Source organism: Chionomys nivalis, chromosome 11, assembly GCF_950005125.1.
Source record: "Chionomys nivalis chromosome 11, mChiNiv1.1, whole genome shotgun sequence".
Taxonomy (NCBI): domain Eukaryota; kingdom Metazoa; phylum Chordata; class Mammalia; order Rodentia; family Cricetidae; genus Chionomys; species Chionomys nivalis.
In genome coordinates this window covers 8366310-8485258 of record NC_080096.1, presented here as the reverse complement: position 1 = coordinate 8485258, position 118949 = coordinate 8366310, and the positions used below count along the sequence as shown (strand labels likewise).

General features: G+C 50.3%; 4 protein-coding genes across 8 annotated transcripts; 1 reads left to right on the top strand and 3 right to left on the bottom strand.

Moving 5' to 3' along the window:
- Positions 1–20196: 20196 nt before the first annotated feature.
- Positions 20197–29043, bottom strand: Miip (migration and invasion inhibitory protein). 4 transcript variants are annotated; one of them, XM_057785373.1, is made up of 11 exons: positions 28923–29043; positions 28188–28344; positions 26992–27191; positions 26386–26733; positions 25905–25989; positions 23667–23775; positions 23528–23580; positions 23061–23190; positions 22854–22950; positions 21980–22114; positions 20197–21760 (listed from the first exon to the last, which is right to left on the bottom strand). In XM_057785373.1, the coding sequence occupies exons 3-11, from the start codon at positions 27112–27114 to the stop codon at positions 21689–21691; spliced, it is 1152 nt and encodes a 383-aa protein (XP_057641356.1). In that variant the 5' UTR covers positions 27115–27191; positions 28188–28344; positions 28923–29043; the 3' UTR covers positions 20197–21688. The 4 variants fall into 4 exon arrangements, with proteins under 4 accessions (XP_057641356.1, XP_057641357.1, XP_057641355.1 ...); XM_057785374.1 differs by lacking the exon at positions 28188–28344 and having other exon boundaries at positions 28923–29022; XM_057785372.1 differs by lacking the exon at positions 28923–29043 and having other exon boundaries at positions 26992–27925; positions 28188–28792.
- Positions 29044–36094: 7051 nt separating this feature from the next.
- Positions 36095–63660, bottom strand: Mfn2 (mitofusin 2). 2 transcript variants are annotated; one of them, XM_057784332.1, is made up of 20 exons: positions 63435–63660; positions 62154–62293; positions 61725–61802; positions 57833–58011; positions 53598–53733; positions 49987–50149; positions 48869–48993; positions 47553–47661; positions 47342–47449; positions 46394–46547; positions 45636–45703; positions 45253–45374; positions 44334–44460; positions 43909–44013; positions 43657–43759; positions 42856–43076; positions 41582–41737; positions 40362–40558; positions 39279–39413; positions 36095–37929 (listed from the first exon to the last, which is right to left on the bottom strand). In XM_057784332.1, the coding sequence occupies exons 4-20, from the start codon at positions 58005–58007 to the stop codon at positions 37860–37862; spliced, it is 2274 nt and encodes a 757-aa protein (XP_057640315.1). In that variant the 5' UTR covers positions 58008–58011; positions 61725–61802; positions 62154–62293; positions 63435–63660; the 3' UTR covers positions 36095–37859. The 2 variants fall into 2 exon arrangements, with proteins under 2 accessions (XP_057640315.1, XP_057640316.1); XM_057784333.1 differs by lacking the exon at positions 61725–61802.
- A 3212-nt stretch (positions 63661–66872) lies between these two features.
- Plod1 (procollagen-lysine,2-oxoglutarate 5-dioxygenase 1) lies at positions 66873–95827 on the bottom strand. Its single transcript, XM_057784036.1, has 19 exons — positions 95692–95827; positions 89684–89775; positions 88996–89129; positions 88422–88585; positions 86798–86910; positions 85679–85742; positions 84110–84207; positions 83079–83180; positions 82426–82557; positions 79286–79407; positions 77050–77154; positions 76666–76791; positions 75753–75894; positions 74332–74445; positions 73659–73724; positions 72959–73063; positions 71304–71450; positions 70748–70873; positions 66873–67686 (listed from the first exon to the last, which is right to left on the bottom strand). Exons 1-19 carry the CDS (start codon positions 95765–95767, stop codon positions 67531–67533), a joined length of 2184 nt encoding a protein of 727 aa, XP_057640019.1. The 5' UTR covers positions 95768–95827; the 3' UTR covers positions 66873–67530.
- Positions 95828–100627: 4800 nt separating this feature from the next.
- Positions 100628–107190, top strand: Kiaa2013 (KIAA2013 ortholog). Its single transcript, XM_057783470.1, has 3 exons — positions 100628–101802; positions 104495–105348; positions 106473–107190. Exons 1-3 carry the CDS (start codon positions 100770–100772, stop codon positions 106488–106490), a joined length of 1905 nt encoding a protein of 634 aa, XP_057639453.1. The 5' UTR covers positions 100628–100769; the 3' UTR covers positions 106491–107190.
- Positions 107191–118949: the final 11759 nt, after the last annotated feature.

Genomic DNA, 118949 nt, shown 5'->3' with positions numbered 1-118949 from the left:
TGCTGAGCAAGATGCCAGTCCTGACTTGGCTCAGGAAATTCAGGGACTTCCCCAGCGGCTGGGAACCCCAGCCTCAAATGGCCCCAAAATACCCTCATGCAGACAGAGATTGCTTCTGCCTCAAGCAGCCGTAGGCAGGTAGGCGGCTGAAAGTTAGAGAAAAAGGCACGGACTTTTCTCCTCGCTTCGACACAGGGCTTCTCTTTTTTTCTTTCTTCCTTCCTTTTGAGATAGGGTCTCATGTGCCCCAAGATGGCCTTAAACTCATACGTAGGCAAGGATGACCTTGAACCTCTGCTCCTCCAACGTGCTGGGACTACAGCCCATGCACCGCGGTACCCAGGTTGTGCTCCGCGTGCGCTAGGCAAGCAGCCTTCAATGAGTTACAACACCCCACACGGGGCTTTCCTTGATAAAGCCTCCATGGGGTGGCTTCACGGAGTAAGCTCTAGTCTGACTCATGGCTGAATCCCAGGCAGCTGTAGAGTCTGTCAGGCTACATCCGACACAAGACCTGACACCAAAGGTCTATGTGTCAGGAGCTTGGTCTCCAGTGTGGCAGCATGGAAGTGGCTGGTAGACTCTTGAAGGAACAGGACCAAGCCAGAGGTCCCTAGTCTTTGGGGATTTACACTCAGAAGGGATTTAGGGTCCTTAGTCTGCAGATTCTTGTTCTGAAATTTTTTTTTTCTTTTTAGAGACAGGGTCTCATGTAGTACAGGCTGGTCTTGAACTTGCTCTATAACCAAGAATGATCTGCCATTCCCCTTTATAGGCTCAGGGTTGGCTGTGTGACTTCCCCGAGGTCACAGGGTGAGACAGCTTGTCTAGCTCTCAGGCCTTCTGCTTTGTCTTCCTTCCCTTAGCCCCTCTAGCCCTGGCTGTCGCTCAGAAGAAAGAACACTTGGGGAGGAGTCTTGCTCAGGCCCCATGGCTGTGGGCGCGTCACTTCTCTCTGAATGTATCACATGTGTGTTATCCTTGCCTCCATTCTTCATGCCGAAACCTAAGGAAAGCATTGCCTGGCACTTTCTACCAGGCAGCAGCGTGGGAGGGCTAAGTAAGGGTGTGGGGGGTGGCGAAGGGAAGAGGTGGCAGCATGAACTCTGGCTTGGGATTCCCCATGAGACTGCAGTGAAGGGGTGAACAAGAGGCTGGAGAATGGAGTCCCTGAGCCACACCCATCACTGTGGGCAGGTCACAGGAGCCCCGATTGTCTCCCTAGGAAATAACTGCAAGTAAACAAGACAGAGACCACCATGTCCTTGATGACCTAGCTTCAGAAGTTTCCAAGTGCAGGTTCCAGAACATTCTGTTGTTACACAGGCCACTCTCCTTGGTGTAAAGGGGGCTGTACACCCGAGTCAGCACCAGAGCCAGGGAATCTGGGCTCAGATTCCAGTTTCTTCTCTGCCTGGCATGGACTGTAATTCACTGGGCAGCCCACTCACAGCTGTTATAAGATATGGGATCAACAGACCTTTAGTGGGGCTGTGTGTGGTTCCTTTTAAGACAGTCTTGAAGCCAGGCGTGGTGACACATGCCTTTAGTCTGAGGCAGGTGGATCTCTGAGTCAGAGGCCAGCCCGGTCTACAGAGTAGCTTCCAGGACAGCCAGGTTTACAAACAGAAACCTTGTCTTGGGGGGTGGGAGGGGTGAGACAGTCTTGAGTCTGGTGTGGTGGCGCACACCTTTAATCTCAGCACTCGGGAGGCAGAGGCAGGCGGATTCCTGTGAGTTCCAAGTCATTTAGGGCTACACAGTGAGACCCTATCTTTAAACAATTATGAATAAAAAGTAAAATAAGAAGGAGCTGGAGAGACGGTTCAGCGGTTAAGAGCACTGACTGCTCTCCTAGAGGACCTGGGTTCAATTCCCAGCTCCCACATGAGAGTTCACAATTATTTGTAACTCCAATTCCATGGAATCTGACACCCTCATACAGGCATACACTCCGGCAAAAGCACCAATGTACATAAAAAAATATAATAATAGAATAAGAGTCTCAAATAGCCCAGGCTGGTCTTTTTTTATTTTAAATATTTATTCATTTATTATGTATACAATATTCTGTCCGTGTGTATGTCTGCAGGCCAGAAGAGGGCACCAGACCTCATTACAGATGGTTTTGAGCCACCATGTGGTTGCTGGGAATTGAACTCAGGACCTTTGGAAGAGCAGGCAATGCTCTTAACCACTGAGCCATCTCTCCAGCCCAGCCCAGGCTGGTCTTAACACACTGTGCAGCCAAGGATAACTTTAGACTCCTAGTCCCCTGACATCTACTTCCCGAGGGCTGAGATTACAGCGATATGCCACCACACTTACCTGGTCCGTGACACTTTTGGAAACTCCAGGGAAGAAATGGAAAGGACTCTGGTTTCTTTTGTCCCCCAACCCTGGGTCCTCAGGCCCCTGCACAAACAAGCCACAGGCTCAGGTTTCACTGACTCGGGAGCAGAGCTCTATGCTCAAACCTGGGCTTCCCCTTCTTGCAGGATGTGTGATCCAAGACCCTCGCTTGCCCATCAGGGCGTGACTCACCCAGGGTTTTGGGCACTGTGGTGGATCCGTGGAAGAAAACCAGGTCTCATGTTCTTTCCTGAACCCTCAGGCAGAGTCAGGTGGGTCACCACTTCCTACTCCTCTGGACAGGTGAGCCTGCTGGTCACATGTTTGCTAAGGGGGAATGTTTCCTTTGGCCTCCAACCCCAAGTTAGGGCTTGATCTAAGCTTCAGTCTGAGAGGTGTAGGAGATCCCAGAGAGGATCTGGAGACTTGGCGGAGCCCAGGTTAGCATCAGTCTCATGACTTCCCACCTCAGGTCTTGGCACCCTAGTCTCTCAGTGGTCCTAAAGTCCCTTTGAGAGTCCTGGGAAGGACAGGCAAGATTGCTCTGGTTAACAGTGCTTATGACCAAGCTTAAAAACTTGAATTGGGGTCAAGTGGTGGCACGCCTTTAATCCCAGCGCTTGGGAGGCAGAGGTAGATGGATCTCTGTGAGTTCAAGGCCAGCCTGGTCCACAGAGCAAGTTCCAGAACAGGCTCTAAACCTACAGAGAAACCCTGTGTCTAGCAACCCCCAAAACAAACAAACAAACAAACAAACTTGAATTGGATGCCCAGAACGTGCATGCTAGGAAGAGAGAACCCTGCCACATGTGCACGGTGACATATGCATACATATACACATATGCACATAGTAAATGTGTTAAAATTGTTAACATTAAGTAAAAAGAGATGTCTTGGGAGAATGAAGAGACGAGACTAAACTCTCCCTCAAGGCATCTCCGTTGCACTGAAGCCACTGTGAATGGAAGTGAGTCATTTAGGCTCGCAGGAAACCCAGCCTGGTCCGGTTTTAATCACGGGCTCAGATACACTGAGCACAAGAAGGAAACAACCAACGGTCAGTAGCGGCCGCTTAATTGCAAGGTACCCACAGAAGTGTTTCCATGGGTGTGGCCCTGGGGGCAATGAGGACCCTGTGTGTCTGCTCCAAAGGGTTCATGGCATGACTTCAGCTTCAAAGGGAGGATCACCTTGCACAGGACCTTTCTTCTCCCTTCTAGGAAGTCCTGTCGCTCCTTATACATGGGGCATATAAGGTCTGAGTCCGCTGGTTCCTCGAGAGAGAAGGAAACTACCAGGACACAGATTTTACCCGTCTTGTTCCGTGCCTGGGAAAGGTGGGTGTTTAGGACAGTGTACGGACCGTGCGCCTGAGAGTCACTCAGTGGCACAGCATGGGTTTCACATGCTTGACATCCTGGATTCAACACACGGACAACACAGACATAGAGATACACACACACACACATGCATATACATGGAGACACATACACACGCATACACACACATGCATAAACATGTAAGCATACAAAACAAGCAAATACCGCATGCTTACAACATAGGTACAGTAGGCTTACAAAGAGATCATTGTTTCCATCTCTGGGAAAATGGATGCTCTACAAAGTGACTTGGCCAGCCTGTCCACTGTCCGGGGTCACAGTGCACACCCAATACTGTGACTCCAGGGTGAGATTTACCCTATCTAGGATGGTTGCTGTAACACACACACACACACACACACTGTCAAACACACAGTTCCTGGTTGCCATGGAATCAGCTCTGGACTCCCCAGGACACTCTGTTGTTAAGAAATTTCTCTAAGGAAATTCACCTCACCTAATGAATAGCTCAGCAGCTAAGAGCACTTGTTTCTATTGTAGAGGACACAATGGCTCACACTCATTTTTAACTCTAGTCCCAGGGGATCTGACACCTCTTCTGACTGCTGTGGGCACCAGGCACACCCATGGTACACATTCTTGCAAGTAGGCAAAACACTCATACTCACAAAACAAAACAAATCTTTAAAAAAAAAGTTGGCTTTTGTTTGTTTTTTGTTTTGTTTTGTTTTAATTTTGAGGCCATCCCAGACTGTAAAAGACTCTGTCTTGAGTTAGGCAGTTGTGGTGCACGCCTTTAATCCCAATACTCGGGAGGCAGAGGCAGGTAGATCTCTGTGAGTTCAAGGCCAGCCTTGTCTACAAGACATGCTACTGGACAGCTAGGGCTACACAGGAAGAAACCTTGCCTCAACAAAACAACAGCAAACAAACAAACAAAAAGACCCTGTCTCAAAAGAACAAAATTAATAAATAAATATAAAATAAATAGGCTAGGTTTACTACACCCTATTGTATCCCAGTAAAGCTGGATAATTTTTCTTGTTTACATCTATTTATTTATTCATCTGGATGTGGGGACAGCAAGCATGGAAGGTCAAGGGAAAAAGTCATTCATCCTTCTTCTCTAGGTGAGTGCCTGAGAGTCTCCCAAGAAGCAGGCTGGAGGATCTAAAAGGTCCCAGGCATGCTTTTATCAGATCACAGCTCACAACTCTGAGTTTTCCAGAATCCAATACCCTAGACTCTCCTGAAGGCCAACATTCCAGAAGCTGAACAAAGAACTGGTGAATCAAGGCTCCCCAGCCTGCTCCTCAACCCTGAAAGGCACTGTTAGTCACAGTTTCTAGTCAGGGTTCTGAATCCTGCTATATGTAAATTATTTCTGGAGAAACCACTTGCTAAGTCATTGGCAAGTGTCATACCTCACATGGGCTGTTTTCTCAGAAGAACTCTGGAGAATGGGGCTTGAAGGTTCTGAGTCAAGCAGAGGGAGGCTGCTGCTACTGGCTCAGGGCAATGATAACAAAGACCTGATTGCCCAGCTCAGCCAAACAAGGCCCCCAGGCGGGACACTGGAAATGAGCCTCTGTCACATTCTCCTACTGGCCTCCTTTCTGTTCCTGTTGCCGTCAAACTTGTCGCTGACACAGGGCCTTTACACCTGCTGGTCCTTCTGCCAGGAACCCTAATTCCTCAGATCTTCAAAAGGCCACTACAAGCCGGGCAGTGGTGGCGCACGCCTTTAATCCCAGCACTTGGGAGGCAGAGGCAGGTGGATCTCTGTGAGTTCGAGACCAGCCTGGTCTACAAGAGCTAGTGCCAGGAAAGGCTCCAAAACCACAGAGAAACCCTGTCTCGAAAAACCAAAAAAAAAAAAAAAAAAAAAAAAGGCCACTACACCAGGTGATAGACATACCCATCACCTTCTTCGTGGGGACAGATGTAGACATGTCATGACTTATCAACTTTTGTACTCTTGTTATGCTATTTATTTATTTATTTATTTATTTATTTATTTAGTGTGTGTGTGTGTGTGTGTGAGAGAGAGAGAGAGAGAGAGAGAGAGAGAGAGAGAGAGAGAACATCAGACGACAACCTGTGGGGAGAGGTTCTGTTGGCGGAGGCCACTCAGACTCTAAATAATCACACACAAACTATATTATTTAAATCACTGCTTGGCTAATCACTTAAGCATGTTGCTAGCTATCTCTTATATCTTTGGTTAACCCATTTCTACTAATCTGTGCATAGCCACATGACTGTGATTTACTGGCAAGCTTCCGGCATGTCTGTCTCCGGCAGCTACATGGCATCTCACCTTCTCTGCCTACTCTCTATATATATCTCTTTCATCCTGGCTATATTAAACCATTGGCCAAAAGCAGTTTCTTTATTAATGAAAAAAAGCAACACATATACAGAAGGACTTCCCATACCATTTTCCTTTGCTGTTTAAATAAAAAAGAAGGTTTTAACTTTAATATAGTAAGATTACATATAACAAAACAGGTATCAAACAAGGATGACAGTTACAATATTTATATCTACTTTATCTTTTATCATAACTAAGGAAAACTATAACTATCTATTCTTCAGTTCCATCAAAGGCTCCAGAACAATATAATATTACCTAAGTAAACAGGAAGTGCATTGTAAGCAACTTCCAAAACTCAAGAATTGACAGAGAGTCACCCAAAGTTCTGTAACGATGTGGGCACCCATCTTCAGTCTACAGGCCATAGTATCTGGCAGACTTTTCCACAGGTTCTCATCCTCTGTGGAAACAAAAGAAGAATCTCTTTTCCAAAGCAACAAATCCTTAGACCCAAATTTTGAAGTCAAGATACCTTTAAAATATATATGTAGGTTTAGCAGCCCATACAATTAAATGCCTCTCTGTATTTAGCTCATTCACAGTCAAAAAATTCAAAGAAAACACAATAATATACACAATCCAGACTCTCTGTGTATATTCCATCTTTACATGGCTTATTTTTCTTTACTCCTTTTATCTATGACTGCACTCTGTCTCTTTAAAGACTTTGTTTTATTTTTTTAAAACCATTTATTTCTTTTTATAACTCTCTGTATTCTTCTTCTTCTCTCTCCAAAGCCTATGTACATTTTTTAAACACACTGTGACCCATTTAGAGGTCTTTCTTTCTTTAAATCTAAATCTGTCTTTATTGCTTATCTGTCATCCTTTTCTGATCAGGACTGCTTCTTAAAATGCAAAGTGGGGCATGCCTAGGACTAAGGCTGCTTTGCCTTTTGACTCTGCCCAGACCAACATGGCAGAGGCATGTTCACCACTTCTGCGAGCTGTGCACATCACCCCAGTTCCAGGTATACAGTGGGTCTATGTTGTGCCATTAAGTAGTTTGTAACACGCTGCTCACAAACCCTATTTAAATGTTCCATATTCAGACCTCCTGAAAGAGTCAGAGCTGGCTCCTAAAGAAGCTGCAGCAGCCTTCCTTGCCAAGGCTGAGTCAGGAAGACCTGTCTTAAAGGAGCTGTGGCAAGGCAGCAAACAGAGAAAGAAGCTGAATTAAACTCTGTCTTTTTGTATGTGTGTCTAGAATTCCTTTTCAAGCTCTCTCAGGTTTTTAAGTGGATTTTGTCAACCACGCTGGTGCCAATTTGTTGGCAGAGGCCACTCAGACTCGAAATAATCATACAGAAACTGTATTATTTAAATCACTGTTTGGCCAATCACTTAAGTGTATTGCTAGCTATCTCTTATATCTTTGGTTAACCTATTTCTATTAAACTGTGCATTGCCACGTGGCTGTGATTTACTGGCGAGGTTCTGGCATTTCTGTCTCTGGCAGAGGATACATGGCTTCTCACTGACTCTACCTACTCTCTCTCTCTCTCCATATATATAATCTCCAGCCTGGCTACATTCTATTAAACCACTGGCCGAAAGCAGCTTATTTATTAACCAATAAAAGCAACACATATACAGAAGGACTTCCCACACCAAGGTTCTCTTGGGGGTCTCAGGAATTGACTCAAGTTCCTTCACCTGGTGAGCCATCTGTGTGTCCCTCAAACTTGTTTACTCTAAGTAGGTCAATGATGGATGTGATGCAGCAAGTCTTTAATCCTTGTATTTAGAAGGCTCAGACATGAGGATTGCTCTGAGTTTAAAGCCAACTTGAGCTACATAATATATTCTAGTCTAACCTGGCCACAGTGTGAGACCCTCTCTTAAAAATACAAACAAACAAAACCAGGTATAGTAGCATATTACCTTTAACCATAGCACTGGGAGGCAGAGGCAGACAGATCTCTGGGTTCGAGCCCAGCCTGGTCTACAGAGTGAGTTCCAGGATAGCAGGGACTATACAGAGAAATTCTGTCTCTAAAAATCGCAAGAAAAAAAATGGAAACACGAGGATCAAAAAAAACTGAAGCTGGGGCTGGAGAGAAGGCTCAGAGGTTAAGAGCACTGGTTGTTCTTCCAAAGATCCTGAGTTCAATTCCCAGCACCCACATAGTGGCTCACAACCATCTGTAATGAGATCTGGAGCCCTCTTCTGGGTGTGCAGGCATACATACTGGTAGAATACTGAATACATAATAAAGAAACCTTTAAAAACAAACAAAAAAACTGAGGCTGGGGGTTGGAGAAATGGCTCAGCAGTTAAGAACATTTGTTTCTATTGTAGAAGACCTAGGTTGGTTCCAAGCACTTGCACAGTGTCTCACAACCATCCATAACTCCAGTCCCAGGGGATCTGACACCTTTTCTGACCTCTGTGGGCACCAGGCACACCCATGGCCCACGTACTTGTGAGTAGGCGAAAACATTCTATTTTGGGGGGAAGAGGGGGACAGGCTTTCTCTGTATAGCTTTGGAGCCTGTCCTGGAACTAGCTCTTGTAGACCAGGCTGACCTCGAACCCACAGAGATCCGCCTGCCTCTGCCTCCTGAGTGCTAGGATTAAAGGCATGTGCTACCACAACCTGATTTATTATTTTTAATTATCCCTGCTACACGACTTAAATTCACTCATTCAAAATTGTAAGTGCGGCCAGTGTAAATCATGCTTGTGACAGTAAACGTAAACAGGTGGCTCTAAGTGTGACCAAGGACAGGTGCCCTAGGACGCTTGACAGAAGGATGTGAGATACGCTACTGCGGATCCTGAAGGGGGGCTGCTGAGCAGACCAGGGAGGACCAAAACTGCTCAAAGAGTAAAACCCTGAGAGAGCCAAGACACGTCTAGCCCTCGGAGCCATCACCCTTGCTGTTACTGCCCCAGGCGGGAGGTACTCAGAGAGGAAAGACCCTGTCCTCCCATGAGTGACTCTCTCAGAAAATTCCTTGGAGATTTCCCCAGTCAGTGCCAATAAGCAGCCACGTAGGACCAGTGCCAGCTAAGTCTGCCTCCTTTACAAACAGAAGGACCACTTTAGCCTGAGGTTCCCAGCCACAAAACCCTGGAGATCTGGGGAAACCAGGGTGTTAACCCACTCAGACGTCCACTGATCTGAAGCTCATGACGTCACCTCTAGGGACAAGAACAACTGAGAAAAACCCATCTGTCGGTCATAACTCCCAACAACTCGTTGTGTTTTGGGTTGGCATCAGAAGGCATCTCAGCCCCCCCAGGCAGCAGGGATGGGAGGCTCCACTCTATAAACCTTCCCCCACCGGACTGATCCAGATCCTAAGGGACAGCAGCAGTCCCTTGGACACCAGCAGCCTCTCCCTCAGTCCACCATCAGGGAGCAAGAACTTGAGACCAGGGATTCAGACTCCCCTAAGGAAAGAGACGCCAGCAGCCCCAGGGCCCACCTGGCAGTGGTTGCAGCCTACTGGGTTCCTGCATCTCTCAGCACTCACCATCCAGATGCCAGAGGCAGAGACTAGGGATGTGGCCCAGTTGATAAAGGTGTGACAGGAGCCATGGTAAAAAGAAAAAAAAATGGTGGTCTGTGCCGGAGCAAAGGGGCACACGGGTATACGGTGGTCAAAACACTAGGGGAGCAAATGAGGTGGGGCATGACCTGGTGTGGGTGAAATCCAGGGCTTGAAGGCTTTGTTACATCACGTGATCAGAAAGACCTCCCTGAGAAAGTGGCTTCTTGAAGTAGGAGAGAGAAGGAGCCAGGCAGACAGAGAAGGCCAGTTGCAGCCAGTGCAAAGGCCCTGAGGTAGGAGGCGGCTACCCCTGAGGCTGGCATGGGAGAAGAGGAGGTAAGGGGCAGAGGGCGGATGGGATTCTATGCTGAGAGGCCACTATAGTGTGTCTCTCCCCAGGCAGGCGCTTGAGGTCTGCTATGTTGAAAACAGATGTGGGGGAAGGGCACATAGGAGCTCTCTGCTTCGTCAGGATAAAGGAAACGGAGGCTCCCACCAGGCAGGGGCAGTGAGGAGAGAAGGAACCAAATTCTAGACCAAGTTTGGGGTAAAACTGAGACAGTTTGCTGATGACTGGATATGAACAAGGAGCAAGAAGGAAGGCAGTGAGCACAGGCTGGACCAGGCTTCCTTATTGCTGGGGGAGGTGGTAGTCCTGACAGAATGGCCAATTCTGACTGTGGGGTCTGTGACCAGGGACAGCTTCTCCTAAGAGAGAACTCTTCCTGAGATCTAGATAAAGGAAGAGGAAGAAAGGGATGCTGGGCAGACCTTAAGAAGGCTTTAGGGGGACTTCCAACAGCCCCAGGAGACCCCAGTGTTGAAGACAAAGGGAGTGAGCCCCAGAGGAGGTCAGAAGTGGGCAAAGCCAGTCCAGGCTGCTGACTCAGCTCTGAGAAGGGAAGGGGCTCGGACTGCTCGGACTGCGAGCGACCCAATCAGATCGAGAACTGCTGGGTGAGAAATAGCGCTGGCTGAGTCATCTCAAGCCTGCTGCTTCAAGCCTGCCTCGCAGATCACTGGGCCTTCGTGCTACTACCTAGGAGAGGGCCCCTCATCTCCAAATGACCAGGTCAGCCCCTTGGGGCCCCTGTGTGGGGAGTGCCCCACTGCACGGGTTCAGGTTGTGGGACAGCTTTTCTTTGCCTCAGCTGGTCCCCATGGCCTTCCCCAGGACTCAGATGAAAACAAACAGCACACAGAGACTCAATTTGTGTCATAAAAGTCGATATGTGATTGGAAGTATCCAGGCGTGTGAAAGAAAAAAGGGGAAACAGCTCTCGTGGTCCAGGCTGCTGAAGGAGCTCTTTGTGATGCTTCTCTAGCATGCTGGAAGACCTGCGTTCAAACTCCTGCATTGCATAAAACCCAGGGTGGCAGCATAAACCTATAATCTTAACATTTACGGAAGTAGAGGCAGGAAGATGAGAAGTTCAAGGTTATCCTCAGACAGCAAGTGTGAAGTCAGCCTGGGCTACTTGAGAAGTCATAGCAAAAGTGGGAGTAGGAAGGCATGGTTGGTAGACATCTTTAATCACAGCTCTGGAAGGTAGAGGCAGGTAGACCTCTGTGAGTTCAAGGTCAGCCTGGTATATAGAAAGGGTTCCAGGACAGCCAGGGTGACACACTGAGACCCTGGTTTATATAGGGAGTTCCAGGACAGCCAAGACTATACAATGAGACCCTGTTTCAAAATAAATAAAAATGAATGAATGAATGAATGAATGAATGAATGAATGAATAAATAAATAAAAGCCATGCCTGCAACCTCAGGTCTGGGGTGGAAGAGGGACATTATCCCAGAACTTCCTTTGTAGACCAGGCTGGCCTTGCATGTACAGAAATCCCCTCTCCTCTGCCTCTGCTGGATTAGAGGCATGCATCACTGTGCCATTTGCTCTCCCCAGTGATTTTCTGTGAGAGCTCTTTGAGCCTGTAGGATGCTCTATGCATGGAACTTAACCCTGGGGATGCTGAAGGGACACCCAAGGCAGGAGTCCCCTGTCACACGGGGGTCTGCTGGCAAGCCTACCCAGCCACTGCTCGTCGCTCCCTGACTGGCCTCCAGCATGCTACATGGGTCGAGTTCATGCTACACGAACTTCTGGCCGCTCCAAAAAGCTGAGATCACGGTTTAGATTACGCAGTGCCAAGGCCAGAACGTGCTAGGCAAGCCCTCTACCAACTGAGCCACATCTCCAGCCCTGAAAACATCACCTCACTGCCTTGGGACAGCAACCCTCAGAGGCAGGGAAGGTCTTCCTGTGCTGGGCAGTGTATAGATGAAGATGGATCTCTGGGTCCCAGGGTCGTTTCCCGGACAGACAATAATAATTAATTTACTTGTTAATTTACTGAGCAGTTGTTCTGCACGTGTCAGCCACCATGGTGAAAGCTGACCGACCACTCCCAATCTGAAAGTTCAAACTCCGAAACATCCCCAAATTCAAAATTCTTCAAGTGCCGATATTATGCCATACGTGGAAAATTCTGTCCCTGGCCTTATGTGATGCTTGGTCCTCACTGTCCTCTTGACTGGGTTCAGAGTCACCTGGGAAATACGCCACTGGACATGTCTATGAGGACATTTCCTCAGAACCTTCGCTGAGGAAGGAAGACACACCCTGAATGTGGGCGGCACCATCCCCATGGGCTGGGATCCTTGGCTCTGTCAAAAGAAGTGAGTGGAGCACCAGTGTTCAGCTCTCTCTGCTTCTGCACTGCACACACAATGCGACCAGCCACTTCATGTTCCTGTCACCAGGCCTTCCTCGTCGTGTGGAGTTATGCCCCTCTGAAGCCAGGAGCCCAAAGCCTTCCTTCCTTAAGCTGCTTTGATCAGGTTTGTTCTAATTTATACGGGTGTGTGGAGGTGACTTCAGTACTTCTTCCGCGGTGCGGGACTATGGGCCAGAACTCAAGTCATTGGGCTCATGCGGCAAGCTCATTTACCCGAAGAGCCATCTCGCTGGCCCTTGTGTCAGGCTTTTTTTTTTTTCCATAGCTGCATGCATGAATTGTGCTTTTGGATTTGTACCTCACACCCAAGATGTTTCAATATGTATGCAAATATTTAAAAATCCTGAAATCTAAACTAGTTCTAGCTTCAAGCATTCCAGACCGGGGACAGTGTACTTGAAATAGCTTCCATTGGTTTGCCAGGGCTAGGACAAAACACCAGAGACCAGAACACTGATCAGAAAGCTAACCGCTCCTAGTCCTGGAGGCTGAAGGCCAAGGTCAGGCATTGGTGGTCTGGCTTTCCTGAGGGTTTCTGTCCTTGACTTGTGGAACTGCTACCCTCTCACAGGTTCCTCCACAGCCTCTTTGTGCATGCCCCTTGCTGAAGTCCCTGTTTAAAAGGCAGCCATCCTGGAATGGGGCCCCACCTTACCTTGCTCACCTTCCTAAAGTCTTTCCCTCTAGAGAAAGTCATGTGATAAGTCATGTGATGAGGTGTCTAGAGTTTGAACACACAAGTTGGGGTTTCGGGACACACTTTTAGTCCATGCTCACTTCTCTGCTCTACACCACACAAAGTGGGCATTATAGAAGGTGGGTTTTTAAAATTTATTTAACTTTATTTTATGTGGATTGGTATGAAGGTATCAGATAGACAGAAACTGGAGTTACAGACAGTTGTTAGCTGTCATGTGGGTGCTGAGAATTGAACCCAGGTCCTCTGGAAGAACAGGCAGTACTCTTAACCGCTGAGCCATCTCTCCAGTCCCTAGAAGATTTTTTGTAGATCAGTACTGAGTTAAGGAGGCTGGAGAGATGGCTTCATGGTAAAGAGCACTTGCTGCTCTCCAAAGGACCCGAATTTGATTCTCAGCGCTCACACTGGGCAGCTCACAACTGCCAGTAGTAGCCACAGAGGGGACCTATACACACATCACACACACTACATATACCTACATAGACATATACACATACACAAAATTAAAAAATGTTTCAAGAAAGATACTGAGTTGAGGCAGGCATGACGATGTACATTTTTAATCCCAGCCCTCAGGAGATGGAGGCATGAAGATCTCTGTGAGTTTGAGGCCAGCCAGAACTACACAGTTAGAACCTATCTCAAAAGAAAAAAAAAAAGATACCAAGTTTAGAGGTGACTTGCTCAAAGTCATATCAGAAAAAAAAAGAAAACCTAGGGGTGCAATTCAGGGGTAGAGTGCTTGCCTAGAACGTATGAGGCCCTGAGTTCGATTCCCAGAATGGAAGGAGGAGAGATAGGGAAACAGAAGGACAAAGAGGAGGAAGAGAGGGGTGGGGAAGGAAATAGAGCAGCTGATTCCAAGCATCCCACACAGCTGCAGGAAGAGTGTGTAAGCACCAACAAGAAGATCCCCGAATCTGATGATGGGGGGGTGAAGTGTGCAGGTGGCAATAGCCCTGGGGAAAGTCTGCCAGAGGCCGGTGACCCCCAAACACCCCACCAGTGTTCCCAGCTAGCTCATACCATAACTCTCTGAACCAGCTCTTCTCGGATGTCCCTCAGCAGGCCAAGATGAGAATATTTGAATGACATACTTAACAGGGTCTGTCCCCACACCCCTCCCCCATGACATCATTTCTGGTCTTCCTGTCTCCTTCCTCTCTACCTTCCAACTCTCAAACTGCTGGGCTGGCCAGCAGGGAAGTCCTGGGCCTCTCCCAGCCCTAATGGACTCAGCGAAGAAGCAGGTGGTGCCCTGATGGCTTGGGGTTTGAGCACCAGCCACGGATCTGTCAAAACCACATCAGAGAGACCGAAACGGCCCCCTGCAGTCAGAATGAAAAGTGAGACCAAGAGAAACTGAGTTCGAGGCCTCAGCTACAGAGAAGCCCAACGATGGCTTCTGTGAAAGACACGCAGCCCCAAGGCTGTTAAATGACTCAGCTCTGGGGCCGTGGTGATGAGCGTGGTACCTCCTGCAGCACGTGTGTGTGCACGCCTGCTTGTGTACGTGTGCTGGGGCATGTGTGGAGACGGGAATAGGAGGGAGGGTGCATGTAATTGCAAAAAAAAAAAAAAAAAAAAAAAAACCCACATTCTTCTTGGGAATTAGAGAAAGAAGTTTATTCTGGAGCCATTTCAAGTGGTCACAGCTTGGGAACACAGACTTAGGTGACCCTAATTCCACGTTCCAAAGTGAAAGCAGTTTCATGAAGCTTTTATAGCTTTACAGAACAAAGAAAGTCATAAATCAAGGCAAGTCTAAAATACACTGGTGAGTATGTACACTGGGGGGGAAGGGGTTCAGTGAGACGGGGAAAGCTTTCCCATAGGCCCAAGATACTAGTTGAGCTTTTGGGTTGGTGGAAGCCAGTTGTCTGCTAAATTAATAGATCCTAAAAGACTTTTAGAACCAGGCACAGGATGCTGCATGGGCAAGGAATAACTGTACCAGAGGGCTAGAACTAGTCCAAGATAAACCAGCCTTTGGACTTGCATTATTCCACAGAACTGCAGTTCTAACCAATGGGTCTCTTCAGACACGGCTTCTTCCCTGTTTTCACCCACATAAGGGTGTTGTGGGAAGCCGAGATTACAGTTATATATATGCCGCCATTTGTAGTGCCTGTCATTCAAAGGGACATGGACTAGCTTGTCTTTTGCTTTGTTTTGTTTTGTTTTTTGATTTTTCGAGACAGGGTTTCTCTATAGCTTTGGTGCCCGTCCTGGAACTAGCTCTTGTAGACCAGGCTGGCCTCGAACTCCCAGAGATCCACCTGCCTCTGCCTCCTGAGTGCTGGGATTAAAGGCGTGCGCCACCACTGCCCGGCTTGTTTTGTTTTTTGAGACAGGGTTTCTCTGTGTCGCTTTGGTGCCTTTCCTGGAACTAGCGCTTGTAGACCAGGCTGACCTCGAACTCACAGAGATCCGCCTGCCTCTGCCTCCCGAGTGCTGGGATTAAAGGCGTGCACCACCACCACCTGACCAGGACTTTCTTATTTTAAGACACCTGCAATAGTCCCAGGAAGACTCATCTTCCACACAGGGTCACATTCTGAGGTCCCAGGTGGACAAACATTTGGGGGGCCACACTGAGCCTTCTTCAGAGACTCAGAATGTGGTGAACTCTCCCTGTGTCAATGACCTTGGAACCTTTGAGAAGTAGAGGCTGGGATCGGTCCTCACCTGAAGACCCCACCCTTAGGAGTCCTAGCCTAGCAGGGCAGGAAGACCCAATGAGCCCACCCAGCCTGGGTCAGGAGACCATGGAGAAAAGACCAATGTGGTGACCCAAAGGCTATCGGGAGTCCATATGGTCAGGCAGGGACCTTAAGCTCCTGTGTCTGCACCACATCCTCCATCCTCCAAACATCCCATGTAGGTATCACTGGAACCCCACTGGGCAGACAAGGAAGCAGGCTTCCTTACTAAGTAAGTCTTGACTTACCCAATGGTAAGGGTGGACACTGAGCCCCAGACAGAGCCCCACCACCACAGCTAGCACTCCGGCTCACGTTTAGAGAGAGTCCTGACTTGCTCAAGGGTAAGGGTGGACACTGAGCCCCAGACAGAGCCACACCACCACAGCTACCCATGAGCCCATGAGAACAGGAGGCTTGGGACCTGCTGCCTCTCCCTCTGTGGTGGACAGAAAACCTCCCAGGAGGTGGAGGAGTTGGAAAGTGTTGCCACGAATACGGATGGCAGAGACACGTGGATAAACACAGGAAAAGAAATGACTCGACTCGTCAAAAGAGAAACAGGAGCTGGGAACTGCCCCAGGGCTAGCCTGCAGTCCTCTTCCAGAGGTTGAGCTGGGATCCTGGGTCTTTTTTATGGGACATTTGCACGGTATGCATTGGCTTATGTGCAGGTCTATTGACCTTAGCCAGCAGCAGGAAGGATCCCAAACCAGCAGGCCAATAGCCTCTTAGATGTCAATCTTCAGACCTTTCCTCAGCTAACCTAGTCCCTGTTCACCTACCTCAACAGTGAGGACCCCACAGACACACCAGATCTTAGACCTGGAAAATCCTTCAGGTTTTCGTTTATCTTCCTCCCCAGGATGAGACTGATAGCTCCCCAACCCGGCCCAGCAGATGCAAGGATTCTCAACATGGGATCAGGTGCCTGTCCCAACAGTAGGGGCTGGCAAAACCAAGCAGTTTCTGCGTGTGGTCTCGGGGGCTATTGGGTCTGGGAAGAGGAGCCTGTCACTGACAGTGCCAGACCAGAAGGGGCCTGAAACACTCTGTGGTCGGGAAGGACTTAGATCTGTGTCACGATGGCATGTTTATATCGGACTGCCGATCAGAAGGTCTCAGGTTCAGTTCTCGGCTGGCTCCCCAACACTTTTACAGGAGTTAACGGGGCCAAAGCCTGGACTGGGCAGCCCTAATAAGTCAGATTTGGCCACCTTTTCTCAGTAGTCAATTTTAAAACATAGTGAAAAGCAGAAAAAGGGAAATTTATTCAGTGTGGTCACACTGGGAAGAACAAAGAAATTCAGTGACACCCCCCGCAACCCCAACTTCATCTTCTGGGTCCTGACATGAGGTTTAGATCGAAGCAGGAGGCGAGAGCTGTGCAGGGCTAAGCAGTCCTGGTCAGGGTGTAGTCCCAGCAGCACTGGCCCCGTTTCTTTTCTTCCTCTTCCTCCTCTCTCTTCTTCTTCCTCCTTCTTCCTATTGTTTGTTTTTGCTTTTGTTTTGCTCTGTTTTGGAAATGGGGGTTTCTCTATATAGTCCTGGCTGTCCTGGACCTAGCTCTGTAGACCAGGCTGGCCTCAAACTCAGTGGTCTGCCTGTCTCTGCTTCCCAGAGCTGGAATGAAAGGTGTGTACCACCACACCCAGCTAAACTGGCCCATCCTTTCGAATCCCGTCTTTCCTGCAGGGTGGTCTGACAAGTCAGAACTGTGTGATTAGGCTTTCTGCTCTCAGGAAGAGCAGCATTTTCCTTCTCCCTGCATGGGATTCCTGGGCAATTCCAGTTTCTTGAGCTTTTTGCTTCAACCGTTTGAAAGTCAAAGAATAGCCTTGTTCCTGCCGGGCTGGCTCCATCTCAACCTAAACCCCCATAGGAACCCTGCTGCTGTGGACCCCACCTCAAGTCACTATGGCCACATCAGTCTGGATTTCACCTTTTGGTTTTCTGCTCACCTCAGCTGTCCTAGACAGTCACCCTCAGGCCTCAGGAGCTAGTCACAGGGAAAGCCCTGGTTACCCACAGCCCTTCTTCCTCTCTATGGACAGAGCTCTGAGTCCAAAAGTGGTAATGAATGAAAAAACTATATATCGATGGGTTGTGATGGGGCATGCCTTAATCCCAGCATTCAGAAAGCAGAGGCAGGAGGATCTCTGTGAGTTCGAGGCCAGTCTGGTCTACAAAGTGAGTTCCAGGACAACTAGGACTCTTACAGAGAAACCCTGTCTAAAAAAAAAAAAAAAAAAAAAAAAAAGAGAGAGAGAGAGAGAGGAAAAAAAAAAGGCCATGACTGCTCCTTGCTCCTAGGTGTGGTGGAGGAGAAAGGTTTCCGTTAGATAAAAGAGAACACAACCAGAGGCAGGAACATCTGGGACAGTCCAGAGTGACGTGACCAGGCTGAGCTGGGCCATGTGAAGAGACAGGGAGTGAGGGGAGGAAAGCAGGTGCAGCAGCCAGGAGGCCTAAGGTACAAAAGGGACGGTCACCAAAATGTCAGGGTACAGGCAGGTGTGCCAGCCATACCCTGTAACAGGTAGGGACTGAGGGATGATGGGAGAACCTGGCAGCCAGACTAACGGTAAGAAGGTGCATCCCTGTGTGTTCCCAGACAGTAAAGGCAAAAGCCTGGGGAAGGCTGACCGAGAGTGGATTCAGATGATACAGGCTAGAGCGGGGAGCAGCAAGAGCTGAGGAGAGTCTTAATGTCTTCCTAGGTGCCAACACCCCCTACTTACCACAGTCCAACTTACAACCTTCCAGTGACCACAGTGCTTTCATGGGAATCCTGCAGAAGCCATCCACACCTCGACCGTGTCTTTTCTCTTCCGTTTGCTGGTGCTACATGGCCAGACCCTCTTTCTTTCTTTTTTTATTTTTTTTTCCTTTTTTTTTCCTTGGTTTTTCTTTTTCTTTTTTTTCTTTCTTTCTTTTTTTTTTTTTTTTTTTTTTTGGTTTTTCGAGACAGGGTTTCTCTGTGGTTTTGGAGCCTGTCCCGGAACTAGCTCTTGTAGACCAGGCTGGCCTCAAACTCCCAGAGATCCGCCTGCCTCTGCCTCCCGAGTGCTGGGATTAAAGGTGGGCGCCACCACCGCCCGGCCAGACCCTCTTTCTTGATGCTGGAGGGAGACCGCAGTTCAGATCCTAGCCGTGAGACCATGAGGGTGAACCATCTAGACATTACATGGGGTAACATCTGCAGCACCCTGGGTGGCTGTATTGTCCCCTTCGCCTCTTATTGGCATTGCCACGCTTTTATAAGCGATGAAAGCCAGCTCAAGAGGTCACACAATATACCTAAGATCACGATGTTGGGAGGCGGTGCTTCTGAAGCCATACTCCACTCTCCCCATTTGGGCTGAAATGCTCAGAGCAAACCAAGAGCAAGGCCGAGGAGGACCTTGGGCTGGACCAAAATGTGAATTTCAAGATCAGAACAGCATAGAATACTTGTTTTAGAAGTAAATAATCTTGTATTTCACACTACATACACACTCAGAATATAAGACTGGAGGAGACAGGTTTTAGACTCAGTCCCATTCTGAGATTCCTGGAGGCAGGATCGCCATTTTGGACTGAGGTAGAGGTAAGAGCCTGTGGCTTAGTTGCATTGCTTTTCTGGTCTTCAGGTTGAACCCCAATTATCTGTCTCTGGGTTTTTATTAATTGTGCTACATTTCAAGCCATTCAGGCCATCTTGATCTCAAAACACACACACACACGCCTCTGAACGGTTCAAGTTCCCATTTGCTCTGTTTTGTTCTATAAATCTGGCATTTAAAAAAAAAAAAAAAAGGTTTCTTACAAGTACGGGCGTCTGGCCTGCATGTACATCTGTGGCCCACGTGCATGCCGGATGCCTGCAAAGGCCAGAAGTCATCGGGTTTCCTAGAACTGACGTTTCAGAAAGTTATAAGACACCATGTGGGTGCTGGGAATTGAACCTGGGACCTCTGAGAGAACAGCCTATATTAACTGCTGAGCCATTTCCCCAGCCTGAAACTGGAACTTAAGAAAAAAAAAATTATGTGTGTGTGCTCACGTGTGCAAAAGTATCGACAGAGGCCAGAGAGAGGTGTGGGATCCCCTGTAGCTAGAGTCACAGGCACCAGTGTGCCCCCCAATGCCAGGCCTCTGATGGAGCAGTGTGTTAGTGACTGTCCCACTGCCACGGTAAAACACCATGACCAAGGCAACTTACAGAGGAGGGGTTTATTTGCGTTTATTTGGGGCTTATGGTTCCAGGTTAGTGTCCACAGTGATGGAGATAGTACAGCAACATGGCAGTTGGAGCTAGAAGCTGAGAGCTGAAGATTCGTATCTAGAACCATGAACAGGACACACGGAGAACACACTCAGAACAGTGAGTCTTTAAACTCCCGAAGCTCACTTCTAGTGAGATACTTCCTCCAACAGAGCCACACCCCCCAAGCCTATGGAAACCCAACCACCCATACAGAGCAAACATTCACATGCCAGAGAATCATCTCACTCAAACACAAATACTATGTGCTTTTAAGTGAGAGCCATCACTCAGTCCCAAAGCTGAAAATTTTTATTTTAAAGATTTTATTTATTCTGTATACAGTGTTCTGCCTGCACATATGCCTGAGTGCCAGAAGAGGACACCATATCTTATTATAGATGGTTGTGTGCCACCACGTGGTTGTTGGGAATTGAACTCAGGACCTATTGACCTCTGAGCCAACTCTCCAGCCCACAAGGCTGAAATGTAATATTACGCAACCCAAAGCACACAAGGGATGGGAGAAACAGGATCCCACTCCCTAACACCTCCCAGCTCTGTTCTGATGTGCAGCTTCTCAACTTATCCTTCCTAGGGTTGTGAGCCGCCCCGTTTCTAGAACTGGGCCCAGAAAAGGGCATGGAGATGCCAGGGACCTCAAGAGAACCCTTCTGTTGAGATCAAGGACAGAGCTCACTTATTCGATATGAGACACATTTTTAGTGAGTCTGTGCATGTGTGTGTGTGTATATGTGTGTGTGTATATGTGTGTGTGTTTGTGCGTGTGAATGCAGGTGCATCCATGCCATGGTGTGCATAAAAAAGTCAGAAGACCACACTGGGTGTTGATCTATACCTTCCATCGTGAGGTAAGGAGTTTCTTTGTTGTTTTTCCAATGTGTAAGCCAGGCTAGGAATTCCTCTATCTTTACCTCTCATCCCCCCCATAGGATTACAGACACTCAGTACATGTCTGGCTTTTACATGGGTCCTGGGGATTTGAACTCAGGTCCTCAAACTTACATAACAAGATTCTTACCCACTGAGCCATCTCCCCAGGCCTGAGGTACTGTAACACTGACCTTGGTTCTAGCCTGCCTTGGGGAACCACCCCATTTGTCTGGTAGACGGCCTCTATCTAGATCTGAGAGCTACAGAAAAAGCTAGAAGCCCAAGTAGGATCCAGTGGCATATGCCTATAATCCTAATACTCAGGAGGTGGAGGCAGGAGAATTGGAGCAGTTCAAGGTCATCCTTGGATTGTGAGTTCCAGGCCAGCCTAGGCCATGTGAGACTCTATGGCAAAAAGTATACAAAAAAGAAGCCACACTCCAAGTAATGGGTGCTCACTGGGTGCTCACCTCCAGGTAGCCAGTGTCTCTCTTAGGCAAAGTGAAGCCAGTTGTGACCAGGACACCTGGACATCAAGGGGACCAGCAGGAAAGGCAAGCTATGTGGGGATGGGAAGTATAGGGCCCTGAGTTTTATTTGCATACTACTGACAGAGTCTCCGCCCCCTCCACCCTTGAGTTCCTACCCCAGGAGGAGGGAGGATGGGCTAGCGCCAGGCCTGGACCCTCCCATCTCAACAGCACAGCACTTCTGTCTTGTCAGGTTACAGCCTCATTGTAGGGGCGTACATCCATCTCTCAGGTGCTGCCTCCTCAGGGGAGGGTGATGGCACCGGTAGAGAACTGTTCCCTTCTGAGTGGTCAGTCCGCAGGGCTTCTAGTGGGCGGGACGGAGCTGGGAAACCTGAGACTCTGACCAGATTGGTGGTGGGACCTGTGCTGGCAAGGCCTGGAAGGTGAACGAGGAGGTGTTAGCAGGGGTCACCTGGGGATAGGTCGGGCCCAGCATTAGCCTCAATTCCTCAGCACCTTGGAGTAGGCTCGGGCAGGTGGGAAGGAGTGCCAAAGTTGAGGGGGCGAAGTTTTCAGGGCCTGAGCCCCCATCGTAATAGGATCTGTCCCACCTGGACCCCTCTCACCCCAGGTCGGGACACACTCTAGACCCTACCAGGCGGGATGGGCTGGTGGCTGACAGATGTCGGCGCTGCGCTCCACAGGAGACAGAGGACCAGAGGTCAAGACTCTTGGGGACACAGCTTTTCTCAGGCTTTGGAGGGAGGATATCCCAGCCCAGCAGACAGTGCTGTGGAGAGAAAAGGTTAGAGGCATCTGCCATCCAGAAACATGAGAAAGACCCCTGAGGAGCCACGAGCCTCTCCCTGGGGACCCAGGTATATCTACCCATTGGTTACCAGTCCCTACTGACCTGGCCACTGGCCACCCCAACCCTCCCGAAGATGGACGAGAGGATGTGGGTACTAATGGAGTCCTTTCCACACTGAACTTGGCCCTGAACATCTAAATTGCATGACTTCACTAAACCATCTTCATGACTCCAACATCAAAGATGTTCCCTTTCTACCAGTTTGTAGGGGAGCCAAAGGGTCTTTCCCCTCTTCTCTTCTACCAATTACAGCTACCCTGTCCTTCACCCAGCGTGAGCAGGACGCCCTTTGACTTCCATCCTGACTGAGAAATGGGATGCATGATAGAAACATAAAGGTCTGGGATCAAACCCATCTCTCCAGCCAGCTCCACTCTGTCTCTGATGCCTGCGTGGGGGGGGGGGGGTAAGACAGTGTCTGCGTGACTCTGGGAAACAGCCCTCCTAAGAGCCATGCATGTAGCACCCAAGAGCTCAGTAAATAGTGCCCACGTAGACACCCATCTTAGACACCATGTGGGGGACAGGTGACACACCAGCCCAGGTGAAGCCAGAGGCCTGCTAGCATGCAAGAGCCTTGGAGCAAGCTCTCTTCCAGGCTAGTTCAGGATCCTGCCCACACAGGCCTCCCTCTAGCATCTTCAGGCAGGTGGCTTACCCGAGGCAGAGCCAGGGTGTCAGAGGCATCAAAGCTTTTCCGTCTATGAATTCGATAGCGGTGTGGGGGGTCCAGAATGGACAAGGGGATGCTCACCCTGTGCAAGAGGCATAGCATCAATATTACCAGAGGCCACGTTCAGTACCCAACTCTAGCTGCAACTGTCCAGTGGGACCTCCAGGGAATTCCAATGCTCTCAACACTCACCTAACCTGCGCGGGCTCCGCCAGAGTCTCAGGTCCCTGTTGGTCCCGGGGTATCCCACATAGGCGGCAAGGGGTACCTGGGTCCACTGGCACAGGAAACAGGCGCCGGTTGACACGGTAACAGTACACACCTGTGAGACCCATGATAAACCACAGTTGCCCCTAAGCCGGGCAATTTGCTGCCAGGGCCTCTGGCTATCCCTTGATACACAAACCATACCATCCATTGAGGAATCACTCTGGGCCACTTTTTCCCCAGCCCCTTTCCTCCCAAAGTGTTGGGTCCACACTCAGGGGCCCTGAGAGCTGTACCCTGCTGTCTCTGAAAGCTGCCAGAGAGAGGTGGTTACAAAGGGCAGGACCTAAGCCAGCCAGGCCCCAGCCAGAATGGGTCCCACACTGCTCAGACACCAGGATGCCCTCCCCGAGTCGCCAGCTCAGAGTGCCCTGGTGGAAGTATTCACTCACACTGGTGGCTCTCTTCCACACCGCTGCTCTCCTGCAGGCCTGGGAACACAGCTCTGGGGGGAGGGGCAGGAGAAGATGAGCAGGAAGAGTGACAGAGCCCCCTAACCACCCTCCTCCCTCTTCGCGCACCCCCGCTTACTCAGGAGAGTCGCAGACACAATCCTCTCTGTTGGCTTCTCGGAACTTCTGAAGCATGGAGAAGAAGGCCTCGGGTTCGCTGGTAACAGGAGAACTAGTGTCCAGGGACCCTGGGGTGGACAAAGCACTCACGGTGAGGGAGGCAGGGCTAATGGGCGGGGGCCCCACCTCGCCCCAGGACTCTCCACTCACTTGAGGGCCAGCTCTGTTTGAGCACCGGTCTGCCCTGATATAGTCAGTCATCCGCAGACAACTCTCTCACAGAGCCCTTAACAGAGGCCATACACCCATTTATTCCAGAGACAGGAACTGTGGAGCCCTAGCTGGCCTGGAACTTCATATGTAGACCAGGTTGGTCTTGAACTCACAGAGACTGGACTGCCTCCGCCTCTTAAGTGTTGGAATTAAAAATATACTGTATACTGTTACTTCAGAGACAAGATCTCATGTAGCCCAGGCTGGCCTCCAACTCAACACTTTTGCCTCCACCACCCAGTAGAGAGATTATAGGCATATACCTGGCTTACATTATTTTTTTCTTTTTTAAGATTTATTTATTATGTATACAGTGTTCTGCCTGCATGTTTGTCTGCACAACAAAGGAAGGCACCAGATCTCGTTATAGAAGGTTGTGAGCCACCATGTGGTTGCTGGGAATTGAACTCAGGACCTCTGGAAGAGCAACCAGTGCTCTTAACCTCTGAGCCATCTCTTCAGCCCCTGCTTACATTCTTACTAGCCGGGAAGAGCAGGAAGCCAGACAAGGTTCCCACTCTGAGGAGGCGATATTCTAAAGGGACGAAAGACTAATTAGTCACCAAGGAACTCGGAGATGTGATACTGAATGGTGCCGGGAATCTGGAGGCCAGGGCCAGGGGGCTGAGTGCCACAGGGCAGGAGGATGCAAGCGAGGTCTGAGAAGGTGACCAGAGCAAAGACCAAGGAAGTCACATTGGCCAATCAAACGGATAGCCCAGTCGGTGAAGAACGCAGGTGCTTGGCATGTGTGAGGAACTCAGGAGGGACAGGACAATGGAGGGTGAGGGTGGAGGGGTGAAGCTGGGAGTCTGAGACATTCAGGGACAAGGACCATCAAAATAAAGTCAGCCATGTTTTTACAGGACACATCCTTGAGGTGAGGGAAAGCAGGGGCAGCTAAAAGGAGGCCGTGGATTCTAGAAATGTACTAAGGAAGAGAATGTATTAATGCTCAAGACATGGAACATGTAACAGGAGGCAGGTCGAGGCGGGGCCTGAGGTCACAGTCTGACTACTTAAGTTCACCAAGCTGCCACTTACAGAGATGGGAGGGAGAGCCGCTGTGCAAAGGAGGAGGTGGAAACCAGGATAAGATACTTTTTAAACTATAGTTTATCTTTATTTGTGTGTCTAAAAAAAATTCTTTTAGTGGGATTTGGTGGCATATACCTTTAATCTTAGTCCTGGGGAGGCATAGACTGAGGGATCTCTGTGAGTTCAAGGACAACCTGTTCTATATAGGTAGCTAGTTCCAGAACTACCAGGGCTATGTAGAGACCCTATCTTCAAAAACGTGTGTGTGTGTGTGTGTGTGCGCGCGCGCTTAAGGTAGGGCTGGAGAGGTGGTTCAACTGTGAAGAGCACTGGTTATGCCAGGCGGTGGTAGCACACTCCTTTAATCCTAGCACTCGGGAGGCAGAGGCAGGTGGACCTCAGAGGTCCAGGCCAGCCTGGTCTACAGAGTTTTAGGATAGCCAAGACTACAAGAGAAACGCTGTCTCGAAAAACAAACGAACAAGCACTGGCTGCTCTTGCAGGGATTCAGTGCCCACCTCCCGCACTGTGGCTCACACCATCTATAACTCCAGTTCCTGGCTCTGATGTCTGCTCCTGGCCTCTACAGGTACCAGACATGCACATGATGTACATACATGCATACATACATACATGCAGGCAAGCATACACACACACACAGTTAAAATTAAAATTAACAGTTAAAATTAGAAACAAAAAGCTAAAATGGCAAAATTTCTGCGGCATGCATTTTAGCGCTCAGTTGACAGCAATGAGGCGGAAGAGGCTGGAGGGAGGAGAGGAGCCCGGAGGTGCCAGAAGAGGAGCAATAGCGTGAAGATGTTCCCACTAGGGTTGGGCAGGGGCCTGGCCTCTATAAACGCTCAAATATCGAGCAGCCCTGATTCACTCCTTCATTCAGCTTCATGGGTATCTGGGCTATGATTAGCCCAACCCCGCCCCTCACCTGCAATCCAATCATAGCCCAGGTATGGCCGGAAGCGCCACCTGCTCTCAGGCATTGCAGACTCTTGGGAGAAGGTCACTTTGGGCTGAAGAAGTAGACAAGGAGGGCATGGGCTGGATCGGCAGGCCTGGCCCAGAGGCGGCCTGTTTCAGGGGAACAATGCACTGGGTATTGACTTAGACTCCAGGTTGGCGCCAACCTCAGCTGGGGAGCTCAGAAATGGGAAGGTAAGTTTGGTCTCATTTTGGGTGTGGCTTTGAACAAGCCCGGGCTCCAAGCTTCAGTCCTCCCACCTGACCAATAGGGTTGCCTCCTTCTTCCAAAAGGGCAAAGATGTACTAGCAATAACTGGACACACCTTACTGGATCTCCTAGAGGCCTCACCCCCTACTGGGGAGGCTTATCCAGGAACAATCTGTCAGACAGGAAGGGAAATGGAGGCCCAAAAGCTCCCCAGGATTTCCAGGCGCTCCTGAGTTACCTTAGATGGCTTGCTTGGTCGTGATAGCATGGACTTTGGAACCTGTGTTTCGTGAGGTCCCAGACCTTTTGGTGGCCTCTTCAGACCTTCAGTGGCTAGCAAGGGTACTGAGGGGGGCTGCCGTTCATCCTGGGGCTCCCGGTGTTGGCAAGGGGCAGATGGTAAAGAGTCCACCCTGAAGCTGTCCTTGCCATAGAAGGACCTTTCAGATGTGGCTCCTCGATGACTGTCCAGTGGATCCCACTCCTGTCTTTTGTCCTGTGAGCTCGGGGCCACTGAGGAGCTGGAGGAACTCTCTTGGGACACTGGCATCTCTAAGTTGCCGCTGCTGCTATAGTCCAGGTTTGACTGCAAGAAACAGGTCAGGTTACTCAAGCAGCAGTCTGGCCAGTGCCCAGCCACTCAGGTTCACTCTGGACTCATAGGTCTTCATTCTGCCGTGGCCTCTGGGTGTCCCAACCCAGTCCCTTCCTCCCATGGCCTCAGTTTTGCAACGTCGGTGAAATGGGTGCATTGGATAAGATAGACCCTGGAAGCTTGGGCATAGCCACAGGGGGTAGGAAGTCTTTTCCTTACCACCTGTGCATTACCAAGGGGGTCACCCACCTCTGATGCTGCTCTGGCCACTGACCGACACATGGCATCGTGCCCAGCCCACAGCTGCTTCAGCAGCTCCAGGCTGAGCAGCCGAAGCTGAATGGGGTCTTTAGTCTCTGCCATCTGGGGCATGGGTCTCAGCTTTTCACAGCTTGTCACTGGCTCTGGGCTGGAAGATACTCACAGGAGATGCTCAGGCTAGGTTCTACCTGAAGTGAAAGGATCAATGACAAAAGATGAGGGACGGAACCTGTCACAGAGGCCTGAATTCAAATCATCACCGGGATTCTCCTGTACTCTGGAGCCTCACCCTGGTTACTTAACCTCTCTGTGCCTCTTGTCCTAACCTGATAAACATGGCGGCATAGAGTTACCCTACCATGCCGTCACTAGGGCGACACAGGACAGTGCATGTTAAATGCTCAGTACAGCACTCAATGAATGGCCATCAGTACTAAGCCAGCCAGGATGTCTGGCAGGTCTCCATCTGAATTCCCATCTGCTTGTGTGACAACTGTGCTATTTCTTCCCCCCAAAGACCACACCCCAGAGTGCTGCGGAAGGCAGTTTTTGAACGATTATGGACGACAGGAAAATGCTCGCCTGCTAAGAGACTAAAACTTCCATCGGGCCTTCCTTAGTTATCCGACCCCTGGGCCTGTGAGATGGCCAAGCTTGACAACCTGGGTTCAATTTTCAGGGTCTACACGGTGGAAGGAGAGAGCTGACTCCATGAATTGGCTTCTTACCTCCATACATGTGCCATGGCATGCGCCTGCCCATATAGACAAAAAAATGTTATGAAAATTAATCTCATTCCTGGTGGCGCACGCCTTTAATCCCAGCACTCCGGAGGCAGAGGCAGGTGGATCTCTGTGAGTTCGAGGCCAGCCTGGTCTACAAGAGCTAGTTCCAGGACAGGCTCCAAAGCTACAGAGGAACCCTGTCTCGAAAAACAAACAAACAAACAAACAAACAAACAAACAAACAAAAAATTAATCTCGTTCCTTTTCATACAGAAAGAGACTGGTACAGAGTGCTAATTCAAAGCCTAAGAACTTATGTTATCTGGGGATGGTACTGAGCCCAGGACCTGCAGCAGTAAGCTTGTTCTCTGACACAAGGCTGCCCTCAGCCACTTTTTCTTTTTTAGCTCATGTACCCCAAGGTCACATAGCTAGTGTCAAAGCAGGGTTTAAACTAACCTGTAGGTTCCTGGTTGTTGCGAAGCAGCTACTCCCCCTGACATCCAAGCATCAACCTCTTGCTGGGAGGTGAGAGTCTCCTCAGAAAGTTGCAAGATTTTAAGGTTGCTTTAAACAATGACTAGGGACAGAAATCTGGAATGGAGCCACCTGCAAGCTGTACGGGATGAATCAGAACCCATACTGGGTGTGTTTGTCAGCGGTGCAGCTGCTTGCCTTTGGGTCACATAAGTTCCCGAAGTGACCCCAATACACTCATTGGTTCACCCATGAGCGAACCAGCTACACCTGGATGGAATCATTTCTTTGCTCTCTTGGCTGTGCTCTGGAGCAAACAGACCTTTGTTGACATATGATTCCCGACTAAGGTTGTCTGCGCTTAGGGAAGCCTGGCCCTGACAGGGCTGGCAGGTTTCTGGGAAACCTCCCCCTCCTCCTGCCAGCTTTGGTCCTTCAGAGGTCCAGATCAGGAACACCTCCTTTGCTTCTGGAAGGGATGTCTGCAGTGTAGGGAAGGGCTTCCCACTTTTAGAACCACAGTCCAGACTCCTCCACCAGCATCAGAGCTCTTACTCCGGGTTGGGTCAGAATCCCTGCTCTGTCCCAGCCCTGCCGCCCCACACGCTCCCGGGGACTCGGGTCTCCATGCAGTCTGCAGTGGGGAGCAGAGCAGACCCCCGCCTGTTACTCCCGCGCACCCTTCGGACCTGGAAAAGGCCCTTGCCCCTTCTCTACCTGGTCTGGCCGGGTGCAGGCACATCTCTCTGATCCCAAGATCAGAGGCCGCTTTGAATAAAAGGACTCGGACGCCCTCCACGGGGAAGCCGAGGTCCCCAGCAGCCCGGGGCTCCGCCTCCTCTGGGTGGGGCCTCCGATGGTTGTCCTAATTGGGTAAAACTGGAGCGGGGCCTCCGCCAGCTGTCCTGATTGGCCAATTGGCGGGGCAGGACGTCAGACAAACGTTAGTTCGCATCCGGAAGCGGCAGTTTCAATTTAGGGGTGGGGCTAATGGCCCCTCATTGCTGATTTGTTGACTGAAAATGTCAAGTCTGCCAATTTGAATTTTACTGAATGGAAATTACCGGAACTACAGGTTCCGATTGGTCAGTGTGGCCCGGCTACGTAATTTCCGGATGATTGTGGAGCTGTAAAGGGCTGCGGATGGGCGGGACAAGAGGCGAGAACAACTCAGACCATCTTTTGAAGCCTGGGCTTGCTTCGGACTAAGGGCTCCTCTCGGTTGGTGGGGAGGGTGGATTTACAGGCGTGCCCTGTTAGGCCTGCTTTCTTCAACACTTCAAGTCTCTGTGAGGTGCCTACTTTGTGTCTGACGCCCTGAAAGGCAAAGATTTAAGAGTGGGGACAGAGGGAGAGAAGTCACTGGCAAAATTACCATATAGATACCAAAAATCTGGTCCTGTAAAATATAAACCAAATTTAACCGGGCATGGTGGTGCACTCCTTTAATCCCAGAACTCGGGAGGCAGAGGCAGGCGAATCTCTGAGTTTGAGGTGAGGTAAGTTCCAGGACAGCCAGGGATACCCAGAGAAACCCTATCTCAAATAAGACAAAATTTAATGTAGCTCAGACTGGCCTCGAACTTGCTATGTTATGAGGATGGCCTTAGATTGACTCCTTTTTCTTCAGCCTCTGCCTCCTCTAATACTGGAATTACAGCCTATTCCAGCATACCGAGTGTGGAACTGAACCCAGAGCTCTATGCACGGAAGTGTGCTACCTTAGTGTTTTTAACGGCACTGTGTCTTCAACGCCCCTGGCTGCTAGCCATTCTCCTTCCTCCCTGTCAGAGTCAGAAGGTCAGCCACCCCAGGAAAAGGTCTAGACTGGAGGACACTTGAAATAAGCATCCGGGAGCCGGGCAGTGGTGGCGCGCATGCCACCCTTAATCCCAGCACTTGGGAGGCAGAGGCAGGTGAACCTCTGTGAGTTTAAGACCACTCTGGTCTACAGAGCGAGTTCCAGGACAGGACGGGCTCCAAAGCTACATAGAGAAACTGTCTCGAAAAACCAATATAAATAAATAAACAGATGAATAAATAGGAAAGAAAAAGAAAGTAACAAAGCATCCTGGAGTTTAGTGTAAGGGGCCTGCTTTGCTCTCACTGTCTTCATTCAACAAGCACAATTTACTGATATTGCAAGTGCCTGACAATTCCGTGCCAGCTCTTGGGGAGAGAGGGTGCGTGTAGCAGAAATGATGTGCCCTGCAAGATCATCACAATCAACACGATGCCACGGCTGTGCTGGTGCACACCTTCAATCCCAGCACTCAGCAGGCAAGGACTCAAAACCAACCCTGTCTACCTAATGAGCTCCGGGGCTGCATAGTGAGATCCTGTCTCAAAACAAGACAGAATTTGTCATGTTAAAGGCCAACCTGGTCTACAGAGTGAGTTCCAGGACAGCCAGGGCTACACAGAGAGACCTTGCCTTGAAAAATCAAAAAATAAAGAAGGCTCTCACTTTCGACCATGTGGGATCTGGGGTTCAGACGCAGTTCATTAGGCTGGGAGCAAATGCCTTCACCTGCCGAGCTATCTCCACCCCCGACAACCCAAATTTTTAAGTGTTCTGACACTTAAAACAGATAAAACAACAGATACTTTATTTAAAAAAAAAAAAGATGAACTCATAAAAATGAAAGAAGGGGAAAGGAGAGAAAAATCAGAAGAGAAAGCTCTGAAGTCCAAAGAAAGCTTTGGACTCCGCTAGGCTGCCTCACTCTCCGGGATCCGTGGACAGAGGATTGGCAGGTGGGGCGGTGGCTGGGCTGAGGGAGAGCCGCCCTCGATGTGGGCGGTACCTTTTCAGCAGGCGGCCAAAAAAGTCAAGTTAGAGGGGAAAACTGCTTTGCCACCAATGCCTGTCTTCTCTGATCTCTTTGACCTTTCAATGTGGACGGCACACCGACAATTCCCTAGGGTGCTTTTAGGACACACACACACACACACACACACCTTCTCTGTGTACAGAACCTAACACTGGGAGCCACGGCTGCTCAGTTGCATGACACAGCAGAAACAGAGTTAGGTGGAAATTTGGAAATTAAGCTGCAGCCAAGCGCTGATGGTTTGACCCCTATGGCCCCCACAGCAGTCGCCTCCACCTGTGAATAGCAAGACACCGGTTAAGGAGTTTAAACTCAAGATTCCCTGCATGCCTGGGGACCTAGAGCACAGAAATGGGTTTTGCTTTCTCTCTCTTTCTCTCTTCCTTTTAACCAAAATTCTAGACCAGGGATGGGTTACCTTCCTGTGAGGTCCCTAAAACCCCTCAAACTATAAAGATTATTGCCCCTGGTCAGTTGGAAGCTGGCACTAGGTTATAAGATCCTATTACTGAAGACATCACATGCTTTGCACTAGGACGTAAAAGAATCAAGCTGAGACTAAGCTGCAAACCCCTCCCTGCTGGCTACTGTGGGAAGGAAAATGGCCCATGCTTCTACTCAGCCATGGACCCTATGTGTTCCTGTCATTGGCACTGCAGGCAACCAGCCATGCCTGCTTGTGTAACTGACCTGAGAGGTGACTGTGCAACCAGCTGTTTTCCAATTGCATTTAAGGCCTGCTCCACGGGAGAGGGACCCATATTTGGCACTAGAAGCCAGCAGTGAAAAACAACACAAACAAACCAAGCAACCCTGTGGCTGGGAAGGTCATAGATCCCAGCAGGGAAGTACTGCTCTTAAGTAGCATGATGTGCCTATCCAACTGCCTTCTTATTTACGTACATAGATTATTGCTGCTGTCAGCCTTTCGCTACTGAGGAAACCAGTAACTGATCAAAATGCTGAGAAGTCAGTGACTGTTGCTGTGTTGTAGTGACCCAATGCTCAACCTTAAATGGGAGAACATCAGACATCTTATCACTCCCTCCAACGCTCAGGGAACAATGCAGAAGAGGGAGCCGAAGGAAAGAAAGAGCTGGAAGAAGGGTAAAGGGTCATGGAATTTGGTATGACATGACTGTTGCCATCTTGAAAGCAGAATGGTTGACGGCTTGTGTGGCACCTTCACAAGAGGTGGAGCCCACTAATACCCCTCACGGAAGGGGAAGGCATGTGAGGCAGCGGAACTGCAGAGGACCAGGAGACTCCAGTGGCACAGCTTCCTGTAAGTTATTCATGTTCCTGTAAGCCCAGTTAAACTCACTGCTTCACCAAGCTGGACTTGAGCGGAATGGTTTTGCTGGTCCATCTGAGACCAGTGCTTTCTCCTGTCTGAAAAGACTTCCCGGAAAATGTCATGCAGTTGTTATTGGCTTTTTCTGGAAAGTACGCATAATGTAAAGATGTTGGTCAAGTTAGTAAGTAGTGGACCCATGACGATTGGAATTGGTTGTCACCTTGACTGAATAAGGGGACATCCAGGACTGGTGAGATGTGCCTGTTTGTCACTGGGGATGTTTTCGGAGAGGAGTGACATGGAAGGCCCCACCCTTGTGGTGGGCAGCACCTTAGAACTGCAACCTAGACGGAAAACATTGTGAGAAAAACAGTACCAGAAAAAACTGTTCCGAGTGCTTCAGTTGTCACTGCTGCTGCCACCTGCTTCCGTGGTCGCTGCTGATATCATCCTCCGGCTTCGTGGGCCTTTCAACATGGATCTGATACCAGCCACTGTACAGGGAGCCTCCAGGCTATCAGGACTGCTGCGCCTCCTTCCTTGGAGCAGCTACCAGATTCTCAGCCTCTCCAGCATACGCATGACCACTTCGGGCCATCCAGCTCCATTGTGTAGCCAGGCTAATCAATCCCCTCTTATAACACATGTGTACATTCAGTTGCTTCTGTTCCTCTAGAGAACCTAATACAAATGCTCAACGTAACACTACCACTGAGGCCTGCCATGCAGACCCCTGTCCACTACAGGCACTTCTAGCACCAGCTCCCATCCTAGTGTGGCTTCTTCTCTTTGCCTGGGATCTGCTCACTAAACACATACAGACTAAAATCACAAGATATCAATACATAGATATTCATCCAGGCAGTGGTGGCGCACGCCTTTAATTCTGGCCCTTGGGAGGCAGAGGCAGGTGGATCTCTGTGAGTCTGGGGCTAGCCTGGTCTACAGAGTAAATTCTAGGACAGCCTCCACAGCTACAGAGAAACCCTGTCTCAAAAAAACAAAACCAAACCAAAAAGGACTTGTTGGACTGCAGCGAGTCAATAATCCTAGCACTAGAGTGGCTGAGGCAGAATTTTAAGGTTGAGAAGAGCTTGTGCTACAGAGAAACCTTGTCTCAAAAATATGGTGGGGCCTGGGAGATGGCTCAGCAGGTAAATCTCTTTGGCTGTGAAACACGAGGACTCTGGGCCCCATCAGTAGAAGCCATATAAAAGCCAGATGTGACACACCTCTGAAACCCTAGCACCCTTATGGTAAGATCGGGGGAGGGGTGGTAGGTGGAGACAGAATGGCCTGTAAGCTGACCAGCCTGCATGTTTGGAGGCAAAGAAGAGACACCCCGTCTCAAGGTGGGAGGGTAAGAACAGACTCAGAACGCTGTCCTGTGACCTCCATATGCACGGTATGGTGCATTGATGTGTGGGCATGCAGTTTCAAGGGAGGCGTGCGTGCTGTGGATGTAGATGGCAGAGAGCTTGTCTAGAGTGCACGGATCCCCGGGCTTGATCCCCAGCATGCACAGACCGAGCCTGGCAAGGCACACCTTTAATCCTAGCACTCAGAAGGCAGGGGCAGGAGGATCTCTGTGGGTTCAGGGTAACTCGTCTTCATAGTGAACTCCAGGCTAATAAGGCTACATAATGAGAAAGAAAAAACAAAACAAAAGGGGTACAGAGATGGCTCAGTGTTGACGGCCTTTGCTGCACAATCATGACAGTTGGTTTTTATATCCCAGAATCTACATAGCAACCCTAACACACACACACACACACACACACACACACACACACACACACACAAGCTTTAAAAGTAAATTTAAATTTAAAAAATATACATGTACTCATTGTGGTGTTTTGAAATCTGACCCTTTTTGCCATTCCCGTTGTAAGCACCCTAGTTGAGGGTACTTTCATGACCCTCCTAGAATGCTGCTGTAATTGCCTGGCTGGTCTCTCTGCCTCCATCCTCAGTCACATCCGACTCCACAGGGTTCATCGAAGTCCCCTGCTGAGATGCAGTCAGCTCTGACTAGCCCTTTCTTGCCTCAGGAAAACAAAGCACCCCATTCTGCCCCAGATCCTGCCTGCTTTCTTTTCTCCCTTATACCCTACCCAGATCTCCCAGGACTCCATTCCCCAGACTGTACTCAGGTGTTACCTCAGTTAAGTCTCCTCCAACCACACCATCATTGTACCCTTGCACACCTTCCTCACACACTTACCTACTGACCTCTTGTCTTTTCCTAAGTGATCTTGGCTCTTGTCCTGACAAGTTCTGTAAAGGTAGGAGTTCTGGGAATCAAACCCAGAGTCTCCTGTATGCTGGGCAAGTCAGTGGCAGTGGTTCCGCCCCTCCCCCCAGGATTTCTCTGTAGCCCTGGTTACAAGCCATCTCGGAACTTGCTCTGTAGACCAAGCTGGCCTAGAACTCGCAGAGATCCACCTGCCCGAGTACTGGGATTAAAGGCGTGCACCATCACTGCCCAGCTTTGTCTTTTAAGACAGAGTCTCTATGCAGGGTGGCTGGCCTGAAACTTTGCTGTCTGGGAGAGGGGTTAGTCTCTCCAGCACCCTGTCACTGGGCAGATGAAGCAGGGATGAGTCTGGCCTTACCTGAGAATAACTGAGTCAGGTCTAGAAAACCTTGTGAGCTACCACCCAACAGGTCAGCAGTAGCAGCAGCTTGCTAATGACAGAACCCTCCCCCCAAACTCACACACGCACACTTGGTCAACGTTTTGCTTCACATACATGTGTACTAGACTGTGGTGTTTCTAGAGGGAGGGGAGTAAAGGGCACACTGGAAAGCTGATAGGCTTGGGGAAAATAAGTCGGTTTCACCCTCCCTTCCCTCTCCTTCCCAATCAGTCTAAGACCTAGGACATCATCAGCTAGTCTTATTTCTCTGACCTTCAGTTTCCACAAAGGGGCTGAACAAGCCGGATTCTCAGCACTCACATTATGTCCTAGAACTGCGGCCGCCCACAGGCTTCCAGGAGCTCTTGAGCTCCCCAGGTCCTGGACGGCAAATGTGCAAACACTAGAGCAGCCCTCGCAGAGCCCAAACACAGCAGCTCTTGAGATGACTATTCTGGAACACACGCATATCCTGTGATACACACCAGGTAAACGGCAGCGCTTGTACACAAGGGGGGAGAAGGGGCTGGATCTGAAGAACCAGGCAAGAACTGGAGGGGTTCTGGATGCCTGGGGTGTGGCACACGCTCAACTCCAAGTGCAAAGGTCATAAGAGGTAAGGGTAAGAGAGGGGCTGGGGGCACTAATCTGTCACTGTGGTGAGGAGGTCAGGGTCTCGGAGATTCAAACAGAAAGTGACGGATTGGTTAGAGTATGGTACCATGGACTCGATGACCCCTTGAGTTTGTGGTCTGAGAATCTGGAAAGATGTAGTTACCATCAGCTGAGCTCAAGAGTTTTTGAGACAGATAAGTGGGTGGGTAGGGGTGGGACCTCAGTCAAGAGGACACACGTAGAAGGGCAAGGAGAAGCCACCAATGGCCTTTTCCACTCCCAAGGGCCCTTCTAACAAGAAAGGTCACAGCCAAGTTCTCAGAAGGCGGAGTGGGGTGGCCCGCTGAGTCACTGATGTTTTACATGAAGCCTGAGTGTGTGGCATTACAGAGAACTGAATACAGGAATCGCTCTGGATCTGCTGGCCCTCAGAGGCTGGCGTGTCCCTTCCTCTCAGACCAGCCCACAGACTTTGCGGGGCCACTGCCAGGCAGAGAGTTCACACAGGGTCACAACTGGGGCTTTATTTTAGTTTCCAATACATCAGCAGAGATACAGGTAACTCAGACAGGTGCATCACCTCGAATATGCCAGAAGCAAACTCACTGTGTCAGGAGCCTGTCACGCCCCAGCAAAGATCACACAACAGTTAGCAGCAAGAAATTAAAGTGCTCCGCTAAATGTCTCAGGTGCAGTCTCTCCCTTGTGCTATAAGTGGAATTTTTACTTATGTAAGTTCAAAATTTCATTCAGTACTCAGGGGCTATACTGAAAAAGAATTTATTCTATTTTTCCCCCCCAAAAAGGATACATTTGTTGGGATCATGTGACACTGATTTGTCCTGACCCACCGTGAGGTGACCCCCATCTGTCCAGCCTAGTAATACACCCACAACTTGATCCATGCTGAGCTGGATCAAGAACATCACTATCCCAGTAAACAGGGTAGGCTGAGGGGCAAGAGAGCACATGGCCATGGGCAGCCAACCAGCAGGACCTTGTCCCCAGGGGAGCTCCTGGCTGTGGGCTTCTGGGAGGAGATGCAGCCCAACGGTTTATCTCTAAGACACTCTCTACCTGGTCTACAAGGCTTCATTAACCCGAAACTGTTTTTTTCAGATAATCCACCTGGGTGACTGGAATCTTCCCCACTTTGACCAGTAACAGTTTCAACCCTCAACAAGGGGAAGCTCAGAGTCAACAGGAGGCTAAGCAAGCAGCAGGAGGTTCAGGAGTAGAATGGGAGGAGGCTTGAGGGTCAGGGCAGTAGGAAAATGGCAGCCTGGCTTCTCATGCTGTTTTGTGGTCAGCTGCAGGCATTGACAACGGGTACAGTCTAGAGAATGGTGGCCACGGGGAGCTCGCAGCAAGGCAGAGATGAGCTGGAGTTAGGGAGGTGGACTCACACACAGGCTGTGCGCCCCTCAGTGCTGGGTCAGGTCGCGAGAGGGATCTCTTCTGTACCCACCTTCTCCAGCCACCCCAGGCAGTCCCATCTTCCACCACTCCTCCTGCCACATCCTTTAACCACCTGGACCACACTAGCTCTCACTAATAAACCAGGACCATCAGGCCAAGAGCTGAAATCAGAGCAAGGGCCTCAATGGCAAGAAGGGAGGCAAGCCCCATCTCATCCTGTCAGACGTCAGCGCCACCACATCTGATACCCTAATCCACACGCCTTCTCCCGAGCTCTCCCTCTGCTCTGCCTCCCATACGAGCTGCCTGAGTCTAAAGCCCAGGGTGTGCTGAGCCTGGCCACGAAGCACAACTCAGAGACTGCAAGTGGGGAAAAGCGCTAAAGCTGAGGCCAAATACAAGATACAAGTGCTTCTGGGACAAACGTGGCCCTTCCAGAACTATCCTGAATTCTTCCGGGGAGTCCAGTCACCCCCACATTGTCTTTCTCTAGGTGTGCCTGCTTGGGCTGGAGAAGGTGGGAGTGTCTGCCTGATGCCTGTGAGGGTTCCCCTCAGTATTCTGCAGGGTGCTACCCTGAGGAAGACCTTCTCAAATGCAGAGAACTTCAACCAGGTGAACATGCTGAGCAGACACGGACACGCGTGACTCCTCATGCTGAGCTGACCCGTCCTTGTCGGTCTCCAATTAGGGTGTGCACCGGGGTCTCCTGCAGGGGTCGGGTAACTGGTGTGGAGGCTCAAACAGTACAGGACAGTGGATGCTTTCCTTCTCTCCGCAGTGGCCAAGGACTGGAGCCCATGGGAGGTGCGGCCCTGCCTCTCTCTGCGTAGGCCGCCCCCACTGCCCACTATCTGCTCGGCTGCAGGTACTGGTGTGTGAACATGTTGAGTTCACTGTCCAACCAGCCAGCTTTATTCCTGCGAAGACAAGACTGCTTTGTACAGGCAGCAGACTGAACAGGTCACACTAGCCTGTCTGAACCGTCACTTAATCCTTCCATAGCACAGTTTCCCACTTGTAGATGAGGAAAAGGACAGAGTCCGGCTTTTAAGAAAGAGGTGAACTGAGAAAGAATCTCACTAAGCCGCCCAAGCTGGCCTGAACTCATTCTCAGCTGTGAACTCCTCCTGCCTCAGCCTCCCATGTGTTCTGATTATACGAGTCAATCACCACGGCTCGTTTGGGTTTTGCTGCAACCCAGATTCCCCAAACTTCTGGAGGTCAGCTTTCTTGATTGACAGTTGAAGGTTTGGGTGCTAGCTCAGCCTATCTTTGTGGCTACCAGCAGCAGCAGACATTGTCCCGAGAGCCAGAGCCAGTCAGTGAGCGGTGTGTCCCTGGTGGTGGGCAGGAGGGGCACCTCTGCATAGGCCAGACACTGACCTGTTGGGGCTAGTGCTGAAACTTCTGAGTACCTCTCTGTCCTCTTTGGGCCTGACATCAGAGGTGGGGGCAGGATATGCAAGTCCCCATGTGCTAATGCTATCACAGCCTGAGTAGGCTGAGGACTACAGTACTTCTACCTTTAGCTGTGGCTGCCATGAAATTATATTCTCATCTCACAGATGAAAGCCACAAGACACAGGAAAGCTGAGGAGGGAGTGCAGGGCCATCACCCAGAACCTGGCTCCTCCAACTGATCCTCCTCCCAGCAAATGTCACAGTTCTACAGAGACCACCAGTCCTGTTCCTGTGCAGAGACCTGGTGCTAGGCACTCCTGCTCCTGGGTTCAGAAAGGAACTAAATATGACAGACATGGTGGCAGATCTCACAGGGAAAGAAGAGTCAAAGTGCAGCCCACCTGCACCCCAACTGTGGAGCTCCAGACAAGGGACTCAGCTTCCATGCACACCAATTTTCCTATTAGAAAGTGAAGCTGAGGTGGACATGGTGGCACACATCTTTAATCCCAGCACTAGGGAGCCAGAGGTAGGTGGATCTCAGTGAATTTGAGACCAGCCTCATTCACTGTCAAGTTCCAGGCCAGACAGGACTGCAAAAACTGGGTGAGACAGCCTGTGCCAAGTGCTAAGACCCTGCAACATCACAGCACTGCCTTGTTTCCTGGGTCACTCTGCCCCATCTGCAAACACCCTGAGGACTGTGACACTGTGTGTTAAGCCTCCAGCACCAGTGCCATCTTCTTTTCAGAGCCTGGCAAACATCTCACTAGAGCTAAATCCCCGAGGAGCACCTGTGGTCCACACTGGAGACAGGAGATGCAGACAAGCCCCAATCCCCCAGCGTGGCCACTAGGCCACTCACCTGAGCAATTTGGCTTTGCTTTGAAGTGACTCCAGAGCCTCGACTTTCTTGTTCATGGCAGCAATTTCCTGCTCCAAATTTTCCCGGGTGATGTCAACTTGCTGGCACAGATGAGCAAATGTCCCAGAGAGTTCCCTGAGGGGACAGAGATGGGATCAACTGGGAAGATGGTGGTTTAGACAGGATTCTACTGGTGGCCAAATCCACCCAGAACAGAGCAGCAGCTGAGTCCATCCACATCTGCTCTGGCCTGAAGTCCTGCTTTTGGGGTCCTTCCCAGCTCTGCTATAACAGCTCCTGATGCCCCATCAAAGACACTGGGCATCACCACAGGAGACACATCAGTCCAGGGGTGACGCTAACTGGACACAAGAGGCCAGGGTTTTGACTCTGATGCTCATCAGCTAGGCAGCGAGGAAAGGTCATATCTCCTTTATCTCCAAGTCTCAGCATCCTCTCGTGCATGCGTGTGTGTGATATGGTAGGGATGAAAGGCAGGTTTTCATGCATGCAAGGCAAACTCTCTACCAACAGAGTTATATCCCTAGCCCTATCAGTGCACACCAATAAAAAAACATCTAGCTCACAGCTACAAAGCCAGTGCAAAAAGAGTCTGCCACGCCACAGTTAGAGGGCAATCAAAGCATGGTGGCTCAAGTCTACAATCTCAGGACTCAGGAGGTTGAAGCCAGAAGACTGCCCTGAGATTGGAATTAGGCAGTACAGGGTAGTAAAACTGCCCTCTCCGTGCTCCTGACCTAACGAGGCACTGTAACCAGGCTTTGATTTAGGATCCCGCAGCTCATGCCCTTCAAAGCAACCTTTAATATTTATTTACTTAAGAGAAAGGGTCTTATGTAGTCCAAGATGGCCCCAAACTCTCCCCATATAGCCAAGGATGACCCTCCTGCCTCCAGCTCCTCAGCCATGGACCCCTCTGTCATCCCTGGACACAAAGCTAAAACTACACAAAGTCCTGGGACCCATGATGCTGAGACCCAGGGGCTCTTGGGTCAAGCTGAAAGAGAGATGGGGAGAGCCCACCAATTAGTGTGTCCTTCCTCAGGTCCCTGGGTTACTCACTGCTGGACTTGGTGGCTGCAGTTAGAGCCAGTATAACTGATAATGAGCTGCAGCTTTTCACTGGCGTATTCCACAAACTGGCGCTTGAAGGCCCTCTCCTTAGCCTTGGTGGTCCAGGTTAGCCGCTCATAGACGTAGAGGAGGCCATACAGTCCAAAGGAGAGGGCAATGAGTCTCCAGCCCACTGCCTTCCACACCTGTAGGGAGGCATGGTTAATCTGGAGCGAGGTCTCTGCGACTCCACTGGGGCTAAGAAAGCAGGCACTGTCTCTAGCTGAAGTCAGGGGACTGGCGTGGCCATGGGCGATAACTAAGGGTTAGAGCCACTGTCCTGATCTAGTGAGGAACTGCTTTAAGTTCTGGGGATGGAATTCAGGGCCTGGCACACGCTGGACTCCACTGCTGCGCTTCAGCCCCAAACCTGAGAAACAGGCTTTGTAAGAGAAACACAGGTGATCCAGAGCAACAGCTTGTTCTGGGGGCAGAATCTGGAGTCACTCCTCACAGCCCACTGAAGAGAGTAGACTTTCATGTCACGCTTCATCATGGCTACATGAGCTTGGGCCAGTTTACTGACAAGCTTCTTCATTGACAAAGGAGGTATGTGATGTAAATTTAACCCACAGATGGTATAACTAGGCAAACAAAATGCTGTAAGATCTATAAAAGGCCTGTCAAGGGTCAGAGCTGTAGGTCACGACCCACTCCTAGGCCCTATCTATGGAAAGAGCCACAGGATGCAACTCTTAGTCCGAGGGGGAGGGGCTCAGCTGATCTGACAGTGTTTGTGACAGTCACCCTTTGCCAACACCACACCCCCAGGGAGATCTCAGGTGTGAGGGACGGTGGCTGCAAAGGGTCTTGAGTCAGAACAAGGTGAGCCCCACAGAAACAGAGGGGCTGCCCTCAGGGCTTGAGTCAGACAGAGTCACATATCCAGAAGCAAGAGATGAAGTTCAAGGGCCAGGTAGGCCTCCTACTTAACCTTTAATTGTTCCCTATTCTCTACTTGTTATGGAAGAAGAAGCCTGTGTCAGAAGGGGAGGCTTCAAACTAGCAGTGAGTCTCTGCAAGCTACATCCAGGAAGTGGGAACATCCTGTTGTTGTGTGCTGTCTCAGAGGAACAACTGTACGTGAAAGGCCCTGGCCACTAAGCCCCCCAGGGTGGAAAACACTCACTGAGCCAGGACCCCCCCCCCCCCAAGCAAGTGTCACTGACCACTCCTCCAACCACGAGAATGCCCATGGAGGTTCTGGATGTCAGAGAGGCCAGGCCGGTAACCATGGAGACCATAAGCTCCTCCTGTGTGAGGGAGCCCTGCGGCAAGGGGGGCATACTGGGGTTGGCAGGTGTTAGAGGGATAGGCCGCTGAACCTGATGAGAGACGACAAAGGATGAGAAGGATGTTACAAATCTGTCGTTCAAGTACACCCTCAATGAACCTCAAGACTAAACGAGATAGGGTAGGGACTGAGCAGCTCTTCAACTCCCAAGAGGCAGAAAGGGAAAATGAGCTTTGTACGCACCACAGTGGGATATCTGCTTCCTGAGGGCCCGCTAGCCCAAGGCGAGCACTGTGGCATGTCACAGGATGCAAGCCCTGGCCACTGGGCTGCTGCCAGCACAGAACTTTTACTAAAAGTCGTAATTGAAGCATTTGTGCGTGTGTGTGTGTGTGTGTGCACGCATGTGTACACACACACATGTGCACCTGAGTGTGTGGGTTTGTGTCAAACGTCCTCCTCCAGCGCTTTCTGCCTTTAGACTGTTCTCTCAATGACTGGACGCTTCGTGTTTCAGCCAAGCTGAGACGCCAGCTTTGGAGGAAGAGTAAGGCTTGAGCCTTCTCCTCAGTCCCTAATGTACTTTTTATTCTAAAATTTAAAGTCGTGATGTGTATTTTTTTATTGTAAACTTTATTTAACTGTATATGTATGAATGTTTTGTTTGCATGTATGTCTGTGCACTACACGTGTCTGGTGTGCATGGAGGTCAAGGGCACTGGATGCCTTGGAACTAGAGTTAAAGGTGGTTGTGAACCATCATTAGGTGCAAGGAAGAGAACCTACGTCCTCTGCAAGAACAGCAAGCACTCTGAACTGCTGAGCCATCTCTCCAGTTCCTAATGTATTTTTATTCTAAAGTATTTCTAATTGCTCGATTATAAATTTTAAAGTGGTGGTTTATAGGTACGAATTTAAAATTCCCTCCCCTCTGTGGTGTCAAGGATCAAATGCAAAGCCTCCTGTATGCGTACAAGGCACACATTTCCCCATTGAGCTATGTCTCCAGCCTCCAAGTGGTCTGTTTTGAAGAGCACACACTGAGACAGGCACTAGAAACCCCCTGCATTTGTAATTAGGACAAGACCAAGCTGACAACAGTAGCAATGCTGACCAGTGACTGAGTGGCACACTGTCATGGCTGTCTGCCTTAGGGACTCCTGGCGGCAAGTGATCTCCCATGATGCCCTGAGGAAAGCAGCTTCTTGCCTGATCACTGTAGCCCATCAAGGCCCGGCGGCTGTTCTTGGGGCCCAGGAACCTGTTCACCAGCATTGTCCATCCAAGGGAGAAGTGGAACTCGATGTCCTCCTGAAAGTCAGCGCACAGCTTGTCACAGTTCAGGTCATAGCTGAGGGAGAAGCACTGGCGAGGGACCAGCATGTCTATTTGATTTCGTGCAGACACAGGCAGAAGGGGCTTCAAGCCATCTGTCAGGGGCGCAAGCAGAGAGAGTGGCATCAGTGTGGGCCTGTGCCATACCAGGGCCCAACCTCAGGCACAGAGTCCATACCAGCTGCTAGGGTTGCTGCAGCTCTGCAGAAACCTCACCCAGGTGGTCAGCTGGTGGGACTGGCTGACAGGTCACCTTCCCGAACCTGCCAGCAGTCATGCCAAAGTCTCAGCTTGTGTATTGTCCCACATGGCAACCCAAGTTCACAGAGAATGAATTCAGGACACCACACCGGAAGGTAGTGGGTTAAATCACCACCAAAGGTAACAGATAAGGAAAGGCCATCCTAGTTGACTGATTATTTTGATTACGTGTATATATTTGCGTGTCTGTGGGACTATGTGCTCATGGGTGCAGGTGTATAGGGAGGTAGGGGCATAGGATCTTCTGAAAAGAGCTCAAGTTCAGGAGGTTGTGGTCCTCCTGACATGGGTTCTGGAAAACAAGCTCAGGTCCTCTGCCAGAGCTGTACACACTTTTAACACACCGAGCTATCTCTCCAGCCTCACCTTGGATACGGCAGCTCCACTGACCCCAAGGTCCCCCGTGACACTAACCTATCATGTCTTGCTGCATAGTCTGCAGGGAGTTGGTGATGGTCGTGGAGCAGCGGTCAGACATGTTCCGGCCCAGGCCTTCCTCTATATGGCGGTGTAGTTCCTGCCTCCAGAAAAGAGAGAGTGAGAAGAAGCACGACCACCAGGAGTCTCTCGGGGTTCAACAAGACCGCCAGTGACCAGAGAGGCCTCATGGCACTCCCTGCCTGGCACTTCCACTCAGGGACCCTCAGACAGTCCAGCTTCACTCACATTCTTATAAACCTTGAGGACAACTGGGGATGGGTGGAAGTCCATCTGGTACTCATCAACCAGCACAGAGAGGCGTCTGATCTCTTCAGCCATGGCTGTGGACACCTGCAGCCAAGGGAGGGTGCTGTTAGCATCAAGAGGACTGTGCTTTGCTTTGGTGGGAGGGGCTGCAGTGGACTGCACGCCTGTCCCCATACCAAGCAGCCTCCTCAGCTCCTCTTGATTTGAAGCTTCAGAGGTGGAAGAAAATGGGCAATCAAAATGGTCCTGGACAGAGGCCCAGAGGAAACTGTTCTTCAGCCAGGGCCACAGAAAGCCGAGGAAGATCCTGGGATGAGATGCCTTGCCCTCGGCATTTGCTGCCATGGAACTTGACTTTGACTCGGAGCCCCAATCTCCCCACAGAACTTTCTCTTCCTTCTCACCTGCCTTTCCACTTCCTCTGTAATCTGCTTAATTCTCAGCTTATAGTCTTGAGCCAGGAGCTCCAGCTGCTTGTCGATGAATCTCAGCCGGTCTTGCCGCTCTTCCCGCATCTCCAGACAGTAAACTCTGAAAGCAAAAGAGCACTGTTCAGAAGCCTATGTCCCCACATGACAAAGCAGGGACACCAAGGGAAGCTGGGAAGCTTACGGTGGCCACATTTCTCCTGCCTGGCCAGGGTGTCTGAGGCAGGCAGAAGACAGCCCCTCATCCCTCAGGCTTCCTTTAGGGGGAGGGATGGTGACAGAGAGGGATGGCTAAAGAGGTGAGGGTGAGAGACAGTTCTGCTAACTAATAAGGGAGGGAGTAATGTGTGGCAAGCCAGCAAGATGGCTTAGCGGATTAAATGTTTGCTATGCAAGCCAGATGACTTAAATTCAGTCCCTAGAATCCAGATAAGGTGCAAGGAGAGATATGATTCCACAAAGTTGTCCTCTGACTTCTACATGTGAACTGTAACATAGATACACACTCTATAACAACAGTGTGAAAAAAAATTTTTGAGACAGTCCTGGCTGTCATGGAACTCACTTTTGGCCTCAAACTCACAGAGATTGGCTTGCCTCTGTCTTTTTGAGTACTGGGATTAAAGGCATGTGTCACCACTGCCCAGTTCTATTTAACTTTTTTTTTTTTTTTTAATTTTTCAAGACAGGGTTTCTCTGTAGCTTTGGGAGTCTGTCCTGGAACTAGCTCTTGTAGACCAGTCTATTTAACTTTTAATGTGGTGTGGGTGTGAGCCCATGGACTCAGCTCAACATTAACAATCTGATCTTAGATGTATCTTTTTATTTGCCCAAAGCAAAATACACAGAACCGTAATTTCCCAGCACTCCCTCTGCCTTGGACTTGGGCTCTCACCGCTGCTCCTGGGCGGCAATGTGCAGGGAATCCATGATGAGACGAACGGCTTCTGCAATCTGCTTAGCCCGGACTGTGTGTTGCTCAAATTTGGTCTTTACTGCAGACTGGGAAATGCATTCCTGGAACAGACAGAGGCACTGAGGGAGGTGGGGCCAACACCTCCAAGGACTAGACTGTGGCTTTCATAGCCAGGGATCCTGGAACAGATAGAAGCGCTAAGTGAGGTGGTCGCCAACATCTCCAAGGGCTAACAGAAAGAAGTACTGAGGGAGGTAGGAGCCAATGTCTCTAAGGGCTAGGCTGTGACTTTCATAGCCAGGGACAGGACTAGAGAGAACCTGGAAGGACAGAATCACTATATACCAGAATCAAAGACGTACCTCAAATCGCCTCTCAAAATTCTGAAATTCAAACATCCTCACTTGAAACCCTTCTGCAAGAGCGCCCCCTAGGAGAATGGCAGTGTTAGTGAGGAACAGCTGTACAGAGGAAAACGGGGGAAATCCCTTCTCTAGGTTACTTTCTTTTTAAAATTTTAACTTTATTTTATGTGCACTGGTATGAAGGTGTCAGATCTCCTGGAACTGGGGTTACAGACAATTGTGAGCTGCCATGTGGGTGCTGAGAATTGAACCCGTCCTCTGGAAGAGCAGCCAATGCTTCTTAACCATTGAGCCATCTCTCCAGCCCCCTAGGTTACTTTTCTAACCCTGTGGCCAAAATCATCTGACAAAAAACAACTTAAGGGAGGAAAGCAAACTTCCCCAGGCTCCCAGTTTGCGGAGAAACAGTAGGCCATGGCAGCATCAACTTGAGGTTGCCTGCCCAGACCTTACAGGGCAAAGAAACAAGGAATGCTGGTGCTCACTGCTTTCTCCTTTACACTCAGCCTGGGACCCAGCCCATGGGATGCTGCAGCTCACATTCAGGGTGAGTCATCCCCCTCAGGGACTCCTCTTTGGAAATGCCCTCAAAGACAGGCCCAGAGGCGTCTCCTCGTTGATTTTAAGGAACAAGGACCTCCCTCCAGGCTCTGAGCACCACCTTGCTGTCAGACCAAGTGCCACCAACAGACCCAATAAGAGACCCAACATTTCAAATATCCATAAAAAAGGAGGCCATCGGCTCTCATGGTTACCTCCTTCTGGCATGCCCTGGGCTTTCTGGACCCTGGCACTGAGCACCTCCTTGGCAGATACGAAGAAGATCCTGTCCCCAGCCTGAGCTCGATCCACCACGCCCAGCTCGTCCACCAGAAAGCTGGTGCAGCGTTCCATGTGCTGCCGCCGCACCTGGGCCACAGATAGCTGTGTGTGAGCAGGGCAGGAGTGGGGAACCACCTCTGCTCTTGAGCCACCAGCCTCCCTAGTTCCTGTCTGGGTGCTTGAGACACAGAACAGGCCCCAGACGACCTCAGGTCAAAGTCTGCCTAACACCATTCTTTTGTGTCCCAGAAAGAAAGGAGACTAAGCCTGGCTCTACACGGACAAGCCAAGTGTCCCAGGACCTTGACTTATCAAACAATAGGCACCCCTAGAGAGTCTCAGTTCCCAGGTAGAACTTAAAAGGGTTAAGAGTCTCCACAATGCGTCAGGCATTGTGAGCAGGTCCCACTCCCTCAGGTGTGGAGACAGGATCACAACGAAAGCTCCATGACGAGTCTCAGCAGCAGTTGGACTCATAAATCCCTTTTCTTTTATTTCACACAAAATCAGAGTTGGGAGTTGTCCTAGAAAACACCTATTCTTCATTCTCTTTAAGCTTCTTTCCCAAATGCCTTCCTAAAGTCTCTTTCTACAGGTACTGAGCTTTCGTGAACCAAAGAGGTACTGGTCCAAATGAAAAGAAAAACAAAGATGAAAATAATCATGGCAGGGATGCTCTTTCAACCCAAGAGAAATCAAGGAAAAGAGAGAAAGTGAATGGGAAGGGGAAGGGAATGACTACCGCCATCAGTGACCACATCCAGTAGTATGTAGTCAAGGCAGTGACTTGATCCACTAAATCTGAGGCTGCCGGGGGGACACAAGCAGATCCGAGTGGTTAGTGCTCATGGCAGTCTCCAAACTGCCAGAGAGACACCCACCTCCTCCATGTACTCAGGCTCCGAGGCAGAGGCATCCCAGCGGTTGTTCAGGATGAAGATGTTGGGCCGGGAGAGACGCTCGCTCACTTTGTGGAAGAACTGCTTCTCCTAAACAAGGGCAGAGGACCTTGGTGGAGGAGGGGTCCTGCCAGTCAAGGCCCCACTAGCTGTCCTGCCCAGCGTGCCCAGGGACAAGGTAGAGGAGAGTTACCGTCTGCATCAGTGTGGACTCTGAGTTGGCCACCAGCACAAACACATCAGCATCCAGGCAAAACTTATCAATCCAGCTGTCCAGCTCCGTAGTGACATCGATCCCGGGGCTGGTGGGGGCAGGTGTGAATCAGCATGGTCAGGTGCAGGGCCTGAGCCCCAGTGTAAACAGCCCTGGGACTTACAAGGCAGTCGGGCGAAGGAGAGAGGCAAGTCTACCCTTTCCGGGGAGCTTTACTCCCCCTTTCCTGACCTTCCAGATCACTGAGGAATTCACAGTTCGTGTTTTAGCACCTATCCACCCCCCCCATTTTTTTTTTGTTTGTTTTTTGAGACAGGGTTTCTTTGTATAGCCCTGGCTGTCCTGGAACTTGCTCTGCAGAGTGCTGGGATTAAAGGCATGTGCTACTACCACCAGACAGCACCTGTTATTTTTATAAAAACATAATAACTTGTAGTTTTCAGTTCTCTAACTGAAACTAAATTCAGCCAAATTCAAGTTTTAAATTTTCCTTTTTTAAATTGAGATAGGCCTCATGTAGCAGAGACTGACCTTGAACTCCTGGTCCTCCTGCCTCATCTCTCTAGAGATGTGATTAAAGGCACGCACTACCATGCCCAACTTCCAAGTTTGTATTTGAGTCCAGTTCAAGGCCACCATATAAAGTATTGTATTTTTCGGTGTAGGAGTATTGTGTCCAAAACGCAGGGCGTTCCTTCAAAAGGAATAAAATGGCCATATATGCTACCCAACACACACACTAACTGTTGTGGAATCACCAGCCTTCCCAGAGCCAATGTCCTGAGGACTGCTAAAGACCTACTCTGCCAATGGCATTTCAGACACTGGCAAGTGAAATGATTAAACAGGTCCTAAGTTGTCCCAGGCTACGGTCTAGAGAATTGTGTTTTGGTGTTCCAGAAAGAAAGGAACTAAGGGAGCAAGGAGCCTAAATCTGTTGTACAAGTCTTCCAAGGACTGTTTTACAGAGCAAGCGCCTCTGATGCCAGAACCAGCTTGGACTGACAGAACCCAAACACAGTGACTGGCATGTAGAGCCTCCCCCGTTTTTCAGTGCCCCTATCTCTCAAGCAGCCCACTCCTGGGACATCTGCAGGGCACTGATGCCAGTGAGCATGATAACCAACCATGCCCTGGAAGAAATCCAAGGGGCAGAAGGATTTGGTTGAGCTCTCCGAAAGACTCCAGTACTTAAACAGAGCAAAGAGAGGACACAGGGACCTTCAACATGAATCACCCAGAAATGGAGAGTTAGTACCCTCAGACTGGGATTCTAGGAGTCTCTCCCCTCTCACCTGTCCATCAGCACGAGGTCATCCTTCAGAAGTGGACACTTGGAGTTGGGCCACATCACACTCACCAGGCTGCCTGCATGCAGCTGCTCGTCCTGATGGAGGGCATGTGCCAGCTGGTTCACAGTCTGACGGTGGAGGAAGGAGATAAACATCAGGCCAAGAAGTATCATCAGCTGGGAGATCTCCTGTGCCACCTACTACAACACAGCAGCCTGGGATGGCTGACCAACTAACTGGCTAGCCCCTTTCCTTTAAAAAAAAAAAAAAAAAGATTCAAACACACTGGCTGCTCTCCCAAAAAACCTGGGTTCATTTCTCAGCACCTACACGGCAGTTTACAACTATACTCAGTTTCAGGGGATCTGAAGCCCTTCTGCATAGACTGTGTGCACCAGACACCTCTGTGCCTCTGTGCTACGGACATATAAGTAGGCAGACACTTATACACAGAAACTAAGAAAATGTTTAAAAGATTCATTAATTTTTATCTACGTGCATGTATATAGGTGTTCACAAAGGTCAGAAAAGGGTGTTGGATCCGCTGGAGCTGGAGTTCAAGGAGAATGTGTGAGGCACCTGACAGTGCTGGGAACTGAACTCGTGTTCTCTGAAAGAGCAGCAAGCACTCTTCACAGAGGGACCATCTCCCCAGCTCCCTTTCTTTCATCGCACTCCCCTTTAAGCCTCTCTCTCTCAAATATCACCCTGAGGCTCAATTTATTCTGCAATGATTAATCCCCTATGAATCAAAATGCACACCTGGCTCCAAGTAGAGCACAGATGCCTCTCAGAAAGTGAGAACGCAGTGGCTGCTGGCTGGGGCATGAGAATTCCAGAGCACACTCAGGAACCACACCCTGCTGGCAAGCCCAGGAGGAACATATGTGCTCTCCTCCCTGCTCAGTGCACAGCCAGCCAGCTCGGCCTCTCACCCTCAACAAGCTGGGCCTTGTTCCTGGTGCCCCACTTTCCCGACCCTCCCAAACACTCTCACAATCCCCCACAAAGCTCATGAGCATGGAGGTGAGTGAGCCCTGTGACACTGCTGTGCTAGCTGCTCCGTGTCCAGACTGCACCCACTAGCGCCCACAGCAGAGAGTTGGCTGGACGGAACCCACCTTGACACTCTTCTTCTCTTCCGAGCCCTCAGTGAGGAGGAAGGCCTCATGGCCGTCTGTGCCCTCCACCCGCAAGAAGCAATTGGTGGTGTGGCCAATCCCAGATGGCAGAACTTTGTCCCAGAGCATGGCATTGATCACGGTGCTCTTCCCATTGCTCGTCCTAGGAGAAACAACAGTGAGGCCATGAACAATACAGTCTGGGCTGTCACACTGTAGTGCCCAGCCTGGGCTCAAGTCTTATTCTCTGCCATGTCAACGGCACCCAGCTAGCACTGAAAGGAGGGCTCTGTGTTTGTTAAAATGGCATCCCTTGGCCTGGACCTGTTATGTGCTCAGCGCTTCAGATCAGCTTGCAGGCAGCTGGTGCAGCAAGGGTTGGTACAGACGTGACTTGTCTTAAGAGTTCAGCACCACTCAGTGAGCACTGGTGGAAACTGTCTTCAAAGTAAACCATGCTCTTCCCTAAACCATGGGCCCTGTCCTCTGGGTTGTCATCCTGTCCACATGATCCCATGTCCTTGCTTCCCAACACTGGGCCTGCTGTGTGGCTATTTTCCCATCATGCTTCTCCTCACACATGAAGCCCCACTTCTCAGGCCCACCAAAGGGAAGCTTCCTTTAATGCTCTATTTAACACACCCCTTTCTACATTCTGCTTCTTGTAAACAGCTCCATTTGCACACTTGCCTACTCCAGGGTTTAATGGGAACACTCTCTCATTCTGCATGGCAATCCCCAGCAGCACACAGCTTCCGAAGCCACCGATCTCCATGTGCCCAGCGACATGGACAGACACTAGCACCCGGGTGAGGGCCAGGCCACACCTTCCAGGAAAGGATGAAGAAACAACAGGCCAGAGAAGCTGAGGGCACACTTGAGATCACAAGTCATGAGGGACAGGACTTGAGACACAGTGTCTAGACTACCACTGTGTGCCAAGCACCAGTTAGTTTATCTAGGACCTTTAACCTAAGTAGAATTGTAGTTTTGTTTTTGACAAACTGGCTTCAAACTCCAAATGGAGGATGACCTTAAACCCTCCAACCCATCCCCTCCATCTCGAGTGCTGGTATTATAGGTGTGAGTGCCATCATGCTGGGCCCCAGGGCTTCACATACACAGCAGGCAAGCACTTACCAAACAAGACACACCTGTCTCAGGTGCTAATTGTTTTTAGTGCCTGATCCTCATTACACTTGAAACTCTTAAAACAAAGGGGGAAGCTTCACAGCACAGCACTGACTAGGTATGACCCCACAGACAGGAAAAAAGTCTACGTAGTTGATTAGACTAAACCAATAAAAGGGTTAGACATCAAAGGATATAACTGTCAGAGTGAAAAGGTAGCTTGCAGAATGGCTAAGATCTACTAATACACAGAATGTATTTAAAGGGCTGGAGAGAGGGCTCTGTGCAGTGGCTCTCAACCTTCCTAACTGCAACCCTTTAATGCAGTTATTTCCTCATGTTATGGCCACCATCAACCATAAAAGTATTTTTGTTGCTACTTCATAACTGTAATTTTCTACTGTTATTAATCATAACATAAATATGGGTTGTCTGACCCTTAAAAGGGTCACAACCCACAGATTGAGAACCACTGGCTCAGTGGTTAAGTGTGTGTACTTCTCTTGCAGAGGACCTGGAGTCAGTTCTCAGCAACTCTCAACCGTCTCCTCCAGCTCCAGTGGGATCTAGAGCCACTGGCTGGCACCGAGACCTGTACCAAGTGAACATACTCACGAGCACAACAGAAAATAAACGAGTCTTTAAAAAAGACCCACCAATGTATTTAAAAGCTCCTACAATGCAACAATAACCAAAAGAACAACATAACTAAGGAATAGATATAGATATATAAAAGGCCAATCAACACACGAAAAGCAGCGCAGCAACCCTAACATTAAGGAAATACAAATCAAACCACACTGGGAGCCCAACATGAAGGGTCCAGCACTAAGGCTGGGGCAGCATCACCTGAGCCCAGGAGTTAAAAACCAATTTGGATATCACAGTAAGGCCCCTATTTCCAAAAACCAAACCAAACAAAAATAAATAAAAACAAAGAACCCCACATCAGACTGTTACTTCCCACTCAGAGGCATGGCCACTATCAAAACACAGAACACTGTGGACAAGGGCGTGCAGAAACGACCCATGTGCACTGCTGGGGGACTATACAACGTACAGTTGCTGAAGAAAACACTAGTGAGATCTAGTGAGCTTCGGAGCGGAACGACAGGATTCACCAGCAATCCCACTTCTGTGGACAAACCCAAAGAACCAGAAGCAGGGACCAGAAATGACATCTACACACATGTGCACACAGTGACATTATCTGTTAGTCAAAAAGCCAAAGCAACCCAACTGTTCATAGAGATGAACAAAAAAAATATCACATGCACATGAAATGGAATATTCAGCCTTACATGGGAAGGAACTGGGCTGAAGACATTCCCAGAACCCATGTAAAAGCCAGGGAGGTGTGGCAGCCACCTGCAATCCCAGCTCTCCAATCCCTGAGGCAACCTGGTTACCTTGACAAGCTTAGAATCGGTCAACTTCGGTTTTAGTGAGAACCTGGCTCAATAAAGTAGAGTGACTGAGAAAAACACGCAATCTCCAACACACACACGCACGCACGCTACGACATGGACAACGGTGAAGGCGCTGTGCTGAGACAAGTCAGTCACTAAATGAGACACTACTGCATGTGGTGGTGCCACAGCAGGGCTACACGGACAGACCCTGTCTCAAACAAACAACCTCTGAAAACTCCCGTATGATTCCATGTATATATGGTGTCTAGAGCAGTAACTTCTTCATCAATTCCAGGCTTCCTGGCTAGAATTAAGTATAGTCAAATCCCAGCACTGGGAAGCTCAGGCAGGATGAGGCCAGAATAATGGCTGCCAAGGGCTGGGGAGTGTGGAGATCAGGAAGTCACTATTTACTAGGAACGACTTCCGCTCCACCAGATGAAAAGCTCTGGGGGCTAGCTGCATAGCATCATTGCTATCTCCCCAGGGACACACTCTCTGTTGGCTCACCCAGGAGCTGGGACATAGCTCGGTGACAGACACAGCTCAGCCTAGTTCCATCTCCATGCAGAAAGAGTTTTGTTAAGAATCACAATTTAGCTGGGCAGTGGTGGTGCACACCTTTAATCCCAGTACTCGGGAGGCAGAGGCAGGCGGATCTCTGTGAGTTTGAGACCAGCCTGGTCTACAAGAGCTAGTTCCAGGACAGGCTCCAAAGCTACAGAGAAACCCTGTCTCAAAAAACAAAACAAAACAAAAAAACAAAACAAAAAAATCACAATTTAAAAATTAAAAAGGACTGGTGAGATGCTTAATGCTTACTGCTAATCCGGCAGCTTGACTTTGATCCCCAGGATTCATAAGACAGAAGGAGAGAACTGACCTTCTTCATTTTTGTGCCATCCCCCATCAAATAAAAATGTAATTAAAAAAATAAAAGCAACAAACAATCAAAAAGAGCATATGAACTCAGGGCACACCACTGCTCCCCAGTGGAGAGGACCTCCCTCGTCACCTGTATCCATCCCCACCCTACCCACCAGCCAGGGAGAGCTTCGAAGTACTCACCGGCCGAAAAAAGCCACCTTCATGTGTCGCCTGGCCAGTACCTCGCTGATACCCCTGACTTTGGACAGATACCCTTTGACGTCCAGGACCTGCTCTTCTGTAGTAACTGGGTCCAGTTCTGCATTCCTGTGGGTGTCTGAAGGGAGGGCGACAGTGGGTCAGTGTTTGGTCAGAACTCCAGAGTGATGGCCTCCCTCATGCTGAGGCCTCGCTCTCCAACCCAAGACCACCTCTGTTGACTCTCAGCTCTGCCACCAGATGGAAGTTCCAGACTCCCTACTATAGTCCTACTGTGTGGCAGCTATGAACAGACTGGGGAGGAAGACTGACAGGACTCCCCCCATGCTGTTTGTGCTCCAACAAATAAAGCTTGCCCAAAGATCAGAGGAGGGCGCTAGCCACACTAGTTAGCCATAGAGGGCAGGCAGTAGTGGCGCACACCTTTAATACCAGCACTGGGGAGGCAGATCACTGTGAGTTCAAGACCACTTGGGCAACACAAAATTGATCCTGTCTAAAAGAGAAACAGAACCAAGCAGTGGTGGCTCACACCTTTAATCCCAGCTCTAGGGAGGTGGAGTAGGGAAGTGATATGGTTGAGCAGAGAAAGGAATATAAGGCAGGAGGAGACTGGAGCTCAGGAATCAGTCTGAAGTTTTGTAGAGAAAGCATTCAGTCTGAGGACTTGTAGAGACAGAACACCCCATTCAATCTGAGGAGTTCATAGAGGTAAGAACTAGTGGTTGGCTGCTCTGCTTCTCTGATCTTTCAGCTTTCACACCCTAATATCTGACTCCAGGTTTTTATTATTAAGACCAATTAGAATTCATGCTACAATAAGAACAGCAGTATCTTCTTCCCTAGGTGTCTAAAAATGCAATGAATTCAATGCAAAGTGCTGGGTGACTACCTGAACACTTGCCTCTTTACTTGCACATGATGGAAGGGGTTTTATGTGCCACAGTACATGTGAGGTCAGAGGACAACTTTTCGGAATCAGTTCTCTCCTCCACCTTCACCTGGGTTCTGAGATCCTAATCCTAGGCTTGCTCGGCAAGTGCCTTTATCTGCTGGGCCATCTCAACAGCCCTATTGCTTTTTTCCCTTTTAGAGTCTATTTATTTTCATGTTTATTAGTGTTTTGCCTTCATGTATATACATGTACTGCACCTGTGCCTGATGCCCTTGGAGGTTAAACAGAAGCACCAGATTTACAGATGTGAACACCATACAGCTGATAGGAGCAGAACTTGAGTCCAGTGCAAGAGCAGCCGGTGCTCTTGACTGCTGAGCTATTTCTCCAGCCCCATCAGTCATATTACTCCTTGACAAATGCTTACAAAATTCTCACATGCTAGGCACTGTTAGAGTCACTTTTTTTTAAAGTTAATTTTTTTAAGCATGTGTGGCACATGTGTGCCACAATGTGCATGTGGAGATTAGAGGACAGCTTGCAGGAATCCTTTCTCTTACACCACGTAGGTCCCAGGGATAGATTTCAGGTGGTCATGGAGGAGACAAGAGCCTTTACTCACCAAGCCATCCTGCCAGCCCTCTAGTCAGTTTTCAGATATGGTCTCATTTAATCTTTGTTATGCACACAACACACCATTTGAAGCAAGCAACATGGCTTTGGAGTATAGGACCTCTCCAGTCCATGTCACATTGAGAGGTCCTTCCAGAGCTGGGCCTGTCTGGCCGCATAGCCTCTTGTGCTGCCAGCCCCCACTTGTGTGTGTGTGTGTGTGTGTTTTGAGATAGGGTTTCTGTGTGTAACACAGTCCTGACTGTCCTTGCATCTGCTCTGTAGACCAGACTGGTCTTGAACTCAAGAGATCCACCTGCCTCTGCTAGGATTAAAGGCATGTACCACCACACCAGGCCTTGCCAGTCCCCACTTTTAACTCCACCACACCACCTCCCCAAAGTCACCAGCCTCTTCTCCCTCTAGGCTTGGCTTGCTGCTACCCACCCCAATTTACCTGATGCTCTAAAGAACAGAACCCTGTTGTGAAGTAATGTGGCTCATTTCCACTTTGTCTCATGTCTAGCATGGACAGCACAGGCTCAGGAAGCCTTCCCTGGCACACTGCCTCCTGAGCAGATCCCTGTCTATGCATTCACGTACCTGGCTAGCTCCGATGTCTGCATTATCTACCATGTGATGGCTAGACCATCACTCGCTGAGTAAATGAATGCCTAAAGGATTGTACTGCTTTCCCCCAGTGCCCTTGACAGGCAGATGGATTAAAAAAAAAAAAATCACTATAGAAGATGAAACTGAGCAAGATCCAGTCTCACCCATCCACCGCAAAGTGCCTCAGCTATCTGGCAAGCAGATGGGTGTTTGGGCCTGCAGCAAACTCTTGCAAATTACCAGGCTGGCAGGTCCCAGTCCCAAGAACACTCCCCAAAGCATCTGGAGTATGAAAAGTGGCATATCAGAGACTACCTAGTGAGTTTTCCCTCTGACTAGTGCCATGAAAGGAAGTGACCCAGCCAACATGCCACCCCTGTTCCAGCAGTCACCCCACTCCAGATACAGCAACATTCCTCCCTTATATGGGCACATGGGCATGACCTTTGCAAAGCCTCATAGGAGGAAGCTGGCTCTCAGGCACATGGCTTCACTGAACAAGCGCCTGCAGGCTGACTAGCTCTAACTGTTTGCCTGGGTGAAGCCTCCTCCCCCCCAACCAGAACAATCCCAAACACAGCTCCAGCACTCAGCTTCTTTCCTTCCATGTGATCAACAAACAAGGGCCTCAGAGTCTCACTAAAAGGCACATCAAAGAGCTGTGACAGGATACCTTTCCAAAACACCTGCCTGTCCACAACATCACCTGAGAGAATGACTCAGGGCATAGAGGGCAGCTGGGCCCTGGGAAGGCAGCAGCCTGGCCACCACCTCTGTAGACCTAGGCTCAGGGAAGGCAGAGCAGAGCTACTGATAAATAAGCAGGTCATAATCTGCAATCATTTCAGCCTCAATCATACTCGAAGATTCAGGGTCAAACCTGAAGATTCCTTAAGCCCCATGCACAGGGCAGGGCACAGGGAGGTTAACAAAACTGGACATGGTCTTTTTCTTTAATAGGGCCTCATATACTGGCTTGCCCATGTGAGACAATGAGCAGGCTGGAGAGATGGTCTACCTGAACTGGGTGGGATGGATCCCTGCACCACTGGACCCAAGCTTGCAGCTAAACCTGAAGATTCTTAGTCTCACATGAACCCCTCTTTCACACACAAGGAAACCAGGGACAAAGAAGGCTCAGGACCTGAGTCTCCACAGATAAGCTCCAGACCTGTGGCTGGGCACCCTTTAGAGGGAGCCTGATAGCTAGTGGCTGAAACTGCCCGCACAGAGAGGGGCACAGGGAAGCAGCCCTCCGCTGACAGAGGCTCTGCTCAAATTAGTAACCGGAGAAAAGACGCAGTGACATGAGTTTCCTACTTGCACTTCTATTGCCAATCTAAAAATACCAACTAGGGCGCCCTGTCCGGAATAATCAAAACACAAGTGTTTGGTGCTATGGCAGCCAGAACCAGGCCAAATAAACACACATGGGTTGTGGCATGAGAGATACCTGGGTAAAGCTAGCTCAGTCACTCTAAGGAATCAGGTAACACTCAAACCTTAGTCTACTTGCCTTTTGGTTTTTCTGTTTGGTGGGTTTAGTAGACAAGATTTCACCTCAAACTCACCAGCAGTTAAGACCTTAAACTCTTGCTCCTCCCACTGCGGTCTTCCAGATTATAGGCACACACCATACACCACGTGCTGGAGATGCCAGCCAGGCTTTACCAACAGAGCAATCACTACACCACACCTCCACCTGCTTGCCTTTTTGATCGGGGTAAGATTCATCTTGGGAGGGCGTGGTGGCACATGCTTTTAATCCTAGCACTTAAGAGGCAGAGGCAGGTAGATTTCTGAGTTTGAGGCCAGCCTAGTCTACAGAACGAGTTCCAAGACAGCCAGGGTTACAAAGAGAAACTCTGTCCCAAAAACAAACAAACAAAAAACTCCTTCAAATGAAACGTGGGATTTCCAACTTAATAGTTCATACCTAATGTTCCTGGTACTCATGATCCATAGGAATACAAGCAGAGCACAGGTAAGGCAATGACACACTTTAGCTTAAGTTTCCCTAAAGCAGGCCTGTTTGGAACCCCCAAATCCTGCTACTCAAATTTCTCACAGAACCTGACTGAGCAGGCGCCCAGCTCACCTTCAAGGAAGCTGGCACTCTCTTGGATGTAGGCCCCCAGCTGCTCGAAAATGCCATTGATCTTTTTCTTGGCAGTGACAAAGTGCTTGAGCGGGGAAGCATTCACCTCAGCCATGTGTCGCTTATCCTTCTTGACGTTGACGATGGAGTTGCATCGAGAAAAGAGCAGGGACATCTCGCTAAAAGAGAGCCAAGACTGTGTGAGTATAATGTTAGGCCATGATGCTGGGGAGCAGGGGTGGGAGGAGAACTGGGACCACCAAGAATATGGCTGCTCTGTCCTAACTCAATGGAAGCAAGGTCCCAACATCTTAAAGAGGATGGGAATTCTCAGTCCACTTGGGCCCATGTCCCTGTCACACTGTGTTGGCTCACAACTGCCTGGTAGCAGAGTCCTGAGTTCAGGCTTGGTGCTAGCAATCCCTGCCTTGCCTGTTCAACACTGACTAGTACAGCAGAAAGAGGGGAGGGATCTTGGGGTCACACAATCTCACACAAAGGAATCCTCAGAAGGAGAAGTGGTAGGAATTGAACCTATCTCCTCAACACCATCAACCTAAAAGTGCATCAGACAGGGAAAACAAAGTGCGAACAAGGTCAGGGTCAGCCACACCCTTCCATGGCCACTTTGCAGTCAAGGAACAATGGTCCTCAGTCCTAATGTGGTTTGTTAGTCTGCTTGCTTACGGAGTAGAGACAAGGACCAGTGAACCTCAAGAGGGAGAGATCTACTTCTAAGACTAAAAAACAAAAGAAAAAGGGATGTACTGGGAAAGGCATGGAAGAACAGGCCTGTGGCTCCAGCACTTGGGAGTTCAAGGCCAGGTATGACCACACACCAGGTATGACCACATACCAGGTATGACCACACACTGAGCTTCCGGTCAGTCTGGCCTACAGGAGACCCTGTCTCAATAAACAAGCAATGACAACAAAAGACTATCAGTTCCTCCTATGGTTGTATATTACAGAAGCCTATTTGAAAGAGAAAGGTAAAAACCCTCCACTGTCTTGTGCTAGCACTGGGCATTCTGGTCTCTGCTAGTCTATCTCGTCTTTTTCTTGGTTACACACATCTTCACAGAAGCCATGACAAGACGACAAAGTCCTATGGATTTTTGGTCAAAAAAACCCTCAAAACATATACTAGTGTCTCCCAGGTGTGGCTGGGCCCCGAGTGGAGCCCTGGAAGGTCCTACTTGAAGAGTTTCAATCATGGAGAGCACTATGTCCCCAGCAGAGTCCACAGATCCCGGGACATGAAAAGGAAAAGGCCCTCTCAGGCTGAGGGGACTATGTGCAGCTGTGTGGGTCTAGTCCTGTCATTCTGGGCATGGTCATCTACCCATGGTGCTTGCCACCAAGCCTCCACCCCATCAGCACTTGCTCATGAGTGAGTACACAAGGTGTTCAAAGCTGCAATACAAGGTTCTGAGCAGGAAGAGCAGCCAGAAAAAGCACAGAAGGTTTAAGTGCTAAAACTGGGTCTTTGAGAAAGGCCACCTTGATGGTAAGCAAAAAAGCAGGTACAGAGATAGGGGCAAACCTATGTTGCCCAATCAACAAACCATCTGGCATGTTACAGATTTTGTAGGATGCAGGGGAAGTGAGCACACTGCCATTTCCCCCTTTCCCCTTCTTTCTTCAGGTGGTGGGGTGTGTATGGTGTGTGGTGGGGTGTATGTGTATGGTGGTGGTGGGGTGTGTATTGTGTGTGGTGGTGATGGGTGTGTATGGTGGTGGAGTGTGTATGATGTGTGGTGGGGGTGGAGTGTGTATGGTGTGTGGTGGTGGGGTGTGTATGGTGTGTGGTGGTGATGGGTGTGTATGGTGTGTGGTGGTGATGGGTGTGTATGATGTGTGGTTGTGGGGTGTGTATGGTGTGTGGTGGTGGTGGTGGTGAGATACACGGTCTCATGGAGGTCTTAAACTTTTCAACCTTCTGTTCTCTCTCAAGTACTACAATTACGGGCATGCACCACCACACCCAGCTTCCGAGACATGCTTTCTCAATTAGGAAAGACAACAGAACTCAGAGAATGGGCACTGGAAATAAAATAATTCAATAATGTAAAGGAAGAGTGCCCTGAAGTCAGGTGGGGTGGGCAGAAGGAGAACAAGGAAGGGAAAGAGTGCAGGATGGGGTGAGGTTGCCCATGACAGAGATTCTGAAATCAACAACATAAAAGGCCCTGTGTTCTTCTTACATAGATCCAAGCCAGTCATTTCACTCTGGGTCCCTGGTTTCTTCACATTCAACAATAGGATATGGTGTACGTTGTAAAATGACTAAAGATGATGGCACAAGCAACATGTCCAGCAGTTAGGGCTCAAAGGTAGTATGTCTTATGGTCTCACACAGTAGTAAACTACAGCTAGATCACAAGACTCTCCCCATGGTCACCCAGCAATCCAGTCTAGGATGCTGGGAGCAAAGCTGGTGAGTAACCCTACCAGCACATCCTGTACTCCCCCACCCGCTACCATGGAAATGGAGTAAACAGGTCAGCTGGAAGAGATAAGTAGTGCCCAGCCCACAAGTGACTTGCAGGAAGAAAGTTGCTTGATAACAGCTGGGCTTTTAGAAGTGAGCGCTTCCAAGATGCTAGTCATTGTCTTTAAGCCCAAAGAATACAAACCAAGAGCTGTTAGTGTTCAGTAAATGCAAGACTCAAGGGCATGCACACTAGTAAAGCTGGCCAGGAGCTGCTCTGACCTCACACCTGCAGCTATGCATCGTAGCCCTGCAGAAACCTACCACAGCTGGCACCAAGCTCGAATTTCTCTGGCTCTACTAATCCCCACATTGTGTGTCTGCACCAGTCTGACCTTGCTTTCTGTCTAGAAACCACTCTCTCCTATTCATTTTGCGTACTCTTGCTTTCCTCCTAGAAATAACTCTAAGTCACGCACACGCAGAGGACACAACCTTACCAGATTTTCAGTTTGAATTGTTTTTACAATCACGCTGTGTCTCTACATAGGTGTTGAGCTTCTAGAAAGCCAGTCTTTGACAGCATTGCGCCCTCCCCATTTCCACCTTCCTCATCCACAACTGCGAGAGGCACAGGCTGCATTAGTAATAGCACTGAGGGAAACAAGCTAAAACCTTCCATCCCTAATTATCCAAATCCACTTTTTCCTGAAAAGCAGTTTCTAGCTAAGTTTGGAGCTCAGCCCGTCCAGAGAGACAAACGAATTATTTCCGATTCTGAAATTTAATCCAAAGAGCAAACTGCACATATCTATGTGCTCAAAAGGACTCAATTTGTGAAATAAACACACAAAAGCCCCCAAAGAACCCTGCTCTCTGGGGCTCTGCCTTCAGCAAGATGGTGGGAGGAGGCTGAGTTCCTGTCCCTCTTCTGGAAAGCCCTGATAGGCCTCACCTTACCACAGGGCTCACTGTAGGCATGTGGGACCTGTCCCCTAAGTACAACTGGGCCAGAGGGTCCAGTTCCAATATAAGTTACGCAAAATAAATAAATCTGGAAAAAAGAAAAAACAGCTTAAGGTCATCCTCAGTTAATCAGGGTGTTCAAGGCCAGTCTGTACACGTGGGCCTGCCTTTCTCAAAAGAAAGGGTGGGGGGGCAGAAGAAACTTCTAACAGGCTTTAAAACTCAAAGGCTCACACTTCAGGGAAAGGCTCATTCTGACAGACTTCTCCCACCCCAGAAGTTGCAAGAGCACAGTAATAACATACTAACTTAAGATCAGAAACAAACCCGATTCTAAACAGAAGTCAGTATTAGCACCTGAAGGCCATCAGAAGCTTTGCCTCGACACAGGCTATTAGTGGAGGAGTATTAGGTGTTCACACAGCAGCGGCAAAATTCAGTGCAAGGTGTGTGGATCCCAGGTGTGGTCCTGAATCCACATCACCTCCTTACCCAGTTTTATGTTCAGCAACTCCTAGCAGATAAAATAAAATGGTCCAGAGATGGTCTGCTGGCACAACACAGGAGAAGCTGAGAAATTGAAACAAAAGAGTATCCAGGGTAAAAAAGACAGAGCAGACTCCCAGAGCCATGATAAGGAGCCAGCTTCTGCCAAGCAGAGAGAGAAGAGCCAGCATAAGGGAAAGAGACTAATTCAGGGACCTCAGGAGATATAGTTCCTGGCCATGTTTTGAACTGTCAACGAGTGAAATCCCATGGAAGCAGAAAGGAGAAACAGTAGTTTCTTCCAACAGAAGTCAGAAGCCACCAGCTCTGTGCTCCAGGATTCCATCTAAGAGACCTGCACCCGAGAGCCAGGGGAACACACTCTTTTGATCTCAATCCAGATCCACGGTGCCCAGAACCACAGCCTACACTTACTTTTTAGCTGGTAAGAGACCTTTACAGGGTGGACATCGTGGACGTGGCTGGAGTCAAGATGATGAAAAGAACTTGAGGTCTCCTCTGTGTTGATTCAGGTCCAGGTTGGCTACTGATGGTGTTGGCTCCACCTGTCCCAGCTTTTTGAAAAGGAAAAAGGAGAGGTCAATAGACAACCGGGAAGGAAAAAAACCCCACCTGATGTGCAAAACACATCTGATCAGGAGTCAAAGCCAAACTAACTCATCCCTGAGGGAAGCTTACTCACTGAGATACTTCAGGAGCAGGTGAGGAAGTGTAGAGGGGAAGAGGGAAGATGATGGCAAGAGACCCAAAGCACAGGCATGCACAAACACATTCCTAGCCATGTGCTAGTGCTAATGCACAAACACATTCCTAGCCGTGCTAGTGCAAGGTGCCAATGAGGTCCCCGCAAAGGTACATCCAGAGGAGGGAGGAGGGAGCTGAACCAGGACAAGGCCTGGCCTTGAGGACTAGCAGTGGAAGGGGAGAGGAAAGGAGGAGGAGCCAGTGTATCCCAGCTGCTGTAAAGTAACCCCTTCCATCCTCAAGTCTATGGAATAAACTTGGGCTTAGAGTACTGGGAAGATATATACAGTCAAAGAGTGGTCAAGCTAGAGACCAAGATACACTAGCTGTGATTCCAAAGCTCACTTGTGTTTCCCAACACTAGAAAAGAAGGGAACCATCAAGAGTCCTTTTCTGGAAGGAGGGAGAGATGATTGGAAAAGTAGATGAACAGGGTAGGGAGTATTACAAGAGATGGATTTCTGCATCCACACAGCTATCTTTTTCAGTATTCCCTGAGGCCTTCAATCTTCTAGGTGCTAGGGTCAGGGGCAGATAAGAATAGCTCCAAGCCTCGAGGTCTTAACGGGGCAATGAGAAGTTATACAAGTGAAAGAACCTCCGCCATAAATGGCAGTGAACTGGGTCCTGAAAAAAAAAATGCTGGCAAAAAGAAAATAGAAAAGTATTGGATGAAAACTGGAAAAGGGATGTGACCACAGGGCTAGGAAGCAGGGTGCCGGGAGCTTCGAGGAGCCCACCTCCCAGCTCAGGGTCCTGCGGCCCGCCCCCTCCTCAGAGCCGAGGAGGGGCTCGACGGCGAGGTCGCAGCAGGGGAACGCCCGTGTGACCCGAGCCTGAGCCTGGGCCCAAGCCTGAGTCCCAGGGGCCCCAGCGTCCTAAGCTGGGCCGCTCAGGACTTTCCCGGCGGGGGCCTGTCGGTTCCACCACCCCGGCGCGCTCGCCTCTCACCTTCACCTTCCCGGCCTCGCGGCGGCCATCACACCCACGACGTCACTAGCCGGTGCCACACCGAGAGAAGAGGGAGGGGAGGGGACTGAGCTCGTCACTCGCCCCGACGCAGCCCAGATGAGCCGATGGCCTAGGAGCTCAGTCACTTCATCCCTACCACTCCTATGCGACAGCATCCAGAGACTCCGTGCTTCAAAAGGAGTCTCCGCGTGCCTGTTAACCGTTCCGCGTCCTATGCAGATGATGTGTATTTTGGGTGGGACTCCCCGTGCATCATGGGAATTGTAGTTCGGATCAGGGCCGGGCGGGGTAGGGCGGAGCCTCGCGCTGTCAAGTGTGGGGGTGGGAGAGCGGGAACAACGACGATGGCAAGGGTGTGTATTAGAGGTTTGTGTGTGTTGTCATTTGTTGCTCCAGAACTTGACCCTGTAACACCTGCCAGCTTTGAAATCCAGACTTGCATTTCACAATCTGAGAGAAGCGTCTTCAAAGGGAACAGACCGTTAGGGTGAAGTAATTGTCCTTCAGTTGCCTTTGAGGCAGTCAAAACAGCAGCCACCACGCAGACACCTACTAGGTGCCGGTTACTGAGCTGGGTATCTAACATACATTTTTAAAATTTTCACAGTAGTTCCTTGACACTCAGGGCATGAATATCCAACCTCACTGGCCCAGTATTTTGTGCTAGGAACTAGAATATAGCAGACGACCGACTGCAAGCTGGGAGGGCTCCAGGACTGGGTTTTGTAAAATCACCTTCAAGCCACTTGTGGCTACCAAGGCCCTGAAATGCAGCTACTGCAAACTGAGAGATGCCATGATGCTAAATATGAAAAAAAAATGCAAGCTACCTCATTAATATTTTTATACTGATAACATGTTAAGGCTTTGGAGAAACTGGACTAAATGAAATACATTATTCTAATTAAATTCGCTTCTCTTTTTACTTCTAGAAGTACAGCTGATAGTGGAGGTCACAAAATGGCTCTGTGGGTAAGGATGGCTGCTACCAAGTCTGCCAACCTGTGTTCCACCACCACGTGGTTGTCCTCTGACCTCCACACATGATAATTAAATATGTCCAGAGCCTAGAGAGATAGCTCTTACAGTGGGCCAGACCCTCGTGTCAGCTCACAACTATCTGTGACTACAACAGATGGATTCAGGGAATCCACCGTCCTCTTCTGTCCTCCATGGGCAACAGGCACTCGTGTGATATACTTTCCTACACATTAACTCATACACATTAACTAAAAATAACAAAATCTTTAAAAGCGTGTAAGACGGCCAGTTGAGTATTTTAAGTTCCCCAAGTGGCTTGCACTCACAGTGGGTACTTTGCTTGTTTTTTGTTTGTTTTTGAAGCAGGGTTCCCACTCTGTGGTCCTAACTAGCCTTGATCTGATGACCTTCCTGCTCCACTTCCCTAGGGCTGAGATTGAAGTCATTTGCCACCACACCTAGCTCTTGTGGTATGTTTTCTACTGATTGGCACTGCCCTACAGCCAGGGTAGTCATGCCCCAAACAGCTTCAGAGGTAAGTCAGCACTCCAGTTATGAGTCTCCAGGGAGGTGAGTCAGGGGAAGCTGTAAGGCACTGCCCACAGGGCAGTCTCCTGTCTGTAATGTCTGACTCTGGACTGGACAGTCACACCCAGTCCTTGCCTTAGGGCATGGTGCACACTGAGTGTCTCCCACACCATCCCCAGCCTCCCTAGGGAATTCTCTGAGCACAGAGCTGTGAACTCCATTTCTTTTCACTTTGGCAGAATCTTAACTGGCCAGAGGCCAGGAGGACCTCACCTAATCTCTCTCCTGTCCTGTAATCCCCCTGCAAGCATTGGCCTAGCCCTAATCCCATCCTAGATTGCAGAAAGAACATTTGAGCCCATTCCCAGGCTTCTAATCTTACCCTTCACCTGGGCTTCTCTGAACCAGAACTCCAAGCCATGAGACCTTCCTTCAGCCCCTCAGTGACAAAGTTCTTCCAGTACTGCTGACTGCTACCAGATATGGGTTCAGGGAAAGCTGGGGTTCAGCCATAGGAAGCCTTTCTTATGTCATTCTCTCCTATTTTGATTGATTTTTCCATGGCGCATGTGAATAACATTTGTAACTAGAAAAACGGTCACCATTAGTTAAGAACAGCCCTAGAAAGGACGTGGTGGTTCACGTGTGATCCCAGCTGATGCTGAGGTAGAAGGATGATATGTATTGAGAAGCTCCGCCCAGTCCCATTCCTCCCCTTTCAGAGCCTGCCCCTTATACTTTGTGTTCTCTGCCTGTGGGGGTCAGATTGTGAACTTGACCCAAGCTAGAATCACCTGAGCAGAGGAAATCTCAGTTGAGAAAGCACCTAAGACTGGTCAGTAGGGCCAGTAAGCAGCACTCCTCCATAGCCTCTGCCTTCATCCTTGTGTCCAGGTTCCTGCCCTGACTTCCCTCAGTGATGGAGTGTGACTTGAAAATTACAAGCTGAAACAAACCCTTTCCTCTCCAAGCTGCTTTTCACAAGGGTTTTTATTACAGCAACAGAAACCTAAGACACCATGCTTGGCCTTCACTTGTTGCAAACCTCATTCTGAGAAAGTTCCATTCACGGCATTTGGAGGCATGGCTTCTGGGATGTCATCAGAATTAAATGAGATCATGAGGGTGGCTCATGGACAGCCTGAGTGGAAGAGAAATCTGAGGTAGCATCACCCTCTGCCTGGCCACGTGATGTTCCACCATGGCTCTACTTGCAGAGGTGCAGAACACGTAAACTTCTTGTTACTGGTTTTGTTTTTGTTTGTTTTGTCTTGAGATGGGATCTCTATGTAGCCCAGGCTAGCTTGAGACTTTCCATCCTCCTACCTCCCAGCTGGGATTCTAGATGTGCACCATTATACCCAATGTTAGATTTGGGGAGAGGTGAGTTGGAGACAGGGTTTCTCTGTAATAGTCCTGGCTGTCCTGGAACTTGCTTTGTAGACCAGGCTAGCCTCAAACTCATGGATATCCACCTGCCTCTGCCTCCGGAGTGCTGAAATTAAAGGCACGTACCACCATCACCTGGCTAGATGTTAGATCTTATTAGCAAATGCCCTAAAGCCAGACCAGTGTGCCCAGGGTGTGGTGGGGGCCGCCCAAAGTTCTGTTCTTGATTTCATAATCACAGCTGCAGAAGGGCTGGCAAAAACCACAGTGGCACTGACAGGTAATGCAGCTCTTGGCAATGGGATGGTATGTGCCAGCCAGTACCCAGTTCCTAGTAGAAACTTTTAGAATACATAGCTGCACCCTGGAGGCCACACGGCACTGGGTTTGGGAAACACGAGTCCTCAAGTCTGCTAAAAGCCTGATCCACAGCCAGGGGCTCTTACAACCCTCCCTGCAGATGTCTGCCAGTCACATTCACACTGGCCCACCCCACATATCGCTCATAGAATGGTTTCAACAACATTTATTAGAACTCTCATTTCTGTCTGTCTCCAGAGGCATCAGGACAGGGTGACCTGGTACAGTGTGGACATATCACGCCTCTCCCACAAGCAGGGTCAGTAGAGAACCACGCTGTGGCACAAATGTCTTTCCTGTCCCTCTGGGAGGATTTCTGAGTCACAGTCTCAAGAGAGACAACTGTTGGCTCTGCTGATACAAACCCGGAAGGGAGGGCTTCAACGGTTTTCGGTTCAGGGGTAGAGGTGGGGGTAGGTATGCCCAGATCTTGGTGGCACTGAAACATAAAACAGAATTCTAGGGGGTAGATCTTGCAGAGGTATTCTGGGCACAGCTTCTGACTCTAGTTTCCCAGGCAGCTCCAGCAGAAGTCGGACCCCAGAGAGTTGGAGGAAGAAGGAGGGCTGGGAACTCCAGGAAGATGAACAATACCACCGTCTCCTGGGACCGGTGGGAGCACCATGGGCAGCCCCAGTCTTGGAGGGGCGCCCCATCTCTGGTCTGCGCCCGATCTTTCTGACTGGCAGCTTCAAGAGCAATAGGAATTCAGGAATCGGAGATTGGACTGGGTTCCTTGGGACCCAGAGGTCCCGAGGGCTGCTGGGCAGTGGTTGTCAATGAAGAGAAAGGTCTAACAGAATCAGGCCCTGGTCAGTTAGGGATCAACGAAGGACACAGCAATATAGCGGGTGCCCTTGGTGGTGGGGAGGCCTTCGTGGTAGTGTGTGAGCCGCCCAGGGTGCATGAGGGCCCAGCCCTTCCTTGGGGCTCTCACGGAGCAGTTGTAGCGCAGAAATCGGCAGCCTCCACCCTGGAAGAGAGGAAGCATCAGTGAGTTGTTTCTGCATTCTCAACTGTTTCCCCATAGCTCCCTGTCCTCTGTTCTGTCCCAGCCAAGGAGCCTGTCCGCACCGTCTGGGGATGCCTTGTGGAGTGACAGTCATCAGCTATCGGAGAAAGGCACTAGGAGAAGCAAAGGGCACCTCCATCCTTCACCCTTTACCAAGCTTATGATTCCCCTAAGCCTCAGGCTCCGCTTCTATAGACAACTGACAGGAATAAATAAAAGTAAACACAGAGAGTTTGGTTTAGCCAGATGTGGTAGGGCCTGGAATCCCAGCGCTCAAAAGATGGAGATGGCAGAATCAGGAATTCAGTGCCAGCCTTAGCCAACCGGGGATACATGAGACCTTGTCTAAAAAACAAACCTAACATATACATACATACATGCATTCATACATATAGCTTAGTACTGCTTGGGGGTATGGCTTAGCAGGAGAGCACTTGCTTAGGATACAAGAACCCCTGGGTTCCTTTGGCTCATGGCCAAATTACTCATTCCTAGAACTACAGATGCCTTGTTGTCCTTGACTGTCCTGGGTAATCCGGCTTCTAGTCATACTTGACATCAGTAACAACCTCAGGGTCTGACACTTCAAAATGTCTTCAGGCATTGCTAATGTTCCCCAGGGGTCAAAACTGGCCCTGGTTGAGAACTCATGGCTCAGGGCTATATTGCTTCACTGTTAACTTGTTTGGTTTGTCTTGCTAGAAGACGAGGTCTCTCTACATGGGCCTGGCTGTCCTGGAGCTCACGATACAGACCAGGCTGTATAGATCCTCCTGCCACCGCCTCCCAAGTGCTGCTACACCACACATAATGTCCCACTGGCCAGTGTCTGAAAACCAGTGTGACAGAGCAAACTAATGCCGAGATTCTGTGAGGACCTGACCTTGCAAACTCCATTTTAAAGGAGGGGCTTCATCTTAAGCCATATAATGAGCTGGGGGGAGAGCAGATCTCAGCTCCAGAAATGCGCTGCCATAGCAGAAATCTGAACAGATACCCTAAAAATGGCCAATTAAGAAGATAGGGAGCAGGGTCATAAAATTTAACGAGGTCCAGATGTTCCCAGGAGGCATCCTGTCCTTGAAGATATCTTGTCAATTATTATTTTTTTTTTTTTTTTCGGTTTTTCGAGACAGGGTTTCTCTGTGGTTTTGGAGCCTGTCCTGGAACTAGCTCTTGTAGACCAGGCTGGTCTCGAACTCACAGAGATCCGCCTGCCTCTGCCTCCTGAGTGCTGGGATTAAAGGCGTGCGCCATCACCGCCCGGCTATCTTGTCAATTATTAATTGTAAGGGTTTTCACACCCCAAAACTGACCAATGGGTTCAGAAACTACCTTTATCCTCACCCAATCCCAAGACAACAGGACTCCAACTCCCCTGACTACGACTACAGCGTTTCCCCTTTAAAAGCTCCCCGCTCGCCGGGTTCGGGGCTGCACTTCCCTCACCCATTGCGTTGTCGTGGTGGAGGTAGAGTCCACACTCGAGTATGAATATGAATATTATTAAAAAACCCTCATGTAATTTGCATTGGAAATCCAGCTCTGTGAATTCATTTGGGAACCAGAAACTTGGGCATAACATTCCTCCATCTTGTATTCTCGCTGAGGTCATTCCAGGTTTAACTAGAATGTGATCCCTTTGGAGAATCCCATGGAAAATGACCCAACTCTCAAACTGCTTAGTGTGTGAAGCTCCCTGCAGCTGCCACGTGAGGTGGCAGGATGTGCCTTCTGAAGCCTTAAAAACAAACAAACCAAAAACAACCAAGTTCTCATACTGGGCATGGTGGCACATGGAAGGCAGAGATAGGTGGATCTCTGAGTTTAAGGCAGACCTGGTCTACAGAGTTGGTGCCAGGACAGCCAGGGCTACACTGGGAAACCCTATCTCAAAAAAAAAAAAACCAAATCAAACCAAACCAAACCACAGCCATGTTCTGGACACTTGGGGTTACCACAACACTGTGTAGTCCCAGCCAGCTGAAATAAAGGCTCCCAGTTAGCTATAAACTGTCTGATTGGTCACCTCTGGTGAGCTCCCTGTAAGGACAGCTGTTTTGGTTTTGAAGATAGAGTTTGATGTAGCCCAGGCTGACCTCAAATTTGCTTTGTAGCTGAGAACACCCTTGAATTCCGATTTTACTGCCTCCATCTCCTAAGTGCTGAGACAACAGGTGTGACCGCCACGTCTGGTTTCCTGCAGTTTGGGGGTGAACCCAGAGATTTGCACAAGGCAGGCAATCACTCTATGCACAGAACCACAGCTCCTGTCCCAACACAGCTGTATTCATGAGTGTCCTTCACAGCGCCCCGTCCAGGGCCAAGTCCAAAAGAACTAAAAGCACGGTTGTAGCTGGGCCTGACAGTACACACCTTTAACCAGCACAGAGGAGGCAGAGTCAGGCAGATCTCTGCGAGTTTGAGTCCAGCCAAAGCTACAGAGTAAGACCCTCTTGCAAGACTTTTGTTTTTTAATTGCATAAGGAATGGACAGAGGACTAAGCTAGCTCACGAACTGGCCCTATGCAGAAGCCTAGCTGAGGCCCTCAGAATGGCCTTTCCCGATCTCAATGCCTTCTTGGTTTCCACAGCTTTCTTCCAGCCACACAGGTTTGTGCCCCACGCCAAGGCTAACAGTCCCCACACCCCCTAAAGAAGCCTTCTTCCTTCGCATAAAGAGAACCCCAGACTCCCTGACCAATTGCTGTCACTCATTGAGTATTTATCGGGGTTTCTTATAAGCCCATGACCTGGGCTCTTGTTCTCACACCTCATATGAAAACAGAAGGAAACAGAAGTCAAGAGACCTGTTGCAGGACACAGGGGTAACTGAGGAAGAAGGCTGGGTGCAGAACCATCCCAGACCCTCTGGAGTTTGTGCTCCGGCTCCTGCCGAGCTGTGCCATGATCCCACTCTTCCTCCCCACATACCTGGCCCCATTTTCCTCTCAGCCCCTGGACTCTCTGCTCACCTGGTCCCTCCCTCTGCCTGCCTCTGAGCCCCGAGGTCCTGGCTTACCTCATAATCTTCCCCTACCCTGTTCAGGGCTATGTTGACAGTGAAGGTAGAGGCATCGTGGTGAGGCATCAAGGAAGGCTGCTCATCGGGCTTATAGCGGACAACGAAGGCTAGGTCAAACTGGGCCTGTGACAGGGCAGGGGACAGGAAAACCTGCATCAGTCAAGAGAGGCTGTGGAGGACCAGGGAGAGGCAGAATGGGTGCAATGAGTGTCCATGCAATCTGCTACGCTGTTCGCTCTCAGAACGTAGGGCTACTTAATACCAGTCCTCCAGTGCCCGCAAGAGCAGCTGGTATGTAAGAGTCTCAGGAAGAGTGGATGGAGAGAGGGAGAGAGGGAGGGAGGGAGGGAGGGAGGGAGGGAGGGAGGGAGGGAAGGAGGGAGGGAGGGACCAGGCTGAGGGTCCCCACACACACACCACATCCCCTTCCATACCTCACCTAATGGTGTGGAGATATTACTCTTCCCTGGGGAGCAAACGTCTAGCCTCTCCCTAAGGCTGGAACTGTGCCCACCATCCCCCATCCTGCTGCTCCCCCCCCAGGCATACCCACCCTGGTGTAGTAGCCAGGGTAGAGTTTCTCTGTCATGGGCGCGATGTACTCCACCAGGAACTTGTGCCACTCCCGCTCGAAGGTGATCTGGTTCATGTGGATGTCGATAGTGGGGACATTTTCATAGCCACCCTGGATACGGTTGTCCTGGAAGTGACCACGGAGAGTGAACCCAAGATGGCACCTGGACTCCCAGGATCTGGCTCTGACTCATTTCTTCCCCTTGACCTTGGCACAGAATGGGACATTATATGGCAAAGCGGGGTGGGGTGGGGTTGCATATGCTATTAAAGTCCCAATCTGTTGACTTTGGGTTAATCAACAGGGAGGTCATCCTGGTTGGTCAGATCTAAACCGTGAGCCTTTTAAAGGAGACTCTTGGGCAGACAGGTCATTGTGCCTGCTGGCCTTGGAGAACCCAGCGGTTCCAAGGTCTCCAGCTTTAGGGAACTGGCATGCTGATAATGAGAAGCCAATCCAGAGATAAAACAGCTCCAGCAGACCCCTAGTCTGCAGGTTTGTGAGGCCCCCGGCAAAGAACTGGATAAGGCACACCTGGATCCTGACCCTCAGAAACCAAGAGATAATGAATGGGTGGTTGGGGGTTTTGTCTTGGTGCTGAGAACTGAACCCAGAATCTTGCAACACTAGGCAGATTGAACTACACGGTGTTTTAAGTCTCTTAGAAATGGCATAGAAACTGGAGGGGGAGAGGGTATGGGGGTGTAGGTAGAGAGAACAGGATGGGAGATGGGGACCATTCACTGAAGCTCTGGGGTCCATGGACTGTGCCTGTTTGCCCAAACACCAAAATACCTAGGTTAGGCAAGTAACCAGAAGCACAGTAGGGTCAGAGATCAGTCATTAAGAGGCACACAGTAGGGTCAGAGATCAGTCAATTGGAAGCATACAGTAGAGTCAGAGATCAGTCAATTGGTGATACACAGTAGGGTCAGAGATCAGCCAACTGGAGACACACAGTAGGGTCAGAGATCAGTCAATTGGAGACACACAGTAGGGTCAGAGATCAGCCAACTGGAGACACACAGTAGGGTCAGAGATCAGTCAATTGGAGACACACAGTAGGGTCAGAGATCAGCCAACTGGAGACACACAGTAGGGTCAGAGATCAGTCAATTGGAGACACACAGTAGGGTCAGGGATCAGCCAACTGGAGACACACAGTAGGGTCAGAGATCAGTCAATTGGAAGCATGGATCTAGGAACTCATGCATCTTTAAAGGCAATGGCGAAAGTTCCCAAGTCCTGTAGGCCAGGGACTCCTGAGAACAAATGCTCCCCGTGCCACTTGCATCAGGTGTCTAATGAACTTGGACCTGGTACCCAGTGCCCTTCATCCCCTGTTGGCTCATTTCTCCCCATTTCACATGCCTGCCTGGGGCAGGAAGCTGAAGCATTACAAATAACAAGGCAGGAAACGAAAACCCTGAACCTCACTTTAAGGCAGCTCAAGGCCACACAACTGGCACTGTTTCCTTGGGGACCAACACTCCCAGTTTCTAAATCGTGTGTATTCTTGCCTGCTTGCACCCTGAAAGTAAAGAGTCCTGGGCAGACCGGCTAGGTAACCAGGAGAAGAGCCCAGAAGGGCATCCTGGGTGAAGGCACAGCCTCCCAGGTGTCCATGGCACTACCTTGTTATCACCCAGGGACCACTGGCCATAGTGCTCCATCTCCTCCACCAGCTCATCACAGGCCGCCTCCGTGAAGATGGGGAACCAGTAGACATCCGGACAAGGCTAGAAAGAGAGGAGACTCCATCACAGGCGTCCAGATTGACAGCACCATGTCCTCCTCAAACTGTGGGATCCCCTATGGAGTTCCTGGTCAGTCTCCCGCAGCCCACTCCCTGAGCCTCAGGGATGCTCTGAGTGTCCCCAAGGAGTCAGGGCTGGGTGGGTGCTGGTTAGACCGATCGAGGGAGATCAGACGAGACTTTCCAGACAAGGTAACAGCCACAGCTACCATCAGCATGGGAGAATGTACACCTTGGGCAGAGACGAGGACATGAGAGGACGGAGCCCCCATCCCTCATTCTTGGCTCAGAGGCAGATTTGGGGCTGGTCCCTCCTCCTCTTCCTTGAGCGCCTGATCCTGCCTCCATCTCCTGAATTCTGCTATCACAGGCCTAGACCACCATACCCAGCAGTTCCGTCCTTCTTGTCAAAGCATCTACAGACCTCAGCTGCAAAGTGCTGCTGGGGAAAGAGGCCAACCCATCCCAAGCATTGCTGGGGCGGCAGACTGAAAGGTGCCCCTCTTCCCTCTTCGCCCCCATTCAAGCTCCACCCCGTGTACTCCCACAGCAGCAAGCATGCAATGTGAGCCCCTTACTGTCTCCACCAGCTTCCCCGCCAGAGCCTTGGTGTAATTCTCATGGATGTACTTCTCTTTCCAATCCTGTGGAGAATGGAGAATGTAATAAGGAACGGGGTCCCACGCCTGGCCTGAGTCAGCTCTGGCCACCTTACGCATGGGACATTCCCGGGCAGTCTTCAGCCTTCAGGGCCCTCAAAACCTGAGTAGGTACGAACTCAAGAAAGGCAGGCAGGTTATCACCGGTGCCTGCTGGGTGTGGGAGTGAGGTCTGGACGTATAGGATCTCACATTTGCACCGATATGTACATTTGTGGGTCTGGATGTGTCTGTGTAGAGGCGTGCACAAATGCCCGTGTGAGTGACAAACCCCGGCATTTAGGTATACTGTCACACGCTGTCACAACTGCTGCTTCCTCTGATCATTGATCCAGCCTCAGGGGTATGCCAAGCCAGGGAAGATCAATGTTAGAAACCAGATAAGTGAGGTCCAAAGGTTAAAAAGGCTCAAATAAGTCACAGCTCTCTGCTCCACTAGATGGCGCTGTGTCTAAGGTTCCCTCTATACTAGAGACCTGGAGATGAGCGGGGGACTTGTGGAAAACAGGTCATACAGTGGTCTCTGGCCACATGATTAGTGAAATGGAGTCTCTCTGACTTCCAGCCCAAGTTCCACCCACCCAAGTCTCACCTCAGGGTTGCTGAAAACCTCCCAGAGATCATTATGCAGGTGGGTGGTCTGGTAGTTATCCAGGGACAGCAGATGGCCAAAGGTATGGCGGTTGGTCAGGAACATGAACACCTCCTACGGAGAGCAGACAGCTGGAAAAGCCTTCTGCACACCCCAGGGAGGGGCAGTGAGCGCTCCACCACCAGATTCAAGCTTATGAGGTTCAAGACCCAGCACCCAGTACAGCCCTGCCCCCCAGGCAATCAGGGAAGGCTTCCTGAAGGACTGAATATAAAAGAAAAGGATTCGTTTGTCCTTTCTTGTTTGCAGCACTGGGGATTGAACCCACAGCCTCAAGACTGCAGGGCAAGAGCACTGCCAAGGGCTGTGATCCTGACATGTCGGTCACAGGGAAAAACCTAAGCAGGCTGTCACATTAGAACAAATGCATCAGGCCTGGCGAGATGGTTCAGTGGATAAAAGCCTGACAGCCCGGGGCTGGAGAGATGGCTCAGAGGTTAAGAACACTGACTGTTCTTCCAGAGGTCTGAGTTCAATTCCCAGCAACCACATGGTGGCTCACAACCATCTGTAATGAGATTTTGTACCCTCTTCTGACCTTCAGGCATGCAGGCAGAACATATGTGCACACACGTGTGTACGTGCGCATATGTACACACACACAAAGGGAAAAAGGTCCACATTACCAAGTGAGACACTTAGTTTGATCCCAACATTAGAAAATAAATCTACCGTGGGAACCAGGTGTCACGACACACGCTTATTATCCTAGCACTTAGGGAGCAGAAGCAGGAGGATCAGGAGTTCAAAACCAGTATGATCCTATTTCAAAATAATATACAAAGCCAGGTGGTGGTGCACGCCTTTAATCCCAGCACTAGGGAGGCAGAGGCAGGCGGATCTCTGAGTTTGAGGCCAGCCTGGTCTACAGAGTGAGTTCCAGGACAGACAAGGCTACACGGGGAAATCCTGTCTTGAAAATCAAAAAACAAAACAAAACAAAACAACAACAACAACAAAAATACACACATCAAAAAGATGAAAATGATGTGACAGTCTCTTGGACCAACTTCTCAGTCTCCTTTAGGCTGTATCAAAATTATATATAAACTGGATACAGCGGCACACATCTATAATCCCAGAATTTGGGAGACTGAGGCAGGAGGATCAGGAGCTCAGGTCGATGGAAGGCTAAAGGTTCTATCTTGAAACATCAACAAAACAAACAAAAGAGACACAACCAGTTCAACAACCAGTCCCTGGTCTCTGCAGACTTGAGGAACGGCCTCACACCCAGTACCCAGAGGGCCCTGCTGGCCCCTCAGAAGCTCCTGGGCCTACGGTGACAAGCTAGCCCAGTGTGCTGGTCAAGGCTGGAAAACACACCCCTGGCACCAGGACCTCCCAAGAGCCCCACTGACCTGCTGCCGGACGTTGGCACAAAAGCTCATGTCGGCATCCAGCTTGCTGTAGTGGAACAGGTCTGCGTGCTTCAGTTCGGCCCGCAGGGTACTGCCCTTGATCAGGTAGACGTTTGAGATGTAAGGCACGTTCCAGACACCGCTGCAGGAGAGGAAATGACAGGCTCACAGTCTAGCAGGAAGGCTCACAGCCTGGGAGCCTGGAGCCCGGAAGAAAAGGTTCTATCAAAAATATAAATAACCTGGTGTGGACACACACATCTATAATCCCAGAACTTGGGAGACTGAGGCAGAAGGGTGGGAAGTTCAAGTCTATTGAACTTGAAGTCACAAATGGTATCGTGGTACAGTAGGTGCGAGCGTTGGGTGGGGGAAGGGCAGGGGGAGGGACGTTCATCTGAGGGTGCTAATGTGGACTTTTCTGTTTTTATTTTATTTTGCATACATGCATGTGCTTGGGTGTGTGTATGTGTGTATGTGCGTATGCATGTTTGAGTCACAGGACATGAGAGGAGATCAGAGGACAACTTTTGGGAGCTGGTTCTCTTCTTCCACCATGTGTGTCTCAGGGACCAAACTCAGGTTGTCAAACTTGGCAACAGGTGCCTTACTCACTGAGCCATCTTGCCAGTTCTAATCTGTCTTTTTCGTTTTGTTTTGTTTCAGTGCTGGGAACTAAACCCAGGGCCTTGTGAACTTTCTACTCCTGAGTCAAATCCTAAACTCAACAGTGCTCATCTCCTCTTCCCACCCTGGGCATGGGAGCCCACCACAACATTTAGGACTTCTTCTGTGTGTCTGACTCTGGTCCTCTTTGCTTGAGGTTCAGTAGCGACTTGAGGGTAACCGGAACAGGAATGCAGGGGGAGGCACCACAAACCCAGAAGAAGAGACGAAGGTAACGGGTACTCACACACGCCGCCCCTGCACAATGTCCACGTAGTCCTCAGAGCGGGCGTAGTAGCCATCTGCACTTAGTGCCCCCCAGAAATTAGACCAGAGCCTCCCATGGCGGGTCATGAGTGGCGCGAGGACATTCCTGAGTGGGGGACAGACCATACTAAGGATGCGAAAGGGAGGGGCCCAGCAACCTGGGATTTGTATGCTGGGATCTCTAGACTTGTCACTGGGGCAGGGCAAGCCAGGCTCATCAGAAACCTCATCCCTCCTATGCTAGGGACAGACTCAGGAAGGGGCTATTCTATCGGCCTTGGAGTTGTCAGGTTGGGAGGCCCAGGAAGAGGGGAAGAAAGCCAAGGGTCTTCCACTTTGTTCCGGGGTCCACCCACAGTCTTACTTGTTTTGCTCAATCAGGAGCCGTAGGGTGTCCGGCTCAGTCAGGGCCACATCAGCATCCACGCTGAAGTAGTAGGTGCAGGTCTGGTCCTGGCGGCACAGGTCTCTATAAGAGGAAAAGGGAGAGGAAGGGAGAGGTCAACACGACATCTCAGGCTGGTCCCAGAGCTTCCCCAGAAGATACCACATCTGTCATTATAGTTTGGCAAAGACCTTAGAACTCATGCAAACTCAGGCATAGCCTGGGACCTCAAAGGTCTCCCACAATTTCAATACCCAAACCCCAGGCTTCTTAGCTCTCAGATCAACCACTTGGCCATAGCAAAGGTTTGATCTGGGGGAAGCACAACCCACCAGATGGGGCTCAACCAACCCTGCCTGTCTTGAGAGCAGCTGGGCAACTAGTACCGAGGAAGCTGGGGGAATTCATCAGTGGCAGAGCACTTGCTGGCACAGATGAGGTCCTGGGTTTATTGATAGCACCCCACAAATAATAAGCTGGGTGGTGGTGGTGCACACCTTTAATTCCAGCACTCGGGAGGCAGAAGCAGGAAATCTCTGAATATGAGGCCAACCTGGTCTACAGAGTGTGTTCCAGGGCAGCCAGGGCTACACTGAGAAACCCTTTCTTGTATGCTCACCCCAAATAATAATAATATAATAATAATAATTTTTAAAAGCATGCAGCTGGGTATGAAGTACACACCTGTCTCTCAGCACTGGGACAGGAGAATCTGAAGGCCAGCTTTGTATACACAGTGAGCTCAAGGCCAGAATGGGCTACATGGGACCCTGCCTCAAAATGCCAAAAACCTCCTAAAAATGTCCCTTTTGTGCCAGGCATGATGGTGCATGCCTTTAATCTCAGCACTCATGTGGCAGAGGCAGGCACATCTCTGTGAATTCAAATCCAGCCTGGTCTACAAAGTGAGTTCCAGGACAGCCAAAGATATAAAGAGAAACCCTGTCTCGGAAAACAAGAACAAAAAAAGTCCCCTTTGTTCAACTAATCAGAAAACGACAGTCCCTGACCTGAAGCTCTCCGCTGCCAGTTTTGTTCCACACAGAAGCTAAGAATTGTCCTCTGTTCTTAAATGACTAGGAAAGGGGAAAAAAACATCAAAAGAAAATTATGCTTTCCTGTGAGGAAGTCCAACTTCAGTGTCCCGAAATAAAATCTTTCTGGAACACAATCTCACTCATTCATTATACATGAGTGGCCATCTTTATGTTACAAGGGCAGACAACTGAGCAAGGGCGATGGAGCCCACCTGGCTGACTGGCAGAGCGAGAGCTATCCAGTTATTTTAGGGATGTTTGCCAGCCACAGATTAAGGCAGAGGAATTCTTTTTTGTTTGTTCATTTTTTGGTTTTCAAGACGGAGTTTCTCTGTGTAACCCTGGCTGTCCTGGACTCACTCTGCAGCCCAGGCTGGACTCAAATTCAGAGATCCACCTGCCTCTGCCTTGCCAGCGCTGGTATTAAAGGTGTGCACCACCTCTGCCCGGCAAGACAGAGGAAGTTTTATTTTTTGAAACAGCCATATAGCCATGTAGCCCAAGCTGGCCTTAAGCCAGCTATGTAACTGAGGGATGACTTGAACTCCTGATCCTCTGGTCTGAGATTTCAGGTGTGTATCACAAGGGTCAGTTTATGTGGAGCTGAGGACCAAACACAGTTTCGCCACGCGTGCTGGGCTCTACCAACTGAGCTCCATCCCCATCCCTAGACATGGCTTCTTGTGCCTTTGTTTTGGGACTGGTTTATTTATTTATTGTTTATTATTAGCGTGTGAGCACACCACAGCATGCACGCGGAGGTCAGAGGATGACTCTGAGTCGGATCTATCCTCCCGCAAGTCTGGTGGTTGGCCTCTGGAGAGCCGTGGTTTTTTGTTTGTTTTTTGAGATAAGGTTTCCCTCTGTGTAGCCCTGGAACTTGCTCTGTAGGCCAGACTGGCCTCAAACTCAAGAGATCCACCTGTCTCTGCATCCTGAGTACTGAAGTTATCGTATTTCTAATGTCTCGGTCAGCCCTGATCTACTTCTAGCCCTCCAGTCTTCTCCTTTCCCTAATTTGCTTCCTAAACCCCCCTTCACAGGAAAGCCCTGGAACCCTGACAGGAACAGAACTTTGTTGAAGACCACAGAGCCTTCTGAATATCCATCCTGCTGCTCCCAATGCCATGGCCCTTCCGCCACCACCATCCATGAAGAGACTTCTATGCCTGACTCACGCGCCCATGTTCCTGGCGTCGGCACTGGCCATGCGCATCTCAGGACCCACTAGCTTCACGGACTGGTACTCACTGCCGTGCTCTTCCAGGAACTTCTCTACCTCAAGCTTGTGGTGCTGTTCCTGGAAGTGGGAAGGCAAGGAGCAGATAAGGGTCAGGTCCCGGGAAACAGCAGCCCTGTCACTCGTCAGAGGATGCTGTCTCTGGCACACTCCTGCCCCCTGCATCTCAGAAGGGACTCTAGCCAGCCCGAGCATGGCAAACATGGTTCTGGCAGACTTTGACCTTCTCCCCCCCCCCGCTTCCCCCCCTCGTTCTCTCTTGCTAAAAACCCTTAAATTACATTCCTAAACCTATTCCCTTATCTGGCCACTTCCTCATCCTGAGTCTGACTACCAATATCCAGCTACCAAGGTATTGAAGTGCAGCAATCAAAAGCCCCCTTTGGCTCACCTAATTAACAAGCCCATTAAAATGAAACACCTCATCGTAGCAGAGGGCTTCCCCTTTTACCTTTATAAGCTGCCATTTGCCTGTGAGCCACATCTGTCTCCTCTCTATCCAGAGGCGGTTCTTTGTCCCCCTCCAAGACAAACACTCTGTCCTTTTTCCCTTGTTCACTTTCCCCTTCTCCCTCATCCTCTATCTCTGTCTTTGTCCCTTATCCCCATCTTCTGTCCCTCTAGGGCAAATAAATCTCCTTTGTGCTGAAAACTTGTTCCTGTGGTGTCCTGAGCCAGTTCCGTTCCCTTCAATCTGTCAGATGCTCTTTTCTGGTGATCCCTTCACACTCATCTTCCCTGGCCAGGCCCCGCCCCAAGGTCTCTTTCCAGCTCTGTCATCATGATAGCTCCTCCTCCCAAGGACCCTACATCCAGAAGATCTGAGGATCTTTGGGGTGTGGTGTTAACCCACATACTGGGCGATCAGAATGCATATACGACAGTCTGCACCTGCCCCCGCCCTGCCCCTGGATATGGAGAGAACAGGCTTTTTAGTTCTAAACCTAAGCAGGGACGCCCCAGCTACTGACACGGTGGTGCCACATCATCATCTACAAATGGCATCCGGGGATGCACATGGCCTGATCTATCACAGGTTAGAGTCAATCGGTAGACCAACATCAGCTCTGCTCCAAAGAGCTTATGACCTACGGCAGTGCCCTGCTTCTGTCTCTGCTTTAGGGAAAGATGTCTCCCCCCTCAGGTCACTGGGAGAAGGCAGTGAGTCAGAGACAGCACACAGCAGGTCCTCATATCTGTGACTGTTCTCTTTCTACCCACAGAAGCAGTTCACGTTCACGCAGGGGAGCTGTGAGTCGCACGAGGGCAGATCCCACTGCCTAGCTGTCTGTAGGGCCTGCTGTGCACGGGAGGGGAATGTGAGGAAGCCAGGCAGGGAGCCAAGCTGAGTGGGAGACTGTGGGTCCCTGGGATGGGGCATCTTGTTGTAGCTGGATGGTATGCAGGGGAGACACAGACAAGACAGCCGAGCGGGACTCAGAGCCAACAAAGGGCCCCATAGACTGGGTAAGATCTAGCCAGTCAAAGGCACAGCAAAGCAGAGGAGGCCAGGCTTCCCCTAGCCAGGAGAGTGCTGAACCACCGGCTTGCTTCTCTCAGTGCTCAGGGCTTGTACCCATTTTCCCTGAAGGAGTTAAAGCAATGGAAATCAACTTGACTTTCACCAGATCAAACCCGCAAGCATTAAGGAGACAGGAAACAAAAATGACAACAGTCAAGGTGTGGTGGCTTGAACGAGAATAGCGCCACAGGCTCACATGTTTGAATGCTTGGCCCCTAGTTGGTGGACCTGTTTGGGAAGGATCAGGAGGTGTGGCTTTGTTGGAGGAGGTGTGTCACTGGAGGTGGGTTTTGAGGTTTCAAAAGCTTTCTGCCATCCCTAGTGCTCTCTCTCTCTCTCTCTACCTTCTGCTCATGATTCTAGATGTAAGCTCTTGACTGTTCCTGCCACCACACCTTTGATCCACTGTCATGGACACTAACCTTCTGGAACTATAAGCCCAATCATAGTTTCTTTTAGATATCGCCTTGATCACGCACGGTCTTTGTTAAACCGATAGATAACTAGACCCAAGGGTGTCACTGTGTGTTGCCTGTGAGTGGGACAGCCCTTTTCCTACTGCTATGGATAAAACCTAGGGATTTGGTTTTGTTTGTTTGGTTTTTTTAGATAAACCTAGGGATTTGGGATTGGAGAGACCGACTGTTCAGTCACTAAGAGTGCTTGCTGAGCTGGGCATGGTGGTGCACACCTTTAATTCCAGCACAGGGGAGGCAGAGACAGGCAAATCTCTGAGTTTGAGGCCAGCCTGGTATACAGAGTGAGTTCCAGGACAGCTGTGGCTGCACAGAAAACCCCTGCCTCAAAAAAACCAAAACAGGTAGGTAGGTAGGTGGGTAGATGGGTAGATGACAGACAGACAGACAGACAGACAGACAGACAGACAGACAAATAGTGAGTGCTTGCTGCTCTTCCAGAAGACCTGAGCTTGGCTCCCAGCACCCACGTCAGACAGCTTACAGTCATCTGCAACTCCAGCTTTAGGGAATCCAACACCCTCATCTGGCCTCCATGGGTACCTACACTGGCGTGAACATGCACACATAATTTTAAAAATTAAAATATTTGGAACCCAGGGTCCACACACACACCAGGCAAGTATACGACAGCTAAGTTATACCCTTAATGCTTTATGAAACTTTTTTATGGGAGAGGGACAGGCTCACTATGTAACACAGGCTAGCCCCTAACTACAAACCTCACACCTCGGCCTCCTCGGTAGCTAGGCAGTTCCTCCCACCCCTTACTCTTCTATGCACTTCACAGGTCAACTTGTTTAACTCTTGCAACAGTTCAGTGTGATTACCTCAATCCCAACCTCGATCTCATATGTAAGGAAAGAGGAGCAGAAAGTTTAAGGCTGGTGCCCCAGTCACACAGCCAAGTACCACTGCTGGGATTTAAGCACAGGTCTGACCCAGTCAGCCTAGCGATTTGGGGACACAGCCCACTGGCCACTTCCATTCAATCCAGACTCAGTGGGATCCTCCGAGGTCTTAGGCCAGCTCACGAAGCTGGGCCCTTGAGTCGAACTGCACATGGCACCTTCTACTCACGTGGTTGTGAATGAAGAGTCGAATCTGTTTCTGGGGGTATCGCAAGCGCAGCAGCCGCAAGAAAAACAGGGAGAGGAACGGTGTGGGCTGCTCAATGAACACACCGACCAGGACAGTGGGCAGAGCTTCATCCTGCAGAGGGAAGGACGGAAGAGGAGTCAAGAAGGGTCTCGTCACTGTCTGTCACCAAGTCCTGACTGCAGCCCAGGGAAACCTGAGGTGGAGGCCCATGGCCTCAGGAAACTAGATGCTTGAATTGCACATCATCAGAGCAGGCCATGCATGTGTGGGGCTGGCAGGACACACGGTGAGGCCTGCCTGAGAAAGGTACAACCGGTTCCCAGGCTCTAACAAGGACCAGTGGATAGCACGATACCAGATCCTGGCTGATGCGGTGTTCAAGCTAGGCCGTAAAGAGCGACAAATGCTCACAGCATAGGAAGAGGCTAGGGGAGGATAAAGGGCCAGCGAGAAGAAAACAGATCGGACGTCAGGAAGGAAGCTGGAGCCTGGGTGGCCTGGAGGCGCTTCCTGGAGGAGGCACTTGGGTGGCCCCTCTTTACCTCTCGCCAATGCGCCACTCCGCTTGGGGTCACCTCCCCTTCCCCCCATCTCGTGGGACTGTCCTCAACTCAGCTCAGGCCTGGCCTCACCCCAATGCCCTTGAGGCTGCGCAGACCCTCCTCGCACACGGTGCAGCCGGTCTCGAAGGTCCAGAATCGAGGAATGTAGTTGCCCAGGTAATTCAGCTGCAGCTGGTGGAAGTCAAATGCAGTAGTAAGGGCCCAGCCAGCCACACCCCCAAACTAGCCAATTCCATCTCCCCTCTGCCTGCCATCTTTCAGGATCCAGGGGGTGTGCTCCATCACCCAGGAGAGCACCTGGCTGCTGCAGCTTATAAAAACCCAGATTCCTAGGGACTGAGCCTCACAGGACTTCAGGTTGGGTAGAACCAAGACCTGCAGCTTTCTTAATTTGGTGGGGCCAGGGGTGGGCAGAGTCTCAAGTAGTCCAGGCTGGCCTTGAACTCACCATGTAGCCAAGAATAACTTCAAATTCCTGATCCTCCTGCCTCTACCTCCTGAGTTCAGAGATTACAGGTGTGCACTACCGTGCCTGCCTTATGTGGTCCCTGGTGACCAATCCCTGATCCTCAGGCATGCCAGGCAAGCCCTCCACCAGCTGAGTAACACCTCCAGCCCAAGATCTGCATTTTCCCTCAGGCTCTCTTTCCTCTCCCGCCCACAGGATTCTAAGGCTGGTGACTGACAACCAGTCCTCCCGACCACTTAACTAGGGTCTGCTGTCCCCAGCCATTTTCTGCCCCAACCCCTTCCACAATGCCATGAGTGCAGCAACTCTATTTGTGACAGATTGGTCCCCAGCGCAGGTATCCAATACATGTTCACTCCGTGAATAAATGACTGCCATATCGCACCAGTGTAAGGTGATTCTGGAACCTTCCTCAAAACCTAGATGGGAACAGTGGCCTCTTACGGATCCTGTGATCCAGCAGGGATGGACAGGGCACCATGCCCACCACAGTGGAGAAACAGGACACCAGGCCAAGCCTGCATCAGAGGACCCCAAACAGTGGCACTAGCCCCAGGCTGCAGTCACAAGAGAAGCAGAGTTGGGACTCTGTCTTCCTTCCACGCTCCCCCACGGTTGGACCCCTCCCTACCTTGGTGGGCCCATTGCCATGGATAACCACTGGAAGCGTGTCATAGGCCAGATTCCGTGCTCGCACATGGCCCATTTCAAACTTGAGTACGACTTCATCTGGGGATTAGAAAGCACAGACCCACACAGTGGCAGAGGGGCCAGGGCTGGGGACTCACAGGCTGGGGCTCTGCCAAGTCTCTTCACCCATTTTTCGAGACAGGGGCCAGGGTTTCTCTGTGTAACAGCTCTGGCTGGCCTCGAACTCACAGAAATCCACCTGCCTCTGCCTCATGAGGACTGAGATTAAAGGTGTGCACCATTGGTCTCCCCATTTTAAATTCCTTCTTTTTGAAGATTTCTTTTTATTTGTGCATGTGTGCGTGTGCGTGCGTGCATGCATGTATTGGTGCATGTGTGTGTGCACAAGAGTGCAGATGCCCAAGGAGGCCAGAGGCATCCGATTCCCTGCAGCCAGAGCTACAGGTGGTTGTGAGCCTGACATGGGTACTGGGAACTGAACTCCTATCTCCTGTAAGATTTCCTGGCCACTTTAAAAATTACATTTAACCAGGCATGGTGGCCCGTGCCTTTAATCCTAGCAAGCAGATCTCTGAGTTCAAGACCTATTTGGCCTACAGAGTGAGTTCTAAGATAGCAAGGGCTACAAAAAGAAACCCTGTCTCAAAATAAAAAGAAAAGTTGCCTTGATTAATTTAGTGTTGGAGGTAAGAGAACAACTTGCCAAGGTCGGTTCTCTCTTTCAACCATGTGGGTTCTGGGGCTCAAACTCGGGTATTCAGGCTTGGCAGCAAGCGCCTTTACCCGCTGAGCCATCTCACCAGCCTTAAAATCCCTGCTTCTTAGCCGGGCGGTGGTGGCACACGCCTTTAATCCCAGCACTTGGGAGGCAGAAGCAGGCGGATCTCGTTCGAGACCAGCCTGGTCTACAAGAGTTAGTGCCAGGACAGGCTCCAAAACCACAGAGAAACCCTGTCTCAAAAAACCAAAAAAAAATCCCTTCTTCTTGGGGTAAATGTGTGGTTGGCAGGCACTCAACACAGCAGCATGGAAGGAACACAGGGGCAACAGCGACCCCTGTCTTTCGTGTGGTGACCCATTAGAGCCAGAAGTGGGATGGGGAGGAGCAGCTTCAGACACAGGGGCAGTACTGAGAGCCGTGTGTATGATATGTGTGGTTAATCAGGAAGACTTGTAGCAGAGCGAAGTCATCTCCAGTCTGGGGCCCAAGGAGAAGGGGTCCCTTGTACTGACACAGCATGCAAGGTGGGGCCGAGGGCCAGCTGCCTGCGGTGGCTATCCCGCAGTCTCCTAAGCCAAATGACTGCCCTCCTCCCACCTTCTGAGAGACACAACTTTGCCCCCACGACATCTGGAGAGTCTCTGGGATCCGGGCAGGAGGCTGACATCAGCTCAATGCAATGACCGAGGAGGGGCCACCTGGTTTTTCTTCTTTGGTTCCAGCCCTGACGGGAATCCTCATGTCCTTCTGCCACCTAAGCCCCACTTCCTCCTCAGGTTTCACCTCCTCCCCTCTCAGATCCCACCCCCTGCCAGTGCCACTGCTCACCCAAGGCTCCATCCAGGTTCTGGAAGATTCGGCAGCGGTGGTCCAGGCTGATATTGATTTGCTCCTGCAGGAAGGAGGGCCTGGGCTGCAGCAGGGACAGGCCCCAGGCAAGACCAGGTCCCCAGCACACCCAGCATTGGGATCCTGTCCCCACACTGGCTCAGCCTGCTACATCCTGGCTCTATTCAGAGAACCAGGAAATCTCAAGGCCAGAAAGAAGCTAAGGAAGCAGCTGGTTCAGCCATAAGGACGACAGCTATGTGACAGCACACGCTAAGGCGTGATGTTCCTATGTGCCAGTCTCCAGTCCCGAGCTCCTATGTACGTGTATGAATCTGATCGCCATAACATTCCTGAGAGAGATGCTAACGGTATGGTTTTGGTTTCTGAGACAGTTTCACAGAATGTGCAGGCTGGTTTCGAGCTACGTAGCCTAGGCTGGCCTCAAATTCATGATCCTCCAGTCTCTCGGGGATTACAGAGACATCACCCGGTGTAGCTTTTTTTTTTTTTAATGTTTATTTATTTTTATGTATATGCGTGTTTTGCCTGCATGTATGTAAGTGTGCCACGTGCATGTACCCACAGAAACCAAGAGGGCAACAGATCCCTGGAACTAGAACTACAGACAATTTTGAGCCATCACGTGGGTGCCGGGAACAGAAGCCTGTTCCTCTGCCAACAGCAGCAAGTGCTTTTAGCCACTAAGCCATCTCTCTAGTCACATACGTGTTTATGTTTGTGTACATCTGTGTGCTGTACTGCATGTATGGAGGCCAGAGGACAATCTGTGGGAGTTTGTTTTCTTCTTCTACCATGTGGGTCCAGGAGACTGAACTAAGTCACCACGCTTGGCAATACCCACTGACCACAACACAGGCCCTTGGCTTTGCGTTAACCCCAACCACACTGCACCCAATCACTCCAGAACTGTAAGCAATGACCATATTATGTAAAAGCCCCCAAGTCTATGGCAGTTTGTCACAACAGCCTAAATGGACAGAGGCACTAACCCAGTGGCTCAGACCCCAAAGGACCGTCCCCAGTTCAGCCTGGCTTGCGGGATCCAGGGTCAGGAGTCCCCAGACCGCTCTCCCCATCCCACCTACCACCTCTTACCCTCTTCTCTGGGTCCAAGAAGATCTTGGTGTAAAAGAGCTGGTCACTGTCACTGTCCTGGCCCTCCCACTCGGACACCAGTTTGCTGAGGTTGGGGGCATAGCCAATGAAACCTGCGGTGGTAGAGGGGACAGAGACTGACATTCCCTGGGCTAGCTTCTTCCCCAGCCCCCATTCACCTCCCACTATAAACCTTACCTCTTCACTTCTGCCTGAGGGGAAGTGGGATACACGCTAGTTAAAGCCACCAGCGAAGCTTTCCCAAGATCAACGGAACCCACTGAATTGCACCCACTTAGTGCTAGGCCCCTAGACAGCAGATCTGCAAGGATCCAAGCTTGGATCATAGTCATCTGAGCAACTTAGATCAGAGAAGGGGGGAGGCTGGAAAAATGGCAGAGTACTCCAGGGTCTGAGCCTTAACAAGCAGGAGAAGCCCAGAGGAGTTCCTGGATAAACTGAGGACTGCACAAGCAAGAAAGGGAAGAAACAGGACATGACCCCTGGGCTAGGCATCTTCCCTATCCCAGCACCCCCCCACACACACACGGCAACAGTGTTAGCTCTCTGGACCAGTGAGACTGGCTGGTGGGGCCTGCGGTTCTCGTCTCTGAAAGGACGAGAAAGGGTTGAGGGCTGGAGTGCCAGAGGGGTTACAAGACAAAGACAGAGGCCAGGCTCAGCACCAGGAGAGGAGGAGGCCCAGAGGGCAGTGGGTGTGCGTATGAATAGATACAGAGGTTTTTAGTTGTTTTTAAGAAAAGATCTCACATAGGTCTGGCCGGCTTTGCCCTCATTAACTAACCAAGGAGGACCTATGATCCTCCTGCCGCCATCTCTCCAACTGCAGGAGTGCAGGAGTGTGGCACCATATCTCCTGTGCAGTGCTGGCCATGGATCCCAGGGTTCTGAGCATGCTGGGCAAGCATTCTACCAACTGAGCTACACCCCCAGCCGTGTTTCTTGTTTTACACTTTTCTACACATTTGTGTGTGTGTGTGTATGAGAGAAAGAGAGAGAGAGAGAGAAAGTATGTGCGTATGAGTTGTGTGTTAAGTGTGTGTGGCATTAAGTATGTGTGTGTGTGAGTCAGAGGACCACTTGCAGAAGCTGCTGCTCTCCCTCCATCATGTGGATTCTTTTTAAAGATTTATTTATGCATGCTTTATGTACATGAGTGCTCTGTCTTCATGCACACCAGAAGAGGGCGCCAGATCCCAGTACAGATGGGTGTGAGCCACCACGTGGTTGCTGGGAATTGAACTCAGGACCTCTGGAAAAGCAGCCAGTGCTCTTAACTGCTGAGTCATCTCTCCAGCCCCCATCATGCGGACTCTAAGGATCAAACCAGATTGTCAGGCTTGATGGCAAGAAGCTATGGCCACTGAGAAATTTCATTGGCCCTGCGCCCCCCCCCTTTTTTTTTTTGGACTCAGGTCTCGTGTAGCCCACGCTGGGCTACTGGACTCAGTGGTGACTCCAGTTTCTCCAGCACAGCTGGATGGCTTCAACTAATCGAGGAAGACATCCCTCGGAGGCTCTCTTTGAGACTGCGTGCCTTTGGAACCCACGACCCACAGCGACGTCAGGTACTGGACCCCATGCCCTGCACCCAGCCTCTTACCTCCAGAGCCCAGGAACCGCTTGCCGTCAGAGATCGCCGGATACTTGGCCTCCAGTCTCCGGTCGGGGTAGATGAGCTCCTCAGCTGAGAAGACCACCCGGCTCTTGGCCTGTTGGAACTTCTTTAAGAGTTCTCGAGGCCCCGAGGCAAACACCACATCGTAACTGTGGTCAAAGCGGGAAGAAACTGATGGAGGTCCAGAGAGGGATCGCCCGGAAGGACCCAGGGATCAGGAGCCCCTCACATCCTGCACCAGCCACCACCTGGGAGTCGGAGCTGCATGCCCCTACCTCCCTCAGTCTACCACATTTTCATGCCCATGCTGGGCAGAGACAGTCCCTATAATCCATGCCCTTGTCATATTTGAATGTCATCTCTGGCAGCTCACACCTCCCATCATTGGCCTACATCAGAGAGACTTTTCCTGGGGTCTCCCGACCTTAGATAAGCTTAGCTAGAGGGAGACTCCCTTACGTGTGATGTCCAGGTCTTATTTTGGACTCCCTGCCCCAATACACACACACACACACCGCTGCACCCCAGGGACCCAAACAGGAATCCCTGGCACACCCACCTGTCAGTGAAGAGAATAACCAGGTCCTCCTTGTCTGCGTGCTTTTCCAGCGCCTTCTTCAGCAGCCGGACCTTCTGTCCTCCCCCTGCCGATGGCCCGCTGTCCACGCTCCAGTCCTCCCCCAAGCCCAGTGCCTGCAGAGAGAGGTGCCCAGCTCTCGGTAGAGAAATATTCCTCCACCAGTTTGGGCAGTAGACTTCTTTGCTTCCTTTCAACCCAATGTAGGGAAACCAGGTGATGCCAGTGGTGGTCGTGTGACCAGGGATAACCAATGACTACTTCCCACTCCTCTGCCCCCCCACAGCTAGAGCTTGGAGTATGTAACCCAAACATGGCCTATCAGAGTCTTCCCTGGGTCTGTTGTATTAAAGCTACGATTGGCTAATACTGAAAAGTTGGGGTGCAGAAGTCTGGGGCTAGAGTTCCTTAGCACAGTGGAAAGAGCTTGTCTCTGGAGACAGAAAAATGAAGCTCTTGGCTGCTTGGGACCCTGGATCCAGCCATGCCTGAAGCAGCACTCTGCGTCACCATGATCCATGGCAGCTGACACACTTCTTTCTGTGTAGGCCACAATGAAGCAAGCTCCTCCTGGCACCTGAGTCTGCTCCAGGGGAAGGAGATGCCCTAGACCCTGGATCCCCCACACGCCCCCCCCACACTGTCTCCGCCCTACCTAGGAAGCCCTCACCTGAATCTTGTAGTTGAAGAACTGGGCTGAACGCTTGAAGCGGCGGAAGCCCTCGGTCTCTTTTGTGGCCACAGTGAGGACCAAAAGGTTGTCTGTAGACAGAGAAGGACATGGTGAGCTGAATGAGGGCAGAGGAGAGTCTTGACCAGTGGCCTTCCTCATCACACCACCACAGACAAGGGCTCGGGCTGTGCCAGGGCCATCCAATGGGTTAAGAACAGAGTTGGGGCCGGGCGGTGGTGGCGCACGCCTTTAATCCCACCACTCGGGAGGCAGAGGCAGGAGAATCTCTGTGAGTTTGAAGCCAGACTGGACTACAAGAGCTAGTTCCAGGACAGGAACCAAAAAGCTACGGAGAAACCCTGTCTCGAAAAATCCAAAAAAAAAAAAAAAGAACAGAGTTGGGGCATAACACTTCTTTGCCTACTCCCTGCGCTCCTTGGCTATGGAAACCGACAAATGTATCGGGCAGCACCCAGGGGAGGGGGTTCTGCACCCTGGTTTATGAAACCAAGTCTCTGGCTTTAGAGGGCACAGGCACCACTTGGGGTAGAGGGGAAGATACCCTGAGTGCTGTCTGTGGGGGGATCTCTGGCCAGTGCTGGGCATCAGAGAGGAGATGGCCACCTGCTCTCTATGCGGACAGTGAGCGTGGACATACTCATCCACTCTGGTCTTCCCCCAGCCTGGAGTGTGACTCTCCCAACGTCATGCCTCCCGTTCAGACTGCCTGGGGCGGAAACTGACTTCAAATCCCACCGGCCGTCCACGTCTGTGTTACTATTTTTCCTCTGCCTCCCTCCCTCTCATTTTGAAAAGGGGTCTCGTGTAACCCAGCCCCATATCCGACTCCACAGGTAACAAAGCTGCCCTTGAACGTCTCTACTGATCTTCCCGCCCCCACTCCCAAACGCCGAGGGTGCAGGCATGCACTGCCACACTCAACAAGCCTGGCTTTGTTAACACTTCCTAACAAGGGGCCTCTCCCCGCTCTGCAGTGTGACTTCATCTCTGCAGCAGAACATGCTAGAAGCTGCTCCCAAGATATCCTCTGTGGGTGGGAGCCCCCCAGAAGACCCTCTGGACCCCACTGGGAGGCTGTGATACCTGAGAAGGGCGAGTCTCTGGCCTTAAGCAGTAAGATCAATGAAGTCCCTGTCTTTCAGGGCTACTAGACATTTGGCACACTGAGGGAAGTCAGTGAGGCTGACGAGTGAGGGGAATGCCTTGCCCAGCAGTCACGGCTCTGTGCAGCCAGAGGTAGCCTCATTCTTTGGTTTGTGTAGGCTCTTCAGCCTGAGTCTTCCTGCCGGCTTCTGTCCTTCTTGCCAGGAATCCCAGGGCCAGTCACCATAGCACCCTCTCCCTTCCCACTACCAACCCCTGTGAATCCACTCAGACTTCTGCCCTTGGGGGACAGGCCCACTATTCATCAGTTGTTAAGGCTCCGCTGCATCCAGGATTCCCATTTACCTAGGTGACCAAAATACAGTCATTGTCATCGTCTTCCCAGAGTGATATTTATTTAATAAATAAAGCTTGTTGGAATATCAGAGAGTAAAACAGCCACACTGGTCAGCCATACAGACCAGACAGTGATGACACACATCTTTAATCCCGAAAGCCACGCTAGTTCGCCATAGTTAGGTGGTAGTGGTTGGTGCACACCTTTAGTCCCAGCCCTAGAGAGGAATATAAGATGAGAGGAGACGGCTCTCAGACACAGTCTCATTCTGAGGATTCCTGGAGGCAGGATCGCCATTTCGAAAGAAGCAGAGGTAAGAGACAGTAGTTGGCTGCTTTGCTTTTCTGATCCTCAGGTAGAACCCCAATATCTGTCTCTGGGTTTTTATAATTTGTGCTATACCCGCCCCCCCCAGAAGAAAAACAAAACAAAACAAAGCAAAATCAAAAACCCAGCCAGGCCAGCAGCAGGCAGGTAAGTCCTTCCCGTTCCCCTACCACTAGACATGAGGAGCTAGAGCCCAGAGAACAAAGGGACCAGCTCTCCCAAGCTGGCTGAGGCTACACAGGCAGGAGGCTGTCCCGTAGCAAGGGATCAGTGCCACGGGGACCAAGAAGGGGTTGGCAGGACCCAGTAGTGTGGGCCTGGGCAGGAGCGGACAATGCCATGAACAACGGTGGCGGAGTAACCTCCCCACTTGAAGTTCAGAGAAGAAAGCTGCTGTTCCCATGAGGGGAAGGGCTGCCTCCAACTCTGGCCTGAATGGTCAAGTCTCCGTGAAGGTGAGAAGAACTGGTCACCAGCTCCGAGGCCCCCTTGCAGGAAGAGTGTCAGGCCAGCACGTGCGTGCGTGCGTGCGTGCGTATGTGGTGTGTGTGTGATTTTGGATTCTCCAAGTATGTGTGTGTATGTGTGTGTGTGTGATTCTGGATTCTCCAAGAAGTGTGTGTGTGTGTGTGTGTGTGTGTGTGTGAGAGAGAGAGAGAGAGAGAGAGAGAGAGAGAGAGAGAGAGAGAGAGAGAAATTCTGAATTCTCCAAGGGAGGAGGCAGGGGAGCAGAAGAGGGGACTGGGCACCAAGTCTTCCATTCTCAAGGCCCTGCTTCCAAACAACAATGGCTGACCTTAAGCCAGCGAGATGGCTCAGCACCCCAAGACCTGAGCGTGATCCCTAGAAGCCACACGGTGGACGGACAGAACTGGCTCAGACCCCTGCATGCTGTCCTCTGACCTCAACACCTGTGTCCACACAAATGAGTAACCGCAGAAGAGAGAGAAGGACAGACAGGCAGGGAGAGAAGAAAACACCATCTCTTTATCCATCTGAGGAAACTGGCTGATGGGGTTGAAGGGGAGGCCCCTGGCTTCCCAGACCTTCCCCGTGCCTCCCAGGAAGCCTCCTCTCCACTCCATTGACCTGTCCTCAACACTCACCCCTCCCCCCCACCTCCTCCAGGAAGCCCTCCTTCATTTCACTCCTGAACTTGGTTGGTCCAGTACTGGTACAAACCCAACCCTCTTCCTTAGGGCTGCAGCTTCTTCCTTGGCCTCCCTCTCTCACACCAAGGCAGAGTACACTGTTTAAGGAGCAACAGGACAAGCCGATTTTAGTAAGAGTGGCTGTCAACTGAGTCCTTCTAAGAGGCCACACACTGCCAGAAGCAAGCATATGTTCCTCACTGTATCCAGTACCCCATGAGGCTTCGGGCCTGCAGCACACATCTGTGATTCCAGCTTGAAGGAGATGGGAGGAGGAGCCAAAGTTCGGGGTCACCCATCACTATATCCCAGTTCAAGGCCAGCATGAACTAAATGAGATTCTATCTCAAAAACAAAAACAAAGATGCACCCTATAAGGGCAGTGATACTTTTATCAACCTTCTATAGATGGAGAAACTGAGGCACAGAGAAGCTACAGATGTGCCTAAGATCACAGACCTGGGAGTAAAACAAACAAACTGGCTAGCATTTTTGTTTGAGACAGGGTCTTACTATATAGCCCTGGTTGATCTGAAATTTACTGTATAGACCAGGCTGACCTTGAACTCAGAGAGATCTGCCTGCCTCTGTCTCCAAAGTGACAGGATTAAAAGCATTTTCCATCATGCCTGGATGTTTTTTGCTTTGAACACTGGATCTTACTAAGTGGCCTAGCCTGGCCTCAAACTCACAGTCCTCCAGCCTCTGCCTCCCAAGGGCTGTGATTACAGGACTGCTCCACCTTGCCTGGCCTCAAACTCACAGTCCTCCTGTCTCAGCCTCCCAAGGGCTGTGATTACAGGACTGCTTCGTCACACAGAGATCACAGCCACATGCTTTTTGTTGTGGTTTTGAGGCAGGATCTCTCCGTACATCCTTGGCTGTCCAGGAACTCACTCAGTAGACCAGGATGGTCTGGAATTCACAGAGATCCATCTGCCTCTGCCTCCGGAGTGCTGGGATGGAAGATGTGCGCCATCACGCCCAGCCACGTCCACACTCTTAACCTGCCACAGGACCCAGCATGGTGGAGCACACTAATTCTGGGGCTTCTCCAGGCTCCTCCAGGGAAGGTATCCTCTCCAGTCCACTAATGAGCCGCCTGAGAGCTCTGGGCCACCCAACCAGTGTCAACATGGGGCTTGGGTTGCACCAGGATATCACTCCTACTTCCTTGCTTGCTGTGTATGTTCAACAGCCACCAGGGCCACATGGGCCTGGCACCCTGTAAGCTTAGCCTTTCCACCTGCTGCCCAAAGTCCAGCAGCCATTTCCCCAGGTGGACAAACTGTGACCCAGGTCTTCAGAGATGAGAGAGAGACGTCAGAGCAGGGTGACGAGGACAGACGGCTCAGAAAATGCCTCAGTTTCCTCATCTGCACCGTAGGATCAGGGCACCTGGAGCCCGGTCACCAGCAGGGTCGTCTCTGACATCCTAGAGGGCAGCCGAGGTTCTAACCGGGATGGGCTGGAGTAGAATGGCAGGCAGCAGCAGCAGGAGAAAGTGAGATAGTGGAGGTGGATGGGGTGGCCGTCTGCAAGGCTCCAGGCTCCTGCCAGGGAGTGGATCACCAGCTGAACCCCGGGGTCGGACTTCCCCATCAGATATTCTCTTATCGGTCTCCCTCTCTCTACCCTGATGGATTAGACCCTCCAGGAAAACTAGCTGCTCTGAGCCCAGAGAGAAAATGCCCAGTGCCATGACTTTAAGGGGACTCAGGAACTGGCTTCCATCTCTCATGATCTCTAGGAACGAGGTATTGTCGTCCTGCTCTGATGCCGTGAACACTAAGATTCTCAGAGAACGTATGTCATCAACGTTACCAGTGGGAGGCGTGTGACCCTGTGTATAATTTAGCACAGAATCGGCAGGCATGCAAAAATCCCTGGTTCCCAGCATATGGGTCTCAAAGCTAGGGCCCTTTCTCTCTCTCTCTCTCTCTCTCTCTCTCTCTCTCTCTCTCTCTCTCTCTCGCTCTCGCTCTCGCTCTGTGTGTGTGTGTGTGTGTGTCTCAAACAGCCTAGACTGACTTAAACTCTTTATGTTGCTGAGGATCACCCTCTGACAATTCTGCCTCAACCTCCCTGAGTACTGGGGTTACTGGGGTTATAGGCATGCATAACCATGCTCAGTCTCCGACATGCTGGGGACCAAATCCTGGGCTGCATGCATGCTAGGTGTATGTTCTTACCAACTGGGCAGCTTCTCCAACCCACCCAGACTCCTTTAACTATCCAACCACCTCCAGAGTCTTCCAGCAGGATGGGCAGAGGGGAACAGGATGCCCTGGAGAATGTGGTCAGTTTGTCTTTGTTTGTCTGGGTGTGTGTGGGGGGGGGGGGATCTCAAGGACTCAGAGAACAGTGCTAGGGGGCTAGGGTCCAACAAGGGGTGGGAGGACAGGAACACCCACTCAGGATAGTGGGGCACAGTTAGGAACCCAGTAGCCCTTGGAGAAGCAAAATGAGCACTTGTCCGGGAGTCTGGCCGACCTGGGATCAACCTCTCTCAGCTGCAAGCCACGCTTACCTCCTTCACTCCAAAGCCCCTGTCTCACCCTAAAGATAACAAGAGCTTAGAGCTGGGCTCTGGAAGCAGACACGTCCAAAGAGGGGGAAAGAAGCCATTTTCAATGCCCACAAGCTGTGTGACCTTGGGGGAAACCAATCAACTCTGGAGCCTCAGTTTGTGAAGCTCAAAAATGGGGATGATATAAGGAAACACTCCAAGAGTAGCAAACTCTCTTAACTGGTGAGGCCGGGCTGCAGTAGGTCCTGTCCGAGCAACAGGAGCCTTGCTACTTATTATGGGAATTATCACCGGCTCCTCTGTGCTCTGAATGGGGGTGGAGAATGGGGAGGTGTATCTCGGCTGCCTCCTCTCTTGCCCGCTGCACAAACGTGGGAATCGTGGCCCCATGAGAGGAAGTGATCTGTCGGAGTCACCCGCGGGCAAGTGGACAGAAGACCGCAACCCAGCTCCCCCGCCCTCCTTCCCCAGGTCGCCTGGACTCTCGGGTCCTCAGCGAGGCTGCCCGGCACTGCTCCCCACACCGCGCCCTCACCCTCCAGCTTGGCGTCGTCCTTCGCCTGGGCCAGAAGGAGCCAGGCCAGCGGGGCCAGGAGCAGCAGGGGCCGCATAGCCGGGTCTGGGTACGATCCGCCTGCTCCGAGACTCAAGCTGAACTGGAAACTTCGCGACTGGGCCGGCGGGAGCTGCCACGCACTGGGCCCGCCCCGGAGGCGGTGTCGCGCACTCCTCCGCCCGCCCCGGGGAAGGGTTTTCTCGCTTAGGCGCTCAGGTCCTCCAGACTTGGGGCAGGTCATTGTGGTCCCTGGGTCCTGTCGCCGGCCGGTCCATGCTCTCTAACTCTCCACCTCTCTCCAAGGGATGCAACGCTACCCAGAGGAAGAACTGGGCTAGGAGGACGAGGGTTTGATGTCTAGAAGAGTGGGACTTAATATTCACTGGGCTCTGCACGGAGACGGTGGGATCTGTAGGGCACCTCAGAGTTAGCTCTCAGAGATTGCATTTTCTTTATGCCTTCACCAAACTCCTTCTAGAAGTGAGGGTTTGAGCCTGGGGTGGACACAGGTGTTGACACACCTTTGCTGAAACTATAGAAAGGCTAGTCCCAGCTCCCAAAAGAGAATCAATTAATTCGCCTTTCTGCCCCGAGGGGGAAGTCTGAAAAGAGTCAAGAAAATTCTTGCTGCAGAGGTCAACTGTGGTATGGAAGTGTGAATGGATGGATGGGATGGGATGGGATGGGTGGGTGGGTGAGTGGATGGGTGGAGTGAAATTTTTCAAGGCATTTTCACAGACAACCAAAGTAAAAATCCATCAAACATTTCCAGAGCAAGGGCTTCTGGTCCAGATGTCAGCCACACACATCCACATCTGGACCAAATCCTGCCCAGCTGTGGAAGAGAGCTCAAACAGGGACCCTGGAGCCTCTTTTCCTCAGATTAAACTCTAGGGTGAATTGTGGGGAAGGCGCTTGAGGGAGTTAGGGAGTTGGGGAGCAGAGGTCTTTCACGGGTGCTGCTGTATCAGCAAGGAAACATGAATCTTCAGGATTCTAAGTGGGAAAGGCTGTCTCTTCAGTAAGGCTCACTCACTAAAATCAGATTCTTCTCATGGACAGGTAAAAACAATGCTGGCTGGGGTGGGGTGAGATATGCCTAAATCCTAGTACCCAGGAGGTAGAGGGAGAAGAACCAAAGCCAGCCTCAAACGCACAGCCAGACTCTGTCAGAGGAAAAGGGATAAGAAGGGAGAGGCATCATGGCTAAGCTGGAATCCCAGCACTCAGGAGGTGGAAGCAGGATCAGGAGTTCAAGGCATGCTCAGCCATATAGCTAGTTGAGGCCAGCGTGAACTATATGAGACCCTATCTCAAAATAACCCGTCCCCCCAAAAAAAGAAAATTACAGACAAATGTTTGCAATGATTATTTCTAGGTTATGATATAAAATGTATAATATTTACACAGCATCGCTATGTCATATTATTTCTGGATAGTTATTGTTTTCTTTTTCCTTTCCTTTCCTTCTGGAGAAAGATGTACCATATTTGTACAGTTGAGGTCGAGAAGATGAGAACAGGCAGAAAACGGCAGAGGTTTGCTATACAGAGGTTGACTCCCTCACACAGTAGAAGTGAGACCCAGGGCTGCCCAGCAGCAAGCTCAAGGCCACAAGACGAGCTAGAGGAAAAGGCTTAGGCAGAATCTAGAACATTTACTTCCTCGCTGGGACCCAGGGTTGGGCGCTGCTGCGGCTGGGGACAGGACTTGGTGCCAAGCATCCACCGGCTGTTTTGGACTCAGAAGACTGCAGACTGAGATTCCAAACCCTTAGAAGAGGAAAAGCAAGGAGGAAGGAAGGAAGAAACAGTCAACCTTTGTTGACTGGCTCTTTTTTGCAGGCACGGGGATCCGGTGGGGGCTTAGTTTGTTTTTAGACAGGGTTTCTTTGTGTACTCTGTGTAGTCTTGGCTGTTCTGGAATTCACTCTGTATACCTTGCTGGCCTCGAACTCAGAGACCCGCCTGCCTCTGCCTCCGGAGTGCTGGGATTAAGGAGCTTGCTAGCACTGCCCAGTCCAGCTGGTTCATTTTTAAGGCTCTCACTTCATACTCATAACTGCCTTTCTAGTCAGGCAGTTTTTGCTTCTGTTGGCAAAATGAGAAACTGAGGCTCAGAGAAGCGTCTGCTTGGCATCACACACCTGATGTTGGGCCACAGTAAGGAAGCACCGGACAGTTCCCAGAGTTCAAGGAGACCCTCAACAGTGATATACCCTAGACAGGAAACATTCCTGGGCCGTCTCCAGAGTCTGACTTAGATGAGGGATCGGTTTTAGAGACTGCCTGCCTCTTCAGGAGGAAGAATTCCCTCTCACAGAGCTTTGCTTCACTCTCTTGGTATCTGCTTCCTGTTTGTTTCACCAAATGGCTAGAACTTGAACCTGGTCCAAGCATCGTCCAGGATGGCCTGTCTCTTTAAGCAGAGGTGGTGGCTGCTGTCCAGATGTTGCTTCTAATATTTCTAGTACGTGCTATGCGTGCTTTGGACTGTTAAAGGCGCAGGATGCTACTTTATTAGGAAGGTGCTGGACAACTGCAGGATGGGGGAAGGTAGGTGTGTGTGTGTGTGTGTGTGTGTGTGTGTGTGTGTGTGTGTCTCCCCAATTTCCTTTGAGCCACAGCTTCAGTGGGATGACCATACTTTGAGGTGTTTGATGGGCTGTCATTTCTCACTGGAATTAGCCCCTAGTAGAACACTAGGATTTTCTCAGCTTCTCCTTTAAGTAGAACAAATAACAGGCAAATAAAGATTTTATTTATGCTACAATTTCTGGCTAAGAAAAAACAATACATATATTTATCTGTAAGCAGAGAGACTGGATGGAGAATGTCCTGGAAACAAGTTGCACCAGAACTGGGGCCTCAGGAGGGAAAATGACTCTAAGCTAAATACTGAATACTTCATATGAGCCAGGCAAGTGTGTTAAAGCTTCAAGCACTTGCCCAGTTTAAGTCTTCAGAACAAGCCTATTTTGTAGTATAATACCTATTTTATAGGTAGAGACACTGAGGCCCGTGAAGGTTTGTTGACTTGCTAACAGGAGTCAGGTCAAGAGTAGAACCCATCATGTTCCCGTGGTCTTGCTGTGGCTATGCAGCTGACTCCTGCCTCTGGGCACTCCCATGGCCATGTCTTGGGGTATTTGAAGACGACACGGAGTTAGGAGCACATGTAATAAATAAGCCTTCAACCTAGAAATCTGTCTTGATGAACTGCTTCCCAAGAAACATGCACAGAAGTAGGCCAAGACATACTTCGATTACACCAGTGTTTGCAGCAAAATTCTCACAGGCTGGGATAGTGGCTCAGCAGAAGACCTGAATTTGATCTTCAGTACTCATTGAAAGCTAAGCTCAGTGGTGGGCACTGAAATTCCAGCACTGGGAGGTAGAGACCAGAGGCTGTCTGGGGCTTGCAGGCCAGGCGGTCTAGTGGAATCAATGAGCTCTGGCTTAGTAACTGTTTCAAAATCAGGATGGAGGGTAGGCAAGATGGCCCAATAGGTAAAGGTACTTGCTTCAAAAGCCTGGCAACCTAAATGCGCCCCCTGGAACTCATGTAAAGAACTGCCTCCTAGAATTGTTCTCAGACCTCATGTAGTACGCATATCCAAACATACATATATCATGTTCACCTGCATGCACGTGCACACACACACAATAATGATATCTTTTCTGAAAATTAAAAAGGGGTTGGAGGGATGGTTCGGCGGGTAAGAGGCTTGCACCCCACATCAGGCAGCTCACAGGCGCCTGTAACTCCAACTCCACGGATCCCACACCACCCTCTGACTTGGACATACCACACTGCGCATGTGCAGGTCAGAAGCCAACTTGAAGGAGTCAGTTCTGTCCTTCCGCCATGCAGGCCCTCGGTACAGAACTCAGCTCATCACACTTGGTGGCAATTTGCACGCCTTTAATCCTAGCGTCTAAGAAAAGAGGAGGATCCCTTGGGCCCAGGAGTTGTTTGAACATTAGAGAGATCCTGCCTCAAAGATAAATAAACAAAAATAGTTAAATGCAATCAAAACAGGATGAGCACTCTTCCAATGGGACACTGGCTCACAATTTCAGCAGTTTTCTGTCTGCTTAGCCCGCTAGAAGCCACCTCAAATGACTGTCAGCTGCGAATCTGCAACTGCCTGTCTGGGTCTGAACTGACCAGAATCCAAAGTGGAAACAATTGCCCATTGTCATCTGTCTTCTGTCAGAGTGTCCAACTGACTTTTTTTCCCCAGATAGATGCTGCAGGCCTTGATAAAGGATGAGATCTTAATGTTTTGTGTTATTTAATGAGTTGCTTAGGATTGACATCAAGAAAACGAGTAGGTGTGCTCAAGAGACAGGCAGTCTTGGGCTGGATTTATGTCTCACTCTGGTGTATTCTCAGCCAGGCAGATTTGAAAATTTGAAAATGTTGACAAAATATTTCCTAGGAAATTAATTTTCCCTGTCTACTCTTCCCCTCCTCCCCTTCCTTCCCGCCTCCCTCCATTTCCTTTATTTCCCCCTGGCTCCTTTCCTCCCTCCCTTATTTCCATTTACCCCTATGCCTTTTCTTCATCCAGAAATAGTTTTACAGAAACAGTACGTTTTTATTTTTTTAACTTTAGGGCTGTTGAAACCATCAGTAGCAAACGAGGCGCAACACATGTTGGGTTTGGCTTGCTCTGTGATTTTTTTTTCCTCTTTCTTTTTTTTTTTTTTTTTAAAACGGGATATTTGGACGCCAGCCCACCCCTAAGCTCTCCAAATGCCTTCCCTCCACAACCCCCGCCCCGAGCCCTGACCACGCCCCCAGAGAGACTCCACCTCTCCTCCAAATCCCGCCCCCGGCCGATTTTCCCTCTGTCGCAAAAAAAAAAAAAACAAAACTCGGCGACGCTTTACGGGCTGGCGGCGTTTGACGGCTGGGACGCAACCTAGAAGAAGGAGGAAGCGGTGGCGGTAGCTGCCGGGACGCCTGTGGCGGGCGTCGAGGTGGGCGCGGCGACGCGGGCCAGTGAGTGAGCGGCGGCGGCCGGGCGGGTGGGCTGGGCGGCGGGCCCGATGTGGCTGCAGCAGCGCCTGAAGGGGCTGCCAGGGCTGCTGTCGAGCAGCTGGGCCCGCCGCCTCCTCTGCCTGCTCGGCCTCCTGCTGCTGCTCCTGTGGTTCGGGAGCTCCGGAGCACGGAGGGCGGCGGGCGGCCTTCGCTTGCCGTCCTGGTCCCGCAGCGAGCCGGGCGCCGCGGAGCCGTCCGCCTGCCTGGAGGCGGCCACCCGCGCGTGGCGCGGCCTGCGTGATCGCGGCGAGGCGGTGCCGCTGGGCCCCGGGGTGCCAGCTCTGGTTGCCAACGGTTTTCTGGCTCTGGACGCCGCCTCCAATCGGCTGTGGGTGACGCCCGGGGAGCGGGAGCCTGCGGTGGCCCCGGACTTCGTGCCCTTCGTGCAGCTGCGCCCTCTGAATGTGCTGGCTGAGGCTGGAGAGGCGGTGCTGCTGCTACGGGAGGGTCTGCTGCGCCGAGTGCGCTGCCTGCAGCTGGGGACCCCAGGCTCAGGCCCTGCCGCTGGGGTCGCTGGACCCGCTTCGGCCTCCGGGCTCTCCGCGGGGTCAAGCCGTGACTGCGTGCTACTGCAGGAGGACTTCCTGGCGCACCGAGGCCGACCCCATGTCTATCTGCAGCGCATCCAGCTCAGCAATCCCACGGAGCGTGTGGCCGCGTTGCAGACTGTGGGGCCCACCGCGGGCCCCCTTGCCAAGTCCTTCACCAGCACTCTGGAGAAGGTCGGGGATCATCAGTTTCTTCTCTACTCGGGCCACTCCTCACTCAGTCCATCGGGGCCAGTGCACCTGGTCGTCGTGGCCTCTAAGAAGTTAGTGAACCGGCTCCAGGTGGCTCCCAAGACCCAGCTGGATGAGACGGTGCTGTGGGTGGTGCATGTCTCTGGTCCCATCCACCCCCAGGTACTCAAAAGCAAAGGAACCAAGGAGCTCAAGGCGCTGCAGGACTTGGCAAGGAAGGAAATGCTGGAGCTGTTGGAGATGCCAGCCTCGGAGCTGCTTCAGGATCACCAGCACCTCTGGGCCCAGCTGTTCAGCCCAGGTGAGGCCTTGGTGGGGGCTCGGTGCCGTCTCCACTTGCACCAGTATCCCTGTGGTTCACGTTAGAGACATTCCCTGTGCCCGGCAGCGCTCACACCGAGGGTTGGAACTTGGGCTTGATGTGAAAGGGTTGAATCGCTCTTCTTGACCACTTTGAAGCTGTATGACCTCGTTTCTGTGGTCTTAGCTTTCTGAGTAAAACAGTATATGTTACGGGGTTTTAATGAAGACCTGAGTGTTAAGGTTCGCTTTTATTGTCTGTTCTAGGCCTTGAGGTCTGATGTGAGCAGGTGGAGGGTTTTGTTTTGTGTGGGGACGGGGTCAATTTGTAAAGAATAAACCACCAGGGAGACCCCACTCTCCTTGGGCCCCCACAACCTGCCTGGACCTGGCCTCAGCTTCTGACCTTTGATCTTCATCTTGACATTGTGGCTGCAGTTATTACCAGAATGCTGGAGGCTTCTTCCAGCCGGCTGGAGTGTGTGTACTAAATGAGAACTTTCTTTCTTCCTTTCTTTTATTTTTTTTTAAAGTCTTTTATTTGCGAATTTCTTTGCGAATGAAACCCTTTCCTGTCAACTCTTAAAGAAAATGCAATCCTTAGCACTCAGGAGGCAGAGGCAGGTGGATCTCCGTGAGTTCTAGGCCAGCCTGGTCTACAGAGCAAGTCCCAGGACCCCCCCCCCCAAAAAAAAAATATTGCTATCCATAGTACTGAGTTTTGGTTTTCAGGGTTAACGGTATCAGCACCCATGTATAAGGTTGTGCAGAAAGAGTTTAGTTCATTCAACAGGTGCTTTTGCCATAGGCTGTTGGACAAGTTAGCAAACGAATTCTTGTTTACAGTGTTTGCCTGGGTCAGGAGGAAGACGGGACGGAACAGAACGTTTTAAGTAAGAACTCCTAGACTGGAAAGTGCTGTGGGTGTGGAAGACAGTGAGTAGCTGGTGGGAGTCGAGTGCAGGCTGGGAGGGCTGCTCAGCTCCCCTGACATGGAGCCAGAGTTAAGCCCAGTCATGTGACAGGGAAGTGGGCATTCAGCCTGGAAGCTGCCTGAAATAGGAGCAGGTTAAGCCTGGTGATGAGCAGGAGCAGGGTGTCGTGAGCTTGAAGCCGTGAGGAAGGACAAGAGGTCTGGTTCTGAGACAGAAAGGTGGGAGTCGTCAGAGTATAGACTGACAGGGCATGGACACAGGTAAACAGTTCCTGGGGAGCCCGGGGGGAGGAGGAGGCCCCTGGGTTGTCACATGGAGATGGAAGTGGTGGACCTTGATATTTTGGGAAGTAGGACTGTTGGGCCATGGTTTGGCTATGGGAAGAGAGATCTGGAGAATAACTTCCTGATGTGTGGGTGTGAGCAGTTGCTTGGAGATAACTAGGGGAAGCTTTGGTTGGGGGTGAAAGTTCATACCAGATCACTTGTACCTGTCAGATATCCAGGTGGAGACGCTGAGGGTTTGATCAGCCCTGTGAGTCTAGAATCATTTAAATCGGAGCCACTGTACTAAACTAGATTAAGGTACCTTCAATCTGCAGTCTCAGCACTCAGACTGTGAGGGAGAAGGACGACGAGTTCAAGGCTAGCCTGTGCTACATAGAGAGACCCTGCTTCCAAGAGATAAAATAAAATCAAATATTAAAATAGCTATAGGAGGAATTAAAGAAATAGCTCAGTGGGTAAGAGCACTTGCTGCTCTTTTAGAGTACCTGGGTTCTATTCCCAGCATCCATATGGCAGCTCACAATGGACTATTAGCTCCAGTTTCAAGGGTTCAAGGTCATCTTCTGGCCTCCAAGGGCTCTGCACATAAATTAAGCAGACATGCATACATATGTGCATATATACAATAATTTGTTGTGGGGGTTAGTTTTCAAGACAGGGTTTCTCTATGTAACCATCCTGACTGTTCTGGAACTCACTTTGTAGACAAGGCTGGCCTCAAACCACTGAGATCTGCCTGCCTCTGCCTCCCAAGTGCTAGGATTAAAGGTGTGCGCCACCACTGCCCGGCAATAATTTTTTTAAGCTATATTTACCAGAGAGTGGTAGAAGAACCAGCTAGTATTGGCTAGGACACAGTGACATCTAGTTGGGGGTTCTGGACCATAGGGTTGAGAAGACCTGACCCGTGTATGTTGTTTGTAGCTCTGACACGAGGTCCCACAGTCCCTAGTTGGTCATGTTAGATGCCTGTTACTTACTTCTGTTAATCACTGTCACAAAAGCAGCTTACTGAAGAAAGTTTATTTTGGCTTGTAGTTCAAAGAGGCGCAGCCCATCATAGTGGGAAAGGCATGGTAACAGGATCAGGAGGTGGCCAATCGCAGTCACACAGCATCTGCAACTCAGGAAACGGAGAGATGAATGCTGGTACTCAGCTTGCTGTTTCCTGAACCCCAGCCCATGGTACAGGACCCCCGACATTTAAGGTGGATCTTCCCACTTCAATCTAATGTAAAAACTCTTCCATAGATGTGCCCAGAAGTTTGTTTCTGTGGTAATTCTAAACCCCACCAAGTTGAGTGAAGATTTGCCATCTCAGGAAGTCAGGATGGCTCTACCATACCCAGGGCACCCAACTGTTATCCTTTCTTACTGGACCCAAAGCTCCACCTTCTGTAGCCCTGATCTTCTATTTCTTTGTCTCCGACCAGGCCTTCTTCCCTAACGTGCAGCCTTTTTGGTGTTTCAGGTGTGGAGATGAAGAAGATCACAGATGCCCACACGCCGTCTGGCTTGACCGTGAACCTGACACTGTACTACATGCTCTCCTGCTCACCAGCCCCACTGCTCAGCCCTTCTCTGAGCCACAGGGAACGAGACCAAATGGAGGCAACACTCAACTATGAAGACCACTGTTTCAGTGGCCATGCCACCATGCATGCTGAGAACCTGTGGCCAGGCCAGCTCTCCTCAGTGCAGCAGATCCTGCAGCTGGCTGACCTGTGGAAGCTGACCCTCCAGAAGCGAGGCTGCAAGGGGCTGGTGAAGGTTGGCGCTCCGGGCATCCTACAAGGCATGGTGCTCAGCTTCGGCGGGCTACAGTTCACAGAAAACCACCTGCAGTTCCAGGCCGACCCTGAGGTGCTCCACAACAGCTATGCGCTCCATGGAATACGCTACAAGAATGACCACATCAACCTGGCCGTGCTGGTGGACGCTGAGGACAAGCCCTACCTGCACGTGTCTGTGGAGTCCCGAGGCCAACCTGTCAAGATCTACGCCTGTGAGGCAGGCTGCCTCCATGACCCTGTGGAACTGACCTCGGAGCCTGGAGGCCACACCTTCTCCATCATGGTGACACAGCCCATCACACCCCTGCTGTACATCTCCACTGACCTCACACACCTGCAGGACCTGCGACACACGCTGCACCTTAAGGCCATCCTGGCCCACGATGAGCACATGGCCCAGCAAGATCCTGGTCTGCCCTTCCTCTTCTGGTTCAGTGTGGCCTCCCTCATCACCCTCTTCCACCTCTTCCTCTTCAAACTCATCTACAATGAGTACTGTGGGCCTGGAGCCAAGCCCCTCTTCAGGAGCAAGGTAAGCTCCCTCTATTCCTAGAGCCCCACGCTTCTGCCATTCTCTGTCGTGTCCAGAAAGGGGGTGACAGCCTAGGCAATAATGGAATATCAATATCCTTCAGGCCAGTGCCCATCATGCCCACAGCTCTCAATATCAGAGAGGAGTCCGTTTTGATAGCAAGCTAGTTATGATAGTGTACTCCTGTTATCCCAGCATTGAAGATGCTTAAACAGGAAGGTTGTCAGTTTGACACCAACTGAGCTGCATGGCAAAACAAAACAAACAAAAACCAAAAAACCCATTGTTCCCAGAGGTCAGGCTCTCAGTGTGGGTCTGGTACTGCAGTCATCTTGTCAGCCCACAGCAGAAGGAGAGCCAGGTCCTCCCTGCCCTGCCCCTCTTCTCCCAAACCATAAAAGACCAGGTAGTGGATCTGAGCCCAGCATCCCATGCAGGAGATGGACCAGTCTCTGCCACCAAGAAATTGTGGCATTTGGATTAAGGCCAGGCTTGCAGGAAAAGTAGTGCTTGACCCTCAGGGCAAGGCAGCAGCAGATGGAGGCAGGTCTGAGTTCCTCACGATAGGGAGCAATGTGGAGAAGGCCTTCCCAGTAGCCAGCTTGGCCAGCTGTGATAGAAAAGGCGGGTTCTGTAGCCTCTGGGGTCAGCAGACTTTTTCCCCTACTGGCCACTGGCCTCCTGCCCTTGTTCTTGCTTGGCATGTATGTTCTTATATGTTCAACATACAATTGGGAAGATAAACTGCCTCCCTGAGGAACTGCCCATGCCAGAGAAAGCCCCAGCCAACATACCACATCAGCCCAACGAGGTTCATGGGCCACTACATAATAATTCTAGCCTGGCCCTGGGCCGGAAACTGTCCATTTGTCTGAATCTGAGACATTGTCCTTGTGGTCTGTTCCTCTGCCAGTGTGTATATTTGTCTACTTTGAGATGGCTTCGTGTAGCCTAGGTTGGCCTTGAACTTGCTATGCAGTAGAAGCTGACTTGAACTCTTCTGTCTCTACTTCCCAAGTGCTGGAATCAGTAGTGTGCCCCACTGTGCTTGACTTTCCCCAGCTGCTTCTGTAGCTGGGCTGTGGGTTGGTGCTGAATCGTGACCTTCTTGTTTCATTGAGCAGGAAGACCCCAGTGTCTGAGTGAACCTCCAGCCCTGCTCTCGGCCACCGTTTGCACAGGACACCCGGCACTGAGCATCCTGCTGCTGCATGAACAGGGAGCCTTTGGAAGCACCAACCCTTTGTGCCTTGTGGGGGACAGTGACTCAGAGCGCTTGTGGGTACAAGAGTTTGCACTGGAGGGGAAAGAGGGCCGAGGACTTGTGTAAGTTTTCCAGTCAATAAAACAAACCCGTAGGGAGAATACTTGAAGTTGAGCGCACTCCTTCCACTTCCCCCTGTCTTTTATCCCAGGAAATAGCTCCTCTGTAAAGACTGCTGAGGAAAATCGTGTTCTTTTCCTAATTTAATGTGTTCTTTCTTGAATGGATTTCTAATTTATTTTTGTTGAAGTTTTGCTTGGGTGGCTTTTCATCCACCTTAGATCAGGACTGTTGGTGGCAACAACGGATCCCTGCCACTTCATCGGCACCCAGAGGCCTCACACAGTCTGGAGGCGGGGCCTGAGCTCCAGGCGGCCACCCTGCGTGGGGAAGGTGTGCTTCCCCTGCCCTCCGCTGGTTTGCACATTGCCTCTTTCTTACCGTGAGCCAGTGGGATCTGTCCTTTTGTACTTCGGGTCCCTGGGAAAGGTGTTTAACTTTCTAGTGATGGGTGGTTGTTGGCTTTTGAAATACCAAAGCTTTTTTGTTCTTTTTTAAATAAATATCTTTTAAACTTCCATGACTGGTTTGTGTGTGGTTGCACCCTTGGACACATTCATCACACCCTCCCCTCACTAGATTTTTGGGGTGGTCTTCAGTGCTATACCCTGCCTCCACTAGCTGTTTTCTCATGTGACTTTTGGCTGTGCTGCTGCAGGACCAAAGCATCTTCCCTGCTGTGGTGCAGGCTCTCATCCCTTACCCATCCTCAAGGTCTGGACCCTCCCTCCCTGGGTTTTCTAACTGGAGGGAAGAAGGTGGCAGACAGTGGTGAGCCTTCTCACTGTGGGGAGAGAGAGGGACAGAATGGGGACAGCCGCCCTCTGCTGGGGGCTGTCATCCTTGGGGTTTAGTGGCTTCCCTGGCTTCCCTGACTTTGACTCACCAGAAAGCCTGGCCTGCTTGCCATTGCCAAGGACCCATGTGTCTGTGCCACCACAGCTGCTCGAGAGTAAACAGAAGGATAGGGCTGTGATGTGGGCAGCCCTGGTTTTTACTGCTTCAGTCCACAGCTCTGGGAGGTGCAGAGACACGGATATGGGCCAGCTCGCCTCTTCCAGAGAGGAGTGCCATTTACAGCGTGACAAGCCCTGCAGTTCCTGTAAAGTGGAAGCTGCTCGGAGCTAAGTGCAGTTTGCGGGCCTCTGCAGGCCTCATATCCCAGGAGTTGAAGGTCATTCCTGACTACATAGTGAGTTTGAAGCCAGCCCTGCAAACCTCATGACTTGAGTTCAGTCCTACAATGGATGGAGAGAACCAACACTCTAAAGTTATCCTCTAATCCCCACTGATGTATTGTGGACCATGTGAACTATTACATATACATAATACATAATACAAATGTTAAACTGGCTTCAAATTAAACTAGTACCTGTAAATTACAGCTCTCGCTTACAAACTCTTATGCCAGGTATGGAGGCATATACCTGTAATCCAGCACTGATGCAGAGGCAGGAGGATTGAAGCAAGTTTGAAGCCAACCTCTGCTACATAACAAGTACCAGGAAGTACCAGGTCAGCTAGGGCTACGGAGCAAGATACTCTCAATGTCCCCACACCCAAAGCCCTTCACTATCTGTCTTAGGTATTTTATATCAGTGTGGCTTCATGTGGGAGGAGCATGCTGGGGTGGTGGGGTTAAGATCAAAAATGCAAACCAGGTATAGCAGTGTACACCCTTAGTCCTGGCACTGTGGACAGTAGTTCAAGATCAGTGTGGGCTACATAGCAAGATGATCTTTATACTTGGTTGCAGCCTGCTGTACATAGTGAGTTCCAGGACAGCCAGGACAATATAGAAAGACACTGTTTCAAACAACAAAAGCCCCTCAATTTCAGATATGAGGAATTGGGCCCCAGAGAGCAAACATGCAAGTCCATGCAACTTTCTAGTGTCAAACTGGAAGCAAACTGATTGAGGCTTTCTCTCCGCCCCTTCTCCCCACAGCACCCCCAGTGACTTCTGTGGGACAGCTGGCATGGTGTCTGCAGGGCACCTCTGACATGCTACTAAAGGAGCCATCCCACTGAAGGATCTCTGGGTTTGGGCTTTTTTAGTGTGTGTGTGTGTGTGTGTGTGTGTGTGTGTGTGTGTGTGTGTGTGTGTAAGAGAGAAACAGAGACAGAGAGAAACAGAGAGGCAGAGATGGGGTGGACACAGTGTCCTTAATATGTGCAGGTGCATGCAGAGCCCAGAAGAGGGCACTGGATGCTCTCTCCATTACTCTTTGTTTCTCTCAGGCAGTGTCTCTTCCTAAACCTGGAGCTTGCATCTCAGGGAGGCTAGAAGCCATCAAGCCCCTGTCTCTGCTGTCCTCAGAGCTAGGGTTACCTGTGGCTTCACAGCAAACACCCAACTTGTTACATCAGTGCTGGGGATCCAAACTCAAGTCCTCACGCTTGCATGCAAGTGCTTTGCCCAATGAGCCTTTCCTTGGGCCTTTTTGTTCGTTTGGTTGTTGTTTTGTTTTTTTTTTGAGACAGGTTTCATGTAGGCCAGCCTGGCCTTGGATGACTTGGGACTTCCCTGCTTCCACCTCCCAAGTGCTGAGACCGTAGGCATGTGCCACTATGCCTAGTGTGGCTTGTGACTTTTACTATTTTTTCATTATTTTTAATTATATGTATGTTTCTGTGTGTAGATATATACCTGTAAGTACATGTGCCCTGAAGCTGGAGTTAATGCAATTGTTACTTAGCTTTGTAGGTGCTAGGAATCAAACCTGGGTCCTCTGCAAAAGCAGTATATGCTTTCAACTGCTGAGTTGTCTTCTCTAGTCTGTGAGTTTTGTCTTTTCTTTCTTCTCTTTTTAAATTTTTTAACTTTTGTTTTTATTTTATGTGCACTAGTGTTCTGCCATGGGTGTCAGGTCCCCATAACTAGAATTATAGACAGTTGTGAACTGCCATGTGGGTGCTGGGAATTGAACCCGAGTCCTCTAGAAGAGCAGCCAGTGCTCTTAACCACTGAACCATCTCTCCAGCCCCGAGTTTTGATTTTGAGGTGGTCTTTCTCTATAGCTCAAGCTAGCCTTCTACTTTTGACAATCCTCCTGCCTCAGCCTTCCGAGTGCTGATCATAGACATGAGCCACTATGCCTGAGTTTCCCAGGAGTCTCAGCATTAATTATAAAATGCACAACTTAGGGGCTGGAGAGATGGCTCAGTGGTTAAGAGCATTGTCTGCTCTTCCAAAGGTCCTGAGTTCAATTCCCAGCAACCACATGGTGGCTCACAACCATCTGTAATGAGGTCTGGTGCCCTCTTCTGGCCTGCAGGCATACACACAGGCAGAACATTGTATACATAATAAATAAATAAATATTTTTTTTTAAATGCACAACTTATCCAGGTGCCTAAGGCAGGCTCTGACTCCTGCCGTTCCCATGATGTATTCTCTGTCCATTTGCCTTCCATCTCTGCTGCAGCATTGCTGGCTCCTCACACACAACCCAGTCCTTCCCAACAGCTGGAAAATGGCAAGGATTCACCCCCAGTATGGCTTCTTGTACCCCATCCCTCACCCCGCAGGCTACCTTTGATCCTCGTCATTGCTGTGGCACAGGTGTAATCACCCCACAGCATCTGTTTTGGGAACTCTCATTTTCAGATGTAACTTTGAAGCTCTGCGAGGGTAACACTACTTGGGGGTGACATTTCACCTCTGAGAAATATTACGACGTGTTGTCCTGTTTCTGGGATGCAGTTAGTGTCTCTTTCTCTCCCTCCTTCCCTCTCTCCTTTCTTAAAGAACTTCTTTATCCTTTTTTTTTTTTTTATGTATACAATATTCTATTTGTGTATATGCCTGTAGGCCAGAAGAGGGCACCAGACTCCATTACAAATGGTTGTGAGCCACCATGTGGTTGCTGGGAATTGAACTCAGGACCTTTGGAAGAGCAGGCAATGCTCTTAACCTCTGAGCCATCTCTCCAGCCCCTTCTTTATCCTTTTATACATTTATTTGTGTGTATGTGTGTAGTATGTATCCCACAGCACACGTGTGAAAGTCAGAACAGCATGTAGTTTCCTCGGTTCCCTCCTCTCACTATGCCGGTCCCTAGCCTCCTTGAAGGACCAGGGTGGCCCACCAGAGGAGGATAAGATCTTGAGTTGGCACCCAAGTGTGCCCATCAGGGTAGGAATGGTGTGAGTATACTATCAGATCCAGGGAAGGTTCAGGTACAAGGGAACAGAAATAGCCACCAATCTGGAGTTGACGAGCCAGAAGCTGGGGTTTGCCTCCTCCACCATGACCTCAGAGGGGGAGTGTTGGCTCTGGGCTCCCAATCCAGGGCCCTGACAGGAGAGATGCTAATCACCTCTGTCTTGATCACTGTCATCGTTTTAGTCAGTCTTCACAGTTCCCTCTAAAACCAAAGGAGAGCAGCTCCACCCCCAATCCCACCCGCGAAAGACTGAGACCAAAGGGAAAGAGGATGACTTGCCAAAGGTCACAGAGAGGTGGCTGAGAGAGCCTGGCTGGCTGGGAGGCAAGCGCTTCCTAGCAGGCTCTTATTCATGATTGTCTTGCCTTTCCTGAGGAGCACTATAAACCCTGACTCCTTGATGCCCCCAGGAGCCACAGGAATCAACTTGACCACTGGGGTGACAGCAAACAGGACTGGCAAGTGGGTGGGAGAAGAGGCTGTGGCTTCTCACAATGAAACCCTCTGAGGGCACTAGGCTGCATCCCCAGGGAGCTGTGTGAAGAGTGGGCCATGAGTCCCACTCTTGGGGACTATGTAATTAGGTGACCTCATACCTATGACCTCACACGGTGAGTTAAGCTTTCACATCCCCATGTAAATGGAGACTGCTCATTTGTTTCCCGGCCACCCAGACACAAATAATCACACATAAACTATATTAATTACAACACTGTTTGGCCAATAGCTTAGGTGTATTCCTAGCTAGCTCTTATATCTTAAATTAACCCATTCTAGTAATCTGTGTATCACCACGAGGTTGTGGCCAACTGGTAAGGTTCCAATGTCTGTCTCCTTTGGTAGCTACATGGTGTCTCCCTGACCCTGCCTACTCTCTATATTCTGTTCAGATTTCCTGCCTGGCTTTACACTGCTAAGCCCTTGGCTGAAAGCAGCTTTATTCATCAACCAATAAAAGCAACACATGTACAACAGGATATCACACATCATCCTCACCTGTAAAAATGGGCCTAATAGTATCTTTCCACTTCACAGAATGGCTGGGAAGTGCCGATAAATAAATGACTACGAAGCGCTGTGTATACTCTGTAAATATGATCATTATTACATACCGTGGGGGCAGGTCAGCCCTTCTTTACCCAAAAGCCAACAGTGAACTATCTGAAAACCATCTTTTGTTTTATTTATTAACTTCAAAACGAAAAAAAAAAAGAAAATTCAAAATGAAATTTAACATTTTCTCCTTTTCTTTATTTTATTATTACTTTTATTTTTGAGACAGGATCTCATGTAGCCTAGGTTGGCTACAAACTCACTGCGTAGCAAAACGTGAGCTTGAAGTAAACAATTACTTTATTATTTTTATTTTATGTACATGCCTGTGGAGCTGAGTATATGTTTGAGCACCACAGACATGCAGGTACCTGCAGAGACCAGAAGAGGGTGTTGGGTCCTCTGGATCTGAACTTGCAGGCAGCTGAAAGCCACCTGACGTGGGTGCTGGGAACCAAACTCCAGCCCAATGAAGGTGCTCTCAACCGCTAAGCTAGTTCCCCAGCCTCAGGAACTGTTTCCTGAGAGCTAGTGGCTTCTGCTTTTTCTTAGACAACTCTAAGATGGAATTTTTTTGTTTAAAGATCTGTGAATTTGAGGTCAGCCTAGCAAAACAAAGCAAAAACAGCCTCTGATGTGTACTCAAAGAAGCACCCAGAATGCATTAGAGAAAATTTTATGATCAGAAGGCAGTATCTGAACATGCAAGTACCAAGGCTTGAGGGTGGAGATTCTGAGCCACTGAAACAAATCCTGGCAAGAGAAAGCTTCCTGTAAGGCATGAGTGTCTCAGATCCGGGAGCTGAGCAAGTCGAGAACAATCGTTTTCAGCACCGTGGACAGAACCTGATCTCCCACCCGGGGCGTCGTCCAAACAGTCCTGGTCTGCCAGTCAGACACCATATATGAATGAACTGTGTCAGGTTCATAAGCCCCAAAGGGAACTGTTGAGACGGGTTCGCTGGCTACACACCAGCCAGTGTAGCTCCCAGGGAGAAGCATCTCAAAGGCTCTTGGGTTCTCTGTGACCCTGGATTATCTTGATTTCTGTTTCTATGTAGGATGAGGGTCACTTAAGTGCCTGATAAGGCTCATTCATTCATTGATTCAAGAAATACATCCCTCATGTTGACTTCATTCTGACCCCTGAAGGATCTCCCCTCTCAGGAGTGGGTAGCATGTGCTTTCTCTTCTTCAAAGGTGAAGGAACTAGGGAAACATTCTGGCTCCCTGAGAGTACGCACTCCAGTGTCCAGAGAACACCCTGGGATGTTGTAGGTGACCAGTCCAAGCCCAGACTCTGTCCTTTCCACAGCACCCAGTGTTTTGTCGTCAAGTCAAGATAGGTGGCCAGGGACGCCCTAGAGGAAGGGTTAGAAGCTGCCACTGTGAAATGGGCTGAAGGTGGAGAGGTGTAGGAGCTACCTTTGACACTGAGAAAAAGAGGCAAGCATGGCCACATTAATGTAAGACACATCCCAACCCTGGGATGTGGACAGGAAGGGGTGATACCACTTAAAGGCACCACAGTTCTAGTAAGAGGACCCCTGTTCAACGTGGGTCAAGCAGAAAAAGAGGACAATTTAACCCCTGCTCCTGAAAAATGATACACAACTCCACGTGTGGCTGGATCCAGGGTCTCAAATGCTGTCATCGGCAGAGTATGTCCCTCTCCATCATTTAAAAGTCCACCACACGGGGCTGGAGAGATGGCTCAGAGGTTAAGAGCATTGCCTGCTCTTCCAAAGGTCCTGAGTTCAATTCCCAGCAACCACATGGTGGCTCACAACCATCTGTAATGAGGTCTGGTGCCTTCTTCTGGCCTGCAGACATACACACAGACAGAATATTGTATACATAATAAATAAATAAATATTAAAAAAAAAAGTCCACCACAGAGAGTCTGGGGTCCCACACATCCCAGAGGACGTCAGAGAGCTTCTGATGCTGTGGTGTGGAGGGGACCACACACTTAAACCAGAGACGGGAGCTGGGATGGGGATGGGCCCTTTGGAGAAAAAACGAAGGGCAGTTTTCATTTTGAATTATTTATTTATGTGTATGAGTGTTTTGCCTGCATGTATCTGTGCACCGTATGCATGCCTGGTAGTTGCAGAGTCCAGAAAAGGGTGTCAGACCCTGGGACTGGGGTTATGGATGGTTGTGAGTCATAACGTGGGTGCAGGAATTGAACCCAAGTCTTCTGTATGACAGAAGGCCCCTGTCGTATGAAGTGAGGGAGCTGTACTTGGCAGTTCAGGTACTAGGTACGGTATGTTTGTTAGTTTAGTTTAGTCAGTTTTGTTAACCAAACTAACTTGACACAGCCTAGAATCACTTGGGAAACGAGTTGAGGAATTGTTGTGATCGGGTTTGTCTGTAGGGGCCAGTTTTTTGTTTTTGTTTGTTTGTTTGTTTGTTTGTTTGGTTGGTTTTTCGAGACAGGGTTTCTCTGTGGCTTTGGAGCCTGTCCCGGAACTAGCTCTGTAGACCAGGCTGGTCTCGAACTCACAGAGATCCACCTGCCTCTGCCTCCCGAGTGCTGGGATTAAAGGCGTGTGCCACCATCGCCCGGCTTGTTTGTTTTTTAGACAGAGTTTCTCTGTGTATCCTTAGCTGTCCTGGAACTCATTTTGTAGACCAGGCTGGCCTCGAACTTACAGAGCTCCACCTGCCTCTGCCTCCCGAGTGCTGGGACTGAAGGTGCGCCACCACCACCCGGTTGAAGGGAACCGTCTTGACTGCCTTTACTGATGCGGGAGGATGGAGCTTGAAAGTAGGCAGCACCATTCCCTGGTGTGAGGCCCTGGACTGCACTTGTGCAGAGAAAGGGAGCTGAGCACTATGCGTGCATGCTTCCTTGTCTCTCTGCCCTTCACTGCGCACGTGATGGGACTGGCTGGTTTCCCTTCCTTGACTTCCCTGTAACAATGGACTGCAAGCTGGAATTGTCTGCGAAGATGTGCTCTTTTGCCCCCACTTATCACAGCAACAAAAATGGAACTAAGACACAGGGCCTCCTGCATGCTGGGCAGACACTACCATCTGAGCTATATCTTCAGCCCCTCATAGTTTTTTTTTTTTTTTTTGGTTTTTTGAGACAGGGTTTCTCTGTGGTTTTGGAGCCTGTCCTGGAACTAGCTCTTGTAGACCAGGCTGGTCTCGAACTCACAGAGATCCGCCTGCCTCTGCCTCCCGAGTGCTGGGATTAAAGGCGTGCGCCACCACCGCCCGGCTCCCTCATAGTTTTTATAATAAAAAAATTCTCTGGCTGTAGGTGACTGTGGCAGCTGCCTGCCACACCCCTGTAGAGTCTAAGACTTGTACATTTATCAACATACTCAGAACAGGTCATGTGATCTAAGTTTGTGTATGCTTCCACCAAAATCTTAAATTTTGTTATTAATTTATTTTATATGTATGGGTGTTTTGCCTTCATGTATGTCTGTGCACCTGATGCCCTCAAAGGCCAGAAGAGGGCATCCGATCCCTTAGGACTAAAATTGCAGACAGTGATGAGCCACCATGTAGATACTGGGACTTGAGCTCAGGTCCTCTGGAAGAGCAGCCAGTGCTCTTAATCGCCATACGATGCCTCACAACTGTCCACAGCTCCAGGTTGAGGGAAGCCTACGTCCTCTCTTGAAGGCGAAGGCGTAAGTCACAAACAATCTCACACCAGTTTGGAATTGTGATTAATAGAATGGTTATTTATTTAAAGGGGGGAAAACTTACAGATCACCATCCCAGACAACAGCCCTCTGCGCAATCAGGAAGGGAGCCTAGTCGCCGGGGCGGAGCAGGAAGTAAGAGAGAGCAAGGAGGGAAGTGGCCGCTTTTTTAAAGGGAGAGAGACCACGCCCCAATGGGCTGGTATCTCAGCGGCTATTGGCTGGAGGAGCAGAAGGACCTCCCGCAACACTCTCTGATCTCTACAGGCACTTGGCATGCAGATGATGCACAGACATATGCATGGGCAAAACACTCATATACATAAAAATAAGAATAAATGTAAAAAGTTGCTGCAACAAGCACACAGTCCGGTCTCCAGATCGAGCTAACATTGGCTGCTATCTGATTCGTGATGACCGAGCGATATGACCCCTGGGTCTGTGCTGTTACCACCAGCCCATACCACAGATGAGGAAACTAATCCATTCATTCCTCCATCCATCCTTCTATCCCTCCATTTATTCATCCATCCATGCCTCCATTCCTCCATCCATCCTTCCATTTATCCATGCCTCCATGCATTTATCCACCCACCCACCCTTGTAAGACCTCATGCTTTGAACTCTCCAGCTTCAGTTTCCTGAGGTTACTACAAGAAGAATGCTCATGCCTATTTACAGAGTCAAGTATAGGCCTCCAGAGAGGCCCCTGGTCCCCTTCCTGTTCCTACTCAATCTCGCCAGTCTCTCACAAGACATCCTGGGAGAACGTCCCTTATAGAACGCTGCTACTGTATCTCCAGCAGGTGGCGCTGAAGGCCTTTTCCTTACCTGGCAGGGTGACACTGAACAGATCCCGCCCCAGCCCGTGGCTAACTGGACAAAGGCTTTCTTTGGTTCCACTAGCTTCTTTTAGGGCCGACATTAAGAGGTCCATTTGACTCACAGACAGGGTCTGCAGCAAGCCAACTTACTGTCGAGGAAGGGAGAGAGCCAATGGGAGGCAGCTGAGCTGCCCTTTCTTTGTGGCAGATCCCATACATCAGGACCCCAAGGGCAGGCAAGTTCCAGCGGTGAGATTATGGTCTGGGGGGTAAGGAAGCTCATGGATGGGGCAAGGGGCCACAGGAAGTTTGTGAATGGGGTGTAACCTCAGGGGATGGGCAGTCTCCGCCTGGACACTGGAATCTGCTCATCATTGACGCCTGCTGGCCATTCCTTTCTGCATTCCACAGTGGCCCCGCAGAGTGGGGGCATCAGCAGAGCTACAGAGATGTCTGTCACGTGCCCCATCCGTGCCTCAGTCACTTTATCTCCACACTGAGCATTTCTGAGGATGCTGAGAGCAGGGTGCAGGGTGAAGGGGTGGCTCAGCACTCCTGGGAAAAGCAGGTTTGGTGCTGGAGGCCAACCTGCTCCTCTCCTCACCCCTGGCTTTGGCATGGTAGACTGGAGAGAGCGCCCCCTGTGGAATAACAGACATCCTTAGCTTAGATCTGAACTCTGCTGATGCTGCAGGATGCTTTCAAAGTGCTTCACTTTAGCTGGGACTCAGTTTGCCCAGCTTGTTAGATGGGTGCAGCTAACCTGCCCAGGCAGGCTCACAAGGTCAGGGTGACAGATAAGACAATAGGCTTTCTTTTTTGGAAGGACAGCTCTTCTGCAAACCAGGCTGGTCTCAAATTCATTGTATAGTTGAGAATGACCTTGAACTTCTGGTTCTCCTGTTTCTGCTCACCAAATCACGGATTACACGTGTCCACCACCATGCCTGGTTTATGTAGTGTTGGGACTAAACCCAGGACTTCATGCATGCTAAGCAAGAGCTCTACTAACTAGATTCCAATCCCAAGATATTGCACTTCTGTTTGTTTTGTTTTCAAGACAGGGTCAGGCTGGCCTCGAACTCAGAGATCCACCTGTCTCTGCCCCTGCTGGGATTAAAGGCCCACACCACCACACCCAGTGACAATGTACTTCTTGCTTGTTTGTTTGTTTTTTGAGACAGGGTTTCTCTGTGTAGCCCTGGTTGTCCTGGAACTCACTTTGTAGACCAGACTGTCCTCAAACTCAGAGATCCACCTGCCTCTGCCTCCTAAGTGCTGGGATGAAAGGTGTGCACCTCCACCGCCCAGTTGACAATGTACCTTTTTTAAAAAAATAATTTATTCATATACAGTGCACACGATTCACAAATCCAGGGAGACAATGTTAATTGCACAGGTAGGGTTGAGTGACTAAAGAGTAGAGTGACAAAATCTAAAGGTGGCTACTGCTGCCAGGAATTGTGGACATGAAGATTGCAGAGGAGCGGGTATCTGTTATAGGAAGTGCATGAGGAACATCACGTAGGGAATCTTGTTATCAGCACATGATTTTAAAAGCTTGTAATGAACAGAAACTTGGAAGAGCCACGAGGGAATGAATCGGGAGATAGGACACATGCTGCTCTCTCTGAATGACGTTTAGGTACTGGGAACTCAGAAGGGCAAAATGCAGCTTCCACTGTTACATTAGCCATCATTATTGCATCTGTCCCTGACTCTGACCCCTACACAGCCTTTCCCAGCTTGTAAGTAAGGTGCATTCCAACCCTAAGAGGCTCGAGCAGGATACTGGAGGACCAGGCCAAGAAAGAAGTCAGGAAACTTTTCTCTTTTCTTGCCTGAAGGCTGTGCATCCTGCATGAGTCCACCGCAGAGACCACTAAACATCTGCTTTCTACTCAGCAGCTACAGATTGTCCTCCAGCTTCAACATCCCAGTGACTTTCTCCTTTTGCTGATCTCTGAGTTTCTTTGTGTCTCCATGTGGCCTCACTCCTATTAAAATAAAAGTCTGAATTAAATTTATTCATTTATACTACAAAAAAAATAATTTATTTTTATGTGCATTGGTGGTTTTGCCTGCATGGACGTCTGTGTGAGGGTGTCAGATCTTGGGAGATAAAGACAGTTGTGAGCTGCCATGTGGATGCTAGGAATTGAACCGTGGGCCTCTGGAAGAGCAGTCAGTGCTCTTAACTGCTGAGCCCTCTCCCCAGCCTGACAATGCACTTTTTAAAACAAGAAAAGCATAACTTTCATTTAGGCTGTCTCCCGTCCCTTGCCACAGCGGCAAACATGTTTTGCTTGGGAAACTTGACATTTGTTCTTGTTTTCATCTTCCCAGTGATGGAGATGGAGTCTGGGGCCGCATCTGTGCTGGGTAAGAGCTCTCCCACGGAACCACACCCAGACCTCAGCCTTCTTAGTAACGTCTCAAAGTCAGATTTTTCTGTAAAACTGTTTTAAGTGTTCCGGAATATCTTTGTTCTACTTCTGTCTCTGGTAAAACGGGATCATTCTCCTAGGAGACAACTCCAGCACCTGGAGCTACTCACGCC

Coding starts and splice junctions, on each gene's coding strand:
- Mfn2 (XM_057784332.1), bottom strand. CDS start 58,007: ATGTCCCTGCTCTTTTCTCGATGCAACTCCATCGTCAACGTCAAGAAG. Junction 53,734..57,832: donor GAGTGCCAGCTTCCTTGAAG/GTGAGCTGGGCG, acceptor CCCTCCCTTCAG/ACACCCACAGGAATGCAGAA. Junction 39,414..40,361: donor TGCAGCCACCAAGTCCAGCA/GTGAGTAACCCA, acceptor CTGTCCCCTCAG/GGAACTCTCTGGGACATTTG.
- Plod1 (XM_057784036.1), bottom strand. CDS start 95,767: ATGCGGCCCCTGCTGCTCCTGGCCCCGCTGGCCTGGCTCCTTCTGGCC. Junction 79,408..82,425: donor GACTCTTCATTCACAACCAC/GTGAGTAGAAGG, acceptor TCCCACTTCCAG/GAACAGCACCACAAGCTTGA. Junction 73,064..73,658: donor CGGGGAAGCTGGTGGAGACA/GTAAGGGGCTCA, acceptor CTCTCTTTCTAG/CCTTGTCCGGATGTCTACTG.
- Miip (XM_057785373.1), bottom strand. CDS start 27,114: ATGCCCCAGATGGCAGAGACTAAAGACCCCATTCAGCTTCGGCTGCTC. Junction 22,951..23,060: donor GCGGAGCCCGCGCAGGTTAG/GTGAGTGTTGAG, acceptor CCTCTTGCACAG/GGTGAGCATCCCCTTGTCCA. Junction 22,115..22,853: donor ACACCCTGGCTCTGCCTCGG/GTAAGCCACCTG, acceptor TTCTCTCCACAG/CACTGTCTGCTGGGCTGGGA.
- Kiaa2013 (XM_057783470.1), top strand. CDS start 100,770: ATGTGGCTGCAGCAGCGCCTGAAGGGGCTGCCAGGGCTGCTGTCGAGC. Junction 101,803..104,494: donor GGCCCAGCTGTTCAGCCCAG/GTGAGGCCTTGG, acceptor TTGGTGTTTCAG/GTGTGGAGATGAAGAAGATC.